Source organism: Pristis pectinata, chromosome 4 (genome assembly GCF_009764475.1).
Source record: "Pristis pectinata isolate sPriPec2 chromosome 4, sPriPec2.1.pri, whole genome shotgun sequence".
Taxonomy (NCBI): domain Eukaryota; kingdom Metazoa; phylum Chordata; class Chondrichthyes; order Rhinopristiformes; family Pristidae; genus Pristis; species Pristis pectinata.
In genome coordinates this window covers 99,905,382-100,049,560 of record NC_067408.1, presented here as the reverse complement: position 1 = coordinate 100,049,560, position 144,179 = coordinate 99,905,382, and the positions used below count along the sequence as shown (strand labels likewise).

Sequence of the window (144,179 nt, the reverse complement as noted above, 5' to 3'; positions counted from 1 at the left end):
TCTTCTGTACTGATAACGTATTTTAAATCCAGATTTATTTAAATAACTACCTAAATTTTAATTTGCCAGTTGCCCTGGTGGTAGTCAGACTTGTCTTTTGAATCATTGATTTTGAACTCTAGATTATTAGTCCATGAGCTTAATTATAATCATAGTGTATTTACAATTAAAGCCTGCTATGGAAATTTGTATAGTAATATCTTAAATGCATTATTTCAACATGGTGGACAAAGTTACATTTGGTTGACGTCCTCCAAGGCTTGCCTATGCATGTTTATGACACACTTGTTTGCTTTGCTGTGGTACATGCTGGTGTAGCATAGAAACTAATTTCACATTGCAGGAATGTGCAAAGCCACCTGTTTTCTGACTCATTGCTGTAAAGAATATGTAAAGAAACTTTGATAATTGAAACTTAAAACAAGCTCAAATTATTTTACCTTGTTTAAGGAACTTACAGTTAAAATTTTGTATTTTCAGAGAATATTAATAGGGATGAAATTCTGCCAGTTTGCATTAGTATTTCTGTCTTTTTCAATAAAATGTTCAAGAATACAGGATACTGCTCACACGCATAAGTAATCAACATGTACTCTGAAATTAAACCTTATATGCTAATTAATGGCAGCATATGGCATTGGATAAACTAGGGCACGTTGCCTTGTGTAGGAATGTCATGCATTTTTGAGAAAGTCTGAGTTGACATTGAGAAAACCACATAACCACAGCACAGTAGCACAACAGAAAGCTTTGAATGAGACAATTGTGCACTGTACCCAGTGTAAGAATTGTTTTTCATCGGCTGAATGTACCAAAAAAAATACCCAATCAGTTATCAGCAAGTAGTCCAGAGGACAGAGAATGTTTTTATATTCCAGGCATCCTCAATCTCAAGGTCAAATTATAGACATTTACAGCAGAGAGTTCTAGTGCACTACATTTCAACCAGGTCGCTGTACACCAATCCAAATCTAATGCCACTCTATTGTGAGGATCTCAATATCTCTGATGGCCCTTCAAAATGTTATTTGTGTGAGAATAGTACAACACCGAAAAGCGTTAGACAGCATGCTTGATTCCATACTGTCATAATCTATTTGTGTTCTTTGTACTAGAATATATGGCATATAAAAGACAAAGCCCAATATTTATGATCCTTGCAAGTCATTGACTTCAAGATAAGAAGTTAGAACAAATTTTGTAAAACCATCCATATTTTCTTGTTGTTAGAAAAATGTACATCTAATAGAATATTAATAAATATAAATATTTAATAAATACCTGTTGTTTTTTAAACTGTTGAAATGTTGCAAGATAAAAGTCTACTTTTATAAACTTTAAATACCTTAAAAACCTAATCAAGTGTAAGCATACAGTTTTACACACTAGAAGGTTAATTTTAGATACCAAAAATAGTTTGAAGAGAAAACGTTGCATGCAATGATGCAAGGGATATTATTATATACTTATAAACAATTCTAATCTATTTGTTAGACAGAAATCAGCCTGGTTGTACTTACCATCTTTAGTCCATGCATTTACCTTATTGGCTACAGTATCCTTCAGTGCAAGCAAATTACTGAAGCTTAAAGATTCTAGGATTTCAGAGCAACCTCTTCTTTGGGTTAGCGAAAAACAGGACATGCTTCCCCCCCCCCAGTAAATCAAGTCTCTGTGGTTACTAAGAGTTTAAAATTAACTCTGTTGGAAGATAAATACTAGAGTGTGCCAATTGATTTCCAATTGATTTTGAAAACGTCAAAGTGTCAGTCAGCGAATCCAGAAAATGACATGAAAGTGAAACAAATTAAAAAAGGCACAAGGGAAAATCGAAACTCAAAATCAGCTGACGCGAACAGGAAATATCATCAGATGTAAAACTACAGAATCTTTAACTGCTTACTCGTCAACAGCTTTTGAAACAGGCAAAATTATTGTAGAAACTTAGGGTGCTAGAATCAGTCATAGATACAGCACGGAAAAACGCCCTTCAGCCCACCGAATCCGCACTATCAAACACTGATCCTACAATTGTCTACTTCGATTCCCCCCTATATTTTCATCCATTCCCCTCTGATTCTAGCACTCACCTACCCACAGGGACAGTTTTCAGTGACGAATTAACCTGTCAGCCCACACTTGTCCCGCTGTCCACACTAATTTGCGATGCATTTATTAAAAGTACAGGCATAATGGTGTTTTGGCGTTTTGTTTTATGACTCTGGAAAATAATTTTAACAGCTAATCAGTGCAAAATAAGAAAAATTCATTTTGCGCTGCGTTCTAAACAGATTGCAGTCATAGGTGGTCTCTTTTTGGATCTGGAGGAGAACAGAGAACAACACATAAATGGAAAGTATATGCAGGTGAGAACAGTTTAAAACCAGCAAAGCAAGCTTTAATTTCATAATCTCCTGGTTGAGACCCCAACCCCGCCGCTGGGTCCGACTGCACCTCTCCACCGCCACTCCCCCACTCACCCCCGGTCTCTCACGCCTCCCCTACCCCTCGTCCTCCCCTCACTCCTCCGAACCCTCCTCTTTACACCACCACACTTCCCCTGAGGCCTCCAACCCACTACCCTCCTCTGACACCCTCACCACCCCCCCCCCCCACCCCGCCGTGTCTTCACCATCCCCTCTGACCACCCCCTCTCTGAGGCGGAACGTTCTGTCCCCAGCAGGAGTCTCACCTTCCTTCTCCCCACATTTTCATCCATTCCCTTCTGATTCTACTCACGTACACACAGGTGTAAGGGCAAATGTTACACCTGCCCCTACACCTTTTCCTCACCACCATCCAGGGCCCTAAACAGCCCTTCCAGGAGAAGCAGGCTTTCACATGTGAATCTTGCGGTGCTTATTGTACTCGGTGCTCCCATTGCAGCCTCCTCCACATCGATGAGACTGGGTGCAGATTGGGTAACTGCTTCACCAGGCACCTTCACTCCATCCGCAATGGCCAGCCATTTTAATTCCACTTCCCATTCCCACACTGACATGTCCATCTACGGCCTCCTCCACTGCCAGGTTGAAGCTAAACGCCAGTTAGAGGAACAGCAGCTCATATTCCGCCTGGGCAGTCTCCAACCTGGTGGCACGAACATCAGTTTCTCAGACTTCCAGTAACCGCTCTCCTCTGTCCTTCTCCCCCGCCCCTTTTCTTTTCTCTCCTCCTGATCCAACTGGTCTCCATCACCCTATATCTTTCCCCTCCCTCATCCTCACCATCTGGTCACCACCCACACGCTCCTCCCACTGGTTCCCCTCCCTTTATTCGATACTCCATCGTCCTCTTCTATCAGATGTCATCAGCTTTAGCCCTTTGTCACTTCCACCTACCAGCTTCTGACACCATTCCCACTCTCCCCCCTCACCTGGATCAACCTATCACCTGCCAGCTCTTACTCCACCCCTTCCTCCACCTTTTTATACTTGCTATCTCCACTCTCTTTCCAGTCTTATTCAAGGGTCTCGACCCAAAACGTTGGACTGTCCATTTCCCTCCATAGATGCTGCCTGACCAGCTGAGTTCCTCCAGTGCTTTGTGTGTTGCTCCCGGTTTCAGCAGCTGCCATCTCTCTCAATTTAATTTGTTTCTCTACTCAGTTTATGGTATTATCCAAGATGGTTGATTGATCAAGGACAAACTACTGTTAAGTACCTTGACTTTCTTTCAGGATCAAGTCTTGAGCAATCTATGCCACTGCAGTACCATATGTGAATGTAGATATAGCTCCAGCAAATTATACCATTTAATGTGCTCAATAACAGTATGAGTGACCAATTTAGTTTTATTTTTATCTTCATGTCAAATGCAACACAAAGAGACCTCACATTACTCATTTCTATTTATAATATATTCACATTCCATAGTAGTTTCATTGCATCTCCAATATCCTTTCTGATTAAAGAGTGTTAACCATCAAAAATTGCATTGCCCCAAGTATATTAATAAACCGAGTGTTCTACAACCAAAATATTGAAAAATGCGTTCAATAGTATTCTGACTTGAGCAATTTGTGCTACTAGCAGTCGAGAGACACAAACTGAAGAAATCGTTACAATCTCTAAAACAAGCAAGTGTACCGTAACAAGTAAAGGTTGTAATAGGCTGGAAAAATAAAGAATCCATTGAAATAACATTTCTTCTTTAAGAAAAAAAGAACATACCCTTACTAAGGATTTTTGGCAACACCGCCAATACGATTAGTACATTGGACGAGCAATGAATTCAGCCTGGTTTTAATTATTTCCTTGGAACATGTGTAGTTACATATCAGCATGAATTGCAGTACAGGTGGCATTGCAATATATTGTCTTATCAACTACTGTATGCTTAGAGCTTCATTGCAAGTTCATAAAACAATACTTCATTATGGTCTAACAGATGTCACACAAACTCCCACTGTGTTCTCTTCAAAGACTTGCAGTAGTTCATTAGATTCATATTTGATAATGGGTGGCTGTGATGCCTCATTAGACTGAAGAGTTGCTGACATTGCACCTTGACCAGTGATCTTGAGATCAATAAATTTCATCTTCCAATTATTTTCATTCTTTGGACAGCGGATAAGACCAAAGATTTGCTCAAAAACTCCCAGGCAGATTGAAGCTCTGTGAATAGTGCCAGCCACTGCAATAATAACTAATCCATGAGGTGAATGGATACACTTTAGTCCACCGTCAGTCAGGTTAGGATTCAGGAATAGATGTTCATCCTTTGTCAGTGCTAATAAACGGAGGCTGACCATAACTGCACCAGTGTACTCCTCCATCTGCTCCTCTAAAGTTCGGTATGAAAACTTAAGTTTGGCATCTTCCCAAAAGTGCTGTGGGCCCCACTCCGTCGAATGTTCTTTTTCCAAAGGATTCTGAGAGTTCAGAAGGCGATAAAACCACTTACAAAATTGTAGTCCCATTGTCTGGTAATCATCCTTGTAACTTGTTGCTAAGTCAATTTGTGGTGTATCATTTCCTGATGAGCTTACAGAAGCAGTACTTTTCTAACAGAGAGAAAATACGAATATATTTATCCTTGGCTGTCAATTTACCATGCCTGAGTAAACAAAATAATGCTCACATTTACCTGACAAGCAATCTTACTTGATAGCGATAAAATTGTGTGGTAGTCCCTTATCAATTCTGTACAATATCTATTGAAAGATTAACTTTAGTATTCACATCCATAAGGGCTTCCTCTAGCATCTGATTTGACTGCCAATACTTCATCTTGCTCCTTATAGAGAGACAGCAAATTATTCACCCCAAGCTTAAATCTGCTTCTGTCCAGTGTCCACTGGAAATTATCAAAGGCAAAACTTCAAACCGTGCCAATTTTCATCTTCCATCATCTACAGGCTTATTGCTAAGGCCAACACTTTTTCACCCAGTCTAGAATTGAATATCAAACTGAAATATGAGAAATTTCATTTAACAATCTGCTAAGTTCTCCGTTTTTAGTACAGTTACTATGGCTTCAAAGAGAAGCGAGATACTGAAGTAGTGTACGAATTTAGAACTAGTGAGTGATAAAGAACACCTATTGCCTTTTAACACAGAATAAATACTGTCATAGAGAGAGACAACATGGAAACAGGTCCTTTGGCCCTCTGAGTCCACGTCTAACCCTAACACAATCACCCATTTACTCTAACCCTACATTAATCCCATTTTTTAAAATTCTCCCCACATTCTCATCAATTTGCACCCCCCGCCTTGCCCCAGATACTACCACTCAGCTGTACACTAGGGGCAATTTACAGAGGCCATTTAACCTATTAACCTGCGTGTCTTTGGGATGTGGGAAGAAACTGGAGCAGCTGGAGGAAACCCAGCCATCACAAGGAGAACGTGCCAATTCCACACAGACAGCACCTGAAGTCAGGATTGAACCTGGCTCTCTGGCACCATGAGGCAGTGTCTCTACTAGCCGTGCCACTGTGCTGCCCTGTCCATATGAAGGAGGTGAGGTTCACGTCTGCATTGTTACTCTGCTGTTCAACCTACTTAGGCTTATTCACTAACCTTTCAAAATAGAATCCTTCCTGAGGCTGGAACTCATTGCCTGCAAGTGGGGTACAGGAAATAAATGCTCAATGAATTTAAAAAAGCATGTAGATGAGAACTTGAAGTACAAGGCTCAGGACCAGGAAATGGCAAATGGGATTCAGCTAACTAAATTTTTCTCGAGCCGGAATGGACAAAATAAGTCTTCTGGGTTTTAAATTTCAACAACTGCATAGAAATATGCAGGTTTTATGATAAAACATGCCCCCAAATTAAATACCTGGGATGCAGTGTTGCTTTCCCTCCAATAGTCAATAACTCTCTGAATTAGTTGATATTTCTCTGCATTAACAGGGATCACAATATTATGTTTTGCCAAGTACTGAAACAGTATCTCACGGTGGATCTTCTTCCTTTTCAGCAACTCCTCAGCACTCTGGCTGTAACTTAGTATTGCATTCATGGCTTCTGCAAGTGATAAGAGCAACAATGAAATAAGGAAACACAAGACAACATTTTAGCTCAGTAATTACATCTGTGGAAATTTGCAGCATGGCATTACATCCTCCCTGCTATATTATCTCTTAATACCTTAATATTGTTGTGACACTTTCCCAAAACCCCTTTCTCCTCCTAACTTTATTTACTGAATTTTATCCATCATGCAAACAATACTACATTTGAAAGAAACATTTACTGGGAAAAAAATTGCAATGCTAAGAGTTTAATTCTCTTCAGAGTGAATTTTGTGTGGCATTTGCAAATAGAGTATCGAGGTTTCAGAAATCAATATATTGGTAATGGATATAAGAAAACCAATACCTAGTGATTACCCTTGCTGCCATTCCTTGCTCTTTCTCTTCGCAGCAAAAACCGAGTATGGATTAAAATACTAATTTATCAAGTCACTTTTTTTAATTGTATTATATAGCTAATGCAATAAATTCTCAATTCATCCACAATAAGATGTGACTGTCACATTTGTTTTCACAAAAATCTAAAAATAATGTGCTTCAACAAATTTGAAAATAGGAATCAAAAGAGAAATGCAGAACTGAAAATGAAAACCTGGCCTCAGGCAATATTTGAAACGCAATAGCAATTTCATTATAAGGTTTTGAAGAGTGTCAAAGATCAGCCTTCTAGTTATAGACAATACCTCTGCCTTCAAAACCATAATTCCAAACTCATCTCCAAACTCCTAGACCTAGGACTTGGAACATCCCTCTGAATCTGGATCCTTGACTTCCTGTCCAACAGGCCGCAATCATTATGGACAGGCAGCAATATCTCTGCCACGATTATCCTAAACACCGGTGCCTCGCAAGGCTACGTCCTCAGTACCTTAATTCCAATGTACTCACAACTACATGGCCAGACTCTGCTCTAACTCCATGTACGAGTTGGCAGATGACACCACCATAGTGGGCCAGATCTCAAACAATGATGAGACGGAATACAGGAAGGAGACAGAGAGCATAATGGCATTGTGTCAGGCCAACAACCTCTCCCTCAATGTCAGCAAAATAAAAGAGTTGGTCCCTGACTTCAGGAAGTGGTGTGGAGTACACGCCCCTGTCTATATCAATGGTGCTGAGGAGGTGGTTGAGAACTTTAAGTTTCTAGGTGTAAATGTCACCACGGACTTGTCCTGGTCCAACCATGCAAATCCAATAGCCAAGAAAGCACAACATTGCCTCTACTTCCTCAGAAAGCTAAGGAAATTCGGCATGTCCCTGATGACCCTCACCAATTTTTACAGATGCACCATAGAAAGCATCTTATTTGGATGCATCACAGCTTGGTATGGCAACTGGTCTGCCCAGCACTGCAAGAAAATTCAGAGTTGTGAACGCAGTCCAGTCCATCACAAGAACCAGCCTCCCCTTCCATTGACTCCATCTATACTTCCGGCTGCCTCAGGAAAGTAGCCAACATAGTGGCAGCTTTTTAAAGCTCTGGTTAGGCTGTATCTGAAGTACTGCATTCATTTCTGGTTGCTCCATTATAGAAAGGATGTGGAGGCTTTGGAGAGGGCGTAGAAGAGGTTTACCAGGGTGCATGTGCTAAAAGGAGAGGTTGGACAAACTAGAGTTGTTTTCTCTGGAATGGCAGAGGCTGAGGGGAGACATGATAGAAGTTTATAAAATTATGAGAGGTATAGACAGCCGTTATATTTTTCCCAGGGTCGAAATATCTAATACTAGTAAAGGTAGGTCTGATTAAATACAAAGGTGGGAGGATGTGCCTGGAAACTGTGGAAGTGGGTGAGGTTCTCAATGAATACTTCTCTTCAGTATTCACCAAGGAGAGGGGCCTTGATGATGCTGAGAACACTGTAGGTGAGGGTAATGTTCTAGAGTATGTAGATATTATGAGAGAGAATGTGTTGGAGTTGTTAGAAAATATTAGGACAGATAAGTCCTCGGGGCCTGACGGAATATTCCCCAGGCTGCTTCGTGAGGTGAGGGAGGAGATTGCTGAACCGTTGGTTAGGACCTTTGAGTCCTCGTTGTCAACGGGCTTGGTACCGGAGGATTGGAGGGTGGCAAATGTTGTCCCCTTATTCAAAAAAGGTAGTAGGGATAGTCCAGGGAACTACAGACCTGTGAGCCTTACATCTGTGGTGGGTAAGCTGTTGGAAAGGATTCTAAGAGGATCTATGAGCATTTGGAGAAACATGGACTGATTAGGGACAGCCAGCATGGCTTTGTGAAGGGAAGATCTTGCCTCTCAAGCCTGATAGGGTTCTTTGAGGAGGTGACCAGGAAGACTGATGTGGGTAGTGCAGTAGATGTGGTCTACATGGATTTTAGTAAGGCATTTGACAAGGTTCCACGTGGTAGGCTTCTTCAGGAGGTCAGAGGCCAAGGGATCCGGGGAAGCTTGGCCGTGTGGATTCAAAATTGGCTTGCCTGTAGAAAGCAGAGGGTTGTGGTGGAGGGAGTGCATTCAGATTGGAGGGCTGTGACTAGTGGTGTCACACAGGGATCGGTTCTGGGTCCTCTACTTTTTGTGATATTTATTAACGACTTAGATGAGGGGGTGGAAAGCTGGGTTAGCAAGTTTGCAGATGACACAAAGATTGATGGTGTTGTGGATAGTGTGGAGGGCTGTCAAAGCTTGCAGAGGGATATTGATAGGATGCAGAGCTGGGCTGTCAAGTGGCAGATGGAGTTCAATCCGGAGAAGTGTGAGGTAGTACACTTTGGAAGGACAAACTCCAAGGCAGAGTACAAGGTAAATGGCAGGATTCTGGGCAGTGTAGAGGAGCAGAGGGATCTGGGGGTTCATATCCACAGATCACTGAAAGTTGCCTCACAGGTGGATAGGGTAGTTAAGAAAGCTTATGGGAATGTTAGCTTTCATAAGTCGGGGGATCGAGTTTAAGAGCTGCGAAGTGATGATGCAGCTTTACAAAACTATGGTTAGGCCACACTTAGAGTACTGTGTCCAGTTGTGGTCGCCTCATTATGGGAAGGATGTGGAGGCATTGGAAAGGGTGCAGGGGAGATTTATCAGGATGCTGCCTGGATTAGAGAGTATGGATTATGAGGAGAGAATAAAGGAGCTAGGGCTGTTCTCATTGGAGAGGAGGAGGATGAGAGGAGACATGATATTGAAGTATACAAGATATTGAGAGAAATAAATAGAGTGGACAGCCAGTGCCTCTTTCCCAGCTCAAAACAAGAGGACATGGCTTTAAGGTAATGGGTGGGAAGTTCAAGGGAGATGTCAGAGGGAGGTTTTTCACCCAGAGATTGGTTGGTGCATGGAATGCACTGCCTGGGGTAGTGGTGGAGGCTGATACATTGGACAAGTTCAAGAGATTGTTAGATAAGCATACGGAGGAATTTAAGTTAGAGGGATATGTGGGAGGAAGGGGTTAGATAGTCTTAAGTCTGGTTTGAAGGGCGGCACAACATGGTGGGCCGAAGGGCCTGTATTGTTCTATGGTTCTAACAGAAGATCATGATCTACCAGGCAGTAGGGATCCCTATCCTAAATGCTTCTGAGACTTGGACTATCTACAGCAGGCAATTCCAGACACTGGAAAAATACCATCAATGTACTCTCTGCAAAATCCTCTTCATTCACTGAAAGGATAAGCAAACCAACATCAGCTTCTTCTCTCATAGCAATATCCCCAGTACTGAGGCCCTAGTTACTCTCAGTCCACCACTTTGAGTTGACCAGATCACTTTTACGCCCAGCATCACATTCCCAAAAAAGAGACTGTATTCCAAGCTCTGCCGTGGGAGGGGGTTATCAAGCAGACATAAAGCAAGATTTTAGAATGTACTCAAAGCTTCCTTATGAAGTGCAACATCCTCACTGACTCATGGGAATCTCTGGCAGCATTTGGGATGGTATTGAGAATTTTGAGTTGTGGGGTGAATGGTGGTTGTGGGAAGAGAGAGGAGGGTTTTGCTGGTCGAGGGGGTTGTGGACGCTGTGGGTCAGGGGGCTGGGGGACAGTGTGGGTTGAGGGGGTGGGGAGATTGAGTGTCAGGGGACAGGGTGGGGTGAGGGAGGGGGAGATGGGTGAGGGCGGGAGGCAACGTGGGGTGAGTGGGAAGGATGAGGGTCGGGGAAGAGTGAAGGCATTGTAGGTCTGGGGGAGGTTTTGGGGCAAAGGGGTGTTGTTGGGATTTGTAGGGTGTGGGGAACGTTGTTGGGGTGAGGGGGGAATTGCGGGGGGTTGTAGGTGATGAGGGGTGATGAGGAGGGGTGATGAGGAGGGGTGAAGGGTGACGGGCTAAGGGATGATGAGGGGGTTTGGGGGACTGTAGGGTGAGGGGTGATGAGGGGGGCAGTGAAGTGAGGGGGGCTGTGAGGTGAGGGGTGATGGGGCAGTGGGGTGAGGGTTGTGAGGAGTGATGAGGGGTAGTGGGGTGAGGGGTGGTGAGGGGTGATGAAGGGGCTGTGGGGTGATGGGAACAGTGGGGGGTTGAGGGAAGCTGTGGGTGAGGGACCAGTGGGGTAAGTGGGACAGTGGGGTTGGGGGGCTGTGGGGTGATGAGGGGGGCAGTGGAATGAGGGGGGCTGTGGGGTGAGGGGCGGTGAAGGGGGCAGTGGGGAGGGGGGGCAGTGGGGGGTTCGGGCTCTGCTCCCATCCGCCCACCTGCGCGGCCGTCGATCTTCAACATCCTGTTGGTGACCGTGTCCGCCACCGACAGGAGCTCGTCCTGACCCAGGGCCTGAAGGATCTCCCGGCAGCCGCACCGCTCGCTGTCCGACAACACCGACATGGTGACCGCTTCTCCTCCCAGACACGGAACCCGGGACTCGCCTCACGCCGCCATTGCGACACCGACTCCTCCTCCCCTTCTCCTCCGGACAGCAACCCGGCCCCGAAGAAAAGTTCCGCCTCCCATGCTATCTCGTCCACCAGTTCACCACCTCCCAACTGTCTCTTCATTTACTTCATCTCACGCCCCAAATCCGGCATCGCTGACACTTTCTTCTCTCCACCATTCATTCACTTTCTCGGTCCCCACAATTCACCCACTCCTTTCTCTGCCCTCATCTTTGCCCCTCTCTACCCTTCCACTACCATTCTCACTCTCTAGCTTTCCCTCAACCTTCCCTCCCACTCTGCCTCTTCCAGTTCCTCCCCCCAACTGCCATTCCTGTACCATTCCTCTACTCTGTTTCTCTTTCCCAATTACCCAGTCCCAAATGGTGCTTCTCTGTGGGGCTGGATGGTTGAGGATGGATTCCTTGCCAGTACAGAGCTGAGTGGTGGACATCTAAAGCAGCAACCCTCATTCAATATGATGGCAAGCGGTTTGTTTTCTATAACTTTACTCAACATTAACAGGAGATCAATGGTGCTGGAGCGTGGCAACTCATTGCAAACTGCTCTCTGCAGATCTATTCATAACTTCTATTATAATCGTTCTGCTCTTTTAAATCTATATTCTATGACTCTTAAGATGGCCTTGCACCTTGTTGTCTGCCTGTACTGCACTTTGTAACTGTAACACATTATTCTGCATTCTGTTATTGCTTTCCCTTGTACTACCTCAATGCACTGTAATGAACTGATCTGTATGGATGGCATGCATAACAGATTTGTCACTGTACATGTGACAATAATAAACCAATTTACCAATTTTTACAGCAATAGAGCCTGGTTGTACATTTCAGTGACCCACCCCACCCCATTAGCCTCTACTGGGGACGCAGGGTGAAGGAAGTAATGAGCTGGCAGGTTTTCGACAAGGGTCCCAAGCAGTCCATTAGTCCATGAGTCACTTTGGCTGGTATTGCTTCTGTTTAGTCACTGGACAATACAGACTCCACACAGACAACACGAGAGGTCCAGACTGAACTTTGGAATTTGTGGAAATAATGTGAGTCAAGAACTGTATGATGAACTTAGGAGACAGAAGTCAAAAGTTTCCTGTGGATCAACTGGTACATGTGTGTGACACCCAAGAAGAAGATGATTGAAAAACATGAGGTAATGGACGAGCATGGATTTGAATGACAGGGTAGATTCTTTGATACTACCGTCACTGGGAAGGACAGGGAATGAACACACAACCAACAGGAAGGTTAGACACCTGGAAGAACTGATTGTACCATGTGGTAAGACTTGATACAACAGGGTAGATCTTTAATGTGTCTGTCCAAAATTACTAACACATCCATGTGAGATCCAAGTCAAGTTGGCAAATTGGATCAAAAATTGGCTTGGTAATAGAAGAGGGCAGATGATGGTGGAGGGTTGCTTTTGTGGTTGGATGCCTGTGACCATTGGTGTATCACAGGAATCAGTATTGGGACTTTTGTTGTTTTCTACATGAATAATTAGGATGTTAATGTAGATTTAGTAAGTTTGCAAATGACACAAAAAATTGATGGTGTTGATTGTGAGGATAGTAGTCTTAGGCTACAGAATGATATAGATCAGCAGGTAAATTGGGCAGGGCAATGACAGATGTAATTTAATCCTGATAAGTGTGAGGTGGTCCATTTTGGCCAGACAAATAAGGGTAGGACATGTACTGTGTGTAATTGATAGGGTTCCTGGGAGTATTGAGAAACAGAGACTTTGGTGCATTTACCCAAGGATCCCTGAAGGTGGCAGCACAGGGAGATGGGATGGTGAAAAATGCATGGGATGCTGGCCTTCATTAGCCAGGGCATAGGCTATAAGTGCAGGGAGGTCTTGATACAACTTTATAAAACGTTGGTTAGGCCACAGCTGGAATACTGTGTGCAGTTCTGGTCACCACACAATCAGAAGGATCTGATTGCACAGGAGACACAAAAAGACTGCAGATGCTGGAATCTGGAGCAAAAAAACAAACTGCAATATGTGGGTCAGGCAGCATCTGTAATGGGCAGTCGACATTTCGGATCAAGATCCTTCATCTAGACTGAAAGAGTAGAGGGGAAATAGACAGTTTAAAGAGGTGGAAGTGATAGGTGAATCCAGGTGAGGAAGGGTGATTGACAGATGGAGTCAGGTAGGGGAGAGATGGGTGGAAATAGCGACAGAAACTGGGAGGTGATAGGTGGAGGCAACAAAGGTCTGCAGATTGCACTGGAGAGGATGCAGAGGAGATTCACCAGGATGAAATGTTTCCATCATGACAAGCAACTGGATATGCTGGGCTTGTTTATCTTGGAGCAGAGGAGGCTGAGTGGGGACTTAATTATGAGGTATACCTCAATTATGAGAGGAACAGATGGGGAGTAACTGTGGAAACTCTTAGTAAGAAGTGTGAACCCAGTTTGCACACATGGTCCCACAAAGAGTGCTTAGTGGTTAAATTAAATGTCCTATTAGGCATATTGGTTGAGAATTAGAGTTTTGTAAAGGCTTCCTTGCTCTTCACATAACGCTGTGAAATCTTCCAACATGGAACCATAGAAATGTATAGCACAAGTATTTGCATTTTTCTAGAGATAGCAGTTAAGTGTCTCATTTGACAGTTGGCATTTTCAGTAATGCACTTTTGAATGTCTCATTTATCATATATGCCAAGTTAGATAAAGTGCTCTAGGCTCTGGAATGTGGTTTAAACTTACACCTTTCTGACTCAGAAATGTGACCATTAATTGGTTTAAATTTGGTTTATTATTGTCACATGTACCGTATGGACAACTTTGTTTTGCATGCCATCCATACAGATCATTTCATCACATCAGTGCATTGAGGTAGTACAAGGGAAAACAATAACAGAATGCGGAATAATGTGTTACAGTTACAGAGAAAGTGCAGTGCAGGCAGACAATAAAGTGCAAGGCCATGACAAGGTAGATTGTAAGGTCAAGAGTCCATCTTATTTTACTAGGGGACTGCTGAATAGTCTTACAACAGCGGGATAGAAGCTGTCCTTGAGCCTGGTGGTACGTACTATCAGGCTTTTGCATCTTCTGCCCAATGGGAGGGGGGAGAAGAGAGAGTGTCCAGGGTTAGTGGGGTCTTTAATTATGTTGGCTGCTTTATGAAAGCAGCGAGAAACGTAGACAGAGTCCACAGAGCAGAGGCTGGTTTCCGTGATGTGCTTAGCTGTGTCCACAACTCTCTGCAGTTTCTTGCTGTCCCGGGCAGAGCAGTTGCCGTACCAAGCCGTGATGCATCCAGATAGGATGCTTTCTATAGTGCATCGATAATAATTGGTGAGGGCCAAAGGGAACATGCCAAATTTCCTTAGCCTCCTGAGGAAGTAGAAACACTAGTGAGTTTTCTTGATGGTTGTACCAGGACAGGCTATTGCTGATGTTCACTCCTAGAAACTTGAAGCTCTCAACCCTCTCAACCTCAGCACCGTTGATGTAAACAGGAGCGTGTGCACTGCCAACCTTCCTGAAGTCAAAGACCAGCTGTTTTGTTTTCATGATATTGAGGGAAAGATGGAGACACAAGAAATTCTGCAGATGCTGGAATCTGGAGCAATGCACAAAAAGTGCTGGAGGAACTCAGCAGGTCAGGCAGCATCTGTGGAGGGAAGTAAACAGTCGACGTTTCAGGCTGAGACCCTTCATCAGGACTGGAAAGGAAGAGGGCAGAAGCCAGAATAAGAAGGTGGGGGGAGGGGGAGGAGCACATGCAGGTAGGTGATATCACAAAAGGGGAGCAGTGAGAGTGGGTCTCACAGAACTCCCGTCAAAGAGAGGAGGAAAACTTCTTCTGTGTAGGCTATGACACCCGATCACTAGGCTCTCTATCTCCTTCCTGTACTCCAACTCATAATTATTTGAGATTTGGCCCACTTACAGTGGTATCATCTGCAGACTTGTAGAAGGCATTAGAGCAGAACCTGGCCACATAGTCATGAATGTATAGGGAATAAAGTAGAGGTCTGAGGATGCAGACTGTGGTGCACCAGTTTTGAGGATAATCATGGCGGAGGCGTTGTTGCCTATCCTTACTGATTGTGGTCTGTTGGTCAGGAAGTCAAGTATCTAGTTGCAAAGGGATCTGTTGATTCCCAGGTCTAGGGGCTTGCAGATGAGTTTTCTTGGAATTATAGTATTGAAAGCTGAGTTGTAGTCAATGAACAATGGTCTAATGTAGATGGCTTTACTGTCTAGATGCTCCAGAAATGAGTGTAGGTCCAGGGAGATAGACTAGTGATATAGTGGTTAAAATTATTCAGTTGGTAACAGAAACCTTCATTAATAATTTGGAGACCTAAGGTCAAATTCCACCACAGCAGCTAGGAATTTCAATTCAATTCTTGAAAAAAAATCTGAATTTTTAAAGGAAAAGCTTACCTTGATAACAGTGGTCATCAATCTACCAGGTTGACAGAAATCTGTTTCCCATCATCTAACTCCAAAGGAATAGTATAAATCTTAGCCACCCAACCCGAGCCTGATGGGACATAACTGCAGCTTGGATCGGATTGGATCTGACCGGGCAAGGGCGGTTCTTTATAAATAAATACATTAAGGCTGGGTAGCGTGAGAAGTGATTGGACTACCTGCCTACATTTAGCTGTGAGAGTGCAAGAATCTGTTCCTATTTCTCAAAGGATAACTTCACTCTGGAGTCTGGTCAGCCAGGACCCCTATGATGTGCATCAAGTTCAGGCTCAGTTTGGTATCAAAAAAATTCTGCTAGATTCAGATTGGCCATGGTTGAGTTGTACGTAAATAGACCTCTACAATAGCAATGTGGTTGGTACTTAACTGCCTCCTGAAATGGCTGATAGGTCATTTAGTTGTGTGTCAGCTTGATATATTTAAACAAAATAAAACTGTACTGACATAGGAACCAGAATCAGACAGAGACAAGTTGCTCCTCAATTGTCAACTTCACATGAATCTTCTCACAAAAATCATAGAGTCATAACAAGAGTTACAGCATAGGAACAGGCACTTCAGTCCACTGAGTCTACCAACCATCAAACATTAAAGCTGTTTTTATTCTCCCCACATTCTCATCAACTTACCCCCACCTCACCTCAGTTTCAACCACTCGCCTACTCACCTACACAGTAGGGGCAATTTATAGTGGCCAATTAGAGGGCATAGATTTAAGGTGAAAGGGGAAAAATTTAAAAGGGACATGAGGGGCGTGTTTATCACACAGAAGGTGGTGGGTATGTGGAACGATTTGCCAGAGGACGTGGTAGAGGCAAGAACCATTACAACACTTAGGAGACATCTGAAAAGGTGCATGGATAGGAAAGATTTAGAGGGATTTGGGCCAAATACAGGAAAATGGGACTCGCTCAAGTGGGCAAATTGGTCCTGAGTTGGGCCAGAGGTCCACATCTTTGGTATGTGGGGGCTGGTGACTAAATTTGAGAACTGTCCCATAGATCAGTCAAGCATGAAAATGGTCAGACTCAGAATCACATCTGTAAGCCAATGTTCCAGACTCTTTCTCTACCTGCCCTACCACTTTCAATGACCTATGCACACCTGATCAGACCACTACCTCTTTTGGAACTGTGCCCTCTACATTGCCTTTTCTCATTCTTTCTACCAAAATGTAACATTTTTCATTATTCAGCATTAAATTTCATCTGCCAACTCTCCACACATTCCACCAACCTGCTTATACCTCCCACACTCTATTAACTCTCCTCACAATTCACTGCACCTCCAAGTCTGAGTTATTTGCAGATTTGAAAATTGCACCCTGTATGCCAAATTCAGATCATTAATTTATATTAAGAACAGCTATGTCCTAATACCAACCCATGGAGAACTCCACTGTACATTCCCTCCAGATCAAGAAGCAATCTTTTTCCACTACCATCTGTTTCCTGTTACTGAGCCAATCTTCTATCCATGCTGCTACTGCCCCTTTTAGTCCATGACCCTCAATATTGATGATGCCTATTATGTGACACATATAGTCCATATTATAGTACATCAAAGAACTATCACAATAGTTGGAAATGATTTTTCTTTAACAAACCTATGTTCCTTTTTTTATTTTTACCAACCTGCACGTGTCCTGACAATTGTTTCTAGGACTTTTCCCATCACTGAGATCAAACTGTCTGATCTGTACTTCCTGGGTTTATTCCTGCACCCCCTTTCATACAAAGGTGTAATGTTTGCAATTTTCCAGTCCTCAGGCAGCAACCCTGAATCTACAGATGTTTGCAAGTTTACAGATGAGACCTTTGCAACTTCCTCCCTTACTCCGCCTAGCAACCTATGATATATCCCATCTGGCCCACTGGTCCACTGGCCCATCTGATTCATCCACTTTAAATGCAACTAGCCCCATCTGGTTCTTTGTTAACTTTTAGCCCATTCACGTCTCAACTTTATCTTCCTTTGCTGAGACTCCAGCAGCATCTTCTCCCTTGCTGAAGACTTATGTAACATGATTATTTAGTACCACAGCCATGCCTTCTCCCTCCATGAATAGATCTCCATTTTCATCTCTGATGGGCCCCACCTTTGCACATACAACCCTTTTCCTGTTCAATAATCCGTAAAATATTTGGGATTACCTTTCATGTTTGCTGCCAGTCTTTCTTTGTCTCTCTTATTTAACTTTCTTCGTACCCTCGTGTACATACTGCAATTTGCTGGGTTCTTACTTGTGTTGATAACCTGGTATCCCTCATACGATTTTAATCATGATCTTTTTTCCACCCTGGTTTTAGTTTGTCCATGAAGCTCTGAGTTTAATTCCTCTCACCTTCTGCCTCATGGGAATGCACCAAGGCTGTGACTGAAACACCTTCACCTAAATTCCTCCCATTGCTTTAATACAGTTTTGCCTACCAAGCTTGATTCCAATTTACCTGGAACAGATCTATTCTTATTGGAAAACAATTAAAACTGCAGGTGCTGGCATCTGAGACGAAAACTGAAACGCTGGAAAAACTCAGCTGGTCAAGCAGCATTTGTGGAGAGAAATCTCAACATTTCAGGTCAGAGATCCTTTGTCAGAACGAGGGGAAGAACAGAGGGATTACAGTTTTCAAAGCAGAACTGGGGGGGAGGAATAAGGTGTAAGACAAAAGACTGTATGGCGATTGGTCAGGACAGATCAGCTGATAAGGAGCATGAGTACTGACCATTAAGAAGGCATTTTATAGAAATGAGGTAAGAAAGGAATATAATCATGAAATTATATTGGGAAATGATGGGAGGGAAGATTGTCTGAAGTTGGAGAAGACAATGTTGCTTCCAGAAGTTTGCAAAGTGCCCTCACTATAGCAGCAGAGGAGGCCACAGACAGGCAGGTCAGAATGGGAGTGGGATTGAGAAAGTGACATGCAACAGAAAGCTGGGGATCACCCTGTGGACTGAGCGCAGTTGCTCTGCAAAGCGATTGCCAATCTGTGCTTGGTCTCTCGACTGCGGAGGAGACCACATTGTGAGCGCCGAATGCAGTACACTAGATTGGATGAAGGGCAAGTGATATTGTTGCTTCACAACATTGTTTGAATGATTGTTTGGGGGCCTGGATGGTGGAAAGGGAAGAAGGTGAATGGGCAGGTGTTGCATCTCCTCCAGTTATATGGGAATGTGCCATGGGACAACGAGTGGTGGGTCGGGATGGAAGAGCAGACCAGGGAGTCAAGACGTGGCTCTGGGGGAAATGTAGGGGGAGAAAGCTCAGGAGGGGTATTGGAAGTCAAGAGTTTGCAGTCTTTTATGTCAGAAATTAATGAAAAAAATCACCTGTTACAGCAAAGTGAAACTAGGGGCCATGACAGCTTTGAGACAGAGTAAGTCGGTATTGCTGTGGAGAGCATGCATGTGCCGACACATGGTATTAAGTGTGGATCTCAGGACGTGGTTAGAACACTGCCTTGAGAAACGATGGATAGTTTGAGCAAACCTCTGATTCTGGATGGATCTGAATTGTGAAGGATGAAATCGGAGTTGAAATCCTCATGGAATGAGCTGGAGCTGGAGACATTCACTGAGGAAAGAAAAGTGGCTGTGGAAGCAGGTTTTGGTCAGAGCCTCGTCAGAGGCAGGAAGGGAAACAGAAACTGCTGAGGATGAAAATTGTGAAAGAAACTGACAGAAATCCCATCAGAGAGACAAGGAGATCTTCTTCAAGGCAGGCACACTTGGTAGAGAGGTGGCAGTCAATTCAGCAGTAATGGAAAACAAATAAAACTGTAATCTGAAGCAAAATCAAAAGTGCTGGGAGAACTCAGCCAGTCAAGCTAATAGGGGGAATCCATGAACACAAATACCACAATGTCCTTCAAACATGGCAGCCATTTGTGGAAAGAGAAACTAGTCAACATTTCCGGTCGGTAACCCTTCCTCAGAACTGGGGAGATAGTGAGGGTTTACAGTTTTCAAAGCTGAGTTGGAGGGGATTTCTAATCTCATTGGGATTGGCCCTTCTCAAATTGACAATTTTTTCCATCGAGTGATCTATATTCTTTTTCATAACTGTTCTAAACATATTATCGTCAGTTTCCTGGATGTTCCCCACAGATATCTGCTCCATCTGACCTGGATAATTTCTCAGAACTAAATCTAGCAATGCCGCTTCCTCAGAAATAGACCAACAAATGGATAAAGATCAATAAGTCAGAACAATAGATCAATAGAGTTCTCCTGAAAAACTTCAGAAACTCTTCCCCCTCTTTGCCCTTTATGGTATTGCTATCCCAGCCTACAATTGGATAGTTGAAGTCCCCCATTATCACCATTCTATGGCTATCGCACATCTCTGCAATTTCCCTGCAAACTGGCTCCTTAATATCCTTCCCACTATATTATGACATAGAAAGAGGTCATTTCAACCCATCAAGTCAATGCCGGCTGACAGAGCAATCCCATTCCCCCACTAATTTTCCCTGTAACCTATTATTCTCAGTTTCATATCAGCTACTCCTCTCCCCCACAATTCTACTATCCGTCTACACACTAGCGGCAGTTTACAGTGGCCAATTAATCTACCAACACTGCACACCTTTGGGATGTGGGAGGAAGATGGAGCACCTGGTAAAAACCCACCTTGTCACAGAGAGACTGTGCAAACTCCACACAGACTCCACCACAACTCAGGAAGGAACCCGAGTCTCTGGAGCTGTGAAGCTCCACTAACTGTTTTACTATACCACCTGAAAACTACCTTTTTAATACGGTTTCCAAATACCAGACCACCTCTCAGAGCAAGTGCCTGCCACATTTGAAGGAGAACATTGTGGTATTTGTGTTCATGGATTCCCCCTATTAGCTTGACAGTCTATAGAATCATCCCAGTACTGTAATCATGCCCATATTGTTTCTTAATTCTAAACAGATCACTGTTTCAGGTCACTCTCTCTCTCCATCACTGCCTTTCCTTTCCTTCCTAAACCCCTTGTATCCAAGAATACTCTTCCTGCCCTCTTTTTAGCCAGGTTCTGTTACTTCCATGACATTGTAAAGCAGAACACTTGGGGTAACAAGAGACCACAGATGCTGTAATCTGGAGCAAAAAACAAACTACTGGAGGAACACAGTAGGTCAGGCAGAATCAGTGGAGGCAGAGGGATGATCAACGTTTCACATCGAGACCCTGCATCAGGACTGAGAGGGGAGATAGCCAGTATAAAGAGCTGTGAGGGAGGGGTGAGGCAGGGGCTGGCAGGTGATAGGTGGAACCAGGTGAGGGGGGGGGGGAAATGATGGGCAGATGAGATGTAGATGATATTTCAATCCCTTGTAGTTTGTTGCTTTATATATTAGTCATTATATATTGCATTTGCCAGAATAAATGCTCAATATTGACACTGGTAGTAATCTCATTAGTACTCATATCATACAAAAAGGTATGACATGAGTACGAATATGTCCCTCTGCCCCATCCCCTGCAATAATTGTTTTCTCATCTGAAATATTTAGTTTTGGGCTTCAACTGCAGTCCTCAGGTATAGCACATTCTAAAATTATGAGGCATCATTGGCAACCAGTTTGATGTCACTGAAGGTTCTTTATGATCTCACTGAATGGCCTCCCTTAAAATAAACAGTCCCTAAGAAGTATGCATACAAGTGGGATGGCCTTTGTGTTGTGGCAGGTTTGATTGGCACATACATGGTATGTTAACCATTGCGGTCGACTAGTTATGGGTAGGCTGCATATTTCCTCAGTTTAAGATTTGGTATATACACCAGTGCTTTGGGGACAATTATACTGTTCTAGCTTGTATCCAGACTGGGAGATTACAGCAGGTTAGATAAGTTACAGAGTCATTGAGTCAATATAACACAGAAGGTGGCCATTTGGCCCATTGAGTCCATGCTGGCTTTCTGTAATCCACTCAATCTCATCCCTCCTTCTATCACTAACACCTTGCACGTTCATTTTCTTCAAGTGCCTTATATTTCTTTCTTTGAAATCATCAACCCTGTCTACTTCCATTGCACTTGTAGACAAGAAGTTCTCAAGTCACTTTCACCTGGTTTGTAAAAAAAATTCTCCCTTACATCTCCCCATATCTTTTCTCCTAAACCTTAGATATGTGTCCTCTAGTCAAGATATGGGCCAAATGCAGGGAAATGGGACTAGCTCAAGTAGAAAACTTGGTTGGCATGGACGAGTTGGGCCGAAGGGCCTGTTTCCATACTGTATAACACTATGACTCTAATTTTTTTTAGAGCTGCACTATCCCTCAATAGGAACAACCTTATTTTGTCTACCTTATGGAAACTCAACACAATCTCATTGCACATCTATCAAATCAGTCTCTAACCTCCTTTACCCCAAAGAGAACAATCCCAGTTTCTCCAACCTGGCTTTTTAACTAAAATCACTAATTCCTCGAACTATTTTGGTAAATCCTTTCCATGCCCTCTTCAAACTTTCTGAAGTAGTTGCAAAACACTAGCCATGGACAAACCAGAGTTTAAAGGCCCAGGATAATGTCCCGTTAGGTACTCAGTATCCCCATGTACACAGCCCATTATCCCATATGCTTTCTCTCTACACGTTCTGCCACCTTTAAATATTTACACACAGGAATTGTTACTCTATTTCTGCACATTCTTTAAAAGTGTCTATTAAGTCTATATTGTCTCTTCTCATCCCTTCTGACAATATGCATCATTTCTCACCTTACTATGTTCAATTCCATTTGGCCTTTGTCCATTCTAAGATGAGATATCTTTATTAGTCACATGTACATTGAAACACACAGTGAAATGCATCTTTTTGCGTAGTTTCTGCTGTCTTGTTGCGGTTAATTAGTATAATCACAATTTGTCACACCTCCATATTTGGTAACAAAAACAAATTTACTCTGAATTCCAATATGTCTGTCATACAGACCCATGGAAACCAGTATCTGCCATTCTCCAGTGTGAAAAACAACTGTTAACCACAACTCTCTGTCCTTAAGGCAATCCTAGTGTCAGTTTTGTTAACCAGTTTTGTTATGTGATACTCTGTCCAAACTTTCTTAAGATTCATATCCATCTTTGCTGATTCTCCTTAATTAACTCGTACCTCTCCAAGTGCCTGTTAACTCTTATTCATTGATGATTACTTCTAAAATCCTACCCATCACAAGTGCATAAATGACCAGCCTGTCAGTACTCAGAAAGTTCTTACATTTTTTCATGAATGAGACTGTCACATTTGTCACTTTTCAATCCTCTAGTGCCTTCACCATATCTAGGAAAGATTGGAAGATTATGGCTTTTTTTTCTGCTATCACCTCCTCACTTCCCTTCCATTTAGACCAGGCGACAGCCACTTTAAGATAACTAGCCTTTCTAGTACATCTTAGCCATTAGTTTTTATGCTATTAACTTCAGAAACAACTGAGGAAAAGCTAAACTAGGAATTAGTCATGTAAACCAAAATAAAGGAAATATATAAATATATGCTTTGCTATTAGTACTTAAAACTTATTTTACCTGCAGTGGAAATTGTGCCATTTCCCTCCAAGTAGAGCAAAATAGAGGGAGTGGTACTATATATGAGGCATAATCCACCAGAAAGTTTGGGAAAATTAGGGAGAAAAGGAAGAAAGACTGGATAGGAAGCAACAGATAGGGAGAAAGAAATGGGAAGCAGAAGTCAACCAGGGAAGCAATTAGAGAAATATATGCAATTTGAGAAAATAAATGAATGTGAAAGATAATGTAAGATCAATAATCAGTAAATTTATACTGATCATTGTCAACTGATGTCAAATGAAACTGTAAACCAGGGGTTCAGCATTTGGGCTTGAAGGGCACTTTCAGATTGCAGCAGAAGACTATGAACTAAATTTGTAATTGGCAAATCCATGTACATTAAATGGAGGCTGCAGGGCTAGCACAGTGATAAAATGTCTTTATTAGTCACATGTACATCGAAACGCACAGTGATGTATAATGTTTCTTTGGTGTACTTGCCTAAAATTCTACTATCATCCCTGACTCTTCCATCATCTCTCCAAATACACCCATCATCACGATCTTACTCTAATCATCTATTTGATTCTTCTCTTTATTTCTGACTACTCTGTCATTTGCCTGATCCCACACATCATTAATGACCATTTGCAATCATTTGTCTGACCACTCCCATTATTTCTGATCTGACATCTCTCCCACTTTGTCATCTGCCTACCCATGCCCCTGCTTCCCAAAAGCCGTTCAACCCAACCACCACACCCCCTCAGTCCTTTTGTGGACCAGACCTGAAGATACTCCATCATCTGCATGACCATAAATTCTGACTAACTGCCTGACCCTTCCCCACAATGATCCTTTGTCTAAATCTTAATTCCCCCACCAATGATTTGCTAAACCTAACAACCACCATCTACATCCCCCATCCCCCATCCCCATCAATATCTCTCCAACCACCTTGATGCTCCCCTTCCAAACTCACTTCTACAGTCTTTACAATGGCAGGAGATTGCAGAGGAATTCTACCAGGTACGATGCTTTGGATCTTGCCCATGTTGTCAGAGCCTCTTCTTCTGCAGACCAATGCAAGGTTTGCCACAGATTTACTTTGTGTTGTGGGCCATAGTTCAAATGTCTAAAAGCTTTGATTAAGGTTTAAACTGGAAAGCAGAACTGAATGTTTATTTATTCCTAAGGTTATTTCAAGGTTATTTATTCCTAAGGTACTGCTTGTTTGAATCATTTTGATCAGGTTCTGATATTATTAACAATCACTAAACCCAACATAACAGGAAAATTGCTCAAATAACATTAAGACATTTATCAATTAAATTTATGGTATATCATATCAGAAGCATCAAATTAATATCAAAAATGAATTTAGTGAAAGGTAAGCAAAATTTAGTTGAATATCAAAGTAAAAATTAAACATTATGATAAATAACGATTTATCATGCTTTGATTTTGATATTAAATCTTTTTTTTTGCAAAGGCATATATTGTATGTTGAATTTAGGGAGTGAAGATTTTCTTGAGTGCTTGAGTATGCCAGGACAAAAATAGGACTCCCAGAAGAGAGATCATGCTTCAGAAGTAAATTATTGATTATGAAGTGTTTTAGAATGCCCTAGAGTTGTGAAATACTCTCTATAAATAAACATTATCTTTGTTTTCCCCTTTTCTGAATTCACTCATGTCAATTTCAGGAACTGAAAGTTCACAGCCACACACAAATAAAGAAAGGGACCAAGGAATGAAACAACCTTGACATGCAATCATTTATCAATTTCTTCACAAGCCAATTGTGAAACAAGTTCAACAACAACAAATGTAGATTGGTAATATAAGTCTTCAGTCCAGCAAATCAGAAATGGAGCAGGAAGAGCCAGTGATCCAGCAGGAATTAGCAGGCAGAATCACTCTTTACTCCATGGCAGGATGTCTTCATTGTCATCATGCAAAGGATCACCTGATTAATATGGGTCTCCCATTCATTGAAGTTAATGTAGTGAAGAATCCTGTGATACACCAACAGATTATAGACCTCACTGGGCGCCTTACTGTACCACAAATCTACTTTAACAACATCCACGTCGGAGGAAATGAAGATCTTCAGAAGTTGGTAGGTAAAACTGATTATGTATTGTAGCATGGTAAATTAATATAGCCCAGAACTTTATTCATGTGACAAAATGTTGGAGCACACAGAAGCCCAGTATAAGTGGAGGGAGGAGGAAGTGCATCTCCTCATGAATTACCCATCCATTCACCCCATCACTCTACTCTTGCCCCATCTGTGGAAAACTCTGCTGTTCCCTATGTGGCCTCATTAGTCACCTTAGAGCACACAAAACTGCAGCAGGAATAAGTCATCCTCGATCCTGGGGAACTACCTAAGAAGACCTTCTAAAGGACTTCTTTTAAGACCACAAGATATAGGATTAGGCCATTCGGCCCATCAAGTCTGCTCTACCATTCAGTTATGGCTGATTTTTCTTCTTAACCCAGTTATCCCACCTTCTCTCCGTAACCCTTACCAATCAAGAACCTATACACTAAATGACTTGGTCTCCACAGCCCTTCATGGCAACAAATTCCACAGATTCACCATCCTCTGGCTGAAGAAATTCCTCCTCATCTCAGTTCCAAAGGAATATCCCTTTATTCTGAGGCTTTGCCCTTTAGATCCGAGTCTCTCCAACTAATGGAAACATTTCCTCTCCATGTTCACTTTATCTAGGCCTTTCAGTATTCAGTAGGTTTCTTTTTAAAAAGGCATTCCAAAATGCTCAGAAATCACCCAAAATATTGTTTATCCAATATCCTGCATCACTAAACCCCATGAAATCTGCAAGTTATTGATGAATGCTTTAAATAACAGAGGTGCAAGGCTTGGTCGTACTGTTCAGATCTTTACAAGGCTCACATTTTGTATTAATTGCATATACGTGAACCACTTTGATAAGAGAAACATCAAAAGTACTAGGTGACCGTTTTGCAGAACACCTGTGCTCTGTCCATAACCGCGATCTGTATATCCCCATTGCCAGTCACTTCAACTCCCCCTCCAATCACTGATATGTCAGTCCTTGGCCTCCCCCACTGCCAGGAGAATTCTGAGCGCAAACTGGAGGAACAGCACCTCATTTTCCGTCTTGGAATTTTGCAGCCTAACGGCATGAACATTGAATTCTCCCACCTTAAGTAATCCCCACACCTCCCCCCACCATGCTTCTTCTTTTCTTCCCGTTCCTAGCCTATCTCTCTTTTTTTTACCCTCCCCTTTCTTTCTTTTTATTTCTCTCCTTACCTTTGACCCATCCCCAGGTGGATCTGCTCTCCCCTCCTCCCCCGCACCTGCCTATCACCATCTCTTACCTGCATCTACCTATCACCACTTTGTGCCCACCACGCCTCCCCTCTTTTGTTCACCCATCACTGCTCTGCTTTTCCCTCCTATATATTGAGCTTCCCCTTTTTCTATCTTCAATCCTGAAGAAGGGTCCTGACCTGAAACGTTGACCACCTGCTTTTCTCCACGGATGCTGTCTGGCCTGCTGAGTTCCTCCAGCATTGTCGTGTATTTCATCAAAAGTACACTGCACAATGATCAACATCGCCCCTGCACAGTCTGTGCTGTAGATGTGTACACACCATGCACATTTCCCACGAGGTGCACTATAAGCTTTATATGATTCAGTCCTGGTGTGGTTTAAAATTATACACTGTGATTGAATTTCCAGGCCTTTTCACAACCTCAGGCTTCACCTTATTTCAATTAGTTCTGTAAACTCTCAAAAGCAAAACTATTAACACAGGAAAAGAAAGTCAACACACTTAAAATGATTTAGTATAACAGGATAGAAAAAAAAAAGAAAATTGAAAGGTCACCTCTGGTTAAATGACAGTTCCATATCTATCAAAAGCTATGATCAATCTTTGAGTTTAGATTTATGTTTCACCACTGTGGATTAATAAGCCCTCAGGAAAAAAAATCTTGGATATCATCTGTTATTGGATCTAATGGTCTCTAATTTCTAATATTGAAATAAAATGGAGGCAATTTTCTAGGATTCTGTAAGTTGTAATTCATTGTGTACAGAAAGAATTTAAGTTTTCTTGCAACTCCTATTTCAAACAAATAGAATGAGTATCTATTTTATTGAAGCACCTGGTTCAACACACCACTCAACACACAGTCTATCAATGAGGAAGAGAAAAGTATGCAGATATTGGAAATATTAAATATAAATGGTAAATGCAATAATCTAGTTACCTTCTCCATGTATACTGAGGCCAGGAGGAATTTAACTATTTCAAACAAGGAGTTTCAATCTGCTTGATTCCAAACAGAGTGTAGGTTTGTGGGATGAGGGTGTCTCCACAGGTTTTCTTGCTAGCTTAAAAACTGTGAACAGGTTGGCTTTCACCACTGCCACGGCAAGGCCAAATGCAAACTAGAACACCTCATATTCTGCTTGGGTAGCCTACAGCCCACTGGTATGAACATTGAATTTTCCACCTTCAGGTAACGCTCTCCCCTGTATTCCTTTCTCACTCCCACCAGTCTACCCTTTATTCACCTTCTTCACACCCCCCACCCCTCATTACCAAGACTCATCACACTCTCCCACCTGCTTCGTCTGCCCATTACCCACATACCTATCCACCAGGGTTCACCTTTCCTATCCCCTCCCCCACCTGGTTCCATCTGCCCATCATTCTTCCCTTATCTGGTTCCACCCTATCACCTACCAGCCTCTGTTTCACCTCTCCCTCTTCCTTCTATGTACTGGCTATCTTCCCTCCACACTCACAGTCTTGTTGCAGGGTTTCAACCCAAACCGTCGACCATCCCTTTGCCTCCACAGGTGCTGCTTGAGCCACTGAATTCCTCTGGTAGCAAATTAACATATTTGATGTCCCTCTATCAGGTAGCTACAATGCAAGAATATGGTGAAATAATAAATCACTTCTTTTCTTATCAGTCACAAGAAGAGCTTGACAAGCTGATTGATCTAGTTAAAAATGAACCTGTACCTGCTGATGCACCACCAATCCCAGAATCAGAAATTGTTGAAGAAGGGATACGGAAGGAAGGTAAGTACAATGGAAGCTTACAAGCTCATGAGTGGTGACTATCAAGGTAAAAATGTACCTGGTTATGTATAGCAGCTAACTGTTTCTACCTTGGCCTTACATCTGCTGCAGCTTCCATTGAAAACTCCAAGTAGAATATTGGAAGATGACAGTGGGCTATGGATGCTATAGATGTAACACAGAAAGGGTGAATATCATTGTGGATACCTGCACATTGGATGATACGTATTGCAAAAGAAGAAATGAATGAGCTGTTGTATTGAAAGCTTGAATAAAGAGCAAGGCAAAAGGATGTTACTTATTCAATCTGTCCATGATTGGAGCACACGTATAAATGTGAAGTATGTTACTAGAAGCATGGAAGTGCAATCCTGCTTTAAACAGGTCAACCATGTTTCAAAATGGATGGTTGTTTCTGTGTAGGGTTTATACAATTAGGTTCTTCTGCTTTGCAAAGCTAATGCAATGTAGAATTTTCCTGTGCTACAGCTCTGGAATGAGAAACCAATAACCTATTGTACTTCTTTTATTCATTCAAAGGATGTAAGCATTGCTGGAAAAAGCAAAAGTGGGAATGTTATGTTCTCAGTGTGACGTTCTGTGTAGGTTCCCCTCAGGTGCTTCAATTCTTCCCACAGCTCAAAGAAGTGCAGGTCGATGGGTTAATTGACTACTGTAAATTGCCCCAAGTGTAGGTGGCTGGTGAGAAAGTCAAGGTCAGTGAGCCTTCTCCCTGAACCACTGCAATCCCACTGTATTTTTAAGTAGATCTTTGGGTCTCTGAAGCAATTAAGGAATGACAATATATTTCTAAGTCAGGATGCTTGAAGGGAGAATTGGAGGTGGTGGTGGTGTTCACAGCATCTCCTGCCCTTGGCCATCCTGCTGATAGAGGTTGTGGTTTGGCTAGTGATGAAGATCCGATGAGGTGCTGTGCTGGTAGTGGAGGGAGTGAATGTTTAGTGTGGCAGGTAGAGTGGCAATCAAGTGTACAGCTATAATGGTGTTGAGTTCCTAGAGAGTAGTTAGTGCTGTATCATCCAGGAAAGTGAAGAGTATTCCATCACACTTCTGACTTGCACCTGGTAGATAGTAGAAAGTCTTTGGAGAGTCAGGATACCCAGCAAATGACCTGCTCTTGAAACCAGAGTGTTGATGCAGCTTGTCCAGTTAAGCTTCTAGTCCCAAGTTTGTTGACAATGGGCAACTTTATGATTGTAACCCGAATATCAAGTGAAATAGGATCAAATGTGTGATAGAACTGAAATGTGGAAGCATAGTTTTGGTTTTATAATTCAGCTCCTGCATGTGGTTGGAATGCATAGTTCTGTTTACATCAGTCCCCAGAGGTCCTGCATGTAACTGAAGTTCCTCACAAAATATTATTTCAGGTGCAGATTTTGAGAATGAAGTACTTAATTCTAATGGCTATAAACTATTACTTCATTGTGGTGTCTCAAAATAACTTTGTTTTAACAACAGAAAATGCTGGAGGTACTTACCAGCGGAGAAATGACTGTAGAACTGAGCATAAAGTTATCATTTCTAATTCGTCAGAATATTGGCCTAAAAGTCCAACTCTGCTTCTTTTTGTTTGAAGCGTAGATAATCTGTATAATTTAGTATTTAGAGAACTAGCATGTTATAGGGTCATAGTGTCAGAGAGTACAGAAACATTAGTCCATCGCCTCCATGCTGACCATGAGGCCACCTTCAATGCCAATCCTACATTTCCCTCTCGCAATCCCATCAACTTCTCCTGCTACCCACACACACTATGGGCATTTTACAGTGGCCAGCTAACCTACCACTCAGCATGTGTTTGGACATGTTGGAGGAAACCCAGAGCACCTGTGGAAAAGCCATTCATTCACAGGGTGAGTGCACAAACTCCACATAGACAGCACCCAAGGTCAGGATCGAACGCGGATCTCTGGAGCCATGAAGCAGCAGAGCTGATCACTGCACCGCTGTGCCACCCAACTATTTTGTTTGGTAATTGAGAGGGAAACTTTATTTTTAATTTTGAAACTTTAGTTTTTATTTTGTGTTAAGGAAAAGCTCACCTCCACAAATAATATCCTATCTTGTATCGAGCTATTCATGTCAAACATGATCTTGTACCTAACTATTGTAAAAGGTGCAGTGTGGCATCTTTCAAAGGGACAGCAGGTGTAATAGTATGTGAATAGGCATCCTGGTCATGACCACAGAAGATTAGAATGCTCGCTTATGATAAAACTTTAATGCATCCGCTGTTAAAATTAGCAAGATTTTATTATTTGGTTTGCAGAATCAGTAAGTAAAATAGATGAATATGCAGATCTGATCATGGACTTCAAGGAAAGTGGCATTATTGGCAGCAACTGGATATGTCTCAGACTGTACCAGAACACCTTTACTGGGAAAAAGTTAGTGAATTGGCTGGTTGACAACAAAAAAATTGGTGAGTCTGCTCGCTGAAGTCGCTCCCGCACCTCATGACTTGAAAATCGCTCAGAACTCCCCTCCTTTGATTTGATTGCAGTGGTCTGATATGAGATTGTGATGAGATTAGAACCTCCAGCAAGTTTCTTGTCACATATTCAAAGGATCTCTGTGTCATTACTAATTTGGTTACATTTTCACTTCTTTTATGACCACACTCTGCATGCATTATCTTTCTGCATTGTAATTGTTTTACAGTGGCTCTTAATTAAAAATGACCACAAAGTAAGAACTTCATCTTTGGTTACCAACCATACCAAACGCGTGCCAGGGTATGGGCCACCAGATCTAATTACCTCTATACATTTGATGCCAAAGTCATCGGAACCAATTGTGCAGAGATGACTGCAATTGGCACAATATTCAAGCACTTGCTCAGCAGGATCAACAGTGACTAAAGAAAATGATTCTCCTGAAAACATTTCCATGGGTGTCGAGTGTTCATTGGCGCGGCATGGTTCACCTTCCCATGAAGCAATATGACACAACTTTTCTTTTCTCCATCTGTGATGTCCCACTGGTCTAAAGTTGACTTCTGCTGCCAGAAGTGCCAGATTTGGGGGGCATGAGATGGAAACCAATGAAAAAGGCCCTGAGTGAGCAGGGTTACCTTTACTAGCCAGAGCACTTGGGAATACCAGGAGTTTTCAGGCTCTGTCCAATAGAATGGAAAATATTGTCTTCTCTCTACTCCTCACCCAGCAGTTGGCAAGATGCAAGATTGGCAAGGTCTCAAGACCTGGTGTGAGCTACCAGCTGGAGACAAGAGAGAATGTGGAGGAAAGGGAGGGTGTGATTGTAGAGAATGAGGTAGGGCTGAAGGGGGAGAACTTGGGCTCCAGTGGGAGGTCTGAGGCTGAGTAGGGAAAGAGAGATGGAAGGCTGGGGAGGGAACGAGAGATTACCAGATGGATAGGAAGGGGGAAACCTTGGGCTGGATAGCAAGGGAGCAATCTCTGGGTGGACCAAGAGGACGATACCTCAAGCTGGTTAGAGCGTGAGAGATGTCCGGGTGAATTGGGAGGGAGAAGCCTTGGGATGGGATGGGAAGGGAGGAAGAGATAGCGGGCTGGAGAAGAGGGAGTTATTTTGGGTTGGGAGGTAGATAATCTCCAGTTGAGCAGGCTAGGAAAGATCTTAAGATCTTGGGATGAAGAGGGAAGGGGAGATCTCAGGAATGTTGTGGTAGAGTGAGGATCGTAGGTTGGTGGTTGAAGTGGAGATTGTGAATCAGCATTGATTCAGATTGAAGGAGTTCTCATCCAGGCAGTTTAGCTTGAGGACCAGTTGAAGCATACTGTTCCTCATGGTGAAAAGTGCATAAGAAAACCACATACCCACTGCCAGTCAGTGCCCTGGGCTCCCTTTGGCTAATCTGCTTCCCTACCCTACACCAAACATCTTGAGTCCCTTTTAGAAAAGGTTTAGATTCAATGATTTTTCTCCAATAGATTTTTCTTTAATCTGGATGTGCAGTGAGATAGGGAAAGGGTTGTTGGGAGATGCATTTGGAAGTAGTGGGGCTATTATGGTTGACAAAGGAAAGGCTATCCTTATTATTGATAAAGGATAACATCTGACTTTAGAATTATTTTGATGCCTGTGTGCCTTACAGCAGAGATAGAGGAAAAACTAAATTTCATTTTTAAACAAAAATTCCGAAATAATTTTTGAAATAGTTATGTGTTCTTTTGACGATTAAGCATTTCTACAAGGATTGCTCACACCTTTTTACCCTTTGATCTATATTTTAACATAGACAAATCTACAGCGATTGAATTGGGAAGAGATTTGACAAATAGAAAGTTTTTAAATCCCTTGGGTGTAAAAGAATTTGAAGACAGCAACGCTCTGTACAGATTGGTAGAGCATGACTCTGTTGCCTCATTAAACTATAGAACTGCAGCACAATATAACGCGTCTTCCGGTATGTAACGTTTTATTCCTTTTCTACTCGTGTTCAGTGGAAGATCACCAAACAGAAGATATAACTGAAATGGGTAATATTTAATATATCTTGGTTATTATCAGTAATAAATGTGAACACGTGCCACATCCCATGATAATAATGACAAAATCATTTTCAATTCCAACTAAGAAATCCCACTCTCTATCATTGTATGCATATTTTTCCCTTTCTTGTTTCAACCATGTCCTTGACCAACAGTACAATACCTAGTAAAATGGAAAGCAAGTTAGAAGCAGTGCGCAGGTTCAACTTTGAAGTTGGGTGAATTTTTAATGACTCATTTTTTGGGAACTGGGAATCTTTGGCAACGCCAGCATTTATTGCCCATCCCTAACTGCCCTTGAGAAGATGGTGGTGAGCTGTCTTATTCAGTCACTTGCGGTCCTTCCGGTGAAGGTATTCCCACCGTGCCTTTTAACAATGAGCTGCAGGATTTAGGCCCAGCGATGATGAAGGACTAGAGATATATCTCCAAATCAGGACGCTGCGCAACTCGGAGGGAGACCTACTGTATGTCATCGTAAGGACACCTATTTTTTATTCAGCGCTTTTAATTTATGTGGAGACTTAGTGAGAGGGCAGAAGTAAATAAATAAATCTCCCTGAACTGGGGTACAAAAAATTGGGCATCTCTGTGATGGGTTATTCATTTAAAAGCAAGCATTGCTCATTTTTAAATGCCCGAAAATATCTTCAAATGTTGTTTTTCTAAGCAGTTTTGAGACTTTTTTTTAATCATAGTCATAGAGAAATAGCATAATACAGTACAGAAACAGGCCCTTCAGCCAGAATTTCCAGCTGACCATCGTACCCAGCTGTACGAATCTCTGTTACCAGCACTTGGTCTGTTGCTTCCAGTGCCTTGGCGATTCAAGTGCTTGTCCAGATAAATTTTGTGAGTGTACCTGCTTCCAACACGCCCTCGGAGAGTGCAATCCAGATTCCAAACACCACCGGGGTGAATAAATTCTTCCTCAGATCCCCACTAAACCTCTTACCCATGATCCTAAGTGTATGTCCTCTAGTTTTAGGTATCCCTACAATCTACTCTATCTATGTTCCTCGTAATTCTGTGCCCCTCTATCAGGTTCCCCCTCAGCTTCTGCTTCAGGGAAAATAAAACCAGCCTCTCCAGCCTCTCCTCATAATCAAAATGCTCCATCCCAGGCAAAATCCTGGTGAATCTTTCCTGCAGTGCAATTATGTTTCTAAAGTATGGCAACCAGAACTGTCCACAGTACTCCAGCTGTGTCCTAACCAATATTTTATGAAGTTGTACCATAACCTCGCTTCTCTCATATTCTGTGTCCCAGCTAATGAAGGCAAGCACCACATATTGCCTTCTTCACCACTTTTTCTACCTGTACTGCCATGTTCAGGGATGCTTGGACTTGTACCATTCATTGTGTATGTCTTATAATCTTCCCAAGTGCACCACCTTGCATGTACAGGATTAAATTGCATCTGCCATCGTTTTGCCCATCTTACCAACTGATCAGTATCACCCTGTAGCCTGTGACTATCCTGACTACCAACACCATAAATTTTCATGTCATCTGCAAACTTACTAATCATACCTCTTACATGCATATCCAATCCATTAATCGACATGAAAAAACAGAAAGGGTCCCAACACCAATCCCGGTGTTCCAACACTGGTCACAGGCTTCCAATCACAAAAACAACCCTCCACCCTCCACCATCACCCACGGTCTCCTATTACCAAGCCAACTTTGGAGCTGGTGTTTAGTGTTTTAAACTTATTGAAGTTCTTTGTGCGTGCGTGTGTATGCGCGCGTGCGGTTTTTATTTAGTCTTTAAGTTCGGTAAGCTTCTGATTGTTTCTGATTTCTGAAGGTAGTGGTGACAGAGAGCTGTACCTGGACTGCTCTACCTGTAAGCTGAAGGTTACTGCCCTACTTCTGAACTTCCTGAGTTCAGGCAACTGTGAATTGTACCACCACGGGCTGCAACATGCAGCACAGCACTGCATGCACAGCTTTTTAAGGAGATGGCAACTCATCTCCTCTTCAAGTGAAAAGCATCAGAGAGAACAGGCACGTGGATTTGCCCAGGTTATGGACTGCACTGATGTGTGCTGCAGTGGGGGCTCTGAAGAATGTTACCAGCCCTTCCTTGATGTCAAGTGGACTGAAGCAAAGTGGCTGTAGACTTAATTCTGTGATGGGGGTGGACCTCAGAAGGAGGCTGAGATGGATCAACCACAATGCTAATGGATGAAGATCGTTAGAGTTACTTTAGCCTTGTCTTTGGCACTTACTTGCTGCTGTCGTTGAGGATGGGGATGTTCTGATTGCCTATACACCCCTTTAGCTGTTTGAATGTTCACCTCCATTCACGAGTGGATGTGGCAGGACTGCAGACCTTTGATCCATGACTTATGCATGCTGCTTCCACTGCTTAGGTTGTGTGTAGTCCTGCATTATCAGGGTGGCATCTTATTTTTGGGTTTGTTTGGTGCTGCTCCTGGTAAACTCCTCTGCAGGTGGGGCAGGACTGCAGACCCCTGTGGGTGGGGCAAGGCTGCAGACCCCTGTGAGTGGGGCAAGCGTGCAGACCTTTGTGGGTGGGGCAGGACTGCAGCCCTTTGATCTATGACTTATGGGATCACTTATTGCATGCTGCTTTCACTGCTTCGGTTGTGTGTAGTCCTGCATCATCAGGGTGGCATCTTATTTTGAGGTTTGTTTGGTGCTGCTGGTGAACTGGTGTGGGGCCTCAGTGCAGTGCCATTTTGGTGCATGTTTCATCACATGCCAAGATACGAATGAAATTACTCTCAAAAGGTTGGCAAGGCCAGTGCTTGTAAGTGAGTTGGCATTCATGAAGTAAATGAGACTTGGGTGAATGATTTACTAATGGTGGTGGGTGAGGTGAGTGGTGAGGATACACACTGCTCACAGGCTGTGTGGGGCAATCAGCAAGAGAGTGGGGCCAGCAATGGTTTTCCTTTCGCACTGATGATTTCGATGCTTCAGTCCTTCCTTCCGAGAGAGCTGGAGAGCAGTTGTGTGCATACTTAAGGTAAAATCAAACATGAGAGATCAATCAAAGAGCGGGACTACAAAGGAGTAATAGCAGGTTTAGGCAGGGATTGAGTAGCTGAAATATTTGAGAGAGCAGAAATGAAGGTCACCTGGTTATGACAGAAGGCAGAGAAATCAGAAAGGGCCAAAAGACGAACAAATAGATTCATCATTTCTCTTTGAGAAAATCCTGAAAATATTTTTATAGGCAGTGTCTTAGAACATAGAACAGTACAGCACAGAACAGGCCCTTCGGCCCACAATGTTGAGCTGACATAGCTAATCCCTCCTACCTATAGAATTCCCATATCCCTCCATTTTCCTCTCATTCATGTGCCCATCCAAGCCCCTCTTAAAAGCCCCCAATGTATTTGCCTTCACCATCCTGTCAGGCAATGCACTCCAGGCATCCGCCCCTCTCTGAGTAAAAAACTTACCCCTTCTGTCTCCTCTGACCCTACCCCCTCTCACCTTAAATGCATGCCCTCTGGTATGCCGCTCCATAATGGGAAAAGGATATTGCTTGTCCACCCTATCTATGTCCCTCATAATTTTATACACTTCCAACAGATCACCCCCCATCCTCCGCCGCTCCAGAGAAAAAAGACCAAGTTTGTCCAGCCTGTCCTGATAGCATATCCCCTTTAATCCAGGCAACATCCCAGTAAACCTCCTCTGCACCCTCTCTAAAGCCTCAACGTCCTTCCTAATAGTGAGGTGACCAGATTTTGCACGCAATACTCTAAATGCAGCCTAACCAGAGTTCTATAGCGATGCATCATAATTGATAGGAGTAAATGAACCATTGATCTCGTATCTCATCCTGTTGATCACATGTTACATATGCTATGTTACTGTAGTTCCCTTTTAAGAAAACTTTGTGTATTTCTGCCTTCAAAACATACCTAATAGTTCTAAGCCTGCCAGGTATTTCAGGTGTGGTGATAAAGAAAAACAGACAAGCTTTCTTTTTGTTCAGCAACGCACCCCTGCAAGTGATCTCAAAAAGGGCCACAACACTATATCACTATAAAGGAGGTCACACCTCCTTTATCACCTGCTACATTTACATTCCCTGGTGTAGCACTGGGTCAGGAACTGGTAATCTATCTGTTGCCTTCTCTACCCAGAAGTGAATTAGGCCATTGGCACAGTTAGCTAAAGTACAATTCTTTTACCTTTCAAAATCCAGAAAGTGATAGTCTGTTGCTCAGTTAAGTCAATTTGCTGATGCAAACTTAAGTCAATCATCGCCAAAGTTCCGGCTGGGTTAGCAGTCTCACTCAAATAGCCACAAGGATGACTCCTACAAAAATTGAAAAGCCATGGGCAGATTTGCCTTCTCAAACCACATTTCTGTGATTTGAGCCTCCAAGCAAATCATTGCCTCAGGGTAGGGATGATAGCAGATCAGTTGGGCTGTCTCCCTCCTTTCTAATTTATGTTAGAGTCACAGATTTCAGCCCAACATATCCATGCCGACAAGTTGCCTACCTGAGTTAGAGCAATTTGTCTGCGTTTCGCCCATATCCCTCTAAATCTTTCCTATTTATGTACATGTATAAATGTCTTTTAAACCTCTACCCGCCTCTGCCACTTCCTCTGGCAGCTAGTTCCACGTGCCCACTACCCTCAGTGTGAAAAGCTCACCGCTCAGGTCCCTTTTCACCCCGCCATCACCCCTTCACCACCCAGGTTGCCACATCCTCTCTGGGTCACCTGACGCCTCTGCCCTCCCTGCCTCACTGCGCATCCTTGGTCACCTGACGCCTTGCGCTGTCCAGTTCGCCCGTGTCTCGCCCTAGATCATCCTCTCTGCCTTCTCCCTTTCAGGTCGGCGTTAGCCCCGCCGTCTTCTCACTATTGGGCCGCCTGAGCTCCACCCTGCCATGTCCCTTTCAGGTCCGCTTTAGCTCCATTCCCGCCTTCTCCCTACCAGGGTGGCTTGAGCTCAACCTTGTTGTGTTCCTTTCAGGTCCGCTTCAGTTCCACCTCGCAGTTTGAGCGCGCACTTCGCTTTCTCCCTATCTGGTCCGCTTGCGCTCCCACCCCGCCTTCTCCCTATCTGGTCCGCTTGCGCTCCCACCCCGCCTTCTCCCTACCTGGTCCGCTTGCGCTCCCACCCCGCCTTCTCCCTACCTGGTCCGCTTGCGCTCCCACCCCGCCTTCTCCCTGTCCGGGGGACTTGGAGCTCGAATCTGCCGTGTCCCTTTCAAGGCGGCTTGAGCGCGCACCCCGCCTTCTCCCTGTCTGGCCCCGCTTGACCACAACCTCGGTCACTTTCAGGTCCGCCTGAGCTCACTCCCTTCTCCCTTTCAGGTCGGCATTGGCTCCACCCTGCCTTCTCCCTTTCCCGTCCGCCTTAGCACCACTTTGCCATGTGTCTTTCAGGTCCGTTTTAGCTCCACCCCACCTTCTCCCTATCTGGCCCGTGCGCTCCCACCCCGTCTTCTCCCTTTCCGGTCCGCTTTAGTTCCACCCCGCCTTCTCCCTACCAGACAGACGAGTGTGCACCCCGCCTTCTCCCTTTTCTTCCTATCGAGCTCAACCTCGGTCACTTTCAGGACCGCCTGAGCACTCACCCTGCCTTCTGTTCAGGGCGTCTTTAGTTCCCACCCCCGCATTCTCCCTTTCAGGGCGGTTTCAGCTCGACCTTGCTGTGTTCCTTTCAGGTCCGCTTTAGTTCCACCCCGCGGCTTGAGCTCCCCCCTCCCCGCCAGCCTTGAGCTCCCCCCTCCCCGCCAGCCTTGAGCTCCCCCCCACCCCGCCTTGAGCTCCACCCCCACCCCGCCTTGAGCTCCACCCCCCCTCCGCCTTGAGCTCCACACCCCCCCTCCGCCTTGAGCTCCACCCCCCCCGCCTTGAGCTCCACACCCCCCCCTCCGCCTTGAGCTCCACACCCCCCCCTCCGCCTTGAGCTCCACACCCCCCCCCCTCCGCCTTGAGCTCCACACCCCCCCCCCTCCGCCTTGAGCTCCACACCCCCCCCTCCGCCTTGAGCTCCACCCCCCCGCCTTGAGCTCCACACCCCCCCCCTCCGCCTTGAGCTCCACACCCCCCCCCTCCGCCTTGAGCTCCACACCCCCCCCCTCCGCCTTGAGCTCCACACCCCCCCCCTCCGCCTTGAGCTCCACACCCCCCCCTCCGCCTTGAGCTCCACCCCCCCCCGCCTTGAGCTCCACCCCCCCCCCCGCCTTGAGCTCCACCCCCCCCCCCGCCTTGAGCTCCACCCCACCCCGCCTTGAGCTCCACACCCCCCCGCCTTGAGCTCCACACCCCCCCGCCTTGAGCTCCACACCCCCCCCGCCTTGAGCTCCACACCCCCCCCGCCTTGAGCTCCGCCTTGAGCTCCACCCCCCCCGCCTTGAGCTCCACACCCCCCCCTCCGCCTTGAGCTCCACACCTCCCCCCTCCGCCTTGAGCTCCACACCCCCCCCCCTCCGCCTTGAGCTCCACACCCCCCCCTCCGCCTTGAGCTCCACACCCCCCCCGCCTTGAGCTCCACACCCCCCCCGCCTTGAGCTCCGCCTTGAGCTCCACCCCCCCCGCCTTGAGCTCCACACCCCCCCCCTCCGCCTTGAGCTCCACACCCCCCCCCCTCCGCCTTGAGCTCCACACCCCCCCCCCTCCGCCTTGAGCTCCACACCCCCCCCCTCCGCCTTGAGCTCCACACCCCCCCCTCCGCCTTGAGCTCCACACCCCCCACCCTGCCTTGAGCTCCACACCCCCCCGCCTTGAGCTCCACACCCCCCCGCCTTGAGCTCCACCACCCCCCCCGCCTTGAGCTCCACCCCCCCCCCCGCCTTGAGCTCCACCCCCCCCCCGCCTTGAGCTCCACACCCCCCCCCCCCGCCTTGAGCTCCACCCCCCCCCCGCCTTGAGCTCCACCCTGCCGGATCCGCACCCAGTCTGCCAGATCCTTTCTGGATTATCCTGCTGTCTCTGCGCTTCTCCTCGGCGCCCGCTGCCCCTCCCTGTGCCCGACATTTCGCTCTGCTCCGCCTTCTCAGTTTGTTAATGCTTCACCGCACCTGGTGAGCTAGCTCGTCACTCTTCACATTGCCCGGTCCATTTCCACACAGCCGACATTCCCTGCTTCACTCTGAGGCCCTTTGCTGTCCGCATTTTGGTTCGCAGCCGCTTTGCTCTTCAAGTTTGCTTGTGATTCATCCTACATTGTTATACTTCACTCAGTAGACACTTCCTTCCATCCCGAGGAGCCAATTCTTATATCCTAAAAGTCGCAAATTTACAATTCTCACATTTGTGCTTAAATCAAACCCTGACCTCAACGAACTCCCCATTAAACAAATTTAACCATCTTTTCACCTTTTCCCAGAAATTTGGTGGAGTATCACATTTTCCAGTGAAACGTGTTAACAATACATTCTGTGTGCAATTACACTGATCCAGAAATTTGATGGGCACTACCATGCTTGTGAATGAGATGTTTTCCACAGTAGATGTGAATGTGACAGAATTCTCAGCACATTGTTTTATTTTAAATGACATTGGGGTGGGGGGGGGGGGAGGAATTAGGGCAAGTTGTTCTGTTGCATCCTGCCGTTGGTCAGTCAGAACCCCACCAAGCGTTTAGAGTGCTCATTGCTCTGCAGAGGTCCCAGCTGGAAGTAAGAACCAGACCTAGCTGGGTGCCTAAGTTGTTTATCTACTGGCATTCCTTTGGGGCTCCCACCACCCCTACGGTTGTTCTCCACCACCAGTAAGCTCAGAAACTTTGTCTGACCTCTCTCCATCCCCAAAGGCACCAGGCTCCCAAATCACCCACCCCTCCTTGGGCATTCTAGGTCTCAGTACCACTGACCCCCAGTCCCCTTTCTGATCAATTACCCTCTCAAGATCTCCAGGGCTCTCTCTCCCTTCATTCCTTGGACTAGAACACTTTCATCTGCACACTTGGCATACTGTGAAGCTGATTTTGTGGTGTCCAAAGGATGGGTCCTCAGGCATTACTGAATTTCCATGTGACAGATCCAGGAAGAAGATGGCCATTGCTGTGCTCACTGCAACCAATTAATGTGCCATTGAAAGTGCCTGTTGATTTCTAGGCATTTATCCTTTTCTCTCTGGTTTCTCAAGCTCTTGGTGCACTCAATTCTTATATCCTAAAAGTCACAAATTTACAATTCCCACATTTGTGCTTAAATCAAACACTGACCTCGATGAACTCCCCATTAAACAAATTTAACCTTTTCCTAGAAATTTGGTGGAGTATCATATTTTCCAGCGAAATGTGTTAACAATGGATTCTGTGTGCAATTACACTGATCCAGAAATTTGATGTGCACTACCATGCTTGTGAATGAGATATTTTCCACAGTACTTACTGAAAGGAGACCAGGAACAGGTTGTTTTGTTCAAACTGACTCACACTATGTTGAAGTACCAGTTCCTGGATTTATTGAATAATTGATCAAATTATTGTGCTTTAGGAAGAGAAAGATTAAAAATAATGAATATTTAAAGACCGAACAGAAAGTCTACTCCATCAATGTTTTAATACAGCCTACCAGGAAGTAGTAGAATAACTTCCTAGGAATGTCATTTCTTCAGAAGGAGGGAGAATGATGAAGTAACGCTCTGCATCTCCAGGTGCACTCCCACAGCAAGAACCATTGAACCTCCAAAACAGCTTTAACATAGGCAAGTGTTTCACTGGAGCAATCATCACTCTAAATACGGCCCCAAGTCATAAGAAGTGATATGGAGGCAGGTGACAACAATTTATCAAAGAGCTGGGTTTCCAGGAGTGCTTGAAAGAAGGAAAAAACTAGTGAGGCAGGGAAGTTCAGAGAGTGAAACTCAGAACATGGAGACTTTGCAAATTCAGGCATGGAGCGATATGGTAGGGTAAAAACATTTGGAATTACCAAGAGATCATCTGCAGAAGTGCAGAAATATCAGTAGGTCTATGAATGGAGCTGCAGGGAATGAAAGATACAGGGAATGGGGACTATGTAGCAATCTGTAAATAAAGATAGAAATTTTAAAAGCAGACATTTCTGAAGCAGGAATTCAGCTTCTCATGTTTGTTTTTAATAGTAACATGCTGAAATAATCTGTCACATTTAAGCTTCTAGACATTCCGAAATCATGCAAGATTTAATTGTGAAGTTGTTCTCAGAACACATTACATCAGATGGCAAGGTTAGTCGATGCTTCTTTATTAGAAAAACACCTATTATTTGCTGAACTATTATTCATATTATTCATATCTAAAACTTCAACCTCTGTTAATCAAAGAGTTAAATGGCTGCTTAAATTTTACTGCTTCAGTATACTTTTAATTATCTCATGGATAACTTCAGCCCATTTGGTTTGATTACAGAGGCAACTGCTAAACAAAGGTTTCTTGGTTGCCGATGTGGTCAGATTTATAATTAACAATTTCATCTTTCTTTCTTGTAGTTAGTAGATTATAAATCCATGGCTGCAAATCCAGTTTTTGAGGAGTATTGTCAACATACAACACAGCTGCAGCATCTAGATGTTAGTGATCTCAGTAGAAAAGAGAAACTGGCATTCTTCATCAACCTATACAATGCATTAGTCATTCATGGAAATATTAAGAAAAGGCCACCAAAAAACGCATGGCAAAGACATAAAGTAAGATGGCAAACTTGCAATTTTTCCTTCTTACGACACCTTGAACATAGATGCCTCTTCTAACATAGAGAGGTCGTTGTATAAAATGGGGTCAAGTGGGAGCAGGGCCAGGAGGTGATGTGAAGACAGAAAAAGCCGGGGCCACTCAGAAGGTCAGGCAGCACCTGTGGAAAGAGAAACTTATTTAGTGTTTCAGGGTGAAGACCCTTCTTCAAGACTGGAAAAGAGAGAAAACAAATTGGTTTTAAGTTCCAAGTTAAAAGCCAAGCGATGCTTTCTTTATCTAGATTTTCAAGTTAGTATTTATAGAGTCATACAGCATGGAACTAGGCCCGTCAGCCCAACTGGTCCATGCCAACCAAGATTCCCATTTAAACTAGTCCCATTTGCCCACATTTGACACATATCTCTCTAAACCTTTCCTATCCATGTACCTGTCCAAGTGTCTTTTAGATGTTGTTAATGTACTTGCCTCAACCACTTCCTCTAGCTGCTCATTCCAAATATGGACCACCCTCTGGGTGAAAATGTTGCCCCTCAGGTTCCTATTAAATCTCTCCCCTCTCACCTTAAACCTATGCCCTCTAGTTCTTGATTCCACAACCCTGGGAAAAAGACTGTGCATTCACCCTATCTATGCCCCTCATGATTTTATACACCTCTATAAGATCACCCCTCGTTCTCCTATGCTCCAGTGAATAAAGCCCTAAGATCCTCAACCTCTTTGTATAACGCAGTCCCTCAAGTCCTGGCTTCATCCTCATAAATCTTTTCCATACCTTTTTCATCTTAATGGTATCTTCCCCATAGCAGGGTGACCAAAACCGAACACAATATTCCAAATGCAGCCTCAGCAATGTATTGTACAACTGCAACATAACTTCCCAACTTTTATACTCAGTGCCGTGACTGATGAAGGCCAGTATGCCAAAAGCTGTCTTCACCACCCTGTCTATCTGTGACGCCACTTTCAGCGAACCATGTACTTTTACTCCTAGGACCCTCTGTTCTACAATGCTCCCCAGGACCCAACCATTCAGTGTGAAAGTCCTACCCTCATTTGTCTTCCCAAAATGCAACACTTCGCACTTCTCTGAATCAAACTCCATTTGCCATTCCTCAGCCCACTTACCCAGCTGATCAAGATCCCTCTGTAATTCCTGACAACCACCTTCATTGCTATTTACATAGTTTATTAAAGAAATAAAATAGCAGCCAGAAGGTGGTCTATTAAGTCTGTGTCAACTATTTTAAAGCTTGCTACATAAAGACTCTGTCATTTGCTTTTCTCCCCATATGCCTGCAATTTTTTTGTTCTTCATAATTACCCAGTTTTTTTTTTAAGGTGATGACTGAAACTTTATTTAGCAGCTTGTTATAGTTGGTGCATTTGAAATCCTAACTGTTAATTGCATAAAGGACACCTCCAGTTCTTTTTGCTAATTGCACTAACTCTGTACCCTCTGGTTATTCAAATAACAGCCATTAGAAGCAATTTCTCTTCATTTGCTCCATTCTGTCTTGCTGTGATTTTGAACACCTCTTTCAAATGTCTTCTCACCCTCTCTGTTCCAAGAAGAGCATCCCACTATCCCTCGCCTTATTTGCCATCTTCTGGTTAAAGTTGTTGAACAGATCAAATGCCATATTAAAGGAAATGTAATCATTTAGTTTGAGTAGTTGTCCAAATTAGATCATTATTTAATTGTTTTATGGTTAAGATAACGTCCTGTAAAGTATATTTTGTACCATTTCAGTTTTTTAATTCGATAAGTTACGAGATTGGTGGAAAAGTCTTTTCGCTGAACGATATTCAAAATGGTGTACTTCGTGGTAATCGAAAAGGTCCGGCTCAAATTATGAAACCATTCTCAAACAGAGATCCACGTCTTAAGGTTGCTTTACTGCTTGAGTATACTGCTGAATTTATATAAATAAGTTAATTCCATGGGTAAAACTCTTAACATAATTATAATGGGTATTCCAGCACTTATGCATTTTGGTGAATTGTCTTTTCTTTGATTGCAAACTCCTAGTCTTTGCTTTCTTTTCTCCAAGCTTCAATCTTATAAGATGGCTTGGATACCCCTGGGAAGATATGTTTTTACTTCGCCTGGACTGCAACTGTACCATCAAATCATTACAGCAAAGTTCATATTAAAACTCAAAAGAAAATCTAGCAATGCAGCAATGCTTGGCCAATATATGAACTGAGTTTCTAAACAAAGGACCTGGTGAAGAAGGAGCTGTTTCAACTGTTGGGCTGATCAAACTTTCAAATCACCAACAACCGAATATTTTAAACAATAAAGGATCATAACAACTTATTTGAAAAGTTGGGCTGTAAGAGTGCCATGCTTATTCTGCTCTTTAAGGCATAGAATCTGCAATCATTGAATGTTTTTAACCTTCTTCCATTTTGCTCATGATTACAAATTTATTGGACTATGCAAAAATGGACTCCAATCTACCATTGAACATTAAATTAATATCACATCAATAATACAATCTGTGATGTAAGCTGATCTCACTGTTTTAAACATACAAAGTTTCACAACTTAGGTAAACCAAATCTCAACAACATTATTGTTTAGAATCCAAATCGATCTACAGGGGTATTTTGGGGCATATGTATGAGAATGCAAATATTAGAACTTCCATTTCAATTCCATTTCCATTGAAATCCCATTATTGTGTATTTCTCTCACAACTAATGTGGTTCAAACATTTTATATGTGACATAAAATAGGAATTGCTGGATATACTCAATCAAGTTAGGCAATACCTGGAGAGGGAGAAATAAAGTTACCATTTCAAATCGGTGACCTTCTATCAAAACTGCATAAAGTTAGAGATGTAACAGGATTTAAACAAATCCAGAAGTGTGAAAAGTGTGGGGAGAGGAGAAGATTTTGAAAGGTCTGTGCAGGGGTGAAAGATGGAACGTTTAAGTGACAAAGGGATTAATGGTCCGAGGCAAAAGTGGGTGGTAACGGGACAAGTAAAGAAACAGATGGAGCTACAGATGGTAACAAAAGACTCATCATGAACAGCTGATGTCTGGGAAAAGCTTATGGTCTGAAATTGCTGAACTCAATCTTTGAGCCTGGGATGCTGTAAAGGGTTTAATTGAAAGACAAGGTGCTGTGTCTCAGGTTCCCATTGAATTTCATTAGAAGAGACAACAAGGCCAAGGACTCAGAGGTCAAGGGCCCTAAACATACCTTTCAAGTGAGATGATGATTTATTTCAGTGTTACATACTGTGCTTGCTGTTCGTGATGGAGTCTCCTCTTCACTGAGGTTATCAAAAGCAGATTGAACAATTGCTTTGAGCAACAAATCCCATTCAGTCCTAAAGCATGACCTTGAGGTTCTAATCGCTCGTCATTTTACTTATCCGTTCAGCTCCCGATCAGCTCTCTTGACATTCTATGGGATTTTTAATTTGCTATTTGAAATGTAACTCCAGCTTTAATTTTACAGGCCGCACTGGAGGAAGTGGAACCACTTATTCATTTTGCATTGAACTATGGAGTCATAAGCTGCCCTCCAATCAAGGCGTACACTGCCCAGGTTTGTTCAACCACCATTTTAAAACATGTTCAAAGGCTTTCACTTTCTGTTGTCATCTCCTCATTTAGGATGCAGTTCACCAATGATTTATTTTATGCTTATTCCATGGTTCTCTGTCTTCTCCTATCAGATTCCATCTTCTTCAGCCCTTTGTCACCTCCCAGCTTCTTACATCAGTCCTACTCCCCCCCACCCTCCCTCACTTGCCTATCACCCCCCTCACCTGGATGCACCTATCACCCACCAGCTCTTGCTCCCCCCTCCCCCACCACCTTTATATACCGGCTGTCTCCCCTTTTTCTTTGCAGTCCTGATGAAGGGTCTCGACCTGAAACATCGACTGTCCATTTCCCTCCATAGAGCCTGCCTGACCCGTTGATTTCCTCCAGCTCCTTTGTGTGTTGCTTCATTTATTTTATGTTGGAAATCTTAAATCTCATAAATAACTGCCTGTAGTTCCCAACAACCCATTCTCTTTTTCTAAAGTCTGATAATATCAGAATATTACTTTAACATTTTAAATCTCATTCTGATTGAAAGTTTAAGACTATACTTGCTGGCCATAATGGACAAAGCAGGGCAAACTCATGGCCCAACAGGAGATATTTGCTCGAGACACAAGAGACTGCTGATGCTGGAATCTGGAGCAACACACAAAATGTTGGAGGAACTTTGTGTGTCGCTCTAGATTCCAGCATCCTCAGTCGCTTGTGTTTCCATTTTGTTACTCCACTGCGAAGTCTCTTCAAGGTATGCCCACTTTGAAGAAGTTCTCTTCTTCTCTTTGGTGGGAGATCTGTGAGACCCTCCCTCACTGCTCCCCCTCTGTGATTTCTGCTGCTCTCCCGCTCTTCAACCAAACTCTCACCCAGACGAGCCACTATTACCACGTGTCCTTTCTTGGTACTTGTCTTTGCCACCATCTTGTCCCACCTTGCTTCCAGCTCCATTTCCAGGCCTCCCAGTTTGGCCGCAGACAAGATCTAAAGTACTTCTGGTGCTGTTTCCACTCTCCCCTCCCCCATCCTCACCTGGATCCACCTATTGCTTGCCAGCACTTGCTCCATCCCTTCCCTCCACCTCTCTACACTGGCTATCTCCCCTGTATCTTTCAGTCCAGGTGAAGGGTCTCAACCTGAAACATTGACTGTCCATTTCCCTCCATAGATGCTGCCTGACCCTCCGAGTTCCTCCAGCATTTTGTGTGTTGCAGGAGACATTTGCTCCTCTAGCTAACTTGAACTGGTTAGCTGACTAATTCAAAAAGCAGAATTGTAAACTGAGTCACATTACAATGTTAGAAAAAGTTTGGAGGTTGTTCACAGACTGTTCAGGCTCTTTCTAAAGTGTATCTGCCAAGAAATGTACAATTTGCCCAAATTTTGATACTAATTTCACGTTCATCAAGTTAGCTGATTTCAGTTTGGGCGTACTACAGATAACACTTGGGTCCCCAAGTTATTGATAGGCAAGGGCAACCAGGGCTACTGTATGGCACCTGAGAGGATTGCATATCCCTAAGTATTGACTGAAGGTGAAATCAAGCTCAGTTGTTTTCTCCGCCACAGTTAAATGGGCTTCCTACAATCAGTGGGCTTCTCACAGTCTGTGGGTGCACATGAAATACTGGCCAAAATAGGTAAACTCCTGAAGGGTTTCTGGAGCCTGCATTATTTGTATGCATCTATTGGACAGTTGCTATTTTAATCTACTAAGTGACTGTCAGATGCAAGTCAAGGCTGCTAATATAAATTTAGTTGGGTAGTGGAAAGCAGATGATATAGAATGTGGCAAACCAAAACTCTGTTTTAATCACCAATTGCAGGATGTTGACAAGCAGCTGAAGATTTCAGCTGAAGCTTTTCTTGATTGTGATGATGGCTGCCAAGTCGATGTGTCGAGGAAGGAAGTTGGTCTCAGTCAGATTTTCAAACGATATAAGATTGATTTTGGTGGAACAGATGAAAAGGTAAAGAAGTCTTCATGTTACTTTCCAATCCATGCTCTTGAATCAAGTGAAAAAACTGATAATAAAGTATAAGAATATTTAAAACATCACAGTTTAAGACAATTTTCATCTGCATCAATTTATAGATTAAAATGTTCAAAGTTAAGGCTAATCCAATTAATAAAAATTAATCACATTTCATAATTTTATCTATGGACTACTTAACCACACATGAATGTGACTATTGGTAGCAGTTAGCTTAAAAATAATACAATTGGAAAACGTTTGGTAAAAATTAGAATAAAATGTCCTAATAAACTTTCCACTTGCTGGATAAGTGCAACTACCGCAATTTCTGACACCATCTCATACAAAGCACCCATTTAATTGGCACCCCCTCCACCACCCTAAACATTTATTGCCTGCAGCACCAGCCCACCATCAAGAATGACAGAGCAGCAAATGCATGGGAACAACATCATCTGCATTTTACTCCAAGTCACCACATTATACTGACTTCAAAATAAAATACCGAGCCGTTATTGCCACCAATTTTTTTCCAAAGTTAATTAGCTTGGCAAATGAATGATGGCCTAGACAAGGATGGCCACATCCTGAAAAATAAATCTAAAAAGAACTTGCATATACATTTATCAGGATTTAATCTTAAATGAATAAAGAGGTTTTCAAAACATTTTCTTATAATTGTTCAATTCCTTGGGTTGGGTCTGTTGTCAAAAATAACATGGAAGCGCAAATTGTTGTTAAATTATTCAGCGTGATTAGTGCTTCAATAGTTTCATTTTAAGGTCCCATGGATTAATTGTTAATGACACCATTTCAAGCTTTGCAGAACTTGATAGTGACAAGGTTGTCCTGGGCTACAGAATGATATTCATTGGCTGTAAGCTGGGCAAGACAATGGCAGATGGAATTTAATACTGTTACATGCGAGGTGATGCATTTTGGCAGGTCTAACAAGGGTAAGACATATACCATGAATGATAGGGCCCTAGGGAGTATTGGTGTACAATAAAGGGACCTTGGTGTACAAGTCCAAAGATCCCTGGATGTGGCAGCACAGATAGATAAGGTGGTGAAGAAGGTATACGGGATGCTTGCCTTCAGGTCACCCCACTATTACCTGCCAGTCTCTGTCTCACCTCTCCTTCTGCCTCACCTCTCCTTCTCACTTCTTTATACTGGCCATCCTTTTGCCTCGACCAAAACCGTCGACTATCCCTTTGCTTCCACAGATGCTGCCTGACTTGCTGAGTTCAGAATCAGGTTTATTATCACTGACATATGTCGTGAAATTTGTTGTTTCGTGGCAGCAGTACAGTGCAAGACATAAAGACATAAAAATTACTGTAAGCTACAAAAATAAATAAATGAACAAAGTAGTGTTCATACACCATTCAGAAATCTGATGGCGGGAGGGGAAGAAGCTGTTCCTGAAATGTTGAGTGTGGGTCTTCAGGCTTCTGTACCTCCTCCCCGATGGTAGTAACATAAAGAGGGCATGTCCCACGTAGTGAGGGTCCTTAATGAAGGATGCTGCCTTCTTGAGGCACCGCCTCTTGAAGATGTCCTCTGCAGCCTCTTTCGATCCTGCACATTGGATCCTCCATACCAGGTGGTGATTCAACCAGTCAGAATGCTCGCCACCATACATCTGTAGAAATTTGTAAGAGTCCTTAGCGACATACCAAATCTCCTCAAACTCCTAATGAAGTAGAGCCGCTGGCATGCCTTCTTTGTGATTGCATCAATATGTTGGGCCCAAGGTAGATCCTCTGAGATGTTGATGCCCAGGAACTTGAAGCTGCTCACCTCTTCCACCACTGATCCCTCAATGAAGACTGATGTGTGTTCTCCCGACTTTCCCTTCCAATCAATTCCTTGGTCTTGCTGACGTTGAGGTTGTTGTTGCGACACCACTCAACCAGCCCATCTATCTCACTCCTGTATGCCTCCTGATCGCCACCTGAGATTCTGCCAACAATCTGTCTGTCAACAATCAATCAATCAATTCTGTAACCAATGGAGTTAATCCAGCAGTTTTTTTTTGCTGTAGAATACAGCATCAACTGTCTCTTATGTCTCCAACACCCAGGCCAATCTTCTCTACACTCCTTCCACTATAACTAAATTGTTCCTTGTGGTAACCAGAACTCCACACAGTACTTTGCCCATCTTGCCAATGCATCCATATAATCCCATAGACAAAGATTTCCTTCCTCACTGTCAACACCATGACCAATTTTGGTGCCATCTGTGAATTTACTAATCCTATCTCCCACATTTATATCCAGATCGTTCATGTATATTGCAAACAGCAATGGTCCCAGCACCAATCCCTGCAGTATATCATTGGTTACAGGCTTCCAGTTGCAAAAACAACCTTCAAGCATCAGCCTCCGCCACCTAACAGCAAGCCAATTTCAGATCCAAACTGCTAAATTTCCCTGGATCCTATGGATTCCTACCTTGTGGACCAATCTCCCATGTGGGACCTAGTCAAAGGCCTTCAGGTAAGTCCTTGTGGACCACATCAGCTGCAGTACCCTTATCAACACAGTTAGTTATCGCTTTGAAACATTCTATCAAATTAATCAGATTTGTTCTCCCCTCAACAAAGTCATGCTGACCATCCCGATAACTCCCTTCTTCTCCAAGTGCAGATTAATCCTGTACCTCAGAACATTTTCAATAATTTCGCTGCCACCGATGCAGCATCTTCTGAGCTCCAGAATGTTAACTTCTGGAAGGTGTAAACAGCACTCCACCAGTGGTTCTCTACCACGGGCAGGAGAAGTACGTATTGGCCCAACTTTATTTCTGTCACAAATTCTGTGCCCTAGTCGCCAGGTTATTTCTCGCTTAGACAACTGTTTGAGGCTGAATAGATCATCAGTTGTCCTTGTCTTATTTAGCTCCAAGATGAGCTTCCAAATGTAAATCAACTCCATCATCAAAATTGCCTACTTCCACTCCTGCAACATTGCACAGCCCATCTGTTGTGACAGCAACCCTCCTCCGCATCTCTTGTGATGCTAGACTTCGCTATTTAACACTCTTATAGTCAGCCTCACCTTTTTCACCCAACATATGCTCATTCCAAAGCACAGTTATACTTAACTCAAACTTTTTCTTAATCACCTTTGATGTCATTGGTAAGGCTGGGGATGGAGGGGGGTCTGGCATTTCTCTAATTGGTTCCCCTTTCTCTAATCTTCTCACCATACACAATCTAAATTCTGTGTATCCATTGGTCTCTTGTCCATTCCCAATTTCTTACTGCTCAAAATGCCCAAAGGATAGAGCTCCATATTCCCCCTAAACGTTACGTTCTCCCTGCAACCCTTTTATAGATGTTCTTTAAAATCAACCTCTTTACTCTGCCCTAAATGTTGCCTTGTATGGCATGGTGTTACTGGTGAAGGACTGCTGCATTGAAAATAGTCAATTCCATGATTCCGTTTAAAAAAGCAGTATAAATTCTCATTGATTTTCACAATCACTGTATTACTGAGAACATAATTGGTTGTAATCCTTATTTGCAAGATCTTGTGTGCAAATTAGCAGTTTGCATGTTTGAATTTAAACTTCAAAGGAAATTGATTGGATGTCAAGTTCCTGGTTGTCCTGAAGTGATAAGGTACTATTACAAATGTAAATTCTCACTGATTAAAAAGTGATTATTTCTCAAAGATTAAACCTTTCTTCACCTTTATTCATGTTTACTATCATACTTGAAAATATTCCTTAAGTCAAGACAATATATTATTTAGTTGAATGTATTTGCAATTTGTTCATTTGTACAGTTGCTGAAATGGGTGTTGGAACACCTGCAAGAGTCGCCAAAGAAGGAAGCCCTGGAAGAAATCCTGGACCATGGAAAAGTCAAAATTATTTACCTTCCATTTGATTGGTCAGCGAATTCTAAAGACTGATGATAGGTGGCATTGGAAACCACTGGCTCCGTTGTACTCACATCTACTCTTCTTACCAGTACCATCTGATATTTTTGTTGTTGTACGGTGTTATCGAGTTACCAATCATTGTATTCGAGTGTTTGGTATAACTATCTGCAAACACCTTGGTCTTCATGACAGTTTGTTACAATACCTTGCTTTGTCTTAAGTAATGGTATTACATATTGCAGAATTCATATTTTCAAAAACAATCCAACTGGATTTTTTTGTAATGTCAGAATAACTGGAAGGAATAATTACTTTAAAATTTTCCCCCTTCTCTGGCTAAGGTAGTGTGGGATATGAAATTACACATCAATTCATGCAGATGTTTTTCAGACTGATATTACCATTCCTCTCATTATTCTTTGTGATGAGATTGATGATGAATTGTTTGCTAATATAACTGTAACATGCACTTTAGTGATTGCTTGTCAGCTACCAAAGGTTGTATGGATCTAACTATTGTCTTTCTACAGGCTGGCATCCTGAACTTCAATAAAGTAAGTGCAAAACAATCTATTTCAACTATTTTATTCCAGTTTTATTGATTTTTTTTAAAAAAGCCTCTTTTTGATTAATTCCTTTTTCAGCTTCTAAGTATCACAGCAAAGGCCAACATTTATTTTCCCATCCCTCAATTCCCTTTACAAAATGGTGATGAGCCACTTTCTTCAACTCTTGCAGTCCTTTCAGTAAAGTTAGTCCCTCGATATTGTTGGAGGGAGTTCCAAGATTTAAGCCTGGAGACAATGAAGGAATGTTTCCTCGTCATTATAACTGGTAAAGGTTGTAGGTTGATGAATGCTGTAAGAAATAATATGATTAAGCTCGAGAGGGTGCAGAAAAGATTTACAAGGACGTTGCTGGGACTGGAGATCTTGAGTTATGAGATGAGACTGGACAGGCTGGGAATGTTTTCCCTGGAGTGAAGGAGGCTGAGGAGTGACCTTACAGAGGTTTATAAAATCATGAGGGGCATAGATAAGATTTTTGGTCCATGCTTTTTCCCAGCAGAGTCTGAAGCTAGAGGGCATAGATTTAAGGTAAGAGGGGAAAGAGAGGCGTATTTTTTTCACACAGAGGGTGATGGTAGATGGAACAACCTGCCAGAGGAAGTGGTAGAGGCAAGTACAGTTACAACATTTAAGACATTTGGGCGGGTTCATGGCTATGAAAGGTTTAGAGGCATATTGGTATTGGTATTGTTTTATTATTGTCATTTGTACCGAGGTACAGTGAAAAACTTGTCTTACAAACCGATCGTACAGGTCAATTCATTACACAGTGCAGTTACATTGAGTCAGTACAGAGTGCATTGATGTAGTACAATCATAAAATGTAGGCAAATGGGACTAGCTCAGGAAGGCACCTTGGTTGGCATGGATGAGTTGGGCCGAAGGGTCTGTTTCTGTGTTGTATAACTCTAATTCTAACTCTATGACTCCATAAATGGTGTTTCACATCCAGTTTGTAGGTGAGATTAAAAGTCCAAAGCAAGAGGCTTAAACAAAAAGATGAACCTGAAAGTAAATGGTTAGTAATCTGAATTGGAAAGCAAAAAAAACCTACAGATAGTAGAAATCAAGAGTAAAAACACAAAATACTTCATAGCAAGAATTATTAATATGGATTATAAGGCTTTCTACACGACAAAATAAAATATTTATTTATTAGTCGCATGTATATCGACACACACAGTGAAATGCATCTTTTGCGTAGAGTGTTCTGGGGGCAGCCCGCAAGTGTCACCACACTTCCGGCGCCAACGTAGCATGCTCACAACTTCCTAATCCGTACGTCTTTGGAATGTGGGAGGAAACTGGAGCACCCGGAGGAAACCCACGTATACATGGGGAGAACGTACAAACTCCTTACAGACAGCGGCCGGAACTGAACACGGGTTGCTGGCACTGTAATAGCGTTGCGCTAACCGCTACACTACTGTGCCTGAGATGTTGTTCCTCAAAGCTTAAATTGGGCCTCATTGGAACAGTACAGGAGGCCACAGACAGATAGGTCAGAATGGGAATGAGATGAAAGACTAATGGGCAACTGGAAGCTCAGGAGTCGCACTGCGGTCTGAACAAGGGTGTTCTGCACAACAGTCACCAAACCTACGTTTGGTTTCCCTGATGCAGAGGAGACCACATCATGAGCACCAAATGTGGTACGCTAGATTGGAAGAAGTACAAAGGAATTGCTGCTTCACTAATTGTTTGGGTGCCTGGTTAATGGGAAGTGTTGAGTATAAGGGCAGGTTATGTATCTCCTGCAATTGTCTGAGAGGGTGGCATGAGAAGGGGAATGGTTGGTGGAGATGGAAGAGAGCACCAGAGAATTGCAGAGCATATATCCACCATTCTCTTCTCCAAAAACAAGACTGTCCTTGGAATTTAGAATGAGGGGTGACCGAATTCAAACAAATAAGATCCCAAGGTGTCTTAACAGGGTAGATGTTGAGATGCTTTCACTATAGGGCGAGTCACAAACAAGGAAATCTAGCCACAAAATAAGGGACAGGTCACTGAAAACTGAGGTGCATAGAAATTTCTTCTCTCAGAGCGCAGTAAATCTCTAAAATTCTCTGCCCCTCAAGGATGATGGAAGCTAGATCATTAGAAATACTTAAGGTGAAGGTGAGGGTTTTGGGGAACTGGTAGAGGAGGCCAGCATAGATCAGCCACGATCATACAGAATGGTAGGGCAGGCTTGAGGGACCTGGTGGCCAACTCCTGCACATATATTCTTGTATCCTTGTGTCCAGATAGACCCATTGTTTCAGCTTTTATTTCTTCCCATCTTGACTCTCTTCTTTCTTTCCTTCCTTCCTATTGACACCTGTGATTCCTCTCATATCCTCTGCACTTGACAGTTTCCAGTTTCCTGGCTCCAATTATTCTGATCTTTCTGTCTTTGACTTCTTACACTGTTCCAATAAAGCCCAATGCAAGTTCAAGGAACAGCATCTCATCGTCCTAGACACAATGCAGCCACATAGACTCAATACTGAATTTAGCAATTTCAAATAACCAGCCTTTCCTGTTTGTGTCAGAACTGACTAGTTCTGATGCAAGGACATCCAGCTGCAATATTAACTCATTTTTTCTCTCTTCACAGATGATGCCTAATCTGCTGACTGTAGTTAGCATTCTCTTTGGTTTCAGATGCTGTGTTCTGTATCTTAAAATTCCAGCATATCCTTTTGTCGTTTTCTTCTTCTGACTGCCCTTATTCAACTATTAAGTAGACTGCAATAAAAGCGTTGTGTCACCTGAACATTGACATTCTCCCTATTCTGTCCACGCCTTTCCCCCTCTGTAACTCAAAACACACCCGTTTTCTCACTTTTCCAATTGTGTTGAAAGGCAGTTTATCTGAAATGTTAACACTGTTTCCCTTTTCACAGATATGGTCTGACCTGATGAGTATTTATCAGTTTTTATGCCAATACTGCATGCTTGTTCTTCAAAGAGTCATGAAATCATTGACCTTTGCCGCACAAGGGATCTATTGGGCCCATCGTGCCTATGATAGCCAAAATCAGACTGTAAATTAATCCCATTAACCAGCTATTGGTACTTTGCCCAGCAAATACCCATCCAGGCTCTTTTAAAATGTGGTGAGGATTTCTACCTCCATCACCCTTTCAGGCAGTGAATTCCAGACCGCCACCATTTGTTCAGGAAAATACTGTTTTCTCAACTCAACTCTAATCCTCATGCCAATTAATTTAAATCCATGCCCTCCTCATTTCTGAACTCTCTGTGAGGGAAACTAACTCTATCTCTTGTAATTTTACACATCTTAATTAAGTCTCGCCTCAGTTTCCTGTGTTCCAACCAAAATAATCCCAGCCTAGACAGTCCCTCATAGTTATAAATTTCCAGAGACACAGGAGACTGCAGATGCTGGAATTTGGAGCAAAAACAAACTGCTGGAGGAATTCAGTGGGTCAGACATCATCTGTGGAGGGAAATGGACAGCTGATGTTTCCGGTCGAGACCATTCATCTGGACCAAAAGATAGAGGGGAGACAGCCAGTATAAAAAGGTGAAGGGAAGGCTTGATGCATGAGCTGGTGAGCAAAAGGTGGATCCAGGTGAGGTGGAATGATGGGCAGATGGAGAAGGGAAGAGTGGAAATGGCAACAGAGGCTGGGAGATGATAGGTGGGGGCAACAGATGGCTCCAGATGATGGAATCTGACAACAAAGGAAGGTGGAGCAGAGAACCAAATAAGTGAGATATGCCCAAATAAGGGATTGGATGGGGCAGGGGTTCAGGGATGGATACGGATTGGAAATAGATGGGAATGGGGATCAGAGATGGATGGGAACGGGGGATGGGGATGGGTGAAGGGGAGGCGGTGATGGGGAGGGTGGGGGTAATAGGGGACGGGGAGGAGGGGTGGGGTGATGGGGGAGATGGTGATGGGAGGCGGTGATGGGGAGACGGGTGATGGGGAGACGGGGACGGGGAGGGAGGGAGGGGGTGATAGAGGGAGGAGGGAGTAATGGGGATGAAGGTCGGTAATGGGGAGAGTTTGCGGTCTGTTGCCACCAGCAGCTGTCTCTCCGCATCGCTACCAATCGAGGAGCAGGAGCTCGCCCTGACCCAGGGCCTGCAGGATCTCCCAGCAGCCGCACCGCTGGCTCTCCGACAACACCGACACGAAGCCCAGAGCCCACCTCACGCCGCCATTGCGACACCGGCTCCTCCTCCTCCTCCTCCCCTTCCGGACAGCAACAGAACCTGAGAAAAGTTCCGACGCTGAGATCACGGAACGTTCGTCGTTTTCTCCATTCGGGCGAGAGATTCCCGCCATCAAATACAATTCCAGAGGCATTTACTGTAAGTAAGATAAAAAAAAAAGTCGGAATTACAATGGGAGTCAATAGCATTTCGTTGTGATGTCGAGGGGTTGAATCGAGTGCAGGAGGTGTCAGCCCTCGGAGCTCAGTCAACCCTCCACATCCCTGCAGGTCGCTACCGATCCCCGCGGCTGGGCGGAGGCACTTCAGCTCCGTGTGGACGAGGTGTCAGTGGTGTGCTTGTGAGGGGGAGGAAGGAGCAGGAACTCAGTGAGTCCCCCAGCCCGGCGTGGGGGAGGGGGAGGGAGCGAGAGGGAGAGGGAGGGGGGAGGGGGAGAGGGGGAGAGGGGGGAGGGGGAGGGGGGGGAGAGGGGGGAGGGGGAGGGGGGGGAGGGAGGGAGGGGGAGGGGGAGGGGGGGGAGGGAGGGAGAGGGAGGGGGGGGAGGGAGGGAGGGAGAGGGAGGGGGGGGAGGGAGGGAGGGAGAGGGAGGGGGGAGGGAGGGAGAGGGAGAGGGAGGGAGAGGGAGAGGGAGGGGGAGAGGGAGGGAGAGGGAGGGGGGGGGAGGGAGGGGGAGGGGGGTGTGGGGGAGAGGGAGGTGGGAGGGAGGGAGAGGGAGGGGGGGTGTGGGAGGGAGGGAGAGGGAGGGGGGTGTGGGAGGGAGGGAGGGGGAGGGAGGGAGGGGGGGAGGGAGGGGGAGGGAGGGAGGGGGAGGGAGGGGGGGGAGAGGGAGGGGGAGAGAGGGAGAGGGAGGGAGGGAGGTCCCCCATTGCCAAGGGTGAGGGGGGGGGTCCCCCATTGCCAAGGGTGAGGGGGGGGAGTGGTGGGTCCCCGTGCCAAAAGTGAGGGAGACAGGGGGTGTGATGAGTCCCCGTGCCCAGAGTGAGGGGGCAAGGTGAGTGCCTGTACCCTGTGGGGGTGAGTACCCGTGCCCAGAGTTGGGGTGGGGTGAGATCCATGTCCCGGAATGAGGAGGGAGGGTTGGAATCTTTCTGTGTCCCGTGTCTCCCCCATTCCTGTACGCATGAGGGGTGTCCTTATCTCTGTGCCCAGAGTGTGAGGTGAAGGGTGAACCTGTCAGTGTCCCACAGTGAGGAGGCAGAGTTAGACTCTGTCCCTTTGCTCATGTCCTCATACTTCTGTCCCAGTCCTTGTACTCTTCTCATTGTACTATCTGTCCCTGCATTGCCCTGAGCGAAGTGGGGGAAACCCCATCTCAGTGCCCAGAATGTTTAGATTTCTTTATTTTCAGGATCCAAGCATTGCTGGCAAGTCCAACATTTATCTCACTTCCCTAATCGTTCTCGAGAAGGTGGTGCTGAGCTACCTTCTTTAGCCATTGCATTCCTTCTTGTGGAGGTGCTCCCAACAGAAGAACTGAAGCTATTGGAAAAGGAGTTACAGGCTTTGGACCTAATAACAGTGAAGGAAAAGTAATGAGTTGCCAGGTATGGTAAACAAAACCCAAACTGGGCACTAGTGAGTAGGTTGTTGGTGATTAATTGTCACTTGATAACATTGTTAACAAGAGAGCTTGCCTTACATTGCTGATGATTAAGAATAGACTGAATGGAGGGGAGAGAGAGGGATATGGTAATTAGCTAGATTGGATTTATCCTCCTTTTTGTACCTGGGCATTTGGACCATTTTCAATATTGCCTGGTAGATGCCTATGTTGTGAATGTACTGGAACAACCTGGCTAGAAGCATAGATCTTCAACAGTACAGCTGGGATGTTGTGTGATTCCATGGCCTTTACCGTATCCAGTGCTGTCAGCCATTTCTTGATACTATGTGGAGGTGTTGCGGATCTTAGGAGGAAACCAAGATGCATCATTAGGCTCAACCTGGTTGCAAATGCTTCAGCTCTTTCCTCAGCATTCACGTACACTGCCATCAATGAGAATGGCGATATTCTCAGAGCCTCCTCTTCCTGTTAGCTGTTCACATGTCCGGCACTAGGTGAGGAAAACACCATCTCCATACCTCATGTGAGTTGGGTGAGATCTCTGTGCTTGTGCCCAAAGTGAGGGGAGACTGGCATCCTCATCATGCCCCAGAGGAGATGGGTGAGATCCTCCTCCAGTGTGTATGTATGTGGGAAAAGAGAAACCCTGTCTCAGTCTCCAGAGTGAGGAGAGAGCAAGGGGTTCTCTGCTACCCAAAATGGGACATTCCCTATGCTCCAAAGTGATTGGGGAAGAAAGATGGACTGTATGTGTGTGTGTGTGTGTGTGAGAAAAAAGTCCATATTGTTCATATGTGTCAGAAGGAAGTCCATCTGTTCCAGAGTGAGGGTTGTGGTGGGGCAGGTTATTATCACAGAATGAGGAGAGGGTTGGTCAATTGCAGAGTTCCTGGGTCTCAGTGTGAGATGGGGAATTCTGGCAAGAGATCAGGGAGCCCAGAATCATAAATTGAGGAGAAAGGCTTCAAGGGTTGCCCAATAAACCAATGATCACCAAATGGGAACTGGCAGAAGCAAGGGAAAAAAGTGAAATGTGGCTGAGGCTGTCAGAAAGGTTTTATCAAAATGTTTACTGACTTTATTTTTTTGCTTCTACATAGTTAAAATGAAAAAAAATATTTGTGTATTGATTTTTGTTTTCCTTTTAGCATGTACCAACGCTTTTTATAGTCAATGAAGCTGGTTTAGAGTGTTGTAATTGAGGAAATCAAATGCAAGAAACTCCTGCAAACAAGGCGAAAGCGATCAGATAATCTGTTTTAGGAATGTTGATCGAGCATAAATGTTAGACAGCATACCAGGGATAACTCTCCTACCTTACTTGGAAATAATGCTATCATCCACTTGAGAAACTAGTTGTGCCCTTGGTTTTGCACCTTATTTGAAACAAAGTGTATTCCAGCAATGCAGCGACCCCCACCCCCTCTGCCCCACCCCCCACACCCCCACACCCCCCCCCCCCCCGCCCCCCCCCCCCCCGTACTGTTTGTGCTCAAGCCTCTAGAATGGGAACTTGGAAACTTTTGATTCAGAAGCACAGTAAGCCAGAGCTGACACTCAAAATAAGTTAAATGCATAATAATGGGTTTGGGACTGAACTTAACAGTGACGGCACTACCCACTGGGCAAACATCACCTTGACTTCTCCTTTGTGGGAACCAGGCATTTGCCCAGGCTTCTCTTTTTTTTATTTCAGTTTTTTAGTATGTCAACACCCAGGAAAAAGGGAATTTTTAGTATGTCAACACCCAGGAAAAAGGGAATTTATATAGAATTGTGAAATATAATAGATGTTTCAAAACTATTTCAACAAATTGTGTTGTTGTATTTATTCTGATAAAAGAACTTTTTTTATTGGAGCTGTTTTGTGAATGTTTTATATCCTGTGAACTTTGTAATTCCATCAGATACGAATTAAAAATACTGGAAAGTGGGCAGGACAGTCAGCCAGGTGGACAAGCTATGTCACTGCTGATCTACACTTTATGCATTTCAAAAACTAACGAAAGATCAGTTGGTACTTTAATTGAATAAGGCAGGGTAGGGATGGAGGCCGGGAAAAAAACTGGAGCAAGGAAAGGAAGCATCCATATCCCAATGGATACGAAAGGAAAAGAAAAGAAAATGGCTAGATGCCAAAAATAATCTCAAATGGAAATAAGCATTAAACTAAGAAAAAGTAAAAAATTGAAAGAATGAGGTATAACCATAAAAATATGGTTGAAATTGGAGAAGTGCAGCTGTGTAACTCCTTTTACGGCATCAAAGCCTCAAGGTAACTGGCAGCCAATGAGCAATTTGCATTTTGCTACAATCTGCCCAACCCTCGAAGTCCTAAAGCATTTCATACTTTCTGAAATTCTACTAGAGTGCAGGCACTATTGTACCTTAGGAAGCTTCCACAAACAACAATGAGGTAAGTGTTTATAATGATATTGGTAAAGAATTAAAAGTTTGCAAGGACTCCTTTGGTGTTTACATAGTGCTGTGGGATCTTTGATATCCATCAGAGAGGGTAGATAGGACATTTAATATCATATCTAACATCTGCTGTTCTTAAGTGCATTACTATCTCAATTGTCTTCTTAGGCAATCCTCAGGATTGAGGATGACTTGCTTTACTCCAGTTCTTTGGGGTCTGAGGTGGTTGATAGGACAATCTGAGTCCACTGGTCAGAGGGGACTGGAAGGGCAGGTGTGTGGGCAATTCGGGAGGTGGTGCATTCCTTCTGTTCTGGCCACACTTCGTTGAACCAGTTTTGAAACATCTATATTTCACAATTATATCTAATTTCCCTCCTTAATATTCCTGGGGGTTGAATGTTCCCAGTAATTGGACTCAATTCTCAACGTTGCTTCTCCGTTTTGATGGGTCAAGGGCCAGGGATTCCCTCAAGTTGGTGGAGATGTGACACTTTCAATGAGACTTTGAGAACATCCATAAATCATTTCCTCTGTCCCCTTGGTAATCTCTTGCCATTATGATGCTCAGAATAGAGTGTCTGTTTCAAGAGTCTGGTATCGGATGTGTGAATGATGTGGCCTGGCTTAGGAGCCAACTAAATGTAACCGGGGCCTCAATGTTGTGGGTGTTGGCCTGGGAGAGAATGCTGATGTTGCTTAGTTTATCCTGGCAATAGATTTGGAGGACCTTGCAGTGACATTGTTGGTGGCATTTTTCCAATGCTTTCCACATGCCTTCTCTGTGTGATCCACATCTCGGTCATCTCGGTGTTATGCTGATGTCAGCCTATTGTGCTTGAGGCTCTAGAATTTGGTTTCAACCTACAAACATCTGACTCAGAAGCAAGAGCATTATGATTGAATCAAATCTGAAGTTAAAGCAAAATCTTTCTTACACAGTGGAACTGCCAATCCTCAAAATCCTAACAGTGTAGATTCAAATCCTGATGATAGCAGAGCCCTCTGTCCATTCCAGGTGTTAACCTCCTACCCTCGTGCACTTCCCACCTCCACAAAAAAAAATTGCATCAACAGATCCTCCTCGGTTTACTAGCATCTTTAATTTTCAAGACATTGGAGAATGAGACTAAATTTTAAAATACTGAAGTGTTCAGGTTGCAGGTCTGCAAAATGTGCAATGGAAAAGTACTGTTCTTGGGACTTTCCATGAACTTACTTGGATGGGTGCAGTAGACAGCAGGCTGTGAGAGTCAGTCGGAATGAAAGACCAAGTAAAAGTCATGATTCTTTACTGTCACCTCTCCCAATATAGTCACTCCAAGCAATTACCATGCTGTTTTTCTCTACATATCCTTTTCTTTTCAGTGTGTTGTTTTTAATTATCTATCATTGAATGCGTCTTTTGATAATTGTATTTATTACAATAAAAGATACAAAATATTGCATTGTTATCTGTAGTATTATTCCCCTGCACTGCAGTCCTTGAGGGCTACAATAATTCTTTTCACATTCCAAAATATGAGGCAACATTAATAGCATGTTTGATGTCACTGAAAGGCTCTTTGTGATCTCATTGAACTGGCCTTGCTTTTTTAAAACAACTTTGAAATGTATGCACAAGAGTGGGGTGGTAACTTGTATTTTGGGAAGTTTGGCAGTCAAATAGTATGTTAATAATTGTGGTTGACATTTGGGAAGGGAGCTAGTTCCCTTGGTTTAAAATTTAGTAAATATGGCAATGATTTAGGGACCATGTTATTGCTTTGAGACTTGAAGATTTCAACGGATTTGATAAGTAGTTACGTTTATATTTTGCTATGCAATGTTATGAAAATATTGCAAAGTACTTCACACAAAGAAGTACTTTCTGAATTGCCATTAGTTTTATTATGCAAGAAAAACCGGTTTCATCAACATACAACAGCTTGGTTATTCTGATGATGGATTCTTGAACTATGGCAGTTTCCTCATTTGAAAAATAAATTCAAGAATTTGTGAAGTATTTGTAACAATACCTTGTCAAAATGAAGTTAATTTCTTCATCATGATTTGACTGTTAATGAGATCAAATGTTTCAATTTGTGACTAATTTATGAGTACTGTGAATGTTTTCAATTAGATTTTTTAAAAATTGTTGAATTTTCTGCTACTAAATTAGAAAACCATTGAGGACATAGTAAATTAGGAAATAGTTGTGTGAGCCAAAACAAGCAGACTGCATATGCATGGTTTGTTTTCTCTGATTGGAAGAGCTTCTCATAATTTTTTTGTTGACACCAGAAATCACATTCTCAGTTCCCATTTCAGAAATATAAGGACTGTGTGGTTAAAATAGACCAAACGTAGCACATAACATGGTGTGCAAAATTCAGAGAGAGGAAAAGGATGGGAACAGGGGGAATCTATTTAACCCCTCAGTCATGTCCGTCATTCAGTGAAATTATGCCTGATCTCATCAATATTCTCATTTGATGTAGAAAGCGGCTATTCAGTCCATCGAGGCAATGTCGATTCTGCGAGTAATCCTATGCTCCTACTTCTTTCCCTGTAACCTTTCATCTTACATGCACATCAGCTTCACTGTGATTCTCCTACTACCTGTGTACACTATGGGTTATTTATAGTAGCCAATTAACCTATTAATCAGCATTACTTGTGGGAGGAAATTGGTGCACCCTGAGGGGGGGGGGGGAGGGGGGGAACCTATTAGATCACAAGCAGGTTAAAACTTCACACAGACGGCACTGGAGGTCAGGATCAAACCTGGGTCGCTGGAGGTGTGTGGTATTAGCACTAATCACAATGCCACTATGCACCAAGTGATCCAACTCCACATATCTGCCTTTATACCCCATAAATAAATAGTTGGTTAAGATTATTTTTTGTGTCTTTCATTTAATTAACAATTGACCGTGTGTCAATTGATTTTTTTTTTGTGGAAGAGAGTTCTAAATGTCTACCACCCTTTGAATGTGGATGTGTTCCCTAACTTTATTCCAGAAAATCCTAGTTCTGATTTTTAAACAAAGCCTCCTTGCTTCCAGATTCCCTAACCACTAGAAATAATTATTTCTGCCATGTGACTTCCCCTTAATGTCTTGGAAAAAAAAGCTATCAAATTACCCCTTACCATTCTAAATTATTAGGCAACACAAATCTAGTTTATATAAAGTTTCCTCATAACTTAACACAATGATGCCCAGAATTGCTCACAGTGCTGCAGCAATGGTCAAGCCAGGATTTCCTACAGCTGGACCATAACTTCTGTCCCCTTCTATTCCAGTCACCTAGATGGGAAAGCCAACATTCAGTCAGCTACTTTGAATATGTTTTTGTACCTGTTCATGACATGATCTCGGCATGTGGACCCTCAGTACTTTTTGCACCTCCATGATAATTAGCTTTTGGCTATTAAAAAGTACTCCTACCTTGTTAAATCATAGAGGATAACGAAACATTTGCCTACAACAAAGTCCATTTTACATAGTTTTGCTAATGATTTAATCTGTGTAATTTAATGCATCCATTACATTCCTTACAGTGCCTCCTATTTTTGTGTCATTGGAAAACCTGAATCTCTGGGTTTTGTTCTCATCTTCATAAAAATAGTGAATAATAGTTGCATCAATACAGGTCCTTGTGAGGCACTGCTGGTTGCATGCTGGCAGTTTGCCTACCAGCCCATTTCCTCTGGCAGGAGGCTGCGAACCATCTTCCATCTTAGCTTCTGTTTTGTTCCTTATGACAGTTTTATCAAATGTCTTCTGCAAGTCCAATTAAATGACATCCGTTGACAATCTCCGATCAGTTTAGTCACTTACAACATGAACATTAGAGAAAGAAGCAGGATTGGCCTCAACTCCACTTTCCACATATAACCTAACTCCTCCAAAGTGTGAAAATCTGTCTTGGTCTTGAATTACTTAATGTCTCGGCCTTCACTCCTCTGAGGTTGGGAATTTCAAAGACTCACACCCTTTGAGAAAAGAAATTGCTCACCTTACTCTAAATAGAAAGCCCCTTATTCTGAGACCACTCCTCATAAGAAGAAAATCTTTTCAGCAGCTACCCTGATAAGCCTCACTCATGTATTAATAAGATAAACTCTCATTCTTCCAAGCTCCAGAGAGTTTAGGCTCAATGCTAATCTTTCCCTATGAAGTAACAGCTTCAAACTTATTAATGCAAGAGAAAGAATTGGAGAGTGGAAGGCAAGCAGGAGAATGCTATCGGAAGTTCAATGTGTGTAACATCCTGAGAAATTGTTTACATTGAAAGGTCAGAATAACTACGGGTAATTTTGTAGACTATGTATTAGTGAATGGCTTTAAAAGGAATCTGTTAAACTATTGCTAAAAGTTCACACCTGAGCTTAGGGTTGGGAATGTACCTCTTGCCACTAAGGTCTGCTAATTCCTGAAGTGTAGACCATTTGACTACAATGTGTCAGGATTCTTCATCTCACAATTTACCTTGTTATGGCCTTGCACCTTATTGTCTGTCTGCACTGTACTTTCTCTGTAACTGTAACACTTTATTCTTCATTCTGTTATTGTTTTCCCTTGTACTCCCTCAGTACACTGATGTGATGGAATGATCTGTATGGATGGCATGTAAAACAAAGTTTTTCATTGTACTTTGGTACATGTGAAAATAATAATCCAGTTTATTAGTTTACCACTTGGAGTTGCTGGTCCTACTATTATTAACAGTTACCACCCCCTTCTTAACAGAAACACTACAGATTTTAAAGTACACTTACTAAATCAGAATCATTACATGTCTGCAAACTTGTATCACTTTGTTAACACCTGTAGAGCTAAATGGTTCTTGCTACCACACTGATGTTTTGAATGTTCAGTCTCCTCTGTAGTGGTGATACTTCTTTATCTGATTGTTTTCCTATTATATTTAACCTTGCTCCTTACTATAATACACATAACAAAGATGGCTTCTGTTCTGTCCTTTACATTATTTTTAACTCATGTTACGGAATCAGTGAATGTCCCTTTTAGATAGAGTGTGTGTGTGTGTGTGGGGCGTGCTTACGTCAATAGAAAATGAAGGACGTAATGACGTTGTTGAAGAAGCAGAAGAGAAGAGAGAGAGAGAAGGGAGAGAGACACCAGCCTGCTAGTTTTCTCTATCGATGGATGAGAAACTATAACTGTGTCTGCCACTGAAATCCATGTATGGAAGTTGGAAGTAATCCGGTGGAGTTCACTTTGTTGCTGACCTGTAGAAGGAAACAGGTATTTGTGTGTGGACGACCACGATTCGGATGCTTTTCGGGGTGTGGAACATTTGGATTTCGTATTTACTCTCTCTGTTTCTCTACATCTACGTCTTATCTTCAGACAACGGTGGTGTTGAAGAAGCCCTTGCTCATGTTTCACCTTATGGCTTGCGGAACTGAACTTTAAGAACCATTCCGGAACTGGGAGTTTTGGACTTTGTCACACACACACGAAGAGTTTAGTTTTGGGGTTAATGTTCAAGGTTTAACATTTTTTGAATTCTAACATACTAACATTTTTACTTTTATTTTACGTATTATCATAAGTAGTGATTAATAAAATAGTTTTTAACACTGAATCATGCTCAGTGTGTTTCTTTTGTTGCTGGTTCGTGACAAAATTGGGGGCTCGTCCGGGATTTGAACCCGGGACACTCAACACATTTCAGCTTAATGTTGCTTTGCTCAAACGTTAACTGTTTTGTGAAATTAAATTGGGTCTTTTAAAGGGTCTTTTCAAATAGAACAAAAAACAAACTGCTGGAAGAACTCAGTGGGTCAAGCAGCATCTGTGGGGAGGAAAGGAATTGTCAATGTTTTGGTTCAAGACCCTGCATCAGAACCAAGAGTGGAGAGGGAAGATGTGTGACAGAGGCCTGTGGGCGATAGGTGTACCAAGGAGGGCTAAAGGATGACTATAATTTTTCCTACCACTGACATAGGGCTCACCAGCCTTAGTTACCTGGCTAATCCCTGCTGCCCTTCTAAAATAGAACAACATAGCTATCTTCTAATCTTCTGGCACCTTACTTGTGGCTAATGAAGATGCAAAAATCTCCATGAGGACCTCAACTATCTCTTCCCTTGCTTCCTATAGCAACCTGGGATAGATCTCATCTGGCCCTGAGGACTTTTCAGCATTTGTGCATTCTATAGCATCTTGCACCACCTCCTTCTCAGTACTGACCTGCTCCAGACTATCCACGTACTCCTCTCTGACCTTCCTGTCTTCCATGTCCTTCTCCTTGGTGAATACAGATGAGAAGTATTTATTACTCCCTAATCTCGTCACCTTTGCCTTTTACCCTTACCAGAATGTGCTGGCCCTGAACTCATACCAACTCTTACACTAATTAATCAGAGCTGTTCCAGGTTCAATACGCAAAAGGTGCCCAAACATTTTGATGTGAAGGACAGTTGATCATAATATGATAGTCATATACACTTTTTTTTAATCTCTAGTCAAATTTTTGCTTGCTGCTTTTTAAATTAAATTAGACACCCAATTCAATGTTTTAAGGATCCTTTCGTATTGCTTCTCATAATTTTTTATGACATAGGAGGCCATTCAGCCCATTGTGCCTATGGCAGCTCTCAAAGCAATCTGATCACTTCTGTTTATTTCCCAATAATCGTTTTTTTCTCAGTTGCTCATTAGCTACACCTTGATTCTCCTCTCTGCTAGGGACAATTTACAGTAGCCATTTATCCTACCAGCATATCTTTGGGATAGAGTCAGAGTAATACAGCATGAAAACAGGACTTTAGGTCCAATTCATCCATGCTGACCAAGACGCCTGTCTAAACTAGACCTGTTTGCCTGCATTTGGCCCATATCCCTCTCAACTTTTCCTATCCATATACCTGTCCAAGTGTCTTTTAAATGTTGTTATTGTACCTGCCTCAACCACTTACTCTAGCAGTTCACACCACCCTCTGCTTGAAGTTGTTCCCTCAGGTCCTCTTAAATCTACTCCCACCCCCTACCCCCCCCCCCCCCCCCCCCCCCCCCCAAACTGGATTCACCTATCACCTGCCGGCTCATCCTCCTTCCCCTCCCCCCCACCCTTTTATTTTGGCTTCTGCTCTGTTTCTTTCCAGTCCTGATGAAGTGTCTCAGCCTGAAACATCGACTGTTCATTTCCCTCCGTAGATGCTGCGTGACCTGCTGAGTTCCTCCAGCATTTTGTGTGTTGCTCCCTTTCACCTTAATCCTATATCCTTTCGCTTTTGATTCCCTTTCCCTGGGAAAAAGACTGTGCATTAACCTGTGCCCTTCTATACACCTTTTATACACCTCTGTAAGGTCACTCTTTAGTCTCCTATGCTCCAAAGAATAAAGTTCTAGCCTGCTCAACATCTCCCTATAACAGGCCCTCAAGTCCTGGCAACATTCTCATAAATCTTTGCACCCTTTCCAGCTTAGTGATGTATTTTCTATAAAAGGATAACCAAAACTCTATACAGTATTCCAGGTGCAGCCTCACCAGCATCTTGTACAAATACAACATAACGTCCCAACTCCTATGCTTAATGCTCTCACTGATGAAGTGTTGTGATGAGCCTCCTTCACAGATTCTGCCTGATTTCCTGGGAGTTTTAGGCTTTTATTTAACCCTAGTTTACATTGCTTACATCACCTATTCAGATTTCCATGGTGATATTTATATTAAGTTGGCAATAGTTTTACCTTTATACTGGAAATGATAAAATGTGCTTTGCTTATCAGGAAAGGAATGGGGAGTGAATATGTCTCACATTTGATTGTACCAAGTTAAAAGTCGTACTCCCAGACAAGTCACACTGCTTCAAAATTAATATATTGGTTGTGAAATACTTTGGAATGCTGAAAGTTTTGAAACACACCCTATAAACATAAGCATTCTCCTTTTTTTTGCTGTATTTTGAATTCATTCATGTCAATTGGTGATTTTAGGAATCAAGAATTCACTGCCGCGCACAAATACGAAAAGGAGCCCATGGAATAAAGCAGTCTTGACGTGCAAATGTTTATCAATTTCTACACAAGGCAACAGTGAAACAAACCCATCAACAAGGAAGAAGACAAATGTAGATTTACCACAGAACTTCAGTCAAGCAAATCTAAAATGGAGCAGGAAGAGCAAGTGGTCTTGCAGGAATTAGTAGGCAGAATTACTGTTTACACCATTACAGGATGTCTTCATTGCCTTAGAGCAAAGGCTCAACTGACCAATATGGGTCTCCCATTCGTTGAAGTTAATATAAAGGATAATGCTGAATTACGGCAGCAGGTTATGGATCTCACTGGGCGGCGTACTGTACCACTGATATTCTTCAACAACAAGTTTATTGGAGGAAATGATGATTTTCAGAAATTGGTAGGTAAAAAAAGTTATAACCAACTGGTGTGATAAAGGAATCTTTTACGTAATCTCAATCTTCTGCATTACTGCTGTATTTTATCGATGATAAATACTAAAAGTCAAAAGCAGTTGTGGGAAAAAAGGTCAGCATAACTAGTTTTAGACATTGGAAGGAAAAGAATATGTAATCACTGCAACTACTATGAGTCTATCAAAGGTTGTGACTAGCCAGTGTTCAGGTTTTTGTTGCAGCTGGTTGGACCTCATAGCTGCTGATTATAAGGCTCAGCAAAAAAAAAATTTGTATCTACAAACTTTTACTAAAGTTCAGTTTCTTAGAATTTCTAACATTGATGCAAAAAGGGACCCATTTTCAAGGATATAATAATTTCTGAATGTAATTTGTTGTAGGAATGATAACATGTACCAACTTTAGCACATAGAATAGAATCTATTTTATTGGATCAATTGGTTTAACTTGTTGCAACAAACAGAAATACTTCAAATGAATTTGGCTGTGCTCTTCCTCGTTCAGTGGTGCACATGAATAAGCAGTTTGCTATTGAATAGTGCAAAATGCTGCAGGTCCTGGGGAAATCTAAAGTATAAACAGAATATGCTTGAGTAAAAATAAGTCGTCTATGAAAAGTTAAACATCTATTTTGTTAACCCATTATGTTACCACTTTTGCAGAGATACAAAACAATTATGGATGCTGATTGATACAGAAGAAATATAGCCTGAAATTTGGGGAAAATCTGAGTCCCAAGCGTGCATAATCTTGGATACAACTATTGGTTATGGCTGGAGCTGTGGTGCAACTAGTAAGCTGCTACCACACAGCTCCAACAACTGGGGTTCAATTCCAACCTCTGGTTCAAGTGTGGCCTCCCCTACATTGGTGAAACCAAACGCAGACTAGGTGACCATTTTGCAGAATGCCTGCGATCTGCACCTCCCCGTTGCCAGTCACCTCAACTCCCCCTCCCGCACTATCACTGATATGTCAGTCCTCGGCCTCCTCCACTGCCAGGAGAATTCCAAGTGCAAACTGGAGGAACAGCACCTCATTTTCCATCTTGGAGCCTTGCAGCCTAATGGCATGAACATTGAATTCTCCCACTTCAGGTAATCCCCACCCCCCTTCACCACAACCCCTCCTCCCACCATCCTTCTTCTCTTCTTCCCTTTCCTAGCCTCTTTTTTTTCCCTACCTTTTTTTCCTCTCTCTCCTTACCTTTGACCCATCCCCCAGTGGATCTGCTCTCCCCTCCTCCCCTGCACCTGCCTATCGCTATCTCTTACCTGCATCTACCTATCGTCACTCTGTGCCCACCCCGCCTCCCTTCTTTTGTCCACCTATCACTGCTCTGCTTTTCCCTCCTATATATTGGGTTTCCCCTTTTCCTATCTTCCTTCAGTCCTGAAGAAGGGTCCTGACTCGAAACGTTGACCGCCTGCTTTTCTCCACGGATGCTGCCTGGCCTGCTGAGTTCCTCCAGCATCATCGTGTTTTTCATCTAGATTCCAGCATCTGCAGTCCTTTGTTTCTCTAGTGTTGTCTTTGTGATGTTTGCACATTCTCCCTGTGAACACATGGGTTTCCTCCCACATCTCAAAGACATGCAAGTTGGTAGGGAAATGGCCATGGTAGATTGCCTCTAGAGTATAGATAAGTTGCAGAATCTCGTGGAAACTGAAGGAAATGTGGGTAGAATGAAATGAGATTCATGTGCGTGCCTGATGGCCAATGTCTACGCAGTGGGCTGAGGGATCTGTTTGCATGCTATATGATTCTGCTTCAAGTAGAGCATCACAAACTGCTGGGTTCCATGTGGATGTAGTATAACAACAGCCTGTCAGATCAGTTTTTTTTAAACTATTCTTTTGAATCAATATTAAGAGGAATCAATGCTCTCACAACCTGATTTTTCTAACATCAGAAGCTTAGCACTCTGAAATAAAAACAAAAACTTGGAAAATTCGACGTTCATACCTTTGGGTTGTCCCCCTCCCCCCCCGTTTCCTTCCACCTACTACCCACACATTTCACCCACCAGATCCCCTCCCCCATCTAGTTCCATCTGCCATTCGTCTCTCCCTTAATGATCCCTACTATCACCTTCCATGTCATATTCAAGCACAGTTAAGCCTTTGTGTTCCTGCTTATCACTCTCTCTTAAAAACCGTCTCCAATTTCACTGCCTGCTCCTCGCCCCACCCCCAGCACAGAGTCATACAGCAAGGGAACAGGCCTTTCAGCCCACTGGTCTATGCAGACCAGTTTCCCATTGTCCTTCCTTTTTCCTTATTTGCTTCCACATTTCTCCTGCCTGCCTCTGTCTCCCAACTCCACCCGTCCCTTTCCCCCACCCGGCTCCATCTGCCCACAATGTTTCACCCCTCCTTAGTACACCTATCACCTACTGGTCCCTGTATCACCCCTCCCTCTCCTCTTTATACTGGCTATCTTCCCTCTCCACTCAGTCCTGATGTAGGGCCTCAATCCAAAACATCAACAATTCCTTTCCCTCCCTAGATGCTGCTTGATCCACTGATTTCCTCCAGCAGTTTGTTTTTTTTGCTCCAGATTCCAGCATCTGCAGTTTCTTGTGTGTCTATGGTAAAGCTTGTTTGTGTTACGGTTTGTATTGTGAACAAAGGATTTATCTGAGTATTCTGTGTACAGGGCTGTAGGACCGGTCATGATTTGGAATGTTCCAAAGATGCATTGCAATGGGCACGTGGCAATACTTTAATGGTTGTAGGTATAATCATTTACCTGTTCATTTAAGCTAACAGGTAAAAATGTTTTATCTGTTAGCTTAAATGAACAGGTATGCACATGATTATCTTGATGTACCTGTTAGATTACTAAAGTAAGGTGGTGAGACAATAAATTACTTGCTTTCTCATCAGTCACAGGAAGAGCTTGACAAACTGATTGAACTAGTTAAACATGAGGCTGCACCTCCTGATGCACCTCCACTCCCTGAACAGGAAATTGTTGAAGAAGAAGAACCGAAAGAAGGTTAGTAGAAAAGAAGGTTACAGTATATGTTGAGGTTCCTATATGACCCAAATACAACAGGCAACTGTTTATAAGTTGGTTTTACATTTACTTCAGTTTCAAATAAATATTTCCTTGAATTATTGGTTGTGGGCCAAAGTTGTTTTAATTATTCAAGGTAATGCTTAAGGCCATATGAAAATATTTTGTTCTGTGTTCCAAAATGTCATTGTTCTTGTAGTGAGTGTTTATTTGGAACACCCAAATTGTCTATAATTGAGAAAGAAATAATGCAGTAATATGCTTGAGCTCTCGTTTCTAGTTTTGCTATCAAAGAGAAGCCAGCCACAATAATTGTACTACTTAGAATCTTGATATGCATATTAAATCTGACCTTCGCTCCTGCATTATACCTTATAATTATTATGAAAGATGCTGTATGGCCTCCTTTCAAAGTGACTGTGAGTCTAATACAATATGCACTCCTGTTAGGACCATGGATGATTAGAAAGCATGTAATGTAATAAAATAATTTTAATGCAGCTACTGTTGAAATTTGCAAACCTGTGTTATTTATTTTACAGAACTGAAAAGTGAAAGAGATGAATTTGCAGATCTGATTGTGGAATTCAAGCACAGTGGCAATATTGGCAATCACTGGTCATGTCTAAAACTCCACCACAACACCTTTACTGGCAAAAAACTGATTGCCTGGCTGGTCAATAATAAAAACCTTGGTGAGTCTGCTCGCTGGTCACTCCTACACACAGTGAATTGAAAAATCCTTAAAACAGGCATCAACCCCCTCTAAATTAAAGTGCACAATCAACCTGAAATATTAATTCTGTTTCTCTCTCTGTAAATGCTCTTTGACATGCCAAGTATTTCCATCATTTTCTGTTTTTATTTCAGAATTCCATCATCTGCAGAATTTTATCTTTAGATCTCCCCTCACTGATTTACTGAAAGTGGTTAGATATCAGACTGTTATAACAGTAGAAACATGAAGATGTTTCTTCCTGTTGCATCCTTTAACTCGCTGGTTTAATTGGAGGTGGTTTAACTTTTGCTTTCATTGGAGGCAGGGTAGTAATCTACTCTCAAGTGGCAACACCATCATTTTAATATTTAAATGAGACTGGTACCCTCAAGTATAGCAACCATTAAATTTCACCAGCTATGTGTTACACTTTCAACAACTTGGGAGACTTCCCCAGAGGACTCAACCCCACCTCACAAATAACCAGGGCCTTTGTCTCCCCCTCACCTTCATCTGAGGCCAATCCATAGATCTTCATCTCTTCTCACACTATCTCTCCTCTCCCCAACTTCTAGCAGAGGCTTCCTCCCATCTGACAAGCCTTTAATCTGGCTGTGTGGGAGCCAAAGAAAAATGGATTTACTTGAGGACTATAATTACCTAAGGCAAGATCTCCATGACTCCTGTATTTCCAAACATCCCTGCTGTTGAAGGTTGCCCATTTTTTTTTTAACCTACTCCCTGTAATTGTCAGTGCTTTGATCTCCAAACTTAGCGCTCTTGATAATGGAATCTCACAGGAGGCTTCTGAGAAATCATACCAGAGTTGAAAAAAGCTGCGTCATGCTGCTCTATGGCACAATTCCAACATGCCGTAGCCCTAAACAATATGCAGGCAAGACTTGAAAAGGATACTTGATATCTGTTTTATTAAAGGGATACTGTAAAATAAAACATCGAAAGATTGTGCATTCAGATTGAGGATATCGAAGAACTAAAAGTTTCAATATACTAACCCTATTTTAATTTCCCCACATTCCTATCTACTCCCCCTATACTCTACTGCTCACCTACATATTAGGGGTAATTTACAACGGTCAATTAACCTACCAACCTATATTTCATTAGGATGTGGGAGGAAACCAGAGCACCAGAGGAAATCCATGCAGTCACGGGAAGAATGTGCAGTCAGCACGCAGACAGCACCAGAAGTCAGCTTTGAACCCAAGTTTCTGGAGCTGTGAGGCAGAGCCATCATTCTGCCCCACAGGTTGCTGGAAAATGATTTACTCTCAGTAACTGACTGGCTGATTTTGTCTCCTTTTATGTCTTGAGTCCTTGGAAGTATTACACCACGCTGGTGAAATTTAATGGTTGCTAAAACCAAAGGGAACCAGCCTTACTGAAATATTAAAATGATTGAGTTGCCACTGTAGAGTTGATTATCTAGCCTCCAGTCCAGGCTAATTAAACCAAAAGGATGCAGATAAGTTCTCCATTTTCAAAATTTATCCCCTTGCCTGCCCATACTGGGTTTAAGGTTTTCCCCAGGATATTTTTACAATTGGTATTCCAGTGATAATTACAAAAGAAAATGTGGGGCTGCAGTCCTGTCTTCAGGTAGTTGAGCTGTCTTTACAGCAAAGGCAGGAGTTTGGCACAGGGGTATAAACAAGAGCATGGAGCAGTATCTGCAGATGCTGAAATGTAGATCACCTTTCTGTGCTCATTGTTTCAGGGTGGGGTGAGAGACTAAGACAAAGTCTGACTTGTTTTTAAGCACACCATTTCTTTTTGCTGTCTTTGCTCCACTTATTATAACAAATCTCATAACTGCATTTTGCATGGTGTTGTGGAGAGATATTTCTTACCAGAATACTTATGGACAATTGAGGGGTTCTCTAAATATTTATTTTGAAAGATCCACAAAGGAGGATTGCTTTAACAGGAAGCAGCAGTACAAGAAAGGATTTTAAAAATGAAAATCAGATTTTAAAAACCAACCATTTTTTAAGAGCAATTTAAAAAAAATGAGGTTATCGCAGATTGATTTGAGTGGAGTTTGGTCAACAGTGGAATTGTTAGGCGGGTGTTTCTTGTTTAACCTTGACAGCCCTTTACCAGGAAATGTTACATTTAATTTAACACCTCACAAGTCAGGCAGGTTATTTTTAAGCACAAACTAATATCTGGAATTTTGATTTCTCAATCTTTAAAATGGAACATTTGACCTAAAGTATCCTTGGACAAGAAGCTTCTCTCCAAAATCCAGTTATCAAGAAGAGACGTTTCTGATCAATATAGGATAAACAAAGGAATAAAATTTCTGCATTGAATTTTTTTTTGGCAGTGGGATTGGTACCTGCAGGATGAGCATGGGAGAAGGGTGTAAGATGTGAAGTAGAACTGCTCAAAGCTGGTCAAATAACATGCATGATTGAAGGCAAGACCAGATCATATCAGGCTCAGGCTGGCTGGCCAGGACCTGCACTGTATAAAAGAACCATAGTGCAATCAGATTGAGGCCTTCTATGCTCATCTCATTATTTCTAATCTCTCTTTATGGAGCAAAGCAAAAATTTACACTCACATAGAACCCATGACGTGATAAAAGTTTGCAAGGTGTTCTTGGAAATGTAATCAAGCAAATTCTGTTATTGAGTCACATAAGGAAATATTAGGGCAGGTAACCAAAGGTTTGTTCAGAAGTAGAATTTAAGGAATTTGAAGGAGAGCAGCAGAAAGCTTTAGGGAGGGAATTCCAGAGCTTGGGGTCTGAATAAACAAAGGCACAGCTGCCGATGGTAGAAGGACTAAAATTGGGCATGTTCAAGGGACCAGAATTAAAGGAGATTACAGTGATTAGCAGGAAGAGACAGTAGGGGGACTTGGAAGTGAGGGTGAGAATTTTAAAATTGAAGCATTGGCGGACTGAGGGCAATGTAGATCAGGGAGTATAACAGTGATGGGTAAACATAACCAGGTGCAAGTTTGGAAAAGGCCAGGTAAGTTTTCAATGAGCTAAAATTTACATTGTATACAATGTACAAGAATGGTCAAAAGGCCCTGGAATAGCCAGGTTTAGACCTGACACTGACACAGCTAAGTGTTTTCAAGAGCTGAGGATTGTGTGGAGGCAGGCGACCCTACAAAGGTGCAAATGGTTTACCTTGGTGATGGAGTGAATATATATTTAGAATGTCAAATAGGATTCCAGTTTTGTGAAAGATTTTGAGTAGTGGAAATGAAGAGGGAAGTTGTTGGTAGGTAGGGAATCTAATGCATTGGAACAGTAGAGGACATTCAGTTCTTCAAGGCTGCTCTGCCTTACAATGAGTGGCTGATCTCGTGTATAACACCATATACCAACCCTTTCCCTTTCCAGATTATGTCCTGTAGAAAAAATATCTGTTGCTCTCAGATGAACATTAATATTGGCAGATATCCAAATTTATATCACCCCCACCCCCCCAACTTTCATTACAGTTTGTACCTCTTCTGGTCGTTCAGATCTGTACTCTCAGTCTTACATTTTTGAATGTTTTTTACCATTTTAGTTTTGTATTGTCCTTTATCTCCTTACTCATGCATGGCTGTATTTTTGGCATGGAGTGCTCTTAGCCCTTAGGGCTATAAACTGTTTCTATATGACATTATATTCTTTCTGAGCACCTCCCACTTATTATAATGTTCTGCTTGTTGTTTTTCTGCCTAGGGTAATCTGTCTCCATTGCCTTACCCAAAGTCAGTTTTATATAGATCTTAAAATTTCAGTGGCTATTTTGTGTTTCTCCCTTTTGAAACATATTGAACTTGCTCAAATTCTGATTCCCAGGATGTAAATCTTTGTTCCAGTGTGCTGCTATCTAACTTTGGCTCACACCTCATTACTCAACCTAGAGTGGCCTGCCTCTGTGTTGGTTCTAGGGAATATTGTTGCAAAATACTATGCAGAATATGCTTAAGGAATGCACTACCCTTCTGACATGAGCTAACTTATTGTAGTCTAAAGGAAAGTTAGAATTTTGCCATTAAAACTTCTATTTGCAACTCCAAATAGTCTTAAATAGTTTTCTATTTTTTTTTAAATTCTGTTCATAAATTCTCTTCCTGCTTGCCTCTTGTTATTCCCTTGCATCATTGAAGTTATTTCCTCCCTAATCCTCAAAGCTACTCTACCATTTTCAATATTTTTCTGACGGACCTTATAACCTTGTATACTTAGTTTTCAGCTTTATCTCAGTACACAATAGTCAGTACTCCAACTGCAATTCATTCAGTTTGTTGCATATACTTCATGCATTTGTGCTTGGCCCCACACCCCGAACTGTCCTTCTGCTCAGTTATTGCTTATTTTTCTCCAACTTTATTATGTTGCGTTGTTTGTTTATTTTCAACTGTAGAGCTTATAGCAGAATTTCTGAATAACATTCTGTCCTCCTTTCATTTGTTTTATACTATACATTAATATTGACTTTTTTTCTCTGAATCTTCTAATCCCATCTCCCACCCTCCCCACTTACTATATTAGTTATAGAGACATAGAGTCATACAACACAGGCCCTTCGGCCCAACTCATCCATGCCAACTGTGTTGCCCAGCGAGCTGGTCCCATCTGCCCGCATTTGGCCCATAGGCCTCGAAACCTCTCCTATCCATGTACTTATCTAGATAGCTTTTTAAATGTTGCTAATGTTTTCATTTCAAATATGCACCACTCTGTGCATGAGGAGGGTGTCCCTGATATCCCTTTTAAATCTCTCACCTCTGATCTTAAATCTATGCCCTCTTGTTTTTAGCACCCCCTCCCTTGGAAAAAAGACTATGTCCTTTCACCCTTTTTGTGCCCCTCGTGATCCTATATACCTCTGTCAGATGTGACCATCTTATTTATCCTTTCTGCTGGGACCCTAGCTCAGTTAGATTCAGAAACAAGTCTGTCCCATTAATGATGTCATCCCATATGTGAAGTAAATGGGGCTTTGACACCTACAGGAATTACCCGGCCCGATTTCCTGATGGGTGGAACATTTGGAAATGGTCACAACCCCTTCAGAACATGCAGATCCCTCTTTTAATATGTGATGTACACATGAAAACCAGACACAAATAGATTTTTTGGATCCAATTTCAAGCCCATGCAATTTTAAAAATACAAGCTGGTGGATGACATATTAAGGGCCAAAAGCGAAGCCGCTGAGATTTGACTAAGAACATGTATTGGCCAGAATTTTCTGTCAGCGACAAGCTGTCCATGCTCAATGCTAAACTATGAACAAAGTGCGAACTTACGTTGTGCAGTTCCCCAGAGGAAACCTGTGAAAAGATAGCTTGATTGAAACACAGGGTTGTCCACAACCTAATGCCTTTAGGAAGGGGTGGGGAGGGAGGGAGGTGTAGGAGAGGGGGAACAGTTCTAAATGTTTTTTCATTGAAGATATTTCAAATGTTTCTCAGGAGCTATTTCAAACTATTAAATATAAAAATGAACAAAGTTAAATATATTAATAATCTTTCAAAATTCTGAATTAGTTAACACTTAGTCCCTTGCAGTTTTTCCTATCGAAATGAATTGAAAAGTAGTACTGCGGGTTGTTCATGCAGATTCTCCACTGTAAAGTAATTCAGCAACAAAGCACTGTGAACAGTAAAGAGCCAACCACAGCATTGGGATTTGCATATCCATGTGGAAATCACGAGTTTCTGACAGTCATGCAGGTCAACGCTTTCCTGGAAGCTCCTGGCCATTCCCATTGCTATAAATAGTTGCGTTGTTTGAATTTTTAAAAAATCTTTATACTGAATAATTCAAATCATTTTGCTAAATTAATGTTTATTTAATCTAGATAAACCTGCAGCAATTGAAATGGCGAAAGATTTGATAAACAGGAAATTTTTAAATCCTCTGAGTGAAAAAGGATTTGAAGATAACGACACCCTGTACAGATTGGTGGAGCATGATTCTGCATCAGCATTAAATTCTGGAGCTACAGCAGAATTTCGAGCAGTTTCCGGTATGTAATATTTTGCACTTCTCCAATTGATGTGTAGCAGAGGATTCACAGTCCAGCCCGTCTAATCGCGATAGATGGTATTTAAGTTACATTGATTACTATCTAAAAATATTGTGCAGCTTTTTCCAGATGATCTAATGTACTTCATCAACTCATAACTAAGAAATCTCATTCTCTATCATTATATCTGTATTTCTCATTCAGCCATCGCCACCATTCACATTAAGTACAACTAATGATAAATTAGAAGCAGGGTAGGTACCAACTTCGAGGGTAGGTAAAATATTTAGTCCGATCTCACTGATAAATACCTCACAGAGAATTCATTAAATGTAACTCAACAACAATTTGCAAGATCACATCCCAGATATTTTAAAATCCATCATTGAGTTGATCCTATATAAATGATTAAAACGTAGGAGTTGGAAGGTGCACTGAGTTAGAATAGTGTGTTTGGTTTGAATCCATGGCTGATTGCTGGAAACTGTGTGCTCTCTATTAGTTGTAAGGTTGCTTCTTTTGATAACTGAGTAGATTCAGCTAAATTAAAAGCCAGTAGTTCGGACCAAGCTGTTTCATAGAGGAGGTGAATTGGTGTAGACCAAATCAAATTGTTGCAGCAGTTTACAATATTTTGATGTTGGAGTTAGGTCCTTGTAGGCAGAGTGGTATATGTGTTCTGACCTTGGATATTAAAAAATGGGAAAATAGAGAGGACAGTTGTGGACAGAAGAATGTTAAATTTTAAACATTAAATTTAAAATTGCATCTGAGGAGATTTATGATGAATTTTACTTGTAACAGTGGTATGGAAATATACAGAATTCAGGAGAGTCTGTTAATTCCACTTTATTTCAAACAAATGATTTCACCTGAGCTACTTTTATGGTGCTTGGCAAAATGATTTTACTGAAACCAGCATTTCAGGTCTTTATTTCTTCTAATGAGCTGGGCTTTAGGTTTAAATTTTTTATAAATATTATTTTCTTTACTGTTGCTACGTGCCAAGAAATGAGTGAACAAGTTCTGGCAGATAATTCACAAGTTAATTGTATATTTACTTTGAAGGATTTTATTAAATCTGTTCCTGTACAGCTGTACTAAGCCGTACAGTTCTGAGAACTGCTATGGTTCACGCTTCTGGGGATAGCCCAGAGTACTTTGAAGCTAATTTTATCTTAGGAAACAGAACAGCAAGTTTGCAACATTGTGATAATGACAAAATCTATTTTAGTGATGTTGATTGGAGAATTGGCTAGGATGTACAGAATGTGCTGGTTATGGGATTAGCCAGAAAATATCCACTGCTGTTTTGCAAAATTGTGCCATTTGATTTTTTCCATCCACATGACATAGCACTGAGTTTAACATCTCATCCTAAAGACAGTGCATTACCTCTGTGCCGCATGATTTCTTTAAATCTATATCCTATGGTCTAGATTTATATGTACATCTTGTGTTGGACTTGAAACCCTAAGCTTCTGCCTCAGTAGGGGGAGGGTTCAGGGCTGCTACCTGAACCAACGGTTGAGGGTCAGCCCACTATCCAATGTGAATTAAAATTAGTCAGACTGACATTACTAGCAGTGCTACAAGTCACCTCATGGTACCTACAGTGAGGGAAAGGAAAATGAGGTGGTCTTGGGGAATATAGTTATTGCACTGCATTGCAATTATTAGTTTTTGGGTAACTCCTGGTTACTCGTGTTTCTCGTGTTCCCTCATCCCTCCCCTTTCCTCTTCAGTGTAACAGTAAATTGCTTCTTAGCCAATATATAGCAAAGCCAACTAAAGATGAGGAATTCTAGTTTTAAGGAATGAAGCAGGGCAGGTGGAAGGAGTGTCAATGGAAAATCACTTTTGTGGTATTGATAATAATTTGGCCAGATTTAGCATGGGAAGCGAAGAGTAATAATTAACAGGGTTTTTTTTGTGATTGGCAGGCTCCTACCAGTGCATTTCCTGTACTTCCCTTCCAAGTACTCAGTAGCGTAAATAGGAAGGACCTTTTCCCCTTTGCAAATAGGTCAGAAATGGGGGGGTAGATTTGAAATAATTGGTAAGGGAATTAGAGGGGAGAAGAGGAGATTGTTTTTTTTTCCCCCAGACTGGAGAAAGAATCTAAACTTGCTTGAAGGAGTACTTGTAATCTGCCAGGCTGCAGACCAAGTGTCAGAAGGAGGGATTAGACTGGAAAGGATTTGACAACTGACATCGACTCGATGGGCTGAATGGCCTCATGAGTCATAAATTTTCTTTGATTCTCGGTGTGAATATCAGCGAGAGAGAAGAGCCAGATAAAGTTATTTACAATAATGAGATAGCAGATATCTCAGTGGATCCTTTAGCGAGGGACATGCAGCAGCTCTGTGCCTACTCAAGGGGATGTCAAGCCTGGGAGAATAGGGTAAAGAGCAAGGAAGATGCGATGGTTTAGCAGAGGATTAGGAAGGTGAAATGTTTGATTGTGCAGAAGTGAAAGGTGACATGAGGGTGACAAAAACAGCAACAGTAAAGAAAGAAAGAACAAGCAATGGATTCATCTCTACTAATCCCATTTTCCACTGCTTGGCCTGCAGCCTTCTGTGCCACTGCACTTCAAGGGCTCATCTAAATACTTGAATGTTGTGGAAGGACCACTCTCCATCATCTACTCAGGCAGTGCATTCCAGATACCAACCACCCATTGGGTGGACAATTCTTCCTCTAAATCTCCTCCTTCTCACCTTAACCCTTTGCCCTCTGGTTATAGACACCTCTATTATAAGGAAATGTTTCTTACTATCTACCCTATCAATATCCCTCATATTTGTGCATACCCCAGTCAGGTTTCCCCTCAGCCGGTCCAGTCTCTCTTTCTAGCTGAGGCACTTTATCCCAAACACTATCCTGGTGAATCTCCTCTGCATTCTCCAAAGCAAATACATCCTTCTGTGGGAGCAGAACTGCACATAGTACTCCAGCTGTGGCCTAACTAATGTTTTACGTGGCTGTACAATAACCTTCCTGCTCTTGTATTCAATGCCCCAGTTAATGAGGGAATGTATCCATTATACCTTCCTAATCACCTCACTTACCTGTCCTGCTGCCTTTTGTTTAAGCTGTTGTAAATATCAGTTTATGTACAATTTCCTGCATTGCTTCAGCTTCTACTACTTGCAACTGTGACTTTGTCCTCTGCTGCCCCCTCCTTCCAGAGGTGCACTAGTCCTGTGGCATGGTTGAATATTACATAATTCCTTCACTTCTTAACATCCAGAGATTGACTCAGTTCCTCAGTTAAATGAACTTGGCCAGAGTTAACCTGGTCATTTGTGACTGCTATTTTGACTGTGTTGGCAATCTTACTCAGATACCCACAGGGATGATACCTGTGTGTGTGTGTGTGTGTGTGTGTGTGTGTGTGTGTGTGTGTATATATAATGTAAAGCTGTTTCTTCAGTTCATGCTAGAGCACACCACTTTATCAATGTGGCAGTTAAACAGGAAATCTAATTCTGCATCTTGTTTATGTTATTGATAGAACCATTTCTAATGCTGTTGACTGCACCAACTCCCACCCTAACACTCAGATCCCATTTTTAAAGAGAAATGTCTCTCTAAAGTTATTCTGGCCTCCCTTCTCTCTCTGCCACCACCGACTCCCTCCCTAACACACACAATTATTTTTTGCCTTTAGCTCAGAATCTGCTTATTCTAATTATATCTCTATAAACTGCCCATGTAATTTCCTTTTTCTCTGTGATTTAAAATAGCTTTTTGCTCATGTATTAGCCCTGTTAAGAATCTTCCTTGTTCCATTCATGTTTTGTTTGCTGCTGGTATACCAGTAATTAGCTCTTTGCCATTTCAGTTCTGCCGATCGTTCATCCTCTTTTGTTCCACCCCTTATCTTGCTTTTCTCTGCTTCTAATTCTGCATATATTGTTTCCCTTGACTGGTTACTGTGGTAAATTGGTAGTTTTGTACTCCGTTGTGATGTTGCATGCTGAAAAGAGACAATGATTTTTCTGTTCAAGTTGAGTCGTCACATGTTCAAATGTAGTTCCTTGGGTTTGTGGAATCTTTGCTTTTATTCAGTGTTGAGGACTAAAATCAATCTAATAATCAAGGCTGATGCTTGGCAGTGGACAACTGAGAGCTTGCTCTGGTGTCCATTGATTCTTGGCTGTCCTGTCAGGGAAAACGATCTCTCAGCATCAACACTGTGATACCCTTTCAGAATCTTCCATGTTTCAGAGAATGTAGGCCCATTCCATTCAATCTTTCCTAAGAGGACAGGGATCAATCTCATGAACCTTTTTTATGCAGTACTTTTAAGGGTGTTCTTACTATTCTCCATAGTTGTAGCAAGCCGCCTTACTCTTGTATTCCAACCCCTTTGCCTTCCTAATTACCTGCTGCACCTGATTGCTAACTCTCTTGTCTTTCTTGTATGAAGGTACCCAGATCTCGCTGAACATCAGCATTTAATAGTATTACATTACTTAAGGCTAGCTCTCAAAGTTGATAACCTTCCATTTCCTATTTTATTCTATCTGACATCTTTTAGTTTACTTGCTTAATTTGTCTACATACCTTTGCAGAAATCTTATTTTAATCCCCTCAGAACTTTTCCATTTTTCATTTTGTATCATTAAACTTGCAAATATTAGACTGGGTTCACTGTATCTAAGTTAAGCTGAGCCCCTAACACTGACAGCTATGGCACTCCACTAGTTACAGCTTGCCAACCTGAAAATGATCCATTTATTCTTATTTTCTGATTTCTGCTTGCTAATCTCTATCCATACTGCTGCACATTGACTTCAATTCCACAAGACCTTAATTTGTGCAGTAAACTTTTATGTGGCATCTAATTAACTGCCTTTTGGAAATCTATATGCATCTACTGGTTCTAACTACCCCAACGGTTGTGTCTTCAGAGAACTCCAATAAATATGTTAAATGCACCTTCAATATTGTGAAGTAAATGGACAAGAACCTGGGAGGAAAAAGTTGAGTAAGGGAAGGGATAAAAGCACAACTGAGGGGATTGTAACCCAAGAGGGAAAATAGTGCATAAATATGAAAATAAAACCTACAAATACCAGAAATGAAAACTGGAAGTATGTCCACCCAAAACACAATAGAAAGAGCAAATTCGTCTCATTTTTTAAACCCAAGAATGAGTTGACATTTTATCAAAGTGTTGCCTAATCTTCGGAGGAGTTACAGTCACCCATTGTGTTGCCACACTAACAAATCATGTAACAGAATGATGAATGCAAAATCATGGTGATTTTCTGCATCACAAGGGTGTCCAATTGAGATGAAAATTCAGGATTCGTGTATCTAATCCCCTGTCAAAGGTAATAATATGGTTTGACATTTTCCATGTTTGTTTTTAATATTAATTTACTGAATAATCTGTCATACTTTAGCATCTAGACATTCTGAAGTTATGAGAGATTTAATTCTGAAGCTGTTCTCAGAACACATTACACCTGATGGCAAGGTTAGTCAATGCTTATTTCCAGGAGAAATTCTTGTACCTGAAGTCCGCTGTACATTATTCAATTTGCATTTAAATTTTCAAGCCGTCTTAATTATGCTAATCAAACTTTGCTTCAGTTTCTATGTTTCAATATATTTCTCATAATTATCTCATGAATTGCTTTAAAATGTTTAGTTTGATTTGAGAGGCAACTACTAAACAAGAGTTTCTTCGCTGAAATGTGATCACCAGGTTGCTGAAGGAACTATGATCTAATTAACAAATAACTCTTTTATTCTTGTTGTAGTTTGTAGATTACAAATCCATGGTTGGTAGTCCAACTTTTGAGGAGTATTGCCAACTTGCGATACAGCTGCAGCGTTTGAAGTTTGATGATCTCAGTAGAAATGAGAAACTGGCATTCTTCATCAACGTGTACAATGCATTAGTGATTCATGGAAATATTAAATACAAACCACCAAAGAACATGTGGCAGAGATATAAAGTAAGATCTCAAACTAGCAATTTTTAATTTTTTTTGCAGAATATCAACACACAAATGTAACACTTCCAATGTACAATAGGTGTGAGGTGCTGTCACATCTGAGCAGAGATAGGGATTTGAGCCAAGTTATGTTGCATAGGTGCACATTTGTAGAGATTAGTTTTAATGCAGTGTTACCACAGCCTCAATATACAGTATTATAGCACAGCAAGAAAGTTGTTTTTCAGCACCACAGGCCATTGGGTATGTGCTGCGTAAAACCTGCAAATGCCCGAAATGAAAACTGAATGTTGATCCATCCATATCAGAACAGAATGGCAAATTTATGTTTCTTTTACCCAAGAGTAACTTAACATATTGCCAAAGTATTGGCTGATCTTGGGAGGAGTTATGGCCATACAATGCACTGCTATGCTAACGTGTGCCCCCTGTATCTTCTGAATATTGATCCTTCATTCATTGGAAGCAGTTTTTCCTTTTCACCCATTAATGATTCTAAACTCCTTGGGAGAATATCCTTAGCTTCCCTGGTCTAACCTTAATCCCTTAACTCTGCAGTAGTTCTAGTGAATCTTTTCATCATCCTCTCCAAAGCCTTTGTCTTCCATAAATGGTCAACACAATACAACAGCTGGGGCTAAATGACTTTTATTTATTGGGTTAGCATATCCTCTTGGCTTTTCACTCCTTGTCTCTATTTGTAAAACCTAGGACCAATATTCTGAAATTTTTGTCAGCTATTCATTTGCAGTCTGCTGCTCTCCTTTAGTCAACTCACTGACCTATTGTGCCTCGGTAGAATTTAATCATTCCAATTTATAATTAACCCTGTGGCTTTCAAGGTCTGTCTGAACCAGATATTTATGCAGTTCCTTTTTTCTTGAAAGAGTTAGTAACCTGCATTGACCTCTATTCTGAAAATGGCATCATTTGGGCTAGTGATGGGAGAAGTAAGTTCTTCTCATTTCTAATATTGTTTGAGGCTTTTAATCCTTTTAACCAACACTTATGTCTGTCTACATCATTTAGCCGGAATGCATGCCAGTGGTCTGTAGAACTCAACATATTAAAAACATGCTGTAATTTTTTTCTGCAAATATCTTCTTAGTAAATGTTCAACCATGCACCTGCCTTCAAAACTCAATGGTTTGATGTGAACACCTGAGAAATCATTATTTTATATAAAACCAGCTGAAATCTTTTGAGCACTTGAATTCCCAAGGCATAGAGTCACATGTGAATGGGCATGAACTAGATGAAAGGTTATTAGCCTGAAATCTAACAATCTTCCTTTTTCTATACACACTTCCTAATCTGCTGATTATCTCCATCAACTTTTTCTTTACATTTCTGGTGCACCATCATTTGGCTTTTGTACATTAGATGCAACACCTGTCCTATTAGCTCTTCTTTTCCACCCTTCAGCATACAAACACTCATTCCAGATGAAACATCAACTTACTTACCCTATTTTCAATCTAGTACAGCATTTGCAGTTTGCAATGCAGTCGCCTCATCCACACTTGGAGACCAACCACAGTTTAGCTGAGTATTTCCAGAATTTTAGACTTTAACTACACCTAGGATCACAGCTACTCCAACATTTAAACTTTCCAGCAATATTATCCTTTCTGTTACTAGATAATAACAACCATTACTTTGAAAGGCAGAGCTATAACCTCATTGCAACCTGGAAACACCCTTTGATATTGCAGTTATATTTTGCAATAATGATATCACAATTTTATTCTGTGAAACTGCTAAGATTCCTCTTCTGGTCATTCCTCGTCACTGTTCCATAGATACCAACTTTTCCTTTGTTCTCTGTTGTGTTTTAATGACTTTTTGTATGAGCTTCTATTTTACATTCATTGGCCCAGTTAACCTAAAGGAAACATCCTTCCAAATGTATTTGCATCATTCAATATTACTTGCAATGTAGCTTCTGAAAATTAAAAAGTTTGCAGACAATACATTTGTTTGATACAGATGATCCATCTGTTCCTGCTTGATGGTGTGGAGGGTGACAGGGACATTTTACTGATCAAGATGAGGCAGAGCTGGGAAATGAAGCTCTCCATTTCATGTAGCCAACAGAATCTGCTCTGTTCCAATATTCACTCCCACCACTGGAAGAGCATCTCCCAGTGAACTAGTATAATATTTCTTCTACATTCTTTTCTGTGAGCTTGCCAATTGGTAACAAATTATGATGTTTAATACAACCATTGTTCCTGTGAGTGGACTGGCCTGGGTTTGAATCTGGGCCTGAGAGGTAAAAGGCTTGTTTCTAGCCCTTTGCATAACCCAGTTCATCAGATGGCAAGGGTTCTTGATTATTCATTAGAAACTGGTATTAATTATCATTATAAGTATGAAAGCATGGTGGAAAAGTGCCACACTTTCATTATCAATGTCTCTTGTCTTCTAAGTATAAGTGTTGGTGATATAGAATCGCACAGCAAAGAGAATTTAATGGTCATTACACTTAGATATTACTTAAGTTAAAATTATTTGTTATTGTGTTAAATGAAACCTCCTCTGAAAACCATTCCATGCTTTTTTTTAGTTTTTTAATTCTGCAAGTTATGTAATTGGTGGAGAAGTCTTTACACTACAAGATATTGAGAATGGTGTACTGCGTGGGAACCAAAAGGGCATTGCTCAAGTGACAAAACCTTTCTCAAAGGGTGATCCACGTCTCAAGGTTAGTTCGTGTGTGTGTGTCTGCATGTGCACACATGTGTTTATAAATAATTCTATGGGTAATTCCCTATCAGGCAGATAATTATTCTGTAAATTTACTTTTCATTGACTAAATCTGCTATTCCTTGAGTTAAATTATATAGTGCTAGAAAATATGCACTAGAATTGTGATACTTGATAAACTTGTACCCAGTTAGACTGCTGGCATTTCATTATTGGTGAGCAGCCAGAGCTAACTGTGTAGGTTTATCTTCCTTAGCATCATCCTCCAAGGATCCCAAAAGGCCAATGTCATTTGATTTGTATTTTGCTCTGATCATGTGAAAGGGCATGTTAGAAATATGGTTACAGATCCATAATTTGAAACAACAGCTCACCATCACCTTTGAGGGCAGTTAATGTTATCAAACATTCACCCTAGGTGAAGCAACTGTTTACTTAAAGAGTGTATTTGCTACTCACGTGCAACTTCGTCTGCATTGGAGCAATCAACAGCAGATCAAGGGATTGCTTTGTGTTGTTGGTTTGTTCAATCCATGCCTACCCATGGGTTTCCAGTCATATAGCACAGAACAAGGCCCTTCAGCCCACGTCCAAGCAAACCATCTTGTACCTATCTATACTAACCCAATTTAGCTGTGCTTGGACCATATCCCTCTATGCCTTGGCAATTCAAATGCTCATCTAGATACTTAAATATTGTGAAGGATCTGCTTAGGCAGTGTGTTCCAGACTGCAACCACCCTCTGGTGAAAAAGGTTCTGCCTCCCTCGAAACCTCTTGCTCTTTGATCTAAATATATGTCCTCCAGTTTTAGCAGGAGACTTTAAGTCAAAGCAGAGGTATTCATCTACCCTGTCAATGCCACTCAGTTTTGTATACCTCCATTCTTCCCCCACCCCTCCAATCTTTCCTCATTACTGAAATGCTCCACCCCAGGCAACATCCTGGTGAACCTCTGCTGCATATTCTCCAATGCAGTCATGCTCTTCCCATAATGTGGTTAACAGAACTGTACACAGTACTCCAGCTGTGGCCTAACCATGTCTTATAAAGCTGTACTATAACCTCCTGCGCTTGTATTCTTTGCCTTGGCAGTGAAGTATCCCATATACTACCTTATCTACTTGTGCTGCCACCTTCAGGGATCCTTGGGCTTGAACACCTTGATCCTTCTATTCCTTAATATTTCCTAAGGCTCTACCATTAATGTAGATTAGTCTCCCAAAATGCATCGCCTTTCACTTGTCAGGATTAAATTCCATTTGCCGTTGCTCTTCCCATCTTACTAACTGATCATTATCATACTGTAGCCTACAACTACTGTCCTCACTTTCATAACACTACTAATTTTGGTCTCACTTACTAATAATACCTCTTGCATTCATTCCAAGTCATTAATGTAAATAGCAAACAGCAAGGGTTCCAGCACTGATCCCTTAGCGAACCACTGGTCTCAGGCTTCCAATCACAAAAGCAACCCTCCATCATCACACTCTGCCTCCTATTACCAAGCCAATTTTTGATTCATTTTGGCAGCTTGCCATGGATAACATACATTTTGGATCAGGCTTCCATGTGGGACCACCTCAAAGGCTTTACTGAAGTCCACGTCGACCACATAGAATACTACATAGCACTGGAACAGACCATTCAGCCCACAAACATCTGTGCTAGACTAATCCCATCTGCCAGCACATGGTCCATATCCCTCCATTCCCTGCCTGTTCATGTGGTTGTCTAAATGCACCTTAAATAGTGCTATTGTATCTGCTTCCACCACTTCTACAGGCAGTGCATTCCAAGCATCTACCACTCTATGCAAAACAAAAAGTCTTGTAAATCTCCTTTAAACTTTCGCCTTCTCACCTAAAGCTGCGCCCTCTAGTATTTGACATTTCTATCCTGAGAAAAAGACTGTAACCATCTACCCTGTCGATGCCTTGCATAATCTTATGTACTTTTATCAGGTTTCCCCTCAGCTTCCAACACTCCACAGAAAACAATCCAAGTTTGTCCAACCTCTCCCTTTAGCTAATACTCTCTAATCCAGGCAGCATCCTGGTGAACCTTTTCTGCACCATCCCCAAAGCCTCCACATTCCTTCCTGTAATGCAGCAACCAGAACTGCACACAGTACTCCAAATGTGGCCTAACTGACGTTTTATACAACTGCAAAATTACTTCCCAACTTTTATACTCAACACCCTGACCAATGAAGGTAAGCATGCCGTACGCCTTCTTTACCACCTTATCTACTTGTGTTGTCACTTTCAGGGAGCTAGGGACTTGTACCCCAAGATCCCTCTGTACATCAGTGCTACCAAGGGTCTTGCCATTTACTGTATACTTTCCTCTTGCATTTGACCTCCCAAAGTGCAACACCTCACACTTGTCTGGATTAAACTCCATCTGCCATTTCATTTCCTACTGGTTGACAACCTTCCTCACTTCATCTGCAAATTTACTAATCGGCCCACCTGCATTGTTGTCCATATCATTTATATACATCACAAACAACAGGTCTCAGCACTGATCCTTGTTGAACACCACTGCTCTCAGACCTCCAGTCAGAATAACTATATCAACCACACTGCCCTCATCAATACTTTTTGTTACCTCTTTTTGAAAGATTTGTTCACTCATATTTCAATAAATTTGACTCAAGCTAATTTTTCAGGCTGCTCTGGAGGAAGTGGAACCACTTATTCATTTTGCTTTAAACTGTGGAGTCCTAAGCTGTCCTGCCATCAAGACCTACTCTGCCAAGGTTTGTTCCAATTACTGTTTTAAAATGTTGTTCAGAGATTTTTAGTGTTATTTTCAGCTGTTAGTTCTCTAGCTTAAATTTAGGGTGATGTTTTCAAATCTTGTTTGGGTTTTACTACTTAACCACACAATTAAAAAGTTTCCAATCATCAGTTGAATTAGAATTTTATTTCACATTTTAAATCTTGGCCTGCCAGAAAGCTGCAAGGCCAAGATGGCTAAACAAGTGGCCCAATCACATTCAACTTGAATTAGCCAGGCAATAAACTCAAAGTAGAATTAGAAAATGGCTCCTCTTCCCCCCAACTCCCCCCCCCCCCCCCCAAAAAAAAACAAAAATCATTTAACTGAATTTTTAACTAGTGTTCTAATACAAGTTAGCCATTAGATCCTCGATCAGAAGCAAGAACAGCCAAGGACATCAAATGACACCTGTGGAAAGTACGTCTCCAGGTATCGAGAATAGAACTGTGAGTTTGGCTGTTTTTTTTCCACCACAAGCAAGTAGCCTCCTTATGGTTATTGGTACATGTGATACTGGCCACATTATCAGAGGGTTTCTGGAGCCCTGCATTTAGTTTATACCTAGAGGTCAGCTGTTGTTTCAGGAACTGCAAGCCACTAAGCAATGCACAAATGAATGTGTAGGGTGGTGGTAAGAAGATGCAGATTTTGCTAAATCAGAAATGTGTTTTGTTATCCAACTGCAGGACATTGACCAGCAGTTAAAGATTTCAGCTGAAGCATTTCTCGATGGTGCCGATGGCTGTCAAGTTGATGTGGCCAAAAAGGAAGTTCGTCTGAGTCAAATTTTCAAATGGTATAAAATCGATTTTGGTGGAACAGATGAAAAGGTAAGGAAGTAATTGGTAGTTTTCAGCTCTGGACTCAGTGAAAATGACCTTTTGTAAATGTATTTAAAAACATTTAAATGCAAGACAAGTTTTTCACTGTACCTCGGTACAAGTGACAATAATAAACCAATACCAATTTACAAAAAGGTCCTTTTTACTATCAAGAACAGCTGAATGGCCTTATCCACTGCTGAAACCTTCGAAAATACATTTGAGTTGAAATGCAATTTCAATTCAAATGTATTGTAGAAGATGACAGCAGTGGAGAAGGCCATTCAGCCCATTGTGCCCAAGCCAGCCAAAAATAAATCTATTTGAAGCCAAATCCACTTCCCAGTTTTGGTATTTGGGTTACAGTATTTCAAAATTTTATCCAAGTACACCCTAAATGTGGTGCAGTTTTCTCATCCACCATCCTTTCAGACCATGACACCCATCACCCCTACTCTTTTGTAGGGGAGGCAGCGGAGGGTGACCTTGGCAGTGGCTTTCCCTGTGACAGACGACAGGGTGACTCTTCTGATTAACTCAATTGGATTGGTTTCCTTTCTGAAAGGTAGTCATGGTTACACTGTCCCAGAGAGGGAAAGACAAGGTTGTGAATATGTGACCCAAGTTCCTCTCTGCCAAGTTTTAGAACTTCAGCAAGCATGTAGTCTGCTCCCAGTCTTGTTTCTGAGCTGTACATGGTTTTTTTTTGACAAGTACGTGGTTGGGATGGCAGCAAGGCTGGACTTAATACGTTGCTGTGGAACGGAGTCAAGAGTGCTAATGTCAAGGTCAGAGTTGTGGTTGAAGTTCTTTACAGTGCTCCTTCCAATAGTTCCTGACTGCCTCAGTATTCTTAAGGCTTTTCCCAGTTATTGGCTCTCAAGTGGGATGGGGCCTTGGATGACTTTGGCAGTACTGAAGAGTCTGCACACATCTGCATTCTGAACATCTATTCTTCAGGTCCCAGGTCTTCTGTTAATCTTCTGCCTTCAGGTCCCTTTAGATCAGTTTCTTTTTCCTTGAGACTTGGAACTTAAGTACAAATTAACTCATGTCACGTGGGCCTTCTCAAATCTGTTCCACTAGAGATGCAAAAAAATTTCTTCACCTGTGCTATTTATGGACTTCAGGGCAATCCAGATGTTGTGGACATTCTGCAGTTCCTGTTGGTTGGGGATTTGCTAGGCTGTCCGAGAGGTGCTGTCTGAGAAGTAAAATCTTTGTGGTCCTTGAACCCTTCAGCATTGATTTACTTGTGACAGCTTCTATTGCTCCTATTGTGGGATGATCAAGATGAGGGGGTGGAAAGTACAACAGTCATCAGTGACGCAGGTGATGTGGATGCCCCTGCGATCTCACTTGGGTGATGATATAGTCCAACAGTGCCTGGATGTGGGCATGTTGATATGAGATCTTGTTGCCCTTGTCATTAACAACACCGTTTAGTTGGAAAGACCATACACCAAACTTTTTGTCCGAAGACAACCCTGTTGGGGAATTAGCTTTTCCTGCTCCCTGTATCTGCAGTGGATTGTGTCTTTTCCAATTCTGGCCTTCAGGAGACTCAGTTTATCTCTCCCTGAACAGTGGGTCCCGAGTTGTTTCAAGATCAAAGTGAAAATTGTCCTTGGCCACATCTTTAGTTTTCAAAGCTAGGGCCATTTGCACTATGTTGTTAGAGTAAACTAGGAGTCATTATCTGTTTTATCCCAAAGGATTGTTGCTGCTGAGATATCAGACCAGCTCATTCTTAACAGCAAAAACTCACCCATGAAGACTGTGTTCATCTTCTGGTGTGCCCTTCCCACTGATGTGTTATATGAGCAGGCCATCTTCCCAGACCATGACAGCGTTGCAGTGTTGGCAGTCTGTTACCATTAGGGCCACCTAGAAGAGTCCTGATGTTCCAGCTCCCCACAGACTGGATGCTTCACCTGGCAAAATTTCAGAATAAGGGATAGGTCTTCTAAGACAGATTTCTTCATGCAGGGAGGGATGAATCTCTACCCCACAAGTCTACAGAAGCTTGGTCATCAAGCTAGAGTAACACAGTATGGAAACAGGCACTTCAGCCCAACTTGCCCATGCTGACCATGGTGCCCACCAAGCTCGCCCTATTTGCTCGCATTTGGCCCAAATCCCTCTAAATCCCTCCTATCCATGTATTTATCCAAATGTCTTTTGAATGTCGTCATTGTACCGGTTTCAACTGCCTTCACTAGCAGCTCATTTCATATACACACCACCCCCTGCATTAAAGAAGTTGCCCTTCAGGTTCCTTTTAAATCTTTCACTTCTAACCTTAAACCTATGCCCCCTAGTTTAAGTTTCCCCTTTCCTGGGAAAAAGACTATGGGCACCCACTCTGTCTATGCCCCTCATGATTTTATACTCAATCTCCTACACTCCTAGGAAAAAATGTCGTAGCCTGTCCAACCTCTCCCTATAATTCAGGCCTTTAAATCCTGGTAGCAACCTCAAAACTTCTCTGCACTCTTTACAGTTTAATCATGTCTTCCCTATAACAGGGTGACCAGAACTGTACAGAATACTCCAAGTGCTGTCCACCAACATCTTGTACAACTGCACCATAATGCCCCAACTCCTATACTCAATGCCCTGACTCATGAAGGCCAGTGAGCCAAAGGCCTTCACCCAGTCAACCTGTGACACCATTTTTCAGTGAACCGTGTACTTCTAGATCCTTCTGTTCCACAATGTCCCCAGGGCCTGACCATTCATTGTACAAGTCCTACCCTGGTTTGAATTCCCAAAATGCAACACTTCACACTTGTGTAAATTGAAAGCCATTTGCCAATCCTTAGGCCAGTTACCTAGCTGATTAGGATCCCTCTATAATGTTTGATAACCTTCATGTCTACAATATCACCTATTTTAGGTATCATGCCTGTACATCCAAATAATATTAACAACTAACAACAAAGGTCCCGTGGCACACTACAGAACAGTCCAAGAAATAATCTTCGACCATCTCTCCCTGTATCCCATGCGAGAACTTGTCAAAGAGGCCTTGCTAAAATCCATGTAGACAATGTCTACTGCCCTACCCTTATCTATCCTCTTGGTTACCTCTTTGAAAAACGGAGAGGTTTGTCAGACACAATTTCCCACGCACAAAGCTATGCTGACTATCCCTGATTAGACCTTGTCTATCCAAATGTTGATAGATACTGACCCTCAGAATCCCCTCCAGTAACTTGCTCACCACTGATGTCAAACTCACCAGCCTGTTGTTCCCTGGCATGTCTTTGCTGCCCTTCTTAAATAACCTTACAATATTAGCCAGCCTCCAGTCTTCTGGAACGTCACCTTGGCTAAAGCAAATATCTTGCAAGGGCTTCTGCAATTTCTTCCCTAGCTTCCCACATGGTCCGAGGATGCACTTGGTCAGGCCCTGGGGATTTATCCACTTTAATGCACTTTAAGGCCACCAATACCTCCTCCCTGGCAATTCATATGTGGTCCAAGATACTCATTTCTTTAGCATCCATCATTTTCTCTACTGTAAAGATAGATGAGATATATTCATTAAAAATCTCACCCATTGCCTGTGGCTCCACATATAGACGGCCATCTTTAAGGGGACCTATTCTCTTCCTAGCCACCTTTTTACTCTTATATACCCATAGAGTCTCTTGGGATCTTCTTAAACCTGCTTGCCAGATTCATCTCATTTTCCTGTTAGGTGTACTCCTATACTAGTAAGCCATCAAGGGATTTGATGGTTTCTGATTGCTTAAACCCACTGTGTGCCTCCTTTTTCCTCTCCAGAGCCTTGATATCGCGTCAACCAGGGTTTCCTAAACCTGCCAGCCTTCCCCTTCACCCCAGCTGGTACATGCTTCTCCTGAACTCTTGATATCACAATTTTAAAAGCCTCCCACTTGCCAGTTGTCCCTTTACCAGCAAACAAGTTTCACTTGGTCGACCTCCACAATATCCCACCTAATGCCTCCAAAGTTGTCCTTGCCCCAGTTTAGGGCATTGACCTTCTTGGACCAGTTCTATCTTTCTTTGTAACTATTCTAAAACACTGTGGTCAAAGTGCCACCCAACTCGCACTTCAGTCACTCCCTCATTCCCTAAGTTCATTCAAAACAGAGGCAGACAGATTTCTGGATATTAAAATAATCAAGAGATCTAGGGATGGTGCAGGAAAATAGTGCTGAGATAAAGGATCAGCTATGATTTCAATGAATGTTAGTGCAGACGCGAAGGAGCAGTAAGCCATCTAGTCCTATGGCCTGGTGTCCTTAAGAACATTAACACTGAGCAAAGCTAACCTTGATTGTGTAAATTTAGGATTCTAAACAAGTTTGTAAGAAAGAGAAAGTGATTTTCCTGGTTTTCACATTGGACAAACAGTCAGATTAAATCCCATTTCTCAGCTCCCAGTCCTTAATCTGGTACCTGCCACTCAAAAAGTGCTCACTAAAACACGATGAGGGCTTCTGCTTCCACTGCCCTTTCAGACAGTGGATTACTCCCTCAGTTCCCCTCTATTCATTATACTTCAAAAATTAATGCTACCCAAGGCCAATTGGTTAGATGTGACTGGAGTGACCAGAGATACAACAAAAGTAATTCAGACTGATAGTGGGAAATTGCTACTTTTCTCAAAAATTAAAACCTTTTCAACTTGTTTTAAGATTCTTTTTCAAATTTATTTCTCAATGTAAAAGACTGTGCCTTATTTTGAACAATATGTTCTCCTGTTTAGTTGCTGAAATGGGTGTTTGAGCACCTGCAAGATTCACCAAAGAAGAAGGCACTGAAAGAACTCCTGAACCATGGAACCATCAAAGTTGGTTATCTTCCATATGACTGGTCAACAAATTCTAAAGACTGATGCTGGCTTGGCATGGAACTTATTGGCTCTTGCCCAAATCATCCAATCTACTGTATCTCTGAATTTCACGCACTGATATGCTTACCAAATCAAATCTGTTTGAAATAGATTCATTTATGAACTTCTGACGTTGCACTCTTTTATATTATATAGCACTCAGTCTAGATTTGCACTATAACTTCTTATTTTCAACAACTACTTACCAAATAGCTTTTATTACATCAGGAAACTGAACAGGATACCTTTAATTATTTTCCCTTTGACCTTTTTGGACCAAAGCATTGTGGGATCTTGAATGCAAATATCTGGAAGAAATGTTAATACTAGTATTTCCATTATTTTAAATATTCTTTGAAAATGATTTTATTTCTGAATTTAATATCTATTCATTGATTGCAAGAGATGTACAATAAATAATTTTTCTACAACTTGTATTCTGAGCTTCAATAAAGAGATAAATCTCATCTATTTTGAGTTTTTGTTTCATTGAATTGAACAGACCATTAGAAGTTGCTTCAACTGTGCTAGCAATGCAGGTTAATGATTCTGTTTTGTAACCACCTCTGTTTAACACCAAGCAGCAAGAACTCCTCCTTGACCCCTTGTCTCAGCTTTCTTGGACTTGAATATATTTTGTATTGGTGTCTTTGCCATTGGCAACTGGTATTGGGCATTTGTCCCAGAAAGAAATTAATCAACTGCTTAGAGGCTCTTTTGAAAAAGGTAGAATACATTCTGAAAGCAAATTGTAGGTGAGAGAAGTAGCGACTGTACTGTGAATGGTGGATACTGACACAGCAGGAAAATAAATACCATCATGGTTTTGGCAAGGTTGAAGAGAAAGTTTGGGAAATGAAGAAATCTGGAAAGACTTCATTCCTTCTAGCAAGTGGTTGGAAAGAATGTTGCTGTGGTTTTCAGCAGATGTTTTCCAGCAATTCCTACTTTTGTAATAAAAGTTATTATTTATCTATTAGACTCAGGTTAAACCAGTAAACCCAATACAACCAACTGCTCATACCAAGATCTACTAACCCAAATTCATTTCTTACAAGTCCTAAAATACGAGCTACTATGCAGCAAACACACTGCTTCAGAAAGCCCATTAGAAGATGCTTCAACTATGCTAGCATTGCATGTTAAGTCATTTTTTTGTTTGTAAACACCTCTGTTCAACACCAAACAGAATTTAGTGGTTTGGATGGTTCAGACATATCTCACCTTGCAGTAAGAGTTAGGTACTCTGCTTTACTCATTACGATGCAACTTGTAAAAATAACACCAGGTTTTGGTTGATAGATTTGTCAAACAGATTGTTCCTGCCAGAAGTCAGGATTGCCCCATTTAAATACCAGATCCTGTTAACAGGTAGAAAATTATCAATATGCACATTTAGAGGACACAAAACTTGTACATCACTTTTTTAACATCTCGAATTTAGTACTTTCATAGTGTACATGGACACTGTAACATGATCATTTTAAAAGGTCTCAGTCAGATGTTACCACAAGGTTTCATTGTTTTTTTTTAGAAAAACTTTTTATTGAGTGAACCCTATTAGAGCATAATGTTTCTCTTCTACTTGTCTGAACCTTCCAAGCCAATGAATTCTATTTAGTGTTAAACAGAGGTGGTTACAAGAAAAAAACACGTGCATTGCAAGCTTAATTGAAGCAATTTCTAATGGGCCCTCTGAAGCAGTGTGTTTCCTACATAGTTGGCAAGTTTTAAATTATTGGGAGCAACTTAATTACCACCTTGAAGTTAAAACTGGTGAACATGTTGAGACGCAAATGCTGGTTAATTCTTTCTGTACCACTGGAATTTCCTCCATTTCATCCCTCAACGTAACATTAATTTGTATGGGTTTAAGAAATTCAGTCTTGTGCTTTGACTCATCTTCTAAAGCTCCATATAATATTCCATTCCAAACCACAGTTGGTGCCTGATAGAAGAGCACTGCCTGTCCTATCACATTGGACTTCTGTGTGCTCCCAGATTCAAGGTTCTTGGTGTCACCCTTTGGGGCCAGAGTTCAGTTGCAGAGGCTGAGAGAGTATCCTTTAGTATTCCCTCTATCCACTTGGTAACTTCTTCCCATGACAAATCTCAGAGTACGTAGTGTCTGGCCTGTGAAACCAACAGCTTTTAATTATGGCCTCAGTGATGGGGACGTTGGCCTGTGAGACGATGACGACATGGGTTTGCATATCCTGCTTGTGGATTTAGAGAATTTTGCAGCAACAGCAGTGCTGGTATCTTTGAAGCATCTTGAGATGCTTGCAGTAAGTAGTCCAAGTCGCAGAAGTAAACAAACAGAGCAGGATTCGCAACAGCCACCTCGGTCATGATTTTTGGGCCAGGTTTGAGATCTTGATCTTTAAGCATCCTGTTTCGGATGGAAGTCAACACTGCTGCCACACCAAAGGCAACTGTGAAGTTAAGATGTAGGAAGTGGTCCTAGTTTTCGCAAGGCCTTGTCATGAACCTTTACTGTCAGAAGATGGGTAGGTTAGTAGAGGGCCTGTTTTGAGGCTGTTGAGTACAGGGCCCATCTTCTTGTATGCTTCAGTGAACGAGTCAATGACAACTTTAAGCTCAGCCTCCGAAAGTCCAGAGGCAACATCTCTGTATTGTAGCTCAACTGAGGTCTGGGTGACCTTTGATTCTGAAGGTGAATTATCGAAGTTTCCAATTAGTCCTGCAGATTAGCTCCACTCCCACAAAATACTTGTTTGAGACAAGATTGAAAAAAAGCATTGGGCACTGCCACAGCCTTGCTTGACAACAGGATCCTCTGTGGCTGGCTCTGTTGTGGACCATGACTTACTTGCATCATGAAGCAAACAGAACAGTTGAATTTCTGCAGGCAGCTACAACTGTTTGTGCAAAAGTAAAAATCATGAACCTTGACGGGCTTCTAAAATTATGACTGCTTAAGAACACCTTCAAAATTTATTTAACTCTGCTTTTCATTATGGTTTTACCTCTCACTTCTACATTTCCATAGAACTTACTAAAATCCTTGATTGTAACATCCCACAGCCAATTCTATATACAATCATGATTTTAAGAACAATTTTCAGACTTTAGTGCAAAATCTTTAAAAGCAGAAAACCGTCACTATGATAGAGAGACCTAGCTGAGTCTTTGCATGCAAATGAAGTGTTCAAAAGAATGGCAATGTTCACTTCAGAAATTATGCCATGTGAAAGACCCAGCAAGTACGGTCCTTCTGCAATAAGCAAGCCAGGGACCATACAGATCTCTAAATAAAAAATTTTCCCTGCAAAGGCAGACATACAAATCTGAAAAAGCTGGTCTGACAACTATGTGCAATGTGTAGGATGTTTTGACTAACACAAGTCTGGCATGCAAAGAATGGCAGCCTGCTGCTGTAACATAATGTACTGTAGATAAGCTCTTTGCTAAGTTCTACTCACCCTGGTGATAGTGCTTCTTGGGCAATGCCCATTAAGGGGAGCAAAAATCTGGCAATGTACAATCCCATGGGAGTGGGCCATGAAATCACACATGCACATCTGAAAGGCCTGCAGAGGTAGCCTTGGACTTGTATCCACCCAAGCTGATGGAATAGTCTTCAGGAGGAGCAAAGAAAGTGGGGTGAAGCAGTGTGATTCCCTGCCACAGTGTGAAGTAGGAAGAAATATGTCGGTGGGCAGACAGGTAGGATGACTTGTGTCTCATCCTGCTAAGGCATGATAATGCTGTTTATAATCAGCTAATTTTTCAGGATCACAATAGCATGTGAACCCAAACAGATTACATGGTGATCCAAGATGCATTGTCAATTACCCCAAGTAATGAATTCCCAATTTTAACTCTTTGCAGCCAAATGGGAAGACAAAATCTTTTAAATGCTCTCATATTTGTGTCAGTTACATATAGATGGGAGAAGCTTAAAAGATCACCAATGCAGGCACAGCACTGTAGCAGTTAGCGTAATGCTATTACAGCGCGAGCGACCCAGGTTCAATTCCCGCCGCTGTCTGTAAGGAGTTTGTACGTTCTCCCAGTGTCTGTGTGGGTTTCCTCCGGATGCTCCGGTTTCCTCCCGCATACCAAAAACATTCAGGTTAGGAAGTTGTGGGTGTGCTACGTTGGCGCCAGAAGCATGGTGACACTTGCAGGCTGCCCCCAGAACACTTTTACGCAAAGATGCATTTCACTGTGTGTTCCAATGTACATGTGACTAATAAAGACATCTTATCCTCAGGCTACAATGCTCATTTTTGGGATGAGTAGGGAGAAGAGAATACATTTATATCAAACCACCCAAAATCATCTCTTAATCCATTACAAAACACAATACAAGTTACTCACCATATGTTGACTTCCATTGATTTTGCAGTTAGAACTTCAGAAAAATAATAACCACAAATAGAGACAACAGTGATTTTTTAATCAATAAATTCAGGCAAAATACAAAAGAAACCCTATTTTCTTCAAATCATGTTTTCAGAACTGCATCAAAATTAAAATTTTTAGGCCATATCCATCAGAATGACTGCAGTTCAATTATGGCTCAGCTTGAGCTTTGTATTAACAAGCACAAAAGTAGAACAATGTACAAATGTTCAACAAGGAAGCACAAAATGTAGAACTTGCTAAACCAGAAATAATCAAATTTTAAATAGCCCCAATACAAATAATCAATAGAGAAAAGTGCAAAAGTTATCATTTCAAAAGTGTATTTAATCTTGTGTGGAAACCTTTTCCAATATCAATTTACAAATATAAGAAAACATTGATACCATAAGGCTTTCCTCCCTTAGTTGTCAGTGCCTTTTTTGATAAAGAAATAAATAGTTCTTTAAAGGCTTACTCTTAAATCATAAGAGGGAAAATAATGCTGTGATGGAAAATCCCAAAAAATGACCTGAGCATGACAACCATACCCCAAAGTGCCAATGAAGGACAAAACTTCTACCATGGACAGAAGGGCAATTTATTGTGATCTGCAATTGTTTTCTTCAAAGCAAGCTCTATTTCCATGTAATCCATCTAAATTTTAAAAGACCACCCGTTCATAATTTAACCTCTAATAATTACAAGAATGTTTAAATTGAAAATAATCAACCAAATTGTAGAAATTGTAAAAAAAAGTTTTCAAATGTACACTTTCCTACTTAAAACAGTAGTAGTATATTATTATTTTATTACAGGCACAACAGTAACTGTGAATGGATAAATCATATTCTGAAACAGTATAATGCTCATCAAGAATTTACATTTTGCTTCTCTGCAAATTTTACAGTAACTACAACCTCTAAGACATAATTACTTTCCTTATTCACTGGAAATTATCAATAGAAAACATTTTCCAGCATAGTTTAGTGCACATGTTAAAAATAGACAATTAAGTATACTCAATTCTAAAAGTAGGAAAAGCCCCAAATATAAAATTTAATCTCTGAACATTTAACTGAAATTTTTAATGTCTGCAAGATTTAGGAGCTAGATTTTAAACAGCGAATGGCCTTATCACAAGATGCTACAACCCCAAATTGGCTCAACTCTCGTTCCAGATTCATTTATACCTACATGATATTTCTCACCACATTTTCATTATTACTTCAGGGAATTACCAAATTAAATGAATTACAGTTCCTGCCTAACAGTTAACAGAAGTTTATTCTCTAAGTTTATCAATAACAATGTTCCTTCTGCCTTATATGGGTACAGATCTTTTGTTCAGGCCTTCATCCAGCCCTGACTTTTATTTAAATCATTCTAGTGTTGATCCAAAAAAGTAAACTGAAGAGAATATTGACTGATGTGAAAACAATCACACAATATGTGATACTACATGTATTTTAAACGCAAAGAACAAATTAATCTTTAAAATTTAGTTGGATTGCATGCAGTTTGTCAGACCAGAGGACTGTTCAAGATGAATGCAAAACAAACTATAAATGTTGGCTGACATTTTTCATCACAAGTTACTGGAAAATAAAATTGCACTGTATTATATATTTTTGCATCTAAGAATACTTTTTAAAAACAAAAGGTGCACACTCAGGTCATCATTGTGGTAGTCATCTTTCCAAATACTATGTTCATATGCTTTCAAAATATATAGTGAGAAGTATGTTATTTTCCAGGTCCAAATGTGCAGAAGTGACTATTTCCTCTACCTCCACTCAGAGTATCAATCTTGGTGCATAACAACCAGTTCCAGTAACAGGTTATAATCAACAGAGACTGATCTTGGTCCCGATGTTGACCTTTGCCGAGTCAAAGAACATGAGTGGAGTACTAACATTTCACCTTTCCGCTCTGCATCTACAATATTTTACAACTTCAATGGTAAAATTCAGAGGGAGCAAATAACTATAAGCAATATTCTGAAAAGGTTGACTTCTTCAACATTAGAGAGTTTAGTGCATTTACCTTTTCACCTGCATTACAGTTTTGTTTCCCAAATGCATATTAGTGCTTTGAATAAGCCAGCACAAAGCATTAACACAGATCTTTCAGTTGGTGATGATCTGTCTTTAAATGCTATGTTGGATTTGCAGACTGCTGGCTACCACGGAATATAATGCAAACAAAATTATATTCTACAAGATAATTTAAAACAAAGCCCTGTACTCTTCAACAGCCAAGGATCCCTGCACTCAAAATAAGGCATCTGAGCTGAAGGCTTGTTTGCCCAATAAGTGAGTTTTCTATGTAAATTGATTTTTCCATATTACCTCAAATGTGGCTTTATTGCTTTTTTTTAAAATCCTTGTAATGCTCTGGATTAGAATGTCTTTAGTTTTGCAGATATTTACTGGTTATCTTTCAGTCCTAGAGCACTTTCAGAGTTGTTACATAAAGGCAACCACTGCTCATTCTGATCAAGGTAGGTTTTAAATTTCAGCAACCGTTTTTTTTCATTTTGAAATTTAGGAACGTAATTATCATGATGATGTTCGTAACTTAATCCCCAAATCAGTCTGATTTGCAAGTAACTAACCCTACTTTGGAAGTTTATTGTGAAGATGAACAAAATGTTCAGAATTGACAAGCTTCAAGAGATATTTTAGTGGATTAGGATAACACTTAACACATTTGTTGAGGTAAACAAAAAATCTAATAATACACTTCTTCAGGAGCTATGAATTCTGCATGTCATATTGATGTGCATGCTATACTTGCCATCTTGTAACTTTAAAATCTAATATAGAAAAGCAGGGAGTCAAAGTCCAGTGTTTTATAACTGATAGGATAGCTTTAACAATAGTAATACATACATTCATTTAATGTCCTCACTGCATTACGACAGAAGATATTGCATCAAGAAAAAAAAATCTTTATTAAGCTAGTCAAATTTGAACTTTGTGTTCATCTCTTATTTCTTCAGCACATGCAGAGAGCAGTAACTCTTCAACATTGTTGTTTTGGAAGACAACTAGCCACATATGTAATTCCACTTGTGAGCAATCCTCTTCAGCTATTATAATAAGCAGCTTTAAGGTTTTCAGCTGAATTTAACCAACTTGGGTCTGCTAGAATTGTGCTCAAAGGCATCTACGTTGGGCCAAATCTACCTGAATAGATATTGTTCATGATGCAGAGTGTTGCTTATTCCACAAACTGGCCAGCAGATTCAGAGGAAGAAGGGATACACTGTACACTGTGAATCTCCAGAACCTGCTGGTCAATCTACATTGCTCCACTGTTTGCCTCCATAAAAGGCCCCTCATCCTCAGCCTTCCATTTATAAGAATTTTTTGGGTTTGTATATTAAAAGCCCAAAAGCTTACTGCAACATTTCTGAGCTCATACTTCGAAGCACATGGTCTTTTAATCCCATGATGAGTTAATGCAATGCCAATATCTCCCCATCCCAGAAAGAGAAAACTTTAAACCATCAAATCTCATTCCTATGTAGTAATATTCTTCTTAAAAAGGTAAAAACATTTCATTTTTTTTAAAACTTCATTTCCCTTTCTATTTTTTTTCTCTTGATGAAAACATTTCCATTCCATCATATATGTACTTGATGTGACTCTAGTTCACCTATTCTTCTCTTTCTTCCTCAACCTTTAACCGTCAATGATTGAGATAATAGTTGATCCAGTCAATACCAAGGTCTGAGATACCTTGATATCAGCCCAAATTATATCCAAGCATTTAAATTTGAGCCAAAATGTGCAGGAAAATGCTCAGCCCCAGCAAAATTTGACCCATGCAAGTCTTCAGGTGCTTCTCTATTGTGCTGTTAGATTGTTGGCCCAACACAAATTAAAAATAAACACAAGTTTCCAATTTGAGGTGGTAAAACAAAAGGTTCCACACTTCATATCCATTTCTACAAGGCATCACATTTTTCTCCATACTTCAAGACTCTTCAGTGTAAGAGCACTTCTTGAATAAGTGCTACTACTTTTAAATTTTGGTGTTCTTAAAAGACAGATGTTTGCTATTTTGTCTTCTTTGACCCTTTCTGTCCTTACATGGCACTTGGATTAAGTGAAGATGAACTCTGCAAGTTGATTCTCTTGTTTGACTATCAACTGCTATGTCGGAATGGCCATTCTCTTGCAAGGTACTCCTAGTCACCTGAAGGGCAGAAATTATACCCAATTATTCACATACATTCCTTTTAGTAAGTAAATTTTATCATACAGAGACAGTATAATCTACTTGAATTAGAATTGCATCTAGCTCTTCAGTTATAACAGTTTAATAACTGCATAAATGTCCTCATTTTCTATTGTTAAATAAATACCAGGGATTTCTTGTGCAGTTTAAACATTAATTGGTCAAAGGCTGTTGCTGTTTATGCAGCTATATTGAGTTTGTGCTTTCCTATAAATTGCTCTTACAAAACTACCTGCATACAAAAAGGTCATTTATTTTGCTTTCCACAAGTCAAGTATGCACTGGGTCAATTTATTATTTACAGCAAGGACTAATTTATACATGATGTACCTAAAACAAAGTAGAACAAAAATATTCAAATACAGATCTCGTTCCACTATTTTCCACAATTTTTCTGCATTCACAAACCAAAAACGAGTTGCAACTTGGCCAAGGTCATTTGATATCAGCAAAATGGACTGCTGGAGTTTGATATTCTATGTTTTTAAAATCTCTTGAGTACCAGTGTTATGGTTGCTACTTTTCTAGTCGGCCAGAAACTAGGGAATTTTGTAAGACCATCATCAATGCATCTTTTAGAATGGGATGCAAGCTACTAGAGCCAAAGGATTTAACACATTTTGGCTGCTTTAATTACTCAAGTATTTTATAATTGCTTTAACTTCCTCATTATCATTAGATCTTTAGTTCCTCACTATTTCTGTTATGTTTGTGTCTTCTACAGTAAAGACACATACAAAATCCTTGTTTAATACTTCAATCATTCCATTATTCCTCATTATACTTTGTCTTCAGTGTATTCAAACACGTTTTTACTATTCTCCTTTTACATTGTAGCAGATCTTAATTTACTACATTTCTTATAAAACTTACTCTCATATTCAATTTCTACTTCATCAGTTTTTTTGGTCATCCATTACTGACTCTCAAAACTTACCAATCCTTATGCTTACCACCTTTATTGGGAGTATTTTAACCATATTTTAATTGAAAGCCTTTCTTTAAATCATTCGGTTTGTATGGATGATACTGTATATTAAACTCTTTTTTTTGTTATAGCTCTGTGTTTATATCTCTTAATGGAAGCACTTAAGAAATACAAAGTATACCTTTAAACATTTATCACTATTTATCAACTGGCAAACAATTTAATCTAATTCACCCAACACGCATGTAATTGGTTCGATGTAACTGAACTGACACCTCTATTATGCTTAACCAAACTACAGTTAATGTTGTTGCATCTAAAAAATAGAAGAGGGGGTGCAGCAGAGATAAGACAGACCAAGACAATCAAAACGCCACCAATAATAGCAAATGTACTGTTGTATTTGTGCTACATTCTAGACAAATGAACTCTGCAAGAAATATCAGCACATATTTCTGTGCAAGATTAATGGAAGCTACACAATTACTGCATAAATGGTTTTCAGGCAGCTTTGGATTTATTTTTTTATGCCACATGTATTGAAGCATTCTTTGATTTGGTACATGTAAGAATCTTTATTAAGCAATTTTTTCAACCCCTTTACAAAAGTTTAATTAGCTATTTCATCAGTTTTCTTAGAAAAGTATAACTGATGTACTGCTTCCCAATTAAAAATACAATGAATTTTATTAACTGAATCACTTATTTATACTTCTGATAACTTAAGTTTAATCACGTACTTACCCTCATCACTATCCGATTCCATAACAAAGAGTGGTCTACAATTTTTCTGGGAGTTGTGGCCTTCCAATGCTTCAATGCTGTTGAAGATCCTGAAACATTTCCGACATATGTGTCTATCATTTTTTACATTAACTGCATTCTCATGTGAAGTGGGAGACTGGTTTGTGTCGGTGGCCAACTTCCTTCGTTTTGGCATACTGATATACCTTTCATCTAGGTAGCTCGGTGGCTGAGGCCTATAGTACTTTTGTTGCCTGCCACAGCTTTCAGATTCTCCCTTACTGTTGCTACTACTCTTACTACTGCTGCTACTCTTACTACTACTGCTACTCTGTTCTTGATTAGAGGATGATTGCAAACCTGAAGGAGTCTTGCTTTGCTGTGACAGACTGCCACTGTTTTGTGACACTGCTGTAGCTTCTTCCCTTAAAGCTTCTTTTGAAATGCTATCATTCAACACTGCTGATGTAGACTCTGATCTTGAATCATCTGTTGAAAGACTGGCCTTATCCGAATCAACAATGCCATCATTTGGCATATCACCTGAGGAAAATGTATCTGCATTTGAATTAATTAAAGTCCCTTTCAGTTTACTGTGTCCATTTATAATTTGTTCATTTTTAATACAATTTATTTTGCCTGATTCAACAGTCAACATTTTTTGATCCGATTCAATGGAAACATGTGGAGTATCATTAAGTGTGCCTATTCCATTTTGATTTCCACTTTGCTTGCCAGCCATACTGTGAAGGTAGGTCTTTGGTTCTGATAACTCTTTTCGTGACTTCCATGATGGAACTGGGAATTCCACAACATTCTGTTCATTTTCTAAACATTTATCTTCATTTGCCTTTGCTTGATGGCTTAGTACTGTACTTGTTTGACTTTTTCTTTTGTCACAATCTGTGAAGTGGATAGGTTTTCTACTTAAGTAATGTTGTGCCTCATGCTCATAAAGCACATCAACCCTATCAAACAACTTGTCACAGTCGCCAAAGCTGCACTGTGCTTGAAAAACTTTATGACTCTCAGTATGGGTTAAAAGTTCTGAAACAGATTTAAACCTCTGACTACAGCCACATTGTAAACAGAAGAATAATTTGGGATACACATGCTTTTTTAGATGGTCAATTAAATGCTGCGAGTGAATGAATTTTCTTTGGCAATAACGGCACTTCCCTTTATACCACTCCATCAGGTAATCTTGTACATTTTCATCGGAGGAGTGAAACTTCCGTGCATGTTTAATCAGAAAATGGATCTTAGTAAATACCTTTGAACAGCCATGGCCTGGACAATTAAGGAAACCTTCACTTCCTGTGTCATTTTCTGCTTTTTCTTTTGACACAGCTTCATCTTCTACCTGTTCTCGTTTGCATAGAGCTCCATTATTTCTGTGACCTATTGAATTTTGCTTAGCAAGAAAACTGCTCTTCATTTTCTTTTTGGTTGGAACAGCATCCACACCTGAAGCAGACTCTTCTTTTGCCAGCTGAGCACCTATAACATTATCAGCAGCTGTATCAGGAGCAACATCTTTGTTAGGATCTTCCTGAGTTTTGAAGTGTTCATTCAGTTCTCCATCCAGACCAGCTGAACTGTGTGGCTCAATTGGAAGATCAACACCAACTTTAAAATCTTCATTTTCTGTAAACGTTTTACAATAACTCTGTTCACCTGCATTTGCAGATTCTGAAGCAGTTGATACTTTTCCATCAGGAATTCCATTTGTGAGGGGACAGGTTTCCTGCACGTCATTGGCAACACTGGAAGATTGAGTATTTTTGTGTGCAGCAAGTTCTTGTTTTTGAATCTTCCTCAGGTGAGTCTTTAAATGCTTCAGCATCTGTCCCCTCAATCTGAACTTCCTTGCACAAATGAGACAAGGAAAGGCACCTTTTTGCTGATGAACCTGTGCATGTCGCACAATATGCCCACCAAGGAACTCCTTTTTACACAACACACAACGATGCATCACTGCACTGTGGCCATCTGCCCGGGACGTGCCTGGGCTGAGCTGCAACCTGTTAGGTTTCTCCATGGTCTTGATATCTGTGTTGATATTAGCTGACGCGTTGTTTCCAAACTTCACAAATAGATCTCTTCCGCGAGCTTTAATTAAGGCCACTTTGCCACGCATTAGAGCAAGACAATTTTTCTTCAAAATCCGCCAGTCCCAAAATTCTGGATCAAAAGGCCAGGTGTTCTTTAAAACAAGCAGCAGCTCGCAACGAAGGAAGCTCGGAACTGAGCTGGTATCTTCAGTGTATGGCTGATCCGGCTGACTGTATAGATTTTCAACAGCATGAAAAGTTTCTAATGTACACTCAGAGAAAAAAACTGTAATAGTGCATGCTCTACAGAAATCCAAATCATTTGGCAGCAGATATGACAGCGTTTTACACACTAAAGTTTTTGTATTTGGTTCATCTTGATAATCCATCCGTAGAGCACGTGCACAGAGTTCAACGCAGAATTGCAAGCCTTCAGCTCCAACCTACAATGTTTAAACAATACACATTCAAAGTTTTGGAGGTATTCACATTACAAACAGGAGAACAAGTAAAATTATCAAGTAGCCAAAATATATTTCTCCCTAGACTTCCAATGTGACACTAGTCTGCATTATCATATAAAACCATTTGGAATAAGGAATAATTCTAGACAGTTTATTGAAAAGAAACTACATTTTTGGAGACGTCATAGCAAAAGAGTGGTACTGTCGTTATACCCCCAGTATATTCCATTAATGAAATAACTTAACAACAAAAAAAAATCCACAAACCAGTGAAGGACAATTTTCCTCTGAACAATTTAGCCACTTGACACTCGAGAAAAAAGCTCAAGCATTAACAATCAAAAACTTGCATAGCAAATAAAGGCTTAAGAATTCTTTTAAAAGTCTAAAGCACAAAGGCTATAAAAGCTTGCAGTGCGATCTAGACCAGCTAGAAAAATAGGCTAATGGGCTGAAAAATAGTAGATAGAATTTAATGCAGACAAGTGTGAGGTGTTTTACTTTGGAAGGACAAACCAGGGTAAGACTTACACAGTGAATGGTAGGGCTCTGAGGTGTGAGGTACAACAAAGGGACCTGGGAATACAGATCCATGGTTCCTTGAAAGTGGTGTCACAGGTAGATAGGGTCATAAAGAGAGCTTTTGGCACATTGGCCTTCATAAATCAGGGCATTGAGTACAGGAGTTGGGATGTTATGTTGAAGTTGTACAAGACGTTGGTGAGGCTGAATTTGGAGTATTGTGTGCAGTTCTGGTCACCTACCTACAGGAAAGATATCAATAAGCCTGAAAGAGTGCAGAGAAAATTTCAAGGATGTTGCCGGGACTTGAGGACCTGACTAGAACTAGAGGACATAGGTTTAGGGTGAAAGGTGAAGTATAAGGGGAATCTGAGGGGAAACTACTTCACTCAGAGGGTGGTGCAGGTGTGGAATGAGCTGCCAGCGGAAGTGGTAGATGCGGGTTCAGTTGTAACATTTAAGAGAGGTTTGGATAGGTACATGGATGGGAGGGGTTTGGAGGGATCTGGTCCAGGTGCAGGTAGATGCTTCTAGCAGAAGATCAGGTCAGCACGGACTAGATGGGCCGAAGGGCCTGTTTCTGTGCTGCAGTACTCAGTGACAAACAATAACTAAAGTAAAAGAAGCTACAGTTGTGGAATAAGTAAGTCATAAACAGTTATCACCCACATACAGTGAATACAATCTTCCTGCCTTCCTCGAAAATTGATCGCAACAAAAATCCCCAAATCTCCAAAATGAACAGGGGCATATGAGTATGGATAGGTTCCTTACCCTCAAGCCTAAACTATCATTCAATGAGATAATGCCTGATCTGTGATGCAATTCCACACATCATCTTTACCCACATCTCTTAATACCTGGAGTGGAAAAAATTAACCCGAGACTTAAAACTAACAATTGACCTCATATCAACTTCAATCTGCAGAAGACAATTCCAAACCTACAGTTCAATTTGCCCTATTGCTTTCCCCTACTATCTTCAAAACTCAAATCAAAATACCCTACAAACCTTCCAGATACCAGGGAATGTTACACAAATCAGAATTACACCTTAATTTAAACAAAAACCATAATAATAAATCTTTGCTGCTTTTCCTCTACAGCCAATATACAGTGGCATGCAAAAGTTTAGGCACCCCTGGTCAAAATTTCTGTTCCTATGAATAGTTAAGTGAGTAGAAGATGAACTGATCTCCAAAAGTCATAAAGTTAAAGATGAAACATTCTTTTCAACATTTTAAGCAAGATTAGTGTATTATTTTTGTTTTGTACAATTTTAGAGTGAAAAAAAGAAAAGGAGCACCATGCAAAAGTGTGGGCACCCCAAGAGATTTGAGCTCTCAGATAACTTTTACCAAGGTCTCAGACTTTCATTAGCTTGTTAGGGCTATGGCTTGTTCACAGTCATCGTTAGGAAAGGCCAGGTGATGCAAATTTCAAAGCTTTATAAATACCCTGACTCCTCAAACAATCAGCAGTCATGGGCTCCTCTACGCAGCTGCCTAGCACTCTGAAGATTAAAATAAATGATGCCCGCAATGCAGGAGAAGGCTATAAGAAGATAGCAAAGTGTTTTCAGGTAGCCGTTTCCTCAGATCGTAATGTAATTAAGAAATGGCAGTTAACAGGAACGCTGGAGGTCAAGTTGAGGTCTGGAAGACCAAGAAAACTTTCCGAAAGAACTGCTCATAGGATTGCTAGAAAGGCAAATCAAAACCCCCGTTTGACTGCAAAAGACTTCAGGAAGATTTAGCAGACTCTGGAGTGGTGGTGCACTGTTCTACTGTGCAGCAACACCTGCACAAATATGACCTTCATGGAAGAGTCATCAGAAGAAAACCTTTCCTGCATCCTCACCACAAAATTCAGTGTCAGAAGTTTGCAAAGGAACATCTATACAAGCCTGATGCATTTTGGAAACAAGTCCTGTGGACTGATGAAGTTAAAATAGAACTTATTGGCCGCAATGAGCAAAGGTATGTTTGGAGAAAAAAGGGTGCAGAATTTCATGAAAAGAACACCTCTCCAACTGTTAAGCACGGGGGTGAATCGATCATGCTTTGGGCTTGTGTTGCAGCCAGTGGCACGGGGAACATTTCACTGGTAGAAAGAAGAATGAATTCAATTAAATACCAGCAAATTTGAACATAAAACATAGAAAAACTACAGCACAATTCAGGCCCTTCGGCCCACAAAGCTGTGCCGAACATGTCCCTACCCTAGAAATTACTAGGCTTACCCATAGCCCTCCATTTTACTCAGCTCCATGTACCTATCTAACAGTCTCTTGAAAGACCCTATTGTATCCGCCTCCACCACTGTTTCCAGCAGCCCATTCCACACACTCACCACTCTCTGAGTAAAAAAAACTTACCCCTGACATCTCCTCTATATCTACTCCCCAGCACCTTAAACCTATGTCCTCTTGTGGCCACCAATTCAGCCCTGGGGAAAAGCCGCTGACTATCTACCCTATCAATACCTCTCATCACCTTATACACCTCTATCAGATCCCCCCTCATCCTCCATCTCTCCAAGGAGAAAAGGCCAAGTTCCCTCAACCTGCTTTCATAAGGCATGCTCCACATTCCAGGCAGCATCCTTGTAAATCTCCTCTACACCCTCTCTATGGCTTTCACATCTTTCCTGTAGTGAGGCGACCAGAACTGAGCACAATACTCCAAGTGGGGTCTGACCAGGGACCTATATAGCTGCATTCTGGAAGCAAACATCACACCGTCTGTAAAAAAGCTGAAGATGAAGAGAGGATGGCTTCTACAACAGGATAATGATCCTAAACACACCTCAACATCCACAATGGACTACCTCAAGAGGCACAAGCTGAAGGTTTTGCCATGGCCCTCACAGTCCCCCAACCTAAACATCATCGAAGATCTGTGGATAGACCTCAAAAGAGCAGTGCATGCAAGACGGCCCAAGAATCTCACAGAACTAGAAGCTTTTGCAAGGAAGAATGGGCGAAAATCCCCCAAACAAGAATTGAAAGACTCTTAGCTGGCTACAGAAAGCATTTACAAGCTGTGATACTTGCCAAAGGGGGTGTTACTAAGTACTGACCATGCAGGGTGCCCAAACTTTTGCTTCGGGCCCTTTTCCTTTTTTGTTATTTTGGAACTGTAAAAGATGGAAATAAAAAAAGTAACCTTGCTTAAAATATTAAAGAAATGTGTCATCTTTAACTTTATGCCTTTTGGAAATCAGGTCATCTTTTACTCCCTTAGCTATTCACAGTAACAGAAATTTTGATCAGGGGTGCCCAAACTTTTGCATGCCACTGTATTCTTCCTGTGATGCTCAAAGTTAAACAATATATTCAAGGCATGGTAGAAGAAGGGCTTTATACAATTTAAGCATAACAACAACTCTTAAATCTAGTCTACCAGAAATCAACTGTCAAGTCCAAAACACCATCTCCTATTCACTTGCAAACAGTGGGAGCTCCAGTGGGTAAACTATCCAAAGTAATGAAATTACACAAGCTTTCATTTAAATTGCAACAATAGTAACTCACCTCATTCTGAATAACCCTGATAAAGAGAAAGATATGGTTGACATTTCTGGATGTTAATAGAAGGTGATGACACTTCTCTAAAAAGTGTTGCTTGGATGCATCAAGTTTCAGCTGCAGCTTACTCCACACTAATATCAATTCCCTAAGTAAAATGAAGTAGATATCATTAAATTACGAAGTTATTGTAGGAATTACTGTAGGATATTTACATACTTATGTTAACTAAGTAGCATGTCATTTAATCATGTCTAGTTTGGCATGCTCAACTAGGATTTGAGCAAGTAAATTTACTTTAAAGGATGAAAACCATTTTTCCCCCCCAATCTGATCATTCTTCCACTTACTCCAATTGTGACTCTCCATATAAATGTAAAAGGTAATATTAATAACATACTGCAAACCAATGCACTGGGGAAACACCAAGTTCAGTTACTTTTATGAATGATTATAAAATTATTTGGCACAGTGACAACAAACTGCTTTACTGCATGAACTTTAGTAATTTTGAACAGAGCAAATATATTCGAGCTATAGTGGGAAAGTCTAAACAAAAGTGGGGGAAAGAAATCCAATGGAGACTAGATTAAGGCCATTTCTTTACAGAGTGACTTGTTGACAGCCTGGGTTTTCCTTGAGTGGGTCCTGCAATCCACGATCAACAACTGCGTTCCCCAGTCCCCAGACTCTGAATTCGGAAGGCTAACCTTGCTGGCTGACACAGCTCAAGAAGAAAGTCCTCAGCGACAACAGGGCCTTGAATGACATCAAAGCCATCTAAATTTTTCAATGCTTCTAAATATCCATGACATTCAAAAAATATTAAAAATGAATTTTAAAGCTTTAATTTTTTTCACTTTAAAAATGTAAGGTAAAACAATACAGAATGCAGAGTAAATTATCACAGCTACAGAGAATGTCTGCAACTAGACAATAAGGTGCAAATCAAAATGAGGTAGATTGTGAGGTCAAGAGCCAATCTTATCGTACTAGAGACCCGTTCAATAGTCTTATAACAGCAGGATAGAAGCTGTCTTTGAGCCAGGTGGTACATGCTTTCATAATTTTGTATCTTCTGCCTGATGGGAGAGGGGAGAAGAGAAGAGAGAATGTCCCAGGTGGGTGGGGTCTTTGATTACGTTGACTGCTTTACCGAGGCAGCAAGAAGTATAGACAGAGTCCACGGAGGGGAGGCTGGTTTCCATGATGTGCTGAGCTGTGTCCACAACTCTCTGCAGCTTCTTGCGGTCCTGGGCAGAGTAGTTGCCATACCAAGCCGTGATGCATCCCGATAGGATGCTTTCTATGGTACATCGACAAAAGTTGGTGAGTGTCAAAGGGGACATGCCACATTTCTTTAGCCTCCTGAGGAAGTAGAAGTGTTGGTGAGCTTTCTTGGCCGTGGCATCTATGTGGTTGGACCAGTACAGACTATTGGTGATGTTCACTCCTAGGAACTTGAAGTTCTCAATCCTCTTGACCTCAGCACCAGTGATGTAAACAGGAGCATGTGCACTGCCCCCTTCCTGAAGTCAATGACCAGCTCTTTTGCTTTGCTGACATTGATGGAAAGGCTGTTGCCATGGCACCATATCACTAAGCTCTTTCCTTCCTGTATTCTGACTCATTGTTATTTGACATAAGGCCTACTATGGTCTGCAAACTCGTAGATGGAGTTAGAGCAGAATCTGGCCACGCAGTCATGAGTGTATAGGGAGTAGAGGGCTGAGGTCTCAGCCTTGTGGGGCACCAGTGTTGAGAATAATCGTGCTGGAGGTGTTGCTGCCTATCCTTACTGATTGCAGTCTGTTGGTCTGGAAGTCAAGGATCCGGTTGCAAAGGGAGGTGTTGAATCCCAGGTCTCAGAATTTGGTGATGAGGTTGCTTGGAATTATAGTATTAAAGGTAGAGCTGTAGTCAATAAACAATAGTTTAACGTAGGTGCCTTTACTGTCCAGGTGCTCCAGAGATGAGTGTAGGGCCAGGGAGATGGCATCCGTCATTGCAGTGGGTCAAGGTTTTCTAGGAGGCTGGAGTTAGTGCATGCCATAATCAGCCTCTCAAAGCACTTCATGATGGGGGATATCAGAGCCACTGGACGGTAGCCATTAGGCACATTACCTTGTTTTTCTTAGGTACCAGGATGATAGAGGTCTTCTTAAAGCAGGTGGTAACCTGAGATTGAAGCAGGGAGAGGTTAAAGAGGTCTTCAAATACCCCCAGCAGCTGATCTGCACAGGATCAGAGGACATGGCTGGGACACTATTCAGGTCAGATGCTTTCCTCGGGTTCACTCCCTGGAAGACTGATCTTACACTGACAGCTGGTCTGGGACTCGATTTTGGACTGATGTGGTCTCCTGGCATCTCTGCTAGCTTTACAGAGGTTGTATCTTGATTTCTTGTAAAGATCAGGGTCACCTGATTTGAATGCTGCAGTCCTAGATCTCCTGGTTCATCCATGGTTTCCAGTTTGGGAAAACCCATATTGTCCTCTTAGGTACACAGTCCTCAACACACTTGCTGATAAAGTCAATGATGGTGATGACATACTCATCTAAGATGGCAGCCGAGTTTTTGAACATGGCCCAGTCTACCGACTCAAAGCAGTTGCACAGAAGCTCATTTATTTCCTGAGACCACCACTGTATGACTTTCTGTACTGGATCCTCCAGTTTCAGTTTGTATGCAGGGAGAAGGAGCACAGCCTGGTGGTCTGACTTACCAAAGTGAGGTCGGTTAACGGATCCTGCAAGAAGACTAACTTGGCAGAATATTCAAGAGCAGATTTCCTCGCATAAACACAAATATAAGTGCTGAGGAATCTTAGCAAGTCCCTTCGAAAAACTTTCCCAGTAAGCTTGGTGCTTCCACGTTTATGCAGCAGTCCTGAAACTCACTAGCACTAATCTTAAGAAATGGCAGGGCCATGCAGAAATGCTGTCAAAAAATCTGGGTCAATATTACACTATACTATTACTTGTACTAGTCATAAAATTCATACAATCTATGAATGCATTTTTCAGAAAAAGAACATGAAACATAGTAATTGAAAAAAAAATTACAGATAGCAATCTTTGAACTTATTCGAAACTAAACCATGTAAAACAAGAAGCTGATAATACAAAAAGACCAAATCCGTAGCAATTTACATTATTAAAGCAGATTTCCCTATTAGCCAAAGTAATCTGAACTAAACATATTTTTCCACAACAAATAAATGTTGACATTTTTATATGGAATCCAGTAGGTAATAACCACAGATCATGAGTTACTTGTCAAAAAAATTAACTTATTTTAAGATATTTGCATTATGTCCATACCAGGCAAAGGGAAATGCAAGATGCAGATCTTGAATATTTAAATTTTTTTATTTTTTAAGTAAACAAAGATCCTTTTAAAATTTGCTTAATATCTGAGATGGCACTTACAAAAAGAAGCAGAATATTTACCTAGTACAATACATGTCTCCATTTCTTAGCTGCTGAGTAAGGAAAGCCACACACAATATCCAAGACAATTCCACTTGTCCTTCTGAATCCAGTCTGCAAATAACATCAAGGGCTTCCTGGCAGTCAATTCTAGCAATCTTTGAGCAAAAACAAATGGAGAAAAGTAAAAACCTCATCTTGCCCTAATATTTTGCAAAATCTTGCATGTATTCAAGAAAAATAATTGCTATTATAAAGTGCGTCCTTCCTTTAGAAGGTTTCTTTCCCAGGTCCTCTCATGGTCACATTTTCTGGTTAAAAAAAAATACACTAAAGTATATGTGAAATTTTATATTTTCTGTTAATATTTACAAAAACTCACGCAAGACCTTACCTCCTGCAACATGATTTCTTCTGGGAATGAGCGGCATAACCACGTTAAAAATAGGTGGAGAAAGTACTTGTTTTTGCCAGTCTGCGGGTGATTCACACAGTATTTGGTCAGTGTCATTGCTTCTCTGATATGCTTGTACTTCATCAAGTATTTCACTCTATATTCAAAGAACACCGGAGATTCTGATCCCAAATATTCATCTACTGTAAGAAGCACACAATGGACAGGAACACAAAATGAAGTCCACCAGATTGTTCTTGTCAGAACCCTAATTTAGATTAGTCTAATACCACACATAGGCAAATCAACAATAAAAATGCAATATCAGCAAATATGAAAACATATTACTACTAGTACAACATCAAAACTGATGATCCTATTTATAAATTCATCAATTTTACTTTATATGTGCTTATAACAAACAAATGTCTCTATAAAAAGAAAACGCAAATTGAATGCATGTTTCCATGCAATATTTTTCCAATACAAATTCACACCATGAAAGCAAGGCAAATGATGTGTCAAACCAACAGCCCTACATATATCTATCCTATCGTTGCCTGTTAAAATATATTGGATCAGCAGATGGAATAGCAGATGGAACTGCCGAGCAAGTTGATCATTGAAAGACAGAAAGAAGCTGCAAATGTGCAATCTTTTCAATCTGTTTGATAAAATGACACCTTTGACAGGACAAGTGCAATTCCCAACATTTCTTTTAATTTGATAGATTGTTGATGGGCGAGCCTTTTTAACAATTAATATCCCACGCATCCAGTTGTTCTGAAGATAAACTAAGTTTTAATACACACCCGTGAGAAACTGCAGTTAAAATAATATACACACATGAACACAAAAACCTTTTAGTTAATTGTGTACTTAAAAATACCACTCTGAATGAGCAACTGGTTATTCAAATTTAGTTGTACAATTTAGACAAAATGGCAAAATAAATCAAAATGATTTTAGCTTGCATTAAGGATCTGAATAAATATGCACCACCCCCAAGTACTAAACAGGCTCAGAATTAAATCAAAATAGTTGATTAGGCAATTTCCTTTGCTGCTTTAACCATGACTGCTTACACATTCAGGGAAATTAAAGTCTCCTCGGCATTGTTGCTTCCCAAGTTTTTAGTTGAAGTTCTGGGTGCCCAAATCTTTAGAACAGGTTTTGTACTTTATAATATTTAATAAGTTTGCTTTTAAGAGTTAAAGTTTAATGATCCTCTTGCAGCTTAGTGAATACAAATGTAGGTCCAAAGGTCACTTTCTGTCATGAACTGATCTAGCTGAGTTCAGCTGGGTATGTGGCAGAACAATGATAATCACTGATAGCTTCCTACAACAAAATAATCAGCCAAGATTCAGCTTCAATTTATTATTCAAAGACTTCTTATGGAAAAATATAAGTATGTAGTTATCAATTTAAACACAATTGCTTTTGGTTAAAATGACCTTTTTGAGACACAGAATTAAGGTTCCAGCAGAAGACCAGAACTATCAGCATCCAGAATAGAAAAATTTGGGTAATTTTAGTATATTACCACTATTCATCATATCCAATCCCATATAAATCTCATCTCATATCTTATCTGCTCTATTTTGCTGTTCTATGTATATTGATTCTCAATCTTAAAAAAATCTATACAGTTTCTTCAGCTTGTGTTACTGACTAAACAGAAAACAACCTGTTTATTCAACTCTTCTTAAACAGTCCCTTGGGATTAAGGATGACTTTTGAGTGTTCCGAGTTGGTTAATTAGGCCAATGTGGGAACTGCAGACTCTTCTACAGGTAGAGAAGGTGCCCAATGGACTGAGCAGATGGCTAATTTGAGATGGTGCCCTCCTTCTGCCACTCGTGCAGGACTTCTGTGCACTCCTGAGGCATGGACTTGAGGTTCTCAATATCATATCTAATACTTCTTCGCCACTTTTTGAGCAGTCAAAGATTCCTAGATGCTAGATCCTTGAATCTTGTCTTCTGTTGCCCAGTAATCTTTTCCTGTGACAGAGCTCAGAATAAACTATGTTGGGAGTCATGTCGAGGACGAGAGCAATGTGGCTGGCCCAATATAGCCCGCCGAGTCAACGCAGCCCCAAAGCATCAGCATCACAGAAGCGCTGCCCGCAATAAAATCAATATCAAAGCTCAAGAACACAATGATGGTAACTCTTATCAGACAGCATCTCACACAGTGTCCACAATTCATGTGCTTCTCCACCACAAAGAATTAGGATTGGTTTGAAGAGAATGACTGGGAGATTAAGGTGTTAATTAATTGCAAATGGAAGGTCTTCCCAGGCTGTAAACTGATCCATTCCTCAAGAGAAAAGAAACAATTTTACAGGCACCTGAAACTAAAGGTTAAGTAGAAAACCCATGACCTTAGGAACACTTGGTGGATGGAGAAAGCACTGGATTCTCAGCAATTTGCTGACAGACATACATGTTAGGTTCTTCAATGCTCTCAAAGCCATTTGCAGCCCAAACTCCCAATGCACTAGCCTAATGAGTGCCAAGAATGAGGCTGAATTCTTCAGGTACAGACATGTTTTCAATGCCTACTGGAAGTAACACCGAGAACCTTCTCAACTGCAAACGACCATGATGTGATCACCCTTGACTCCATCCTGCAGCAACCTATTTGGATTAATCCAAATACATACTGATTCTCAATTTCAAATCCAAGGCCACATCATCCAAATTGACAACATAATTAGCTGAAATTATGATGAATTAGGAACAAGGCAGACATTAGCCATTATACTTCCTGCCACTACATAGACAAATCATATTTTTAAATCCTTATAAAGAAACATCTTGTTTAAAAAAAAAGATCTTAAATAAACTTTACTAAACACTAGCACTTCGATAAATTGAACAACCATAGCTAGGATCGAGCTTGTTCTTTTTAACCAGGATATTTGTATAGCTTCAAACAATGCTCTACATTCAGGTTAATTTCAACAGAATGTTTAAATATTAACTTTTAGTGAAATATTTGGGTTTTCCACAAGTGTATACAGATAGAACACTTTCAGGGAATGCCTAGCCAGGATTATCTGATTTTTTTTCAAGCAATGAACAATTGTGCCATATTCAGGGATTCATCTTCGGATCTGAATGAATATGCCATGGCTGTCACTGACTTCATCAAGACCTGTTTGGACGAGTGTGTGCTGTCGAGAACGTATTGAGTTTTCCCAAAGCAGAAGCCCTGGATGAACCAGGAGATTCGCAGCCTGCTGAGGGCTAGATCTGTGGCGTTCAAGACTGGCTATCCAGAACCCTACAAGAAGTCCAAGTACAACCTACGGAAGGCCATTATGAGAGCGAAAAGGTAATTCTGTGTGAAGTTAGACATACAATCAGACACACGACAGTTGTGGCAGGGTTTGCATGCCATTACTTTCTATAAGGCGAAACCTAACAGCATAAATGGCAGTGATGCTTCACTCCACGATGAGCTCAACGCCTTTTATGCACAGTTTGAAAGGGAGAATAACACTATACCTGTACAAATCTCCACAGCATCTGGCGACCGTGATCTCTGTCTCAGAGGCTTGAGTCAGAACATCCTTTAAGTGAGTGAACCCTCACAAGGCGTCAGGCCTCAACAATGTACCTGGCAAGGCACTGAAAATCTGTGCCGACCAACTGGCTGGACTGTTCAAGGACATCTTCAACCTCTCACTGCTGCAGTCAGAGGTTCCCACCTGCTTCAAAAAGACATCAATCATATTGATGCCCAAGAAGAGCAAGGTGAGCTGCCTCAACGACTATCACCCGGTAGCACTCACATCTACTGTGATTTAGTCTTTGAGAGGCTGGTCATGGCTAGAATTAACTCCTGCCTGAGCAAGGACCTAGATCCACTGCAATTTGCCTACTGCCACAATAGGTCTACAGCAGACGCAATCTCACTGGCTCTCCACTCGGCTTGGAGCACCTAAACAACAGCAAAACGTACGTCAGGCTGCTGTCTATCGATTACAGCTCACATACAACACCATCATCCCCTCAGTACTAGTCAACAAGCTTCAAAACCTGGACCTCTGTACTTCCCTCTGCAACTGGATCCTCGACTTTTTTATCAGAAGACCACAGTCATTGCGGATCGGTAGCAACATCTCCTGCTTACCGACTATCAACATGGACGCACCTCAAGGATGTGTGCTTAGCCCACTGCTCTACTCTCTCTGTGTGGCTAGGCACAGCTCAAATCTATAAATTCGCCAATGACACCACCGTTGTTGGCAGGATCACAGATAGCGATGAAGAGGCATACAGGAGTGAGATAGATCGGCTGGTTGAGTGGTGTCGCAACAACAGCCTCACATTCAATGTCAGCAAGACCAAGGAACTGATTGTGGATTTCACGAAGGGGAAGTTGGGAGAACACACACCAGTCATCATTTAGGGGTCAGCGGTGGAATGGGTGAACAGTTTCAAGTTGCTACGCGTCATCATCTCAGAGGACCTATCCCAACACATTGATGCAATCACGAAGAAGGCATGCCAGCAGATCTACTTCATTAGGAATTTGAGGAGATTTGGTACGTCGCGGAAGACTCTTGCAAATTTCTACTGGTGTACGGTGGAGAGCATTCTGACTGGTTGCATCACTGCCTGGTACAGAGGCTCCAAGGGGTTGTAGACTCAGCCAGCTCCATCATGGGAACATCCCTTCCCGCCATTGAGGACATCTTCAAGAGGCAGTGCTCAAGAAGACAGCATCCATCATTCAGGACCCTCACCACCTGGGACATGCCCTCTCCTCATTACTGCCATTGGGGAGGAGGTACAGGAGCCTGAAGACCCACACTCAATGTTTCAGGAACAGCTTCTCCCCTCCGCCATCAGATTTCTGAATGGTCCATGAACACTAACTCATTATTCCTCTTTTGCACTATATATATTTATTTTTGTAACTTATAGTAATTTTTACGTTTTTATGTCTTGCACTGTACTGCTGCCGCAAAACAACAAATTTCACAACATGTCACTGATAATAAACCTAATTCTGATTGCTTTGATTTCATATCTGCTGTTATTCTCTGAGAGAGTGATGCAAGTGGCCAAATTGAAAATAATAATCTCCAAGCTGACAAATGCAGTTGCCCATCAAAACAGAGATTTAGAACTTCTTTTAGATGGATTCAATGCTTTGTATGACTTCTTTACATTTTAATTTGGTGTTCCTTGGGCTGTAAGTGCATTAAATTGGCCAAATGTTGTTCACTTACAGAATAACATCGATGGTTTTATGTAGCAATTCTCTTCTACATTGTACGTTTCAGTAATCAACATTGAATGTATCAATATCTGTCAAGAATTTCTATTTTGGGATTCAATAACTGGAAAAAAATTAAGTTAAGCTGCTTGAATACTTAATTGTTGCAACTGTCTAAGTTTTTAAACTTTGCATCATCTTTCTCTTTCCATGTCTATCTAACTTCCAGGATTCTAGACATTATAATTCAATAGAGAGCCAAGTAATAGATGGGAAAATTTGAAAAAGAAAATCAGACACAAGTTTAAATTTCAAAATAATAGTTTAGATAGTAAATTTTGATCACCTCAAAGCAAAAAAAAATCTCTAAAGATGCCCAATTATATTAACTTGAACACTGGACTTAATGATGTGTGATTTTTTTTTAAATCAATTGCAACTCAGCACTCTCCATCCATCTTCACCCCTAGGTATAGATTAATTCTTTCAAAAGGATGAAATATATCTAGGTTTCTCTTGTTAGCGAGATATCTAACTTCTGACTCAATGTCCCATTCAGCAAACACATTTTAGCACTTCATTTCAATGTAAGAAAAGGACTTTTGTACAATGAGGGCATCAAATAATGTAGTATAAAAACAGGCTTTAGATCAGCAAATTAATGACTGCCATTAACTGCAATGGTGGTTTGAGCAACAAGAATCTTCTAAGTGCCTCTTTGGTGCCAACTGCTTCGCTGTCTTTGATTTTCTCTAAATTCTTTGGCCTTTGCCACGGATAGTGTAAACAGTACTGAAATATCTATGCACATCATGCTTATTGTTGGAGTTTCTGCACTTGGTGGCGACCATTGTGCTTTAGGTCACAAGTTTTCTGTTCAACCTCTGCCTTCTGAGGCCTGTAAATACATTTGCATTTTCCTTGAGGATTATGCTTCCCGTCCAAAAACACCCTACGTTTTTGATTAATCAATCATTTTCATCAAACCAGTTTCAGTGCCTAGGAAAATGACAGCCACCAGAGCCACATGTTGGAGAGGGCCCCAACAACATGTCAATACTGGCACACTGCGATCCTCTGAGCTAACTGCCAATGTTGCATTGGTCAAGACATATGCCATTACTTCCATAGTACAGGATGCAGACCGGCCTCTTGGAGCAAATGGACAATAAGACAGGTTGGGGCTGTATATGCACACAGCAGATGTGCGTATTTATTAAATTCATGGTGTAGCTTCCTTGCAAAAGCCAACTTGTATTCAAAACGAAAACACAATTATTCACTTCTCAAATTAAAGTTTGCGACCTGGAACACCAAGATTCTTATGGATAACACACAGTGATAGCCCCAAACATTGCACTGTTCTCTTAGCCTGAGAATTCTATCAATGAATTAACTGCCCTGAGCGAGACACAATGGACAAGACCACCTCAAAAGAACAAGGTAGCAGGTACACCGTCTTTTGGAAGGACAAATCTTAAGAAGAATGCCATATTCAGATTAGCTTCACCATCAAGCACAATCTAGTCTGGGATCTTGGTGACTGACCCAGTGGAACAATCAAACATCTTGTGACCAGCTCACTTTAATGTAGAACCAGCATACTACAGCCCTATTCAGGAAGCAACAGATGAGGCCAAAGAGCAATTCTACTCCAACCTTAAATAATCCCTGGCATAAGTCCCTAAAACAGACAAACTGATCCTCTTTCGTGGCTTCAGGTAAAATTGAGAAGGATAATAAACCACTGGAAAGTTTCAATTGGCAAGGAGTGGAGTGGAGAAATCTAACTTTAATGCATTCCTTCTGACAAAATGCCTGGAACACAATATTGCCATAGCTAATTGTGTAGCCGAAGAGCGACAGGTACAAGACCTGATGGCAACATCCACAAGTATTAGGACCTGCACCTTCATTGTCTGAGTGAAGGGCAGCAAGGGTATCCACACCATTTGTGCCATGACATGTTCTGGTAATGGCTGAACCAACCATCACCACTTCATCCTTTCTGTCAATGCCATCAACCTGACAACAGAAACAATACTGCAGGGAACTCAATACCGAAGAGCTCAAAGAGCCTTCAACAAGGACTCTACCCAGTCAGCTCCTGACAGGCAGCCTGTGACTCCCAATCAATAGCAGTCCCCTGTGCCTGGTCTGCCCTGACGTTCACAATAATTACTTGTGAAGAGCTTCCAGGTTTGTAAACCAGAAAATTAAGGAATACAAATAATAGCATTTGACACTTGTGTCATTTTCTTTCTGAAGCATGTTTAAGTAACAGCGTTTGCTGTTAAGATGTTGTAACAATCATACAAGTTTTCAAGAAAAAAAAATTCAAGCTCAAAGTTTGAAGTTAAACCACAAAACACCATAGTATTGAAAGAGACAGCCACACTTAGCATTAGAAGTATGAGGAATGAGTTCAAATGTTTCTTAGTAAGGACTTTACAGGAACAGAGAATGGAAAGAAAATGTGTAGCCATAGGGTAAGAATCGTATAAAACGGAACCATTACAATCTCAGCATACTTCAGGATTTCATCCATGGAGACGGATAGCCTAGAAACAAGATTTTAGTGCTGATAGATTAAAGTATTCAATATGTTGAAGGGGAGGAGGAGAACGAAAAGAACTACTGACAACATAACTTGACAAACTACCTCATATTCAGGACATCAATTACAGTACCTAATTCCTGAGTAACTAACTCTTGGTTAAGGATGGACATCAGAACTGGATTTTGCCATGGTCCTCCATTTTTACTCATCCTGATAAGTACATCAAGTTCTGCATTCAAGTCCTTTTGTAAAACAATGTAACATTCCTGTAGAGGAGAAAAAAATGTTAATTACAATTGTGAAATAGGATCAAAATTATTGATTTTAATATAAAAGTGGTGCTAAAAATAACTGAAATGAAACATTCCAAAATTCAGCAGCTATAAATAAACTGCATTTTTTCTTGAAACTATCTTACCCCATTATTAACCACTGTCACCAACAGCTTTGAGAGGTAAAATTGCAAATGTTACCTGAATGGTTTTTAAAAATTCTTCCCAAAACTCTTTTGACGAGTCATCTTCCCTACAATATAGCAATACTTCAAAGCAGCTCCTATGAAAAATACATGTTGAAAATAGAATTAATTGAAGGAAAGAGAAAAGTTTATTTTTAATCACTATTCCCTGAATGATTCTGTAATATTTAAGTTATAATGTTCCTAAAATTCCAATGGTCAGTATCGTGTTCAAGTGATCATTATGTAGGAAGTATGCCCGATACCAAGCACTTGCTGTCGGACAATATCAGTGGACTCCATCTGGCCCCTCACAAATGTTCTTCTGGCAAAATGCTTCTGTTAACAATCAGGAATAGTAATCACAATTAATTATTATTTTTAAATCTCTTGGGACATTGCTACCCTTTTGATGCTCCTCCTATGGCTGAGAAATCGGGGGAGAGAGCAAACTTACTGAACCCACTCACTGATTAATTTTGTTTTGATGCCAGTTGAAGTTACCCGATAAACCTAGTTTTTGATAATGCTTGTGAAATGCCTTCAGATATTTTGCCAATTTAAAGGCACTGCATAAAAGCTCGTCACTGCTGGGGAAATTCCATTCAAGCAATATTTATAAAATTGATCAAGAAAGTACAGATATTTGAAATGATCACGATTTAGTTATATGGAAAAAAAATGCAAAATAATAAAAGCCAATAAAGAAACTACATTCAACCTTGATCACATAAGAGTTTAAAACTTCCTGTCCTTTTAATGAATATTATTCTTTAAAATAACTTCCCACATCTCTGGCAAGATCTGGTTTTGTTATATTCTGGACCATTTGTCATGCCATACCTTTGCAAGTTCCTGCTTCAACATGGAGTCTGAGTCCAGGTACAAATATTCAAATACATCTCCATTATTCAATTAGGCTGGCTGTCAGAAACTTGCCCCAAAATTACTTTGGTCTATACTCTGCTTTAATAGCAAGACTAAAATAAACACACTGACACAGTGTCCTTTGTCAAAAAAATAGAAATTATCAGTCCAATAATGATGTCCTAACAAAAAGAATCTAAGCAAAACTTACAGCAGCCTTACACAAGACAACATTATTTTTTAATCCAACAAATGCTTTAGTCTGTGTATGTATGGAAGAAGAGGTTGGAGAAAGGCATTTCATATTATGTGATTATTTTAAAAACAAGATGTATTCACATAAGTGCCTGTAACATGGCACGATGACCCAAGATGCTTCACAAGAGGAGACCAAAGTTGATAGTGAGGTGCACACTGTTGACAACTGACAGGAAAGATGGACATAAATTACACTATCTACAACAATACCAAGAATTTTGGAGAAAAGGCAGGCTGGAGATGGATGGTGCTTAGTAGATTAGTGGGAACAGCGTTAAAACAGCTGATGGTGCTTGGAGAGGGAAAGCAGGGAGAAAGAAATCAGAAAAAATGCGACTTTATAGGTAGTTCTGAAGTAATCTGAGATTAATGTGGCTCATTAGACTACGGTAAAACAGGAAGACATTCGAGGTAGTTGACCAGTTGGCCTCAGTCCAAGCAATATGTTCTCGAATACAATGAGAAGCACAGAAGGATGCCTGGAGCAGCACCAGGTATACCGAAAAATGATGGCCAGCCTACTGAAGCTGTGACACAGGACTACTTGCCTGACAGGCAACATTCAATAAGCGGTGCTGAGCAATCTCAAAATCAACGGATCAGACGGAGGCTTTGTAATCCTCCCACATCTGGCTGTGAATGGTGGTGAACAATTAAACAGCTAATGGCAAAAGGAAGCTCCGAGAACACAAGCGTCCTCAAACGTGGGCATGGTATGTGAGTGTTAAAAAGACTGAAGCATTTACAACATGTTCTGCCAGAAATACTGAATAGATGATCCATCTCGGTTTCCTCCCGAGATCCAAACCACCACAGAACCATGCCAATTTGATTCACTCCACTTGATATCAAGGAATGGCCAAGTCTGCATAACATCCTCGCTAATGTACCACTGAGGACCTGTGCTCCAGAACCATCTGTGCCTCTAACCAAGCTGTTCCACCACAATTACAATGCTAGCATCTACCCAACAAGGTGGAAATTTCCCCAGCTGTATCCTGTTCACAAAAAGCAAAACAAGTCTACACTATCATCAGCAAAATTACTTACTCACCAATGCCCAGTTTAGGTTTTGCTAGGATCATTCAGCTTCAGGCCTCATGGCTTTGGTCCAAACACAGACAAAAGAGATGAATTCCAGAGATGAGGCGAGAGTGATTGCCCTTGACATCAAGACTACATTTCACCAAATGTTTCATCAAAGTGCCCTGTTTGCACAATGTTCAATTCCATTCACAACTCGTCTCAAATAAAACTGCCCTTGAATGCTGTTTAGCTCTTGCTGCATGCAAGCATGGGATAAGTGGCAGATGACAGTTGAACCAAAAAAATTCCTGGCAATGTCCCTCTCCAACAAGACAGCTTCTAATGATCTACCCTTGACATTCAATGGCATTACCATCACTAAGTCCCCCACCATAAATATCCTGGGTGTGACCATTGATCAGAAACCTAACTGGACCAATACATACACTGTGGCTACAAGAACAGGTCAGAAGCTGGGTATCCCAAGGCGCGTGACTTATTTCCTGACATCCAAAGACCTTTCTGCCATCCACAAGACACAAATCAGGAGCACAATGGAATATTCCCCACTTGTCTCGATAAGTTCAGTGTCAACAACACTAGCCCATCACGTACATTCATTCCCTCTACCACTGATGCACACTGGCTGCAGTATGTACCATCTACAAAATGCACTGCTGTTACTTGCCCACCTCCCAAATCCATGACCTCAACCAACAACATGAGCACAGCAGGTGCATGGGAACACCATCATCTGCAGATTCCTCTCTAACATGTGCACCATTCCACCTTGGAAATACATCATCAGTCCTTCTTCATCACTGGGTCCAAATCCTGGAAGTTCTGCCCAATAGCATTGTGCAAGTACCTTCACCAGAACTGCCATGGCTCAAGAGTAATTAGGAATGAGCAATAAATGCTGGCCTAGCCAGTGATGCCCAGATGCAGAAAATGAATATAAAACCCAAGGGCAGAGGAGACAGGGGAGAAGGATTTAATTAGATTATAATGCATGCATGTTGTTAATTGAATGTTACTCAATTTCTACTGAAAGACCAAAGGGAGCAAGAGAATGTCACAATTTTTTTTGGAAGATAAAGCTGCTGATGCTGAAAATACAAAACAAGTGTATTCCATAGATATATTATCAAAAATATATTAACAGTTTAGATGGCAACAACTTCAAAATATCAGATTCTTTTTAAGAAAACACATTGACCAAATTACAGAATTTAAAAAAAACCTAGGTCCTGAGCTTCCTTCAAGTTAAAAAGAAAAATTGACCACTGCTGCTTTATTCTTGATTGAAGGGGAAAAAAAATCCTTTTTTCATAGCTAGAAATTATTCAAGGGTAAACTCACTGCTCAATTGCCAAACAGAAATTTCACTCAAATGCAATATCGAATTTATTTAGATGAATTCTATGCCTTTCACTGTAAGGTTGTAATAACCTAAAAGGTAATGACTCCTTCCAGTTTAGAAGCTGTATGTGAACTGTGTTGTCTCCAAAAACAATTAAAACAAGTAACATGTTTCTCTATGAAAACATCCTTCAATAATTAACTCTTCCATTCTTGACTACACACACACACACACACACACACAGCAATATCGCACGATTTGATATTTGTACATAGCAAGTTGAGTACAGATAGTCAGCACCCAATACAAGGAGCTCTTGAAGAACTCCTTAAAACAAGACTGTCTTTGATGCTAGTCTCCTTGATTCATTCCTTGAAGCATATTTGCAGGTCCTGCCTCACTGCTACCCTGGCCGAAAAAGAGATTGCAAACACCATCTAACAACTCAGATCTCTGGTACTGATTGTATTCTTCCAAATGGCTAAACAGCTCCTCCCCAAGTTATAGTGCAGATTCAATCCACCAAATAGAAGATCATGTACATCATACACCTTACAAAAATTCCAGCCAAAATTCAAGGAGCAGCATCAGCCATTTGATATCCAAGATTATTTTGAAATTTTATGGATTTTGCTGTATAAATGTTGCCCCAATGATGCATATGCCAAGAAGAATTTTAATATCAATTCATTTGTAGAAGATGGAATTGCAGGCAGTAACTCTGTTGTTACATTTATTAGCTGCTCAGGAAAACTGGGATAGATCCCCTCTCTCACCCAGACAGGACTAGCACAGGGCAAGGATATTAATTGTCCCCACTAATGTCAAATATCCAAATGTTCTGCTGTTCTCTTCAGCAGAATTAGCAACTTGGTGACACAACAGCCAAGGCTACAAGCAACAGCAAGTTCTTCCATGCATTTTTTCATTGCCATCCTGAACCACTGCTACAAGGCAAATAGCTCCAAAGTGAGTCCCACTATGTGGACAGTTTAATTAAACAGTCAAGTTTTATTTTCAACTTGGTGCCTATTAAATGGCCTTAATATAAAGCTGCAAATTACATTTTGCTCTCCAGTTTGATTTACATCATTTCACTTCCATTTGCCTGTTGCAGCTCACGTTTATACCACAAATCAAAATTTGTAATCACTTTTATCCTTTATACCACTTTTAAAGATATACACACAAAGTTTTGGGAATATTTTGCAATATACACAGAACTTATTTTGCAAAATGTTAACATCAGATATCTCCAATCTTCACCAGTGTTTGTGTAATTAGGAAGTTTTGATCCGTTAATTTGTTTCTTCCAACTCCTATCAAATCCAAGCACAAAACATTTTTCCGTTTGAGCAACAGTACAGAACTGGAATAAAATCTGCAGAATTTCAAAACTAAAATAGTTTTCCCAGATTATCCTTATAATGAACTAATGCATGTAGAATTACTTACTCTCAATGGGGTGTTTAAGAATCTCAAAGCTGAAATCTGCTTGTACTCTCAGTTTCAAATATTCTAGGACATTTCCTTGTTTTATGTATCTATAACATACTGCCATAACCACTGGCATAAATTAATTACATTTTAAATGTTAGGTCCATTAAAGTATCAGAAACAAATCACAGTTTCACATTATATATTTAAATAAAGCAAATCATCAGGAAGGTAATGGAATTTGCTTTGGGCAGTGCTATCAACCTGTACTCACTCATCAACACCTACTCAAGGATGCTCACTTTGAGTTCCATCAAATCAAATGTGCTCCATCTAGTCTTGGTCCAAACATGGATAAATGAGCTGAATTGGAGAGATGAGGTGAGAATGCCTGCTTTTGATAACAAGGCAGTTTTGGAATAATGCAAATCATGGAATTCTAGTAAAACTGAAGTCAATGGGAACCACTGGCTTTAATCATACCTACCACAAAGGAAGAGACCAACTGCACAGCCTCTGGATATTTATCTAAAAACTCCTCATGGGAATGTCCTCAGTCTAACTACTTTAAGCAACTGCACAATTAAAAGTGAACATGGTTTGATGTTGTCTACACTATCCTTGATGATGTTCAGCATCTTTCACAATTCCAAAACTAGTGAAACAATCCTTGCCTGATGTTGATTTTACAATCAAAATTTCCAATATGCAGTAAGTGGGTCAATATTGAGCAGAAATTTAAACAGTCCAGGCTTATCAATGAATATAACATCAGAGAAACTTCTAGAAGTGCCCATCATGTACATACCAGAGGGTGGATGTTAGGATTGTTTTACCTCTTGACTCTATACAGAACAGCAACATTTTATACAGCACCTTTAACCTGGCAAAATATCCCAAGTTACTTAACAAGAATGATATCAACAAAAGCATTTTTTGATACTGATCAATAGAAAATAAACTCCGATGATCATATACAATCAACATGGCGAGTTTAAACAACATTTAAAAGGAGTAAAGAGAGGTAAAGACAGAGGGATTTAGAGGACAAGTTCCAGAGCCTAGTGGCAAGCTAGGAGGGAGGGGCAGGTAAAATAAAGGATTTTAAAAATAAGGGGTTAACAAACTGGGAGTCAATACAAGTCAGCAAGCACAAGAGCTATGGATGAAAAATGCTTTCCTCTCCAGCTATTTCCAGTTTTCATAAATGGAACTATTCATTCTCCATTGATGCTTCCTGACTGAGTAATTCCAGCAATTTTTGGTTCCAAAGTGAACACTTATGGTTCTTGTAACAGTGTGTCAGGATCCAAGCTCCAATTCGAAATGAAGTACCATAGATACCAAAAGATAATGCCCAGTGGGACCGACGTAAACACCTTTCCATTTTAAGAAATTGCACAGTTCACTAAAGCTCTTTTATGCTTATACAGATTTTGCTACATTAAGACATTTAAAGACGTTAAGAAACAACCTTCATTTAGATTGTCCCTTGACATCTAAAATAGGAAGATGAAACATTCACATTTCATATTTCTTAAAGAATATATACGCTATTGTGAAAGTAAAACATCCTTAGGAAAAGTGATCCACCAATGGTTAACTAAAAAAGGCAAGGACATTGGAGAGATTTAAAGAAGAGGCTTTTGAGGCTTGCTTTTTTTATTTAGCCAGAATAAGGCCAAGAAATTTGAGAAACCATCAAGAGATAACCAAAAAGTTACAGAGGGAAAACAAATGAGAGTAAACTAGCTAGAAATACAAAAAGATCTTAATAGTTTTAATCAGAAGAAGAAACAGCTGGTCTGGTGTCCAAATAGGACACAAAGCAATTTTAAAGTCGTTTCTGGAGCATCCAACTCACGAGTCGTAAAATAACATGCAACAAACTATATGGACAAGCTGGTCTCATCTAACATTTGTGAAAACAGGACTGTTGATTAACAAAGTAAAAGTTTGCTTATGAAGTTATATAAAAATATAATTTGAATTAGTAGCAATAGACAAATGAACTTCTGAAATCAACCTACACTGTAATACTACAGGAAGTGAGAAGCTCATCAATAAATGGAGAAACAGAAGACACTGAGCATTTTTGGAAGCTCCTGTGCTTGGTATTGTCCACATGCAATTAAGATATTGTTTATTAAACAAGCTCACAGTTTAGCAAAAGGCATAGGTTTTCCAAGCATTCCCATTCATTTTTGGGAGATGGTGGAGGTAGTGGAGTATGTGGTGCATAATGGATTGAAAGGCAGACTTGAAAGGAGAAACAGTGAAGTTTCACAACATCAACATCTTTTTTTTAAAAAACACATTACCTCTGGAATTTTACTAATCAGAAACAGAGCCGAAGAGGGAAGAACATAAAAAAAACCAAAATAAAGTTTCCACTAAAATAAGCACAATGGGGCTGTAACAAATAGCATGTTGGATAACATCAAAATATCACTTTGTTATCACATAAGAAAAAAAGTCAGAATAAATGGGTCTTTTTCAGGAGTGTAAGGCACCCGCACCAACTGACGTCAGAAAAAAAATAGGTGGGAGGGCATGATGTAATGATGTTATTTGGACTCTGCAACTGAATATAGATAGACCAAGTGAGTGGGCAAAACTTGGTAAATGGAGTTTAATGTTGGAAAGTGTGAGATTATGCACTTGACTAAGAGGAATCTAAATGCAGACTATTTTCAAAATGAAGACAGATTGTAGACAAGTGAAGTACAGAAGGATCTAGAGGTGTTGCTGTGCATGGATTGCAGAAAGTTAGCAGGCTAGGTGCAGCCAATGGTTAGGAAGACAAATGGCATACAGATGACCCCAACATTACAGGAGGTTGCGTTCCTAGATGCAAAGCTGCATCACGTGCATGTGCATTAAGAAATGCAGGTGAATTCAGCAAGCGCAAATTTCTGTAACCTGAATAGCCATAACATGGGGGTGACCTGCATTGCAAGAGGGCTGCAATTAAGAAATAAGGAAGTATTGTTACAATTGCACAGGATACTAGTTTAAGTCACACCTGGAGTACTATGCACAATTTTGGTCCTCTTATTTAGGAAATTGGGAGCAGTCCAAAAGAGATTCACTTTAATTTCTGGGCTAAAAGGCTAGTACTATCATGAGCTAAAGAAATTAGATCCATATTCTTTGGAGTTTAGAAGAATGAAGGTGAGTTCATTGAAACATACATGATCCTTCAGCAGCATGGCAGGGTAGATGTTGAGGTGTTTCCTAGTAGGAAAATTTTGCATGACGGGACAAAATTACAAGATGAGGAGTGGTCATTTAAAACTGAAGTACATGGGAATTACTTCTCGCAGAGGCAGGCAAACCTCTGGAATTCTCTGCCCTGGAGGATTATGGAGGCTAGATCACTTGGGGTATTCAAAGAGGAAGTAGCTACATTTTTGAAAGATCAGGGAATTTTGGGCTATGAAGAAATGGCACGGAAGAGGTGAGGTCTAGAGCAGATCACTCATGATAATATTCAATGTCGGGGCCGAGTGGCCTACTAAAGCAATCATCACAACCACTTTCAACATCATCCTGCACGTGCATTTAACCATGACCATTTTAAAAGAACATATAAAAAAAACAGATGCTGGAAATCTAAACAAATTTAGAAAGTGCTGGAACCACTCAGCATGTTAGGCAATCTTGTCTGTTTCTCCTTCCAAAAGGTGTTGCTTCACCTGCTGAGTGTTTCCAGCATTTACCATTTTAAAGCCCATTTCTATTAGTTATTTCATCTCATTCATAAATTAAAAATCCATCACATTTAAAGTCCAAATTATAGTGAACAGTGGACTTTATTCTTTAGTGTTTACAACCTTTCATCTGTGGCAAGTATTATTCCTGATAGCTAGAGCACCCCCCGCAAGTAGATGGTACAGGTACACATGTTGGAAGGCAATTTTAAATTTATAATAGTGCATACTGGTCCCTAGTAATGAAGTGAAACATTTAAATAAATCCCATGACATACCAAAACTCCTGATCAAGTTTTTTTTTGACATATATTAAAAAGCCAATTAGTAATTTTGTAGGTTTGCTGATTATCATCCACTTGAAGTTCTAACTAAATTGCAGGGATCATAATTAACATTTGCCTCCCCAGAGATAACACCATGTACAAAAGTGCCTCCAGATTTGTAAGCCTCATAATATGTTACCATGCTAAAGAAATGAGGAAATATATGATAATTCCCCCATAGGAAAAGAGAAAATAGTAAGGTCACAGATCTCGCACACCACCAAGTAGACAGCTAAGAGCAACAAAGAGCAGCCTGGTAGATAACAGTTCATTCTACCAGACGCAATACTCGACAAAGGAAATTGTAGATTGGGAGAGGGAATAAAAAGAGAAGTATATATCTAACACAAAAAGAGTTCTGATAGGCATGCATGTTTAAGTGACCGACAGCCCAGTGAATACATTCCAACACAGACTCATGGACAGTTCTCAACCATACAGGATGTGTCTTGCACAATCAATTTGTATAAAACTGCAGACAAGCAGATACTATAGCCAATATTCACAAAAACATTATATTTACCAACTTCAGTTTTCACAGTAAAGTAACTACAGAAAAATTCTGATTATCCACTAACCAGTTCAGCAACTGGCTCACTGGGAGTAATTTCATTTGAAACTCACCCGGCTCCCATTTCCTGCGCACCTTTGAAATTCACCAGGGGCCCACTTCCTACTATCCCTTTAAACTCACCAGGTTCTTACTGGGTTCACTGGAAAATTTATTTATACTGCTGGACAACATCTAAACAAGTGAATTAAGAGTGTGCTGGGGCATGACTAGAAATAACATCTAGTACTCTAGAAAACCTGGCAGTCAGGCACCACTAATGTTCCAAGTATGCAAGATTAACAGAGTTTTACTGTAATGATATTAAAGCCAGAGATACTGGAATAGATGAATTAACGGCTACTTACAAAGCCAGCCGGCTCAAGACGTATTGGACATGTTCACATTCTGCAGCGAGAAGTGGTCTTGCTTTGGTAAAACAGCAAATAGCATTTTTAAGCACTTGAAGTAGTGGCAAAGGCACCTGCCATTTCCCAGCATGCCATTCAGTTACCTGTTTGAGGGAGAGGAACAGAGGGTTAAATGCTGACTTTTTTGGCTGCCGCTTCCCTGGTTTTCTGTAACAGTTTCTAAAATGTTGCGGATAAGATCCCAATCTATTTCTATAGTTTACAGTTCAGTTGTAAAATATAGAGATTAGGGCATGTTGCCAATATGATTTAGAGAATTATCCTGGAGGTGGCATCAGAAGAAATGAATTGGTATAGACACAATGGACCAAATACCTCCCTACTATTGTGAGAAATCCAAGAATAAAAAACAAATACACAATCTCAGTGCGAAAGTCAACTTTAATCCAGAGTGAAAACATGGAGTACTTTGTAATCTGAGGTACAGTGTAATAATCTATATCTTCTTTCCAGTAGACAATATATTTCATATTTAAGAAAAAGTTTTACAATATTAAATCCTACAATCCAACCAATTCTAGCTTTTTCCCCCCCATACTGACCACAGCAAAAAGATTGTAATCAAATATCAAATGAGACAAATGCCCTTCAGATTACGGAAGATTTATTGTTTTTTTTAAAAAAACAGCTAATGTCTGCTCAACCACTTCCATGGGAGTTCTACAGGATAAGGATTTATTTTTTTTTAAATTGCTGAGTAGCAAGCCACTCAATTATCTCCAAAGTGCCTCAATTACTTCAAAGATGCAGATTTATACCTATGAATAATGCTTATTATCAAGACAAGCAAGTTTATTTTAAAAGTCCATATTTTTGTTTCGGATGATGAAATCCCAATGTATTTAAAGCAAGCCATTGGCAATCAAAAGCTGTGATATCAACTGGAGGTGATTTAGCATTTCATTTCACCTTTGCAGCCCACTTATATTCTTCAGAAAAAATGTTTTCATGTTTGCTTCTGAGCTTATGCATAAGCAACTTAACATACTGAACATCCAAATGGGATTTGACAGAATATTACCTTATTTTTGTCAATCAGTTCCATGACAATATAATTTTTAATACAGGCCGTCCTACCCATGTTTTGACTTTTGAAAAGTATGGTGCCACACAAGCCTGTCTACTAAATGCATAGTTTGTGTGTAATAAAACCAATCTAAAAGCCCCAGCCCTGTCCAAGACATACAAGTCTGTCGAAGGTGACATTGCACTATTGTTAGCTCACGTCCGATCTGTACCTCAAATCCAGTTATCCACCTATGACCCACATACCAAAATATCTTGACCTAACAAATAACTATAGAATTTAATATTTTAAATGAACCAGCCTCTACATCCTTTTGGGGTGGCAAAATTGCAGGTTTCCACTATAACATTTAAATTTCTTTCTTATAATTTTAAGATTGCTCTCCTTTACTCTGGATTCCATCACAGGAAATAGTTTCCACATCAACTTCCTTTTTCATTTTAACCACCAACTAGAGGAAAACAAGACGTATCAATCAACTTTGTCTACAGAAGTTAACCCTTTATTTCTTCAGTATCGAGGTAAATCTGCACTGTGCCACGGTCAAGACAATGTAATCATTCCAAGGTGCAGTGCCTAACACCGAACAGCCCAAAACATAGTTTTTACTCCCCCCTCTGCTGAACCGCCTGTAAGATGTTCTTCATGGGAAAGCATGTCCTGGTCCAACCACGTAGACGCCACAGCCAAGAAAGCTCACCAGCGCCGTTACTCCTCAGGAGGCTAAAGAAATTTGGCATGTTCCCTTTGACACTCACCAATTTTTAATCGTTGCACCATAGAAAGCATCCAATCTGGATGCATCATGGTTTGGTACGGCAACAGCTCTGCCCATGACCACAAGAAACTGCAGAAAGTGCTGGGCTGTGTCCACATCATCACGGAAACCAGCCTCCTCTCCATGGACTCTGTCTATACCTCTCACTGCCTTGACTCCTATGGCTGCTTCTTGTAATCAAATAAGCTGGAAGCCATATGCACAGACATCTGATCTCTCACTCCACTGCTGGATTTAGCATGTGCAGGGGAGGAGCTCAGTCACACCCAGTTGACGGGCTGGACGCACTTGGCATCTGGCCCCTCAGCTTTATGCCAGTCATAGCTGGAAATGTAGCACAATTCCATTCACCTAAGTAGGGTCACATACCTAGATTGAAAAGTGCAGGTAAATGTTTTCTCTGTATATCTTACAATCTTAAGGTTTTTAATTTATCTAACTTAAATAGTTTCTTAATCCTTGTAACTTTTTAAGTATCTCATTGACCTTCGACAGCAGCAAACTGTCAAAAACAGTGCCGTAGCAAGGGCTGTGAATCTGCCATTTGAGGCTGAGTCACCTAGTCAGCAGTTGGAATGCTTTGCTTCAGGAGACAGCAATGGCAGCAAGGCCTAGAGTTCACTTAGATCTTCAGGAGCACAAAGTAACCAAAGTCGCAAAGACAATACCTGAGGCAAGCAGAGGATATAGACCAAATCAAGGACATGAAGAATGACTTCCACATTTTTATACCCCCCAAATTGAAGGGAAACATTCTATAAGCTTTTTTGATTACTTTATGCATCTGGACATGCAAATCGTCTTGTATCTTGCAATTCTTAACCTTTCAGTAAAAAAAAGCATCCTTACTTGTATTTTTTCCCTTAGGTCCAGAGTGAAATGACATCACACTTCCCCATGATAAATTCCATCTACAATACTGCTGCATAATAATTTAGTTTATATTTTTAATGCAATTTTCACCTTTCAACAACATGATCTGTTTTGCTTCCCAACTGACCATTATCCAAAAACCTCAATTTACAACTCACTATTCCTGCACTTCAGTCATCGTTAAATAGGATAGTCCCATTGTCCAATTATCAGCAAATGTTGTAAGGTTACCGAATCAGTCATACAGCATGGAAACAGGCCCTCGGCCCACCAAGTCCGCACTACCATTTGAGTACCAATTTATATGAATTCCACTTTATTATCCTGCATTCCCATCAACTGCCCTCAGATTCTGATAATCACCCACACAGTAGAGGCAATTTACAATTTTCCAACCCGCAAGTCTTTGAGCTGTGGGAGGAAACCAGAGCACCCAGAGGAAACTCATGCAGGCAAGGGGAGAACATGCGAAAGCCACATACCAGAGTTCAGGGCTGAACCTGGGTCACTGGAGCTGTGTGGCAGCAGTTCTACTATGCTACCCCAAATCCACACACCTCCAAATCACATTGCTTCCAACCCATGCATTTTTTTTCGAAACTGGAAGCATCTCGCTTACTTTCTGAAAGTCCATGGAGACGTCAATAGATGAGGTCTGAAGAAGAGTCTTTGACCGGAATCATTAACTCAGTTTCTCTGTCTACTGATACTACCTGACCTGCTGAGGGTTTCCAGCATTTTCTATTTTTTTGTTAAAAAGATATCAATGACTTCCTCAAAGTTTTTAATCAGAATTTGTCAGAAATAATAATCTTCACAAAATTATGCTGTTTTTCGACATTGATATACAGTTAAGTATTTACTTTGTCCCTAGAGTTCAGTAACTACTTTTCCATAACTGCTGGTAAACTGACAGGCCTGTAGTTTCCTAATTTGGCTCCCTCTCACTTCTTAACTAGAGTGGTACAGTAAAACTCCAATAATCCAAAATTTGGGATTTTGCCAGGCCAGCAGACTTTCCAAGCTATTGGATGGCACTCCTATTATCACACTAACTTTTAATTCATTTTTTAATCAAAGATATTATAAATATGAATTTGCCAGTGAACCAACTGAGTTTGAGGGGAGCACCAGAAACAGGGCACCAGTGTGGGAAACTGAACCAGGTGTGTCAGATGCTGAACCATCAGTATTTCCGGGAAAAAAAATTAGATAGTGAATTATCACAGTTTCACAATATTTTCAATTTTCAATCCAAATTCTGGATTGCATTGGAAAATTAAAATCACTGTTCCAAAGTTCCTCTACCGTTTCTTGAAACATTCTGGTCTGCAAAATATCAGGACCTACAGATTTGTCTACCTTGAGTTTTCTTATATTCAATACTTTTTTGAAAAACCTTAAGGATTTCATCCTTGTGACTAATTTTTAAGTACTCTCACTCCCAAGATGTTTTGACCTTTGCCTCTAGTAGGAAAAAGGATACAAAATGTTAATAAACAAGTTTGCAATTTCCCTGTTATTCATTATAGTCTCACCCATATCTTCAATGGATCCACACACCCAGTTATCATTCACTCAGTTCATATTTTACTGTACACCATTTTTCATTGCCATTGTTTTTTTGTACACTTTTTCACTCCTCCCAGTTGACTGGATTTCTATTTTTCTTTGCATTATGATGCAGCATCAGACATTGTTATTAAATGGTTTCCCTTACCCTGCTGACAGATGGTCACACACGTCCTACTCTATCTTGAGTGACTGCACTCTGAAAGAGATATCCAGATATTCAACTCTCTCCCTCACAATATCTTTAACTCATATTACAGCTCCCAACTCTGAGAAGGAATGTTCAGGATTCAAATATTTCCAAAGGAGCAATGCCTATTCAAGACAATCCATCAACAAATTCCCACATTTAAACATCTATGTTCGCATTATCAATTCGATATTTATTATCCAGGAGATAGATTTGATTGGGTTATTTTTATTTCATACGTCAGTTTATTTTGCCCATTATTTCAAAAATAAAGAGCAACATTGAGTTTATCCTTGCTTTTTTTTAATCTTCCTATTCCAAAGTCAAACATTCTTAAGTATAAAAAATTGTAACTATCAGGAGTAAACTTTATTTGATATGCCCAATTCAAGTTAAGTTTAATTTCAATCATGAGCAAATCCACGAAATGTTAAAATGCAACTGAAAAGCTGTTTGAGCTCTTCTCAATACAAAAAAAGGCAAACCATCATTTAAACTTATATCCCACAAAAATCAGCATGAAATTTTGTAACATTTTTGGACACTGATATAATAAAGCAAATATTTGCTAGCTTTTTCAGACTAGGGACACACATGTAACGATAAACGCAATGATCGTAGCCGATACACCATCACACCTCCATGGACATCAAAAAAAACTAAAGAGGCAGGAAATTCCAAAATAAAAATGGAAACTGCTGGAAACAATCAGCATGTCAGGCAGCATCCATGAAAAGAGAAGCAGAGTTAATGTTTGTCGAAACATTACCGGTTTCACAGATGCTGCCTAACTTACTGAGTGTTTCCAACATTGTCTATTTTTATTTCGTACCTCACTGGACAATCCCATAGTTCTTGGATGAAAGGTTCAGTAATACTGTTCTCTACAACAAGAAAAGATAAATTGTTTAAAGATAAGATGTACTGAAATAACACCACTGCATTACTAACTACATTCCCTTGGGTGCCATCTCAACATCCAACAACAATGCACAACTTAACTTACCTGTCACAAAATATAATTTGTACAATAAACCAAAGCAATTTCTAATATCCATACTATATGCGATAGAAAATAGTTGCCAGGTTGGATCTCAAATCTTAAGTGGTTTATTAAAGTACTATTATGATAAAATTCACGTTTGACATCGATGATGCAAATCCAAATTCAAGGGAACCGAGATAAGGAAAAACAAGTTATTGTGTATACAACAGGTCTTTTCATAATAACTATAAGGGCTTAGTTAAAAACAAAAAAATGTTGTAAATTCGAGTGGCAACATTTCAGCCAAAATGTAAAATGATCAGTGCAAGAGTTGTTAATTTCAAGAGTAAACTAAGGCAGCTCTGGAAATGTTGAAATGTTTGGAATGGCCCTGCAAGGCAAGAAAATTTGCATCAACTATGTTTCACTGTCGCAATATAACCTTGCTTAGCTATTCTTCAGAATATACAACATATACTCAGCCACAGATCAATAAACCATAAGAACTGCAAAGTAAAATCACCTTTTGGAAACAAATGCACAACTCTAAAATGCATTCTAACTTGGAATGCCAGTAACTGGAATGCTGCAAACACCTCATACAATTCCTTTGATAGCTCCTATAAGTCAGCTTCCTCTCAAATCTGGAACTCCCTTTCTCAGCACGTTTACCTTGTCACCTGCATTCTTGCTGTCAAAAGTCTCAAGATCATCCTCCTTCACCTTTGTCTCCTCATGGCCCCATTTTCAATCTCAGTGCTTGATTGATAGCTTCTGCGACATGTGTCTACATATGCATATAATTTATATTTTGTAAGAACCATCTAAATCCAAATATTGCAGCCTTACGGTATTGCACCAACATATTTACCTACATAGGCAGCTGGGAGGCAGCTCAGACAGATCATAAACATCAGACTGGTTGGCACAAGTGGCCTGAAAAAAATTATAGGCAGCGAAAGACTGGGGGAAAAAATGCATATTTCACAAGGTCAGGTTCTACCTCAGACATAAATTATTTGATTTAGTTAAATAGAATTTAAAGTAAATAAAATTAACTAATACATTTAAGTGTGTATGACATTTTAGCTGCAGGTTGAAATGCTTGTGTCATATGAACAATCCATTTCTCTCTCTACTGACAATCCACTTCTCCTTATTCACAACAGCAAACCCTCCCCAGTTACCAGAATTCAATTAACTGACGGGCCAATGATTATCCAGTCGAACTGTATACCCACAACACATCTTCCACCGAAACTTTGGTCATCATCACAGGGCCTGACAGCTTTGTTGATGCACTGTGACAGTAAAATGCTGCCCTTCAAGATTAACAACTCGCGAAAAGAGAGAAAGCGATCACAACTCGCACTTACAAAAGGGAGTTTCAGAAGGTACTTTGCAACTCTATAACCGGGAGGAGGGGGGGGGGGGGGTAAAAAAGTTTTCTTACATGGAGATCTCATCCTTCAGCTCCCACAATTAATAGCCAAGCAGGGTAGAGGGAAGGGTCAAACGGCCCAGGCAGGAACCAGACACATCAAGAACTGCAACCGGCTTTGCCCAGCAATGGGTGGGTGGGTGGGAGAGAGGGTGGGGGAGCTGGGGCTGTCAGGCAGCTCACCACTGGATTCCTCTCCAGCGAACCCCCGCCCACCCCAAATTAGATACCCCTGCAGAAAGGCGCACTCACCCGACAAAACTTCAGGCAGTATTCGTTGGACGCGGCGACCAGACCCAGGGACGTCCGCAGCTCGTTCTCTATATATTCCAGTTCTTTCCTCAGACTCGCTCCCTCAAACTCCTCTGCTTCCGCCATGCTTCTCACCCCTACCTGCGCGTACCCAGCGTACCGACGCACCTGCGTCACCACACTCACGCTCGGGCACGTACGTGCCATCGGTGGCCCCGCCCCTGCCTCCTCCTCCTCCTCCTTGCACCCACCCCCCTCCCCTCCCCGAGCATTCCGGTTGGCTCCCCCTCGCAGCTTGCGTCACAAGAAGCCGTGACGCGCCTCCGCAAGGGTGCCTGAGTTTGTTCGACTGGCCTCGGCGGGGAGAGGGAGATTCCGCCGGTGATTGACGTGTGAAGACAGCCAATGATCATGGACTACCATAAAAGGAAGAAAAAGCAAAACCATTGCTGCAATATTGCCCCAACCCTGCGAGGCCGGTTGTATTCCATATCCAAGATCCACAAGCAGGACTGTCGTGGTACGCCCATTGTTTCTGTCTGCTCTTGTCCCACTGAACCTATCTCCTCATACCTTGGTCCCCCTGTCCAGACCCTTCTCACATGCTCTCCACCATTTTGACAACTTCCAATTCCCTGGCTTCCATCGCCTCATCTTCACCATGGGCATCCACTCCATATATACCTCCATCCCCCATCAGGAAGGCTTTAGGGCCCTCTGCATATGGGACATAGAATGGTACAGCACTGGAACAGGCCCTTTGGCTCCCAATGTCTTTGCCAAACATGATGCCAGTCTAAACTAATCCCATCTACCTGCACATGGTCGATATCCCTCCAGCCCCTGCCTTTCATTTGCCTGTCTAAGCATCTCTTGAATGTTGCTATTCTGTTTCCACCATCTCCTCTGGCAGCACATTCCAGGCACCTACCACTCTCTGTGTAAAAAAACGGATTCACAAATCTCCTTTAAACTTTCCCCTCTCACATTAAATCTATGCCCACTAGCATTTGAAATCAACACCCTGGATAAAAGATTCTGACTATCAACCCTATCTGGAACATAGATCCAACCAGTTCCCCTCTACTAACACTCTCCTCTGCCTGGCAGAACTTGTTCTTACCCTGAACAACTTCTCTTTTGATTCGCCTCGTTTCCTACAAATTAATGATGTGGCCATGGACGCTCGCATGGGCTCGAGCTATGCCTGCCATTTCATTGGCTACGTGGAACAGTCTGACACAAACCTACTCTGTTTGTGTAGCAGTTAGCATAACGCTATTACAGTGCCAGCGACCTGGGTTCAATTCCAGTCACTGTCTGTAAGGAGTTAGTACGTTCTCCCTGTGTCTGCATGGGTTTCCTCCGGGTGCTCCGGTTTCCTCCAAAGATGTACAGGTTAGGAGTTGTGGGCATACTATGTTGGTGCCAGAAGAGTGGCAACACTTGCAGGTTGCCCCCAGAACATTCTCAGTAATGCAAAAAGATGCATTTCCTTGTGTGCTTCAATGTATGTGTGACTAATAAATATCTTGTATCTCGCACAACTAACTAACTCTTTCTCCTCTACATCAATGACTGCATTGGTGTTTGCACCTGCACTCATGCAGAACTTATCAATTTTATGAACTTTGCTGCTAACTTCCACCCTCCCCTCAAGTCCACTTAAACCATTTCTGATACCTCCCTCCCCTTTCTGGATCTTTCTATCTCCATCTCAGGAGGCAAGCTATCCACTGACATTTACCATAAACCTACTGACTCTCATAGCCACCTAGACTACACCTCCTTCCACCCTGTCTCTTATAAGCATGCTGTCCTTTCAGTTTCTCCACCTCCATCACATCTGTTCTTGAGATGAGGCTTTCCATTCCAGGACATCTGAAATGTCCTTTTTCAGGAAGTATGGCTTCTCCTCTACTGTGGTTGATAGACCCCTCACCCACATCTCCTCCATTTCCCACACGTCTGCTCTCACCCCAGGCAGAGCGGAGGTAGAGTTCCCTTGGTCCTTACCTTTCACCCTACCGGGCCCTACATCCAGCACATCATTTTTCGTCATTTCCGCAGCTGCAATGCGATCCCACCACTATACAC

At 41.3% G+C, this 144,179-nt stretch overlaps 5 protein-coding genes across 10 annotated transcripts in view; 2 read left to right on the top strand and 3 right to left on the bottom strand.

The window, feature by feature from the left end:
- Positions 1-1,762, bottom strand: part of LOC127569857 (uncharacterized protein C3orf38 homolog) — an 11,897-nt gene extending 10,135 nt beyond the window's left edge. Inside the window, 1 exon segment of the mRNA XM_052014842.1 lies at positions 1,521-1,762. Within this exon segment, the coding sequence (XP_051870802.1) occupies positions 1,521-1,644 (124 nt within the window). The 5' untranslated portion in view covers positions 1,645-1,762.
- Positions 1,763-3,775: 2,013 nt separating this feature from the next.
- Positions 3,776-11,320, bottom strand: LOC127569855 (uncharacterized protein C3orf38-like). 2 transcript variants are annotated; one of them, XM_052014839.1, is made up of 3 exons: positions 11,134-11,320; positions 6,289-6,476; positions 3,776-5,005 (listed from the first exon to the last, which is right to left on the bottom strand). In XM_052014839.1, exons 1-3 carry the CDS (start codon positions 11,258-11,260, stop codon positions 4,376-4,378), a joined length of 945 nt encoding a protein of 314 aa, XP_051870799.1. In that variant the 5' UTR covers positions 11,261-11,320; the 3' UTR covers positions 3,776-4,375. The 2 variants fall into 2 exon arrangements, with proteins under 2 accessions (XP_051870799.1, XP_051870800.1); XM_052014840.1 differs by having other exon boundaries at positions 3,776-4,873.
- A 13,855-nt stretch (positions 11,321-25,175) lies between these two features.
- Positions 25,176-52,014, top strand: LOC127569679 (uncharacterized). The gene is made up of 9 exons (XM_052014480.1): positions 25,176-25,427; positions 28,294-28,405; positions 30,699-30,851; positions 42,003-42,076; positions 42,338-42,535; positions 44,293-44,430; positions 46,021-46,110; positions 47,936-48,079; positions 51,886-52,014. Exons 1-9 carry the CDS (start codon positions 25,176-25,178, stop codon positions 52,012-52,014), a joined length of 1,290 nt encoding a protein of 429 aa, XP_051870440.1.
- A 4,600-nt stretch (positions 52,015-56,614) lies between these two features.
- On the top strand, positions 56,615-96,521 carry LOC127569854 (uncharacterized). Of its 3 annotated transcripts, none has more exons than XM_052014836.1 (12): positions 56,615-56,888; positions 58,099-58,294; positions 68,691-69,114; positions 72,019-72,130; positions 72,694-72,846; positions 78,716-78,883; positions 84,307-84,380; positions 84,667-84,864; positions 87,434-87,571; positions 90,251-90,340; positions 91,050-91,193; positions 95,926-96,521. In XM_052014836.1, the coding sequence occupies exons 3-12, from the start codon at positions 68,863-68,865 to the stop codon at positions 96,052-96,054; spliced, it is 1,458 nt and encodes a 485-aa protein (XP_051870796.1). In that variant the 5' UTR covers positions 56,615-56,888; positions 58,099-58,294; positions 68,691-68,862; the 3' UTR covers positions 96,055-96,521. The 3 variants fall into 3 exon arrangements, with proteins under 3 accessions (XP_051870796.1, XP_051870797.1, XP_051870798.1); XM_052014838.1 differs by lacking the exon at positions 56,615-56,888 and adding an exon at positions 56,934-57,118 and having other exon boundaries at positions 95,926-96,501; XM_052014837.1 differs by lacking the exon at positions 58,099-58,294.
- A 3,937-nt stretch (positions 96,522-100,458) lies between these two features.
- On the bottom strand, positions 100,459-142,229 carry LOC127569877 (zinc finger protein 654-like). 3 transcript variants are annotated; one of them, XM_052014866.1, is made up of 9 exons: positions 142,083-142,229; positions 134,902-135,047; positions 125,010-125,091; positions 124,667-124,802; positions 116,739-116,941; positions 116,366-116,502; positions 112,918-113,059; positions 106,343-108,839; positions 100,459-104,628 (listed from the first exon to the last, which is right to left on the bottom strand). In XM_052014866.1, the coding sequence occupies exons 1-9, from the start codon at positions 142,206-142,208 to the stop codon at positions 104,621-104,623; spliced, it is 3,477 nt and encodes a 1,158-aa protein (XP_051870826.1). In that variant the 5' UTR covers positions 142,209-142,229; the 3' UTR covers positions 100,459-104,620. The 3 variants fall into 3 exon arrangements, with proteins under 3 accessions (XP_051870826.1, XP_051870827.1, XP_051870828.1); XM_052014867.1 differs by lacking the exons at positions 134,902-135,047; positions 142,083-142,229 and having other exon boundaries at positions 116,739-116,938; positions 125,010-125,085; XM_052014868.1 differs by lacking the exons at positions 124,667-124,802; positions 125,010-125,091; positions 142,083-142,229 and having other exon boundaries at positions 116,739-116,938; positions 134,902-134,973.
- Between the last annotated feature and the right edge of the window lie 1,950 nt (positions 142,230-144,179).

Coding starts and splice junctions, on each gene's coding strand:
- LOC127569855 (XM_052014839.1), bottom strand. CDS start 11,260: ATGTCGGTGTTGTCGGACAGCGAGCGGTGCGGCTGCCGGGAGATCCTT. Junction 6,477..11,133: donor GAAGATCGACGGCCGCGCAG/GTGGGCGGATGG, acceptor TATCACTTGCAG/AAGCCATGAATGCAATACTA. Junction 5,006..6,288: donor AAAGCAACACTGCATCCCAG/GTATTTAATTTG, acceptor TCTCTCTGTTAG/AAAAGTACTGCTTCTGTAAG.
- LOC127569679 (XM_052014480.1), top strand. CDS start 25,176: ATGGAGCAGGAAGAGCCAGTGATCCAGCAGGAATTAGCAGGCAGAATC. Junction 25,428..28,293: donor ATGAAGATCTTCAGAAGTTG/GTAGGTAAAACT, acceptor TTTTCTTATCAG/TCACAAGAAGAGCTTGACAA. Junction 44,431..46,020: donor ACAGAGATCCACGTCTTAAG/GTTGCTTTACTG, acceptor TTAATTTTACAG/GCCGCACTGGAGGAAGTGGA.
- LOC127569854 (XM_052014837.1), top strand. CDS start 68,863: ATGGAGCAGGAAGAGCAAGTGGTCTTGCAGGAATTAGTAGGCAGAATT. Junction 78,884..84,306: donor AGAATTTCGAGCAGTTTCCG/GTATGTAATATT, acceptor GTCATACTTTAG/CATCTAGACATTCTGAAGTT. Junction 84,865..87,433: donor ACATGTGGCAGAGATATAAA/GTAAGATCTCAA, acceptor GCTTTTTTTTAG/TTTTTTAATTCTGCAAGTTA.
- LOC127569877 (XM_052014866.1), bottom strand. CDS start 142,208: ATGGCGGAAGCAGAGGAGTTTGAGGGAGCGAGTCTGAGGAAAGAACTG. Junction 135,048..142,082: donor ACTGCCTGAAGTTTTGTCGG/GTGAGTGCGCCT, acceptor TCCCTCAAACAG/GTAACTGAATGGCATGCTGG. Junction 116,942..124,666: donor GTTAGTTACTCAGGAATTAG/GTACTGTAATTG, acceptor TGCTTCTTACAG/TAGATGAATATTTGGGATCA.